Raw genomic sequence first — 116,092 nt, 5'->3', positions numbered from 1 at the left:
CGACGCCACCGGGCCCCTTGGCCCTCCAACCTGGATCAACCCAACAGTCTCAGGTCTTGGGGAGTACTCAGCGCGCCCCCGGAATAAACCAGGAAGGTGGAGAGAGTCCCCGAAGCTCTCCTCGCCCCCTCCCCCTTTGCAAGAACCTGGCCCCTAAGGCGGCGCCCCGCCCCCACCCATCTTGCCACTTTGACCTGCAATGGGGGAGGGTGGTGGCGACCCAAATCTCCCCAGTCTTTAGGACTAAAATGTGCGGTTTTTTTTTTTTTATTCGTTTTGTGAAGAGTGGGTTGCCCACCCCACCCCGGTAAACTGCGAGCGACTGACAGGCGGGGAACGGCCGAGACAGACAAAGAGAAGCTGAGGACTCTGGGGTCTTCAGGAGGGGGTCGCAAGAACCGGTTATTTACAAGGAAAGACGCCTTCCCTCCACATTTCTAAGTAGGGGGTCACAGTCTTCCCCGCCACACCCCCACGAGACTTCCCTTGGACTCCCGGGTCCAGATCCCGGGGACCCTGATTGCGCGGGACCAGGAAGCTGAGAAGACGGGGGACAGCGCCTGGGAACGAGGGACCCGCAGCACATCGTGTTTCGGGATCCCCACTGGTGGAAAGCTGGCTCGCACCCAGTCCAGCTGCTGGATGACAACACTCCAGCGTTCTTGGGGGGAAGCCCGCGGCTCGAGATCACCCCCAAAGGACCAGCGGGGTGGGGGACAACGATGAGGAGGGGTGGTAGCTTCACCGAGAGCCAGCGAACCAAAGGGGGGTTGGTTTCAGAAGGGAGTGACCGGGTGGAGACCTGAGAGTCCCCTCGCCCTCCCCACGCCAGGAGCGGACAGGTGGAGTCGCCTGCGTCCGCTCCACCCGAGATGTCAAGAGCGGCTGTCCACGCGCAGGGTTTGGGTCTCGGAACTTAGTTTGGGGTACTAGATTTTGGAAGGCCGCCGTGGGGTGGGGAGGGGGGGGCGAGGCCCCGCCCACGTCCCCAGGTCAGCCCCGAGCGGGGAGGGGGTAATTTCCGCTCGGCGCTCGAGGAAGCGCGAGGCGGGGGAGGGGGCTGCGGCCCTCCTTCTCACCCCCCCCATGGGGAGGGGGAAGTGGATCCGCCCAGGTCCCTTCCCTCGGCCGGGACCGACGCGTTCCGGATCCTCCGGCTCCAGGAGCTTGAGGGAAAGAGCGGAGTGGGCAGGGGGCGACACGTGGGCGTTCGCACCCCGTCTGCGCGGTGGGGGAGGGGTCCGCGCGCTGGAGTCCGGGACACGCAACGGAGCGCGGGATGTATTGCACGCGCAATCCCGGGATCCCCGGCTCGACGCGGGGAACACCGAGTTTCCTGCGGCGGAGGCTGGGGCTACGCCAGCGGGTGTTGAAGAGCGCAGCCCGGGGACTCGGGAGAAGCCCCCTACCCAGCCGTCGTGACGAAGGGGGCCGACGACCACTCACCCCCCCCCCAAGAAGGATGTTCCCTGAGCCGCGCGAGTCTGCGGGAGGGAGAAGGGTTGTCTGGGGCACGCGTGCTGCTAGGGCAGGTGAAGAAGGGGGGTCATTCTCCCCTTTCCCCGTCCCGACCCCATTGTCTCAGTCGCCTGCGGCCCGGGCCGGCTCCGTAACACGTGTTGACTGCAAAGATATGAATGGCTTGAATGTTTTTTATTGTTATTTTTTCGTTTGCAGAGTCCGTAAGCCAACTCCGACTTTGGCTCACCTCCCTTCTGCCGGATGATTTCCTACCGTTGGAAAAGTCTGGAGTTAAAACACAACACCCAACACCTTTGTCCCCCTCCTCGTTTTTCCGGCGCGCTGGGAAGAAATGGGGCGGGGGAGGGCTTCCAACTCGGTTTCTGAGTCTTCTCCACCACCTTCAGAATCCACTCTCTGAAATCAGCGTTTTGTTCTAGCCAGCCACGTGTTTGTCGGATTTTTTGTTTTTGTGACATTTTTCTTCCAATGAAGCAACAGGAATTTACTACTACTATCTATTAGTTGCTTCGTAGGAAAAAAAATGTTACTGTCCATGAAGGTGGGAGACAGCTGCGTCTCTGTCCCCACACGCCCTCCCCGACATCTCCCAGCCCCCACCAACTTCGTATTTTGTCAGCTCCTGAACACAACGTAATTTTTAACAAACTAAGCCAATGAGCTGGAAACAGTGCCTACCACATAGTGCCTACCACATAGTAGGCACTCACAGCAAACATTTTGAATGAAAAAAGAAAAAAACAAAACTGCAGAGTAAAGAGAATTGAAGAAAATTAAAAGTCCAATGGGGAGGGATTCTCTTGGCTAGAATGTGTGGATCTGCTGCCTGCGGACTTTGTAGATTTTTGCAAAGGGCCAAAAGATGGTCTCAGGAGCTGTCTGTAATAGCCTTTGGATCTTCATAAATAGTAACTCTGTCTCCAAATCTTTTGTTATATTGGGGAACAAGAAAGAAAGTACCTAGGCAGGACATCCTAGCTCCCGAATTCTTGAGTTGCTGTATGCTTCATTTACTTTAAATCTTTAGAGATTGATTAAGAAAAAAAAAAAAAGCACTTCTCAGATAATCTCTCTGGGTACTCTAACCACTGCTTGCTTGCTTCCTAAAACAAAAGCAATTTAACCCTCAAAAAAAAAAAAAAAAAAACCCTACCCAGACTTCTCCTCTCTCACAAAATACAACTCATCTTTTAGTATCCTAGAGTTCATGAGAAACCAAACTATTAAAAATAGTAATTTAATTCAATTCACTTTTAAGTTGACTTTTTTTAAATTTAAGGTATTACTTAAATGTTAGGGTTTTTTTTTTCTTTAAATGATATTAGAAGGAAAAAATAGAAATTCTGAGTAGGCTACTTCTAGTCTGTTTTCAAAATCTTTTAAAAATTATTTCATTAACAAAGTACCAATTATTTCTATTCACACTGATTCTTTTTCAAAGTTAGCTGTTTCACTAAATTCTAATCCTCTCTCCTCCCTACCCCTTCCCCCACAAGACAGGGTTTCTGTGTTTACAGTCAGAGGCTGCAAAAGTTTTTCAAGAGCCCAGAGCAGCTGGGGTGAGGGGCAGTCCTTAGCCCCCACATGAGTTTAGCATCAGTGACCTGGCTACGTTGGGTTGTGGTTGGGGGAACTAGTGGTGTTGACTGACCATTTATTTATCCCCCTGCTATGAATGTACCCAGCACAAAAATGAATCTGCCAAAAGGTTGTGTCCTGCTAGGGTTCATATTCTTAGGTGGATGAAAGGGATAGAAGACTTTCAACTCCCTTGACTAGTGTTCTGCTTTAGTTTTGATATTAGAGACAAACATGGTGGTTTTTCCCCTATTTTTAGCAAAAGATAAATTTTCACAGTAAAATTAAAGTTTCTGTGTGAGTTAATATATCTGAAGGAGACATTTCTCCTTAATTACATTTATGATGTAAAATAATATTCACAATTATAGTTATTACCTTTCTGGCTTTTTTCTCCTTTTCCTCCTCCTAGTCCATTTCTTTCCTAAAGAAATGTTTGGTCAGCTCCCCTCTTAACTTCAAAACACTGAAACTGGATTCCATTTTAAAGATAGAATTTTGTTCATTTTCCTTCAGTACAAACATGCAGAGAGAAAACGTGTAAAAGAATAAAGCCACTTTTTACATAGTTGAAAACTGAAGAAGCAGTTCCAAAATAAACCAACCATTTTATTATCACACAAAATTCAATGTATTTTCTAGTGTTTCTTGCCAACGTTTTTTAGTTTGTACTAATTTTCTGTTTTATCTTTTTATATCTTTCTTTTTCACTGACTACCATAGCACTTGTTATACTGCCTCAAAGTTTTCATAACTATCTATTTGATTCAGGCTAATAGGTACAAATAATTTGTTATTGTTTATGAAAAGTGCTATACTACTTTTTAAACTTTTGTAAGTAGTGCAGGAGGGAAAATAATGCAGGAGATGTATTTTTATACATAGACTTCTTTCTGCTTTTGTATTGACTCCTTTGGGTAAATCCCCAGTATACATATTATAATTTTAATCTAACATTTAACCATGATTTCTATCTTTAAAAAAAATGATAGGCTCTATAAAAGAGAGGATAAACACATTAAAAAAGAAGAGAAAACAAACCTAGAAAGCTGTTAGGGAAATTTATTAAAATAGAATTCCTTATTTGGTGTTTTCTAATGAATCATAGTTAATTTTGCTACAACTTCTTTCTTATGAAATGCAAAATAAAAGGGAAACATTTCCTGATAACACTGACTTCAAAGTTTTGGAAGTTTTGAGGTTTTTTTGGTCTGAGTTTTATTTTGTTAGTTTTGTTGTTGTTTGCTTGTTTTATTGTTGTTACTGCCTTGGGATGTTTTCTTTCTTCCTGTAGTTTGAAGTGTGGGTCTTTTTAAATGCCTATAAACTTTGAGAAAGTAAATTAGTCCCAGTTTTTAAAAGGACAGGCAGCATTTTCTCCTGTCAAATAAAGAAGGATAATTATGTGTTTAGGATATCTCATGAAATGGAAGAGGACCATAAGCAGAAAAGAACATTTTCCTCATTCAAATCATCATTCACTCAAAGGAATGTTTTTTAATTGTTGAGCTAGGACGACTCAGGGGATTGAGGGGAAGAACTTTAAAAACAATTTTTGTTTTCATGAGCCAGTGTATATGACAAAAACTTCAATTTTCAATTTTTTTTTTTTAACTGAGAATTAGTGTGGAAACCTTAAAGCGAGGAAGTAAATATTTTGTCCTGGTGACTTTTTTTTTTTTAATGCATGTTTCCAAATTCATTTCCTAATAAGATTCCTCTACTTTGCCTCTTTGGTAGAGGTCCAGTGTGTCGAAAGCATCTCTCATACTCTTGCTGCTTTTGCAGTTGCTGTTTTACGGCAGAGTCATCTGGGCCAAGATAATGAGCAGTTTTGTCTCCTGTGGCACAGAATGCAGACTAGGTTCCCTGCTTCGTGTGTGGGAAACTGCACAGCTCCAGAAGAGACAATGTAGTTTTTCCAAATAAAACAAATTAGGGAAAGAGGGAATCTACACCTAAATATTACTTAATATGGAGATAGTAATGAGGTTATTTTATACTTAAAATCAGAGTTATCATCTAAGTATTTAAAGCATTTTGATTAAAAATGCATGCCTTAAGATGTCAAGGCAGATGAAGTTAATTCAACCTTAACTACAAGCATCTATGCATTTTTAAGACAATATTTTTCTGGCGAAAAAGTTCCTTATTTTTGTTTGCTTTTTGCAAGTTTTATTCTTAAAATTAATCGATGTTCCTAGCATTATTATAAAGATTCCTGCACCCCACCCTGCCCCCAGGAGCTGCCTCAAATATGGCAAAGTTCTTATGGAAAAATGTTGCACTTAGTCTTTAGTTTTTAATTTAAAAAATTAGTACACGGATCACTTCACTAGCATTTCATCACACACACACTCACACACATACACCGGGGGTGGGGGATAAATCATTAAAAAACACTTCACTCTGTTCCCATGTACAAACTAGTTTTACAAATAGAAGGGATTCAACCAACCTAAGTGGTTTTGGTTTTTTTTTTTTTTTCACACTGGTTGTTTGACTAAACCACGATACGATTCCTGGTTTTCAGCAGCTAATTTGGGAAATTTTTTGATTCATCTACCTCTCCCAGAAACACTTCAAATTAAAAAAAAAAAAAAATCCTATGACTAGAATTATGTTCACTCTTGAACATAACATGAAAAGCTTTGTTCAGCAATTTTGTGATAAATTATTGGATAATTTCTTTTTTTACCCTTTCATTTCTGCAGTCTTTATAAAGTGTGTGGAGACAGATATTGGAGTTCTTGCCATATTGCACTCCAGTGAGACTCCAGATCCCATCCTTTTCCCGTCCTCTTCCTCCCTGCCCCTCCCCCCTCCCTCCTCTTTCTCTTCCTCCCCCTCTTCTTTTGTTCCTCCATTTTTCTTCCTGCTCCCGACACTGTCAATTCCTCTCCCCCTCCCCCTTTACCTTTACCCTCTTTTCAGTTTTTCTTTTCCCTTTGTCACTCCTCTCTCCCCGGTTTATTGTGTTGCTGCCCCCCTGCCCCACAACTCTGTCTTCCCTCTTTTTAATCAATATGCTTATCCACACTTCTTTTTCTTCCCCCTTCCCTCTCCTCTCCCACTTGTTAGCATTTAAACCGTTATCTCTGGTACCAGAGAGGATGCAGAGTGCCTGATTTATGGTACACATCTAAAAGGAAGAGGTGCGTTTTTGTTTGTTTGTTTGTTTGTTTGTTTTTAAGGCAGACTGCAGGGTGACAGACCCCAGAACTCCTTCACCATTACAGTCCCAGCATTCACTAGAAAACAGTCCCCTGAAACTTGGACATTTTGTATGGCTTTTCCTTCCCTTCTGTTGCTTAAGATTAATTTTGTTATTAGTTATGTATGAAATCTTTGAGAACAAAGACTATGGTTCACCCAGAGAGCTTATCATGATACTGACAGATGTCCACCAAAAATACATTGAATAAAAGACTGAGAAGAAGTGGAGAGTGGGAATAGATGAAATGCTGCTTTCAGCCTTTTGTCTTTCTGATTTTTTTAAGTAAATAATAGTACAACACAATCACACAGAAGAGGCTAATTGGTCTACAGGAAGAATAGCGACTGTGGGTATCTCTAGGCTTGTCAAGCCTGGCTCTGTGCTCAAGGCAGTCCTGCCCTGAACATCAATTGCTGAACCCCTTCACTGAGTTGAGTCAAACAGCCTGCACATCCTTCTCCAGACAGGCCTTCAGGTAGGCAGGCAACTACGTCAGCTGCTTACGACATGCCTGGTTGTGCTGGACTCCCCTGGGGCCAAACAGCCAGGCTAGCAATCCCAGAGAAGGACTCTACTCAAGGCTGTCAGCTAAGAGCCAACTTAGCGTCTTCCTTCTGGGACTGTCACTCCTAGCCATTAGCCATAAAAGGCTTATTTTGTTATGTCCTTCAAAACTGTCACTTTGAAAGAGCTTTTCTTCTTGGTGGTTCCCCAAGCCCTCCGGAGCTCCATTCTTACTTCTATCAGAGGGCTGGGAACTGAATGTGCTAGCTATCAGATCTGCCACCACTACTAAGAGAAGAAAAACACAAGAACAAAAAACAAAGTTTACAGTGATCTAAATTGAAAATAAACAAAGTCTGAAAATTTTTAAAAGGAATTCTAAGATTCGTTACTAGGAAGAAGATGGTGAAATAGTGCAACTTTAACTCCAGAACTCAAGAGACAGAGGCAGGGGGATCTTTGTGAGTTTGAGGCCAGACTGGGCTACAGAGTGAGTTCCAGGACAGCCAGGGTTATGTAGAGAGAACCTGTCTTTAAAAACAAAACAAAAACTGAGTATAGTGAAATCACATCCCACAGGTTGTATGAAAGGATTTTTTAACCTGTTGAATAATTGGTAGGAGAACAATTTTAACACAATAAGAGACACCCTTTAGCCAGGTGCTATGTGCACTCTTTTAATCCCAGCACTTAGGGTGCAGAAGCAGAGATTTCCAGGCCAGCCTGGTCAACACATCCAGTTCCAGGACAGCCAGGGCTATATACTGAAGGGAAGGAGGAAGGAAGGAAAATAAAAGACCCTTTAAAAGCAGGGCATGATGTGCACATTGGTCCCTATAGACGTATACACCATAGCTTGTACAGTGGATGACTCCAAGGTAAAGATGCTCATGGTCAAGAACCTGAGTTCCATTCCCAGGATCCAACTGGTATAAAGAAAGCACCAATTTCTGTAGGTTTAAACTCCTACACACAAAAAATAAATGTACAAAAAATAAATGTAAAAAAACTTTCAATAAAATAATACTTAATGCAACATTTGTCATGGCAAAACTGGAAATCCCTAAGGTCTGTTGTAACCATGCCATGGGGGCGTCATGAGCAGTGACAGTGACAGCAGTGACAGCACCAGCACGGGACTCTCACAACGATCCGAAGCTCTGAGAGGCAGGAATTACACGCATTATGGTTCTAATTCTATAAGTTCAAGAATGCATAAAACTAAGCAGTAAATTGTTTAGCTATACATCCGGAAGAAGTGGGGCACAGAAAAGAGAACGCAGAATGGGCTTGATTCCTGCAAAGTGGCCCAGGGTTAATCCAAGAAAGACAGATGGGACACTTCAAAAGTATTGAGTTTGTTCTAGATTTTACTTTGAGTGCCAGCTATGTATGAGCTTTTATTATTGTTTGGAAAACTATGTATTGTCTTTATTAATCATAGACATTTCATACTAGAGCCCGGAGTGCAATCCCAGCACTTGGAAGATGGAGCTAGGAAGCTCCGGAGTTAAGTTCATCCTGGGCTATCTAATGGTACCTGGGGTGGGAGACTGGGTAAGAATCTGATAAGAAGGGAGAGCAGTGGGAAGGTAGCTGGAACACTGGAAAAAGGACTCTGATAATTCCCTTTGGGAATAGTACTCATTACCTTCCTCTCTCCGTCCCTCTTCCTCGCTTCTCATAGTTTTCAAGACTTTTGGGCAGAATCCAACAAAATTATTTTTCAGCAAAACTATTAAAACATCAAATGAGTATTGAAATGATCCATCCAAGAATATGCTTCTAAACTAAATCAGAAGTAGTTTAGAATCATCGTTTGCTGTCCCAGGATTTGATGCCACCAGAATTTCTTCCATTAGGACCAAAAGCTGAGGTCTAACTGCAGCTCTCTGGATCAATCCCGGATGCGGCCTGACTTTAGCTAAAGGTCTGATTAATTATGCATGTTGTCATAGTAGAATGAGGTGGTGTGCACTGAGACTCTGGGCCCCGGGCTGTCGTTACATATAGTAGAGGAACAAGCACTCCTAGTCACACCTGGCACCTCCGTCCTGGATCCTGCAGGCACATCTGTCCTCTAAATCCCGAGCTTTTGTTTTCATTGGATCCTCTGGAATCCTCTGGAGGTGAAGCCAGGGAGTCTCCTTCATCAGTTCTGGAGTTTCTTGCTGTGGGATCATGTTCTCCAATACACTGAAAACCACAGGACATCATCCATCCCGCTTCCTCTCTCTAAGTGAGTGGTCTTCATTCTTTTCACCACATGGACCCTGTTATACCTCCACGAGCTCAGTGGTTTGAAAAATGTTACCTATCAAAAATTCCATCGACGGGGCTGGAGAGATGGCTCAGAGGTTAAGAGCATTGCCTGCTCTTCCAAAGGTCCTGAGTTCAATTCCCAGCAACCACATGGTGGCTCACAACCATCTGTAATGAGGTCTGGTGCCCTCTTCTGGCCTGCAGGCATACACGCAGACAGAATATTGTATACATAATAAATAAATAAATATAAAAAAAATAAATAAAAGAAAAAAAATTCCATCGATCAAGTAATAACAAAGGATTCTGTGGGCACACAGAGCATCTGCTCGGTACAAATTGCAAAATTCTACCAACAGCAAAGACGCTGAAATTTGCCCATATGAGCCTGGTGTGGTAGCCTTTGCCTTTAATCTCAATGCTCAGGAGGCAGAAGCAGGCCGATCTCTGTGAATTCTAGGCCACCTTGATCTACGCAGTGAGTTCCAAGACACCCAGGGCTGTATAGAAAGACACCATCTTAAAAAGAAAAAAGAAGGAAGAAAGAAAGAATGAAGAAGGAAGGAAAGAAGGAAAGAAATTGGCCTTTACTAAACTCTTGCCTTCCTTTCTTCCCTTCTAGAGTTTGGTCTCCTCTGGAATTGGATTTTAAAAAACAAACAAAAAAAAAAAACATAGCCTAGAAGGAGTCCTACCTTTTGGTGAACCCGTCCTCCCTTTCTCTGAGCCACCAACACCCGGCTTGCCAGTTTCACTTTTTTTTTTTTTTTTTTTTTTTTTGGTTTTGCAAGACAGGGTTTCTCTGTGGTTTTGGAGCCTGTCCTGGAACTAGCTCTAGTAGACCAGGCTGGTCTCGAACTCACAAAGATCTGCCTGCCTCTGCCTCCCAAGTGCTGGGATTAAAGGCGTGCGCCACCACCGCCTGGCTTCAGTTTCACTTTTTTTTTTTTTTTTTTTTGGTTTTTCGAGACAGGGTTTCTCTGTGGTTTTGGAGCCTGTCCTGGAACTAGCTCTTGTAGACCAGGCTGGTCTCGAATCAGTTTCACTTTTTTAAAAATAACTTTTGCCAGGTACTGGTGGTGACAGCATATACCTATAATCCCAGCACAAAGCAAGTTCCAGGACAGCCAGGACTGTTGAACTGTTCCACAGAGAAACCCTGTCTTGACAAACCAGAGACAGTTTTAATTCATTCTTTGACATTTTCATACATATATATTTTTGGTCACACTTCCACCCCACCTTCCTCTCTCGTTCCCTCCCACTACCTTGAAGCTTTTCTAAATGAAAACTGTATTTTATATTCCTTTATATTTTTGGTAGGGTCTCACTCTGTAGCTCTGACTAGCCTGGAATTGGCTATGGAGAACACGCTGGGTTCACAGAGCCCCTCCTGCATCTACCTGCTGGGATGAAAGAATAAAGGTGTGCACACCATGCCAGGCTGTGTTCTGAACGTCTGACCTCTGAGCCACTGTGTCAGCCCTTCTGCTGAAAATCCAATAGTCTCTTTTACTATTTTCATAGTTTTAAATGAACAACAGTAACAGTAACCAGCACCCATTGGGAGCAGGCAAGGTGGCTCAGAGGGTAATGGTGCCTTTAATCCTAATGGCCTGAGTTCAAACACCAGGATCCACATAACAGAGGAACTCATTTCCAAAAGTTGTCCTTAGACCTTCACACACCCCACAAATGTGCAAAATATTTTAGCTGGTGTGGTTGTGCACACCTTTGATTCTAGTGCTTGGAGGGTAGGGGCAGGGGGATCTCTGAGTTCAAGACTAATGGGTTGACAGAGTGAGTTCCAGGACAGTCAGAGCCCCACAGAGAAACCTTATCTCAAGGAAAACAAAACAAAACAAAAAAGGGAATACTACCAGGAATAAAGACGCGTGCCTTTAAGCCTCAGGACACAGAGGCAGACAGAACTCTGTGAGTTTCTGGTTAGCCTAGATTATATAGCAAAAGTTGCAGACAGGATTGCAAAGTGAGACAGCCTCAAAAAAAAAAAAAATGGAAATGAGGGCTGGAGAGATGGTTTAGTGGTGAAGAGCACTGGCTGCTCTTCCAGAGGTCCCAGCAACCACATGATGGCTCATAACCATCTGTAGTAAGACCTGATGCCCTCTTCTGGCCTGCTGGTGTAGATACAGGTAGAATACTATATATAGAGAGAGAGAATGGGGATAGAGGGTCACTCAACAGTCAGTTATCCTCAGGAGTGTCTGCATTACCACGGCCCAATGCAAAAGGAAGGTCTTCTCTCTGACCAATGTTCAGAGCACCTTTGGGTATCAACATAATTTTAAGATTTATTCTTGCCGGGCAGTGGTGGCACACACCTTTCATCCCAGCACTCGGGAGGCAGAAGCAGGCAGATCTCTGTGAGTTCAAGGCCAGCCTGGTCTACAAGAGCTAGTTCCGGGACCGGTACCAAAGCTACAGAGAAACCCTGTCTCGAAAAACCAAAAAAAAAAAAAAAAAAAAAAAGATTTATTCTTATTATGTGGAAGGGAGTGTGTGTGTGTGTGTATCTGTGTGTGTGTGTGTGTGTGCGTTTACAGCTGCTCTGGAGTTACAGGCATCTGTGAAAAACCCGACATTGTTGCCAGAAATTGAACTCTGGTCTACCCTCTGCAGGAGAGCAGAGCACACTCCAACTTCTGAGCCACACGTCTAGACCTTACTCTGTTTGTGTTTTTGTGCGTGTGTATAGTGGGTGAGGTACCCACAGAAATCAAAAGAGGTTTTCAGATCCACTAGAGCTAGAGTTACTTGCAGTTTGTGAGCTACTGGGCAGTGAATTTTGTTATTGGGTAGTTGTTTTTGTTTTTGTGTTCTTTTTTCTGTGTTTTTGAGAGAATGTCTCATAGAGTCCGGGGTTAGTCTCAAGCCCACTACCTAGCTGAGAATGAACTTGAACTTCTGATCTTCTAACCTCTGAACCTAAGGGATAAGATTACGGGCCTATGCCACCACACAAAGTTTATGTATTGCTGGGTTTCAGATGTAGGAGAAGGGCAGAGGTGGTAGAAGCCTTTAATGGCAGCACTTGGGAGACAGAAGTGGCTGTTCTCTGAGTTCAAGGCCATCCTGGTCTACAGAGCAAGTTGCTAGACAGCCAGGGCTACAAAGAGAAACCCTGGTTCAAAAAACCAATAAACAAACAAAAAAAGCTCAAATGCTGGTCTTCATTCACTAGGTTATCAACTCACTACCTGCCCAGGCCCTGAGCTGAGTACCTCAGCGGATTCCTTACACTAGCTGGCCAGGGAAGATTGTAGGTAGTCTGTTTTTTCTGACGAGCCCTCTGGAAAGGACTATTTTCATCTAGAGAGCTAGACAATGGGATGGGGAAGCTGTTAGTGATTCTGCTGGGGGTCCTTGTGGGAATCCGGAGAACCAATGATGGATCAGCAGTCACTGTGTCACCTCTGGTCCCCTGCTCTGCAGGAGGCAGATGAGGGATCAGAAAGGGATGTGGGTTTCCTGAGTCAGCCAGGGGATCTGGAGACAAGGGGACCCAAAGCAGAGTCTCAGGCCAGAAGACCTGCTCTCAGTCAGAAGGCCAATGACGCAGGCTGGACCTGGAATGTCTGTGGCTTCTGTATGGGGAGGTGGTGGTGAGTCACCACTTGGGGCTGGAAGAGCCAGCAAGGACTCTGGGCGAAAACTCTGCTGTAGTTGAGACAACGTTGAACGCTGTAGCCCAGGCTAGCCTGGAACTCACTTTATGTCTAGGCTAGCCTCAAACTTGGAATTCTCCTGCCTCAGCCTTCCAAGTGCAAGCACTACAGACAGGACTCACCACACCAGCTTTTCTCCACCTCATCTTGAAGCGCTGATTCTTCAGGCGGGGTTTCCTCTCATGACATATCTTCCATCTTCTCTCTGCTTGGAGTGAGTCAAGGTAAGCTCTTGGCTCACAGTCCCTGTGTCCTTTGACCCCACACATCCTGAACATTTCTGCAGTGAAATAGGCAAAAGGGGATTATAATTCCTCCTAAACCCCTCCACCGAGCTGAAACTACACCAGACTGAACACCAGGGATCTACTCCCTGTAGACTGGCATGCTGGGCTGCCTCGTGGCTTGGATTGATGGACCTATTTTGCTCAAGTCTTGCAAGCCTGTACCGAGGGCACCAAGTGCGGCATGCATGCGTAGCATTTGCAAAGCCCTGGATCTGATCTTCAGCACCACAATTAAAAAGGGAAAAAAAAATCTCCAATTTTCAGACACTTCTCAGGATTGGCTTCTCTACTTTTTTTAGACAACACACAAAAAGGCAACAACAACAAAACAGAAAAAATTGGATGTGGTAGTGCGTACCTGTAATCCAATACTTGGGAAATGGCCGCAAGACAGTCAGAAAGCCAAAACCATTCTCAGCCAGACAAGGAGTTAGTTAGTCTGAGGCCAAGCTGGGCTACCTGAGAACCACTCAGGCCTGTCTCAAACAAACTGGATATAGTGACACACCCCTGTATTGCCAATGCAAGAAAGGTTGAGGAAGGAGAATTACCATAAATTTGAGGCCAACATGAACGACAGTAACAACAAAGAAATCAAGGGACAAATGGGAGACGTGGCTACACAGGCTGGCAGAAGGGGAGCGAAGGTGCAGTCTCAGAATACATTGACATGTCCCTGGACTCTCGTGGTCTTGGGAACTGACCACAGGGCTTTCCTTTTCTTTGCTTTCACACCAGATTATAGGGACCAGACAATGGTGTCTACTCTTTTTGGATATCCTCCCCCTTCAGACAAGAGTACCAAGGCTTTGATGCAAACCCCACAAGCCCATTAGCTATGTTGCTGAGCAGGATACAAGATCTCAGGCAGCCCCTGCCTCCACTCTGGAGACTAAATCTGCCCTGATATCTTATCGCAGCCTGTTGGTAGCTGGGAGATGCCATGCAGAACTTGCTTCCAGGGAAGAAGGTTGTAAGAGGAGGGGTGATGGCTGAGTAGGCAGGTGAGGTTTCCAGGAGGCAGAAGGAGCAGTCTTTCCAGTCCAGCGACCTCTCATCCCACAGGGGCACTTAACTCCCTCCTGGATCTTCCACAGAGGCCAGCAGGGAAACAGAGTTACCTAGATTAGGCCCTGAAGCTATAGGCAGCACAGCAGGCTTCTGGGGTAAAGGTTCCAATAACCAGGATGGGTGAAGAAGGAGGGCCCGAGAAAAAGGACTTTCGGGACTGTCAAAATGGAGTCTGAGCCCTATGGGCAGAGCCAGGTTCTAAGTCCTTGTGGAAAGGCAAAACAAGTTTTTGAAGAGTTTTTGGACTGAGGGGGAGACAGCCCTGAACCTCAGGAAACCTCCCTCTCCTGAGAGGACGTGGTCCCACTGTCTGGGCTTCTCCTAGAGGGCCTTCAGACTGACAAAAGGTAGCAGGCCCTGTGTCAGAGCTCAGAAGGATGAAGTTACCTCAGAGGGCCCCGTGGAGACGCAGGATGGAGAGGATGACAGGCTTTGTCCATTGAGGAGGGGCTCAGGTTTAAAAAAAAAAATTTCTTTTTCAAGACAGGGCTTCTCTGTGTAATCCTGGTTATCATGGAACTCACTCTGTACACCAGGCTGGCCTGGAAGAGAAAGATGTGCCTGCTTCTGCCTCCTGAGTGCTGGGATTAAAGGTGTGCACCACCACACCTGGCCTTTTAAAATACTTTTAAACTTTTTTGTTTGTTTTGCTGTATGAGACAGGGTCATTCTGTGCAGTTCTGGCAGTCTTGGAACTAGCTCTTTAGACCAGCATGGCCTCGAACTCAGAGATCTGCCTGTTTCTGCCTCCAGAGTGCTTTGTCTGGCCTTATAGTTAATTAGCTAGTTAATTAATAGGTTAATTAATTAATTAATTAATCTATTTATTAATGTTTTTCGAGACAGGTTTTCTCTGTATTGCTCTGGCCGTCCTGTAACTTTCTCTGTAGACCAGGTTGGCCTACTACTCACTTGGGATTAGTGATATGCATCACCAACACCCAGGTATTTTTTAATTTTAAAATGGTTTCATTGTATAGCCCAGTCTGGCCCCAGATTCTCAGCAACTTTCCTTCCTCAGCCTCCTGAGTACAGGCATGCTCCTCAGTGATTGGTTCATCAGTCTTCACAGGGCACTAGGGATGTAACACCTGGGAGCATGCTTGCCTAACATGGACGAGCCCAGGGAGCATGCTTGCCTACTAGCGTGGATGAAGCCTTAGCAATGCACAATCTTAGTGCCTACGAGGTAGAGGGGAGAAGATCAGGGTTCAAGGACAGCATCAGCTACAAATCAAATGAGATCAGCCTGGGCTGTGCATCTAAAACAACACTTTGAGGAGAGAGGGAGTTAGATCTTTCTGAAGCCTCCAACATATTTCTATGTTACACTGCCCCAAGGAGGAAACCATGTGGCCTTAAACTCCAGTTCACCAGAATCATTAGGAATTCCTAAGACACCTCCTCTGGCAGCCTTCTCTCCACAGTGCCACCATTAACAGTTAATATCCGTACCTGGAATTCAGACCCTGCATGGTCCCTCCTGTTACCCCAGAAGTCACAGATGGCTTTGTGGGGCTGCCTGCTCCATTACAGGGTGCTGGCTCAGTTGGCGGTCACCAAGATGACCCTTTCCACCCACAGCACCCAACAGGAAGGAGGGCAGAGAACAGTGAGCCCTGTGCCCACAAAAGAAGAGGGGAGGGAAAATGAGGGCCACAAGCCTCTCTGCCCACCAGGCAGGCTCCAGATAGGGCTGGAGATACCCAAATGTTAATCACCCATTAGCACAGCCCAGGTAGAAAGGTAAGCATCATTAGGTTACAGTGGGTTTCACCAGGCAGAAGCAGTGGGCAAGAGTCCCCGAGATAAGAGGCTTCCAGGCTAATCAGTGCCTCTGTGGTGCTTGGATAAAAAGAGGCCAAGACAGGGTCTTGAAGCAGGATCCTGTGAGCCAGCAGGTAGAAGGGAGAGACCCTGTCCTGCCCTGTGGAAAAGCTGGAAGAGCAGTCGGGTAAGAGAGAGGCTGGGAGAGTGATGGGCTGGTCTGGGCGGAAGTGGCTCTCCTGGCTCTTTACCTTGATTCCTTGTCTGAATGGGAATCTAGAAGATAGTTCAAAGGGATTCCTAGGAAGACCAGGTCTCGCAGCCTTAGGCTAGCTCTGGCCCTCAGGGATCTGGGGGAAGGTTTCTTCCTGCCTGCTGTTTCTCCAGAAGATTGAAAAGGGATGAGACCACAGAAGAAGCTCAGCCCAACCTTTAGGAAGAACTGCTGAGCCACGATAGTCAAGCCCAAGACGGTGTGTGTGTGTGTGTGTGTGTGTGTGTGTGTGTGTGTGTGTTCAGGATGGTTCTCTGTGTACCTTTCATCTCGGGGAGGGATATGATGGCTGAAAACAGTTTGTTGGAAGCAGGAAGGTGGGCTGCTGAGAACTTTGTCAGGGCTTTAAGGGGATAATCTTGCCAAATCCTATCCCTGTGATGTCTGGTAATGAGCCAAGAAGGGAGTTCCCACCACCTAGGCCTTTGCTACTTTCTTCCTAGTCCTTGCTTCAGATTACACAAAGCGGGACCAGCTCTGGGTCAAGGCTCATGTCCCTTCCAGTCACTTCGTGTAACCCCACCCCAGCTCTCAGCATTCACCCAAGTCCCAGCCTCAAGTAGCCTCCCTGATCCCCCGCCCCCCCCCCCCTGATTGCAGTATGACTTGTTTTCCTCTCAGCTCGAGCACACAACCTAGGAAGATGGTGACTATGAATATCTGCCCTCTCCCGCTGGTGCTGCTCTTCCTGGCGACCACACTGGGAGAAGAAGAAGTTCAATTCAGGTAGGATTGGGAGGTGGAGGGGGCTAAAATATAAACTGCATTGGGGTGGGGGTGTTGAAAAAGAGAGGGACTCCATGCCGAGCGGAGGGAGTGGAGGGATTGGAGGGAGAGCCAGTCTGCAGCCTGAGCACACAATGAGGACAAAACTGGAGAGTTATGTATTAAGAGTTCCCGTGGGAGTGAGGAAGACTGTGCTTTGCCAGGTCTGAGGAAGGCCCTTTTGGTGGCAGAGAGTCTGCAGTGTAGGGTGTCCCTTGGGATAACTAGCCGTCGCTGATGCATGTATGCATTCACTGGGATCTCACAGGAGCTTCCTGGGCACCAGACGCAGGGCAGACAGTTGTAAACCAAGGGCCACTGCTGGCTACTGCCTTCAGTGACTACAGGGACCAAGGTAGGCACAGACACGGACCACATAACCATGCTCCAGCGGACCAATGCCAAGGCAGACAGTGTCGTGCTGAGTGTGGCAGCTCGCTCCTGCAACTCCAGTCCTTGGCAGGCAGAGGCAGGGGCATTGAAAGTTTGAGGCTAGCCTGGGCTATAAAGCAAGACCAGAGTCTAGAGTGAGAGAAAGAGAAGAATGAGGAGGAGGAGGAGAAGTTGAGGGTAAGTATAGCCAGGGCTCTGATGTGTTTGGGGACCAAGGCTGAGACTTGTCAAAGCAGTACCGGCTTTTCTCAGATGAAGGACAATCCATATATGATACAAAGCTGGCACGTGGGAAGTGTGAGGGAAAGCTGGCAGACATCCTTACAAGGAGAGCAGACCTTGAGTTTGTTAAGAACAAAGACTCAGACCGGGCAGTAATGGTCCATGCCTTTAAACCCAGCACTCAGCAAGCAGAGGCAGGCAGATCTCTGAGTTCAAGAGCAACTGGTCTACAGAGAGAGTTCCAACACAGCCAGGGCTACACAGAGAAACCCTGTCTCATAAAACAAAACAAAAATAAAAATACCAACAAAACAACTACAAGAAAAGAAAACTCACTGACAACAATGGTAGCACACGTCTTTAATTCCTGTGCTCTGGAGACAGAGGCAGGCTGTGAGTTCCAGCCAGGGTTAAAGAATGAGACCCTGTATCAAAGAGAGAACAGAGACTCAGGAAGTCAGTGTGGTGCTGCCTACCTCCCAGAACAAGTGAGAGGGCACAGCGAGATCAGGAGTTCACGGGGAACTTCAGTAACACAGTGAGTTTGAGGCAAGCTGGAATACAAGAGACCATAACAAACCACTCTTAAACAAAACAACAGCAACAACAAAAATCTCAGAGGGTTGGGGCTGGGGAACACGCCTCAGTCTTACCTAGCATGCATGAGACCCACAAATTCTACCCCTAGAATTGAGACAACAGACTTGGGTCCGTCCCAGGAACCTGGGATCAAATTAACTAGCTGAATCCCAGATCAGCCATTTATACTGTGTGGCAGCAAAGTGGTGGCCAGGGGACACCTCTGTAGAGTTCTTTCTCTTCTACCACCTCTTTGTGCCTTCTGGGTTGAACTCAGATCGTCAGACTTGTGTCCTTGGATGGCAAGTGTCTCATTTACAAAATAGGGACACAGAAACTAGTCAAACTTGTGGTGGTGGTGGTGGTTCAAGACAGGGTTTCTCTGTGTAGTCCTGGTTGTCCTTGTCCTCGAACTCACTCTGTAGACCAGGCTGGTCTTGAACTCAGAGATCTGCGTGCCTCTGCCTCCCTACTACTGGGATTAAGGTGTGCCCCACCTCCCACGAGGCTAAGAGTGGTGAAACCTTGTTTTAATTTTTATTTATGTGCATTGGTGTTTTGTCTGCATGTATATCTGTGTGAGGCTGTCAGGCACACTGAAACTGGAGTTACAGACATTTGCCACCACCACCTGCCAAGGTCCTGGGTTTGATTCCACCACCACGTAAAAGGAGAGGGGAAGGCTGGAGAGATGCTCCGTGGTTAAGAGCGCTGGTTGCTCTTCCTGAGGACTCAGTTCCTAGCACCCTCATGACAAGTCAGTCTAACTCCAGGTCCCGGGGATCTGATGCCCTCACACAGATATCCATGCAGGCAAAACACTAATGTGCATAAAATAAAAATAAATTTTAAAAACGATTAAAATCAAGGTGGCACACATCTTTAATCCCAGCACTAGAAAGGCTGTGGCAGGTGGATCTCTGTTGAGGTTGAGGCCAGCTTGGTCTACAAAGTGAGCTCTGGGTCAGCTAGGACAGTTTCGCTGAGATATCCTGTCTTGAAAAACAAGAAAACAAACACAAAACAAAAAAAGGAGCAGTGAGAAAAAGAGCATGTCTCATGGGGTTGGGAGGAATAATTTATTGTTATTATTATTCTTTTTTTTTTTAGTTTTTCTATCATGTGGGTCCTGCGGGTTGAACTCAGGTTGTCAGGATTGATAGCAAACCCCTTTATTTCTTTATTTTTTAAAAAAGATTTTTTTATTTATTATGTACACAGCATTCTTCCTGCAGGTATAACTGCAGGCCAAAAGAGGGCACCAGATTTCATCAGATGGTTGCTAGTCACCATGTGGTTGCAGGGAATTGAACTCAGAACCTCTAGAAAACAGCCCATCCTTTCAAGCTCTGAGCCATCTCTTCAGCCCAGCAAACCCCTTTATTTGCCAAACAATCTCACCAATCCCTGAGTTCACTATTATTATTTTAATGATTTACTTATCCCTATTTTTATGTTTTTTGGTTTTTGCCTCTATGTGTGTGTGATAGTTTCAGATCTTGTTGTTACAGACTGTTATTAACTGACATGTGGGTGCTGGGAATTGAACCTGGGTCCTCTGGTAAGGCTGATGGTCCTCTTAGCCACTAAGCCAAAATTTCAACACCTGGTTTTTTCTTTTTTTATTTTTTCTTTTTGGTTGTTTTGAGACAGGGTTTCTCTGTAGCTTTGGAGCCTGTCCTGAAGATAGCTCTTGTAGATCAGGCTGGCCTCAAATTCAAACAGATCCCCCTGCTTCTGACTCCTAGTGCTGGAATTAAAGGTGTGGGCCACCACCACCCTGATTTATTCATATTATTGATATTTTTTTGAGACTTGGTCTTTCTCTGTAGCTCTAACTGTGCAGACCAGGCTGGCCTTGAACTCACAGAGCTTGGTCTGTCTCTGCCCCCTGAGTGCTGAATACTATTGTTATTACTTCACTCTTACTATTATTGAGTTGATCTCTCGTTACATAGTACAGACTGTCCGTGAACTTTCAGTGATCCTCCTGCCTTTGCCTTCCAAGTACTGGGATTACAGGCATGCACTCTCATGGCCTGTTGGGTTCAGTTTGTGACTCTGAACCAGAGGACTTAATTAAGCATTGTGACGTCCCCAACCTTATTCTCATCCTTGGGATCCTGGTTTCTATCTCTTGCCTCTCAGATCCCAGGCTAAAACAGGTGGCCTCCAGCCTCGAGGCCCGAGGTATGCAGAGGGGACTTTAATCAGTGATTACAGCATCCTCATGGACAAGATCCGCCAACATGAGTTTGTAAACTGGCTGCTGTCCCAGAAGGGGAAGAAGATCGAGTAAGTAACTCCCTGCACTCCTCCTGTCCCCACCCAAAACTCAGCTTTGTTCACACCACCTCCTAGGAGGCCATACAAACTGTGACACAGACACCTTTTAGTGAGGAGGAGGTAGTGGCCATGTCCTGTGTCTTTGACTGGGCAATAGAGATGTCTGTGCAGATGAGTTGTTCTCCTGTCCTTTATTTGTAAGGGGAGGAAATAGAGAAGAGCGTTGAAGCCCCAGAGGGACCCTAAAGGTCCGGAGATGAAAGCAGGAGGAGCTGGGTTGCCTGTTGGCTTCAGACTCTCTAAATAAATCACGATGTGCTTCTCCCAATCTAAGCTAAATCTTATTGTGCTGCTGTTTCCTGAGCCTGGTGGATTCTAAGGAGCCCTCGGTGAGGGAGGCAACTGAACACAAGCACTCACGGTGGGGTTTAGGGGGTTAGGATGTGGAGGAAGAGGCACTGTTGCTCCTACTGTTGAGGTATCAAAGATGTCAGTGTCCCTGGGTGGGGGATTTCCAACTGTTCCTCCAGTCGGCTCATCCCCAAATCGTCTCCATCTCACCAGCTGGAAACACAACATCACCCAGAGAGAGGCCCAGGCCTTGGAGCAGGCAGGACAATCTGAGAGAAATGAGGAGACAGAGGGACAACAGAGGTGAGTCCACCATGAGGAGAGAGGGGGAACAGCCTCCAGCCCATTGGCTTCACTGCTCCCTGTAGCAGGTCTTTTCTTTGGACCACCAACCAGCTCCCAAATCATGAAGGGAGAGTTGATTTAGTTATGATGCTCAGCCTTAGCTTATGCTTGTACCATTAGCTCTTATAACTTAACCTGTTTCTCTTCAGCTACATTTTTCTTCAAGGCTTTTTTCCTTTTCCTAAGCTGTGTCTGGCTGCTGGCAGTTAGCTGGTGACTGATGGGCTAACTGGCCCTTGGTGCCTTTCTTTCTTTCTTTCTTTCTTTCCTTCTTTCTTTCTTTCTTTCTTTCTTCCTCGTTCTCTTCTCCCTCTTCTCTGTGCCTGAGAGTTCCTGCTATCCTTCTATTGAAAGCTTGGTTTATTTTATTTTTTTATAAAGATTTATTTATCATGTATACAGTGTTCTGCCCACAGGCCAGAAGATGGCACCAGGTCTCATAAAAGATGGTTGCGAGCCACCATGTTGTTGCTGGGTATTAAATGCCGGACCTCTGGAAGAGCAGCCAGGGCTAGTTATTCCCTCTGAGTCATCTCTCCATCCTTGGCAGCCATCTTTTTATTAGACCAATCAGGTGTCTTAGACAGGCAAGGTGAAACAGCAGCATGTCTTTACATAATTAAACAAGTGCAACATAAACAAATGGAACACACTTTTATATGGTTAAGTGATCCACAATAGCGCCCTCTCTCAGATTGCAGAGGAGGGCTGGGACTCCCTCATAGGAACCCCCTTCTCGCTGGGAGGTGGTGGTGCACGCCTGCATTAAATCCTGGCTTTCAGGAGGCCGAACCAGGTGGATCTCTTTGAGGTAGAGGACAGCCTGGTCTAAGAGCTAGTTCCAGGACAGGCACCAAAGCTACAGAGAAACCCTGCCTTGAGAAAACAAACATACAAAAACTTCAAAAATAAAACAAACAAACAAAATAAACCCACTTCTCTAAGCTCAAAGAGTGATTTCCTGGAGGATGCCCTGAGGACTTTCTAAAATCTGTGACTGAATGATATTCTTGGATTCGTTGTAGTGAGGGGAGCAGGGAATGAGGGACCTTAGAGTTGGCTTCTCCTTGCCAAGCCTCAGGAAGGCAGTTTTGGAGACCAGGGCATTCTCCCAAAGCCAGACCCCTGAAATCAGCCTCCCATTCTGGGAAGAAGTGATGAATGGATGCTCAGGGACGGTCTCTCCGGGGTCACTGGGATGCAGTCTGTGATGCTGTTAGAGGTGGGTGGGTAAGCTGTGTCACTGCCAAGCTTTAATCCCTAATATTGGGAATAATGCTGTGCCCCACCACGCACGAGGCTAAGAGTGGTAAAACTTTTTTTTTTTTTTTTTTTTTTTTTTTGGTTTTTCGAGACAGGGTTTCTCTGAGGCTTTGGAGCCTGTCCTGGAACTAGCTCTGTAGACCAGGCTGGTCTCGAACTCACAGAGATCCGCCTGCCTCTGCCTCCCGAGTACTGGGATTAAAGGCGTGCGCCACCATCGCCCGGCCCGGTAAAACTTTTTTCAATCTTTATTTGTGTGCGTTGGTGTTTTGTCTGCATGTATATCTGTGTGAGGCTGTCGGGCACACTGGAACTGGAGTTACAAACACTTGCCACCACCCCACCTGCCAAGGTCCTGGGTTTGATTCCACCACCACATAAAAGAAGAGGGGAAGCCGGGCTGTGGTGGCACATGCCTTTAATCCCAGCACTTGGGAGGCAGAGGCAGGTGAATCTCTGGGAGTTCGAGGCCAGCCTGGTCTACAAGAGCTAGTTCTGGGACAGGCACCAAAGCTACAGAGAAACCCTGTCTCACAAAACCAAAAAAAAAAAAAAAAAAAGGAGAGGGTAGGCCTGGAGAGATGCTCCATGGTTAAGGGCACTGGTTGTCCTCATGACAAGTCAGTCTAACTCCAGTTCCTGGGATCTGATGCCCTCACACAGACATCCATTAGGGCAAAAGACTAATGAGCATAAAATAAAAATAAATTCTAAAAAGGATTAAAATAAAGGTAGCACACACCTTTAATCCCAGCACTAGGAAGGCAGAGGCAAGTGGATTTCTGTTGAGTTTGAGACCAGCCTGCTCTACAAAGTGAGCTATCACTTCAACACCTGTTTTTTTTTGTTGTTGTTTTTTTTTTTGTGTGTGTGTGTTTTTGAGACAGGGTTTTGTAGTAATTGGAATGGTTTTACCCGAAATAATTACACGGAAACTGTATTCTTTTAAACACTGCTTGGCCCGTTATCTGTAGCCTCTTATTGGCTAACTTTCACATCTTGAAAGATACGAGGTGGTATTTTACCAGGAATATTCTTAACCTGCATCCATCTCGGAGAGGAGAGGTGTGGCGACTGCTTCACTGCCTTTTTCCCAGAATTCTGTTCTGTCTACTCTGCCTAAATAAGCTGCTCTCCTATCAAAGCCAAGGCAGTTTCTTTATTAACCAATGAAAGTAAGGCATAGACTAATGACCCTCCTCCATCAGGGTTTCTCTGTAGCTTTTGAGCCAGTCTTGTTACATAATATAGACTGGCCTTGAACTTTCAGTGATCCTCCTGCCTCAGCCTTCCAAGTACTGGGATTACAGGCATGCACTCTGAGGGCCAGTTGAGTTCACTTTCTTACATTGAACCAAAGGACTTAATCAAGCAATGTGATATCCCCAACCTTTTTCCCATCCTTGGGATCCTGGTTTCTATATCGTGCTTCTCAGATCCCAGGCTAAATCGGGTAGCCTCCGGCCTCGAGGCCCGAGGTATGCAGAGGGGACTTTAATCAGTGATTACAGCATCCTCATGGACAAGATCCGCCAACACGAGTTTGTGAACTGGCTGCTGGCCCAGAAGGGGAAGAAGATCGAGTAAGTAACTCCCTGCACCCCTCCAGTACTGACACCAAACTCAGCTTTGTTCACACCGCCTCCTAGGAGACCATACAGACCATGAGGTGCACAACCTCACATAGACATTTTAGTCAGCAAGGAGGAGGCAGTTGCCATGTCCTGAGACTCTGACTGGGCACTAGCGATGTCTGTGCAGATGAGGTGTTCTCCTGTCCTTTATTTCTAAGGGGAAGAACAAGAGAAGAGTGTAGAAGCCCCAGAGGGACCCCAGAGGTGTGGAGATAAAGGCAGGAGGAGCTGGGTTGCCTGTTGGCTTCAGACTCTTTAAACAAATCACCATTGTGCTTCTCCCAACCTATGCTAAGTCTTGTTGTCCTGCTATTTCCCCAGCCTGCTGGATTCTGAGGAGCCCTCCGTGAGGGAGGCAACTGAACACAAGCAGTCACGGTGGGGTTTGGGGGGTTAGAATGTGCAGGAAGAGGCACTGTTGCTCCTACTGTTGAGGTATCAAAGATGTCAGTGTCCCTGGGTGGGGGACTTCCAACTGTTCCTCCAGTCGGCTCATCCCCCAAATCATCTCCATCTCACCAGCTGGAAACACAACATCACCCAGAGAGAGGCCCAGGCCTTGGAGCAGGCAGGACAATCTGAGAGAAATGAGGAGACAGAGGGACAACAGAGGTGAGTCCACCATGAGGAGAGAGGGGGAACAGCCTCCAGCCCATTGGCTTCACTGCTCCCTGAAGCAGGTCTTTTCTTTGGACCACTAACCAGCTCCCAAATCGTGAAGGCAGACGTGATTTAGTTATGAATGTTTGGCCTTAGCTTATGCTTGTACCATTAGCTCTTAGCTGGCAACTGACGAGCTGACTGCCCTGGGTGACTCTCTTTCTTTCTTCCTTGTTCTCTTTATCCTCTTCTCCAGAGCCTAGATTCCATCTACTTGTTCTCTCTGCCCTACAGTTCCTGCTATCTTCCTACTGCCAAGTCATTGGGGTTTTTTGGTTGTTTTGTTTTTTATTAAAGATTGATTTAGCGCATGCCTTTAATTCCCGCACTCGGGAGGCAGAGGCAGGCGGATCTCTGTGAGTTCGAGACCAGCCTGGTCTACAGAGCTAGTTCCAGGACAGGCTCCAAAGCCACAGAGAAACCCCTGTCTCGAAAAAAAAAAAAAAAAAAACAAAAAACAAAACAAAAAAAACAAAACAAAACAAAACAAAAAAAGATTGATTTATTATGTATACAGTGTTCTGCCTACAGGCCAGAAGATGGCACCAGGTCTCATTAAAGATGGTTGTGAGACACCATGTCATTGCTGGGTATTAAATGCAGGACCTCTGGTAGAGTAGCCAGGGCTAGTTATTCCCTCTGAGTCATCTCTCCATCCTTGGCAGCCATCTTTTTATTAGACCAATCAGGTGTCTTCTGCAGGTAAGGTGAAAGAGCAGCATGTCTTTACATAACTAAACAAGTGCAACATAAACAAATGGAACACACTTTTACATGGTTAAGTGATCTACAACAGCGCCCTCTCTCAGATTGCAGAGGAGGGCTGGGACTCCCTCATACCCCATTCTCATAGGGCGGTGGTGGCGCACGCCTTTAATCCCAGCACTAGGGAGGCAGAGGCAGGTGGATCTCTGTGAGGTTGAGGCCAGCCTGGTCTACAAAGTGTGTTTCATAGAGAAACCCTGTCTTGAAAAACAAGAAAAGAAACAAAAACAAAACAAAAAAGGAGCAGGGATACAAACAGTATGTCTCGTAGGGTTGGGATGGAATCATTTATTGTTATTATTATTATTTTTTAGTTTTTGTACCATATGGGTCCTGCGAGTTGAACTCAAGTTGTCAGGACTGATACCAAACCCCTTTATTCACCAAATAATCCAACCATTCCCTGAGTTCACTATTATTATAATTATTTTAATTTACTCATCTCTATTTTTATGTTCTTTCATGTTTTGCCTGCATGTATGTGTGAGAATGTTAAATCTTGTAGTTACAGTTATTAGCTGACATGTGGGTGCTGGGAATTGAACTTGGGTCCTCTGGTAGAGCTGATGGTCCTCTTAGCCTCTGAGACTTCACTTCAACACCTGGTTTTTGCTTTTTTTTTTTTGAGACAGGGTTTATCTGTAGCTTTGGAGATAGCTCTTGTAGACCAGGCTGGCCTCAAATTCAAACAGATCCCCCTGCTTCTGACTCCTAGTGCTGGAATTAAAGGCTTGGGCCACCACCACCCTGATTTATTCATATTATTGATATTTTTCTGAGACTTGGTCTTTCTCTATAGCTCTAACTGTCCTGATACTCACTGTGCAGACCAGGCTGGCCTTGAACTCACAGAGCTTGGTCTGTCTCTGCCCCCCTGAGTGCTGAATACTATTGTTATTACTTCACTCTTACTATTATTGAGATGATCTCTCGTCACATAGTATAGACTGTCCTTGAACTTTCAGTGATCCTCCTGCCTTTGCCTTCCAAGTACTGGGATTACAGGCATGCACTCTCTGGCCAGTTTAGTTTATTTTGTTACGCTGAACCTAAGGACTTAATCAAGCAATGTGATTTCCTCAATCTTTTTCCCATCCTTGGGATCCTGGTTTTTATCTCTTGCCTCTCAGATCCCAAGATAAATCAGGTGGCCTCCGGCCTCGAGGCCCGAGGTATGCAGAGGGGACTTTAATCAGCGATTACAGCATCCTCATGGACAAGATCCGCCAACATGAGTTTGTGAACTGGCTGCTGGCCCAGAAGGGGAAGAAGATCGAGTAAGTAACTGCCTGCACCCCTCCAGTACTGACACCAAACTTAGCTTTGTTCACACCACCTCCTAGGAGACCATACAGACAGTGATATGCACAACTCCACAGACACCTTTTAGTCAGTGAGGAGGAGGTAGAGGTGTTCTCCTGTCCTTTATTTCTTTTTTCTTTTTCTTTTCTTTCTTTCTTTTTTTTTCCTTTTTTTTTTCTTTTTTGAGACAGGGTTTCCCTGTGGTTGTGGAGCCTGTCCTGGAACTAGCTCTTGTAGACTAGGCTGGTCTCGAACTCACAGAGATCTGCCTGCCTCTGCCTCCCAAGTGCTGGGATTAAAGGTGTGCGCCATCACCGCCCGGCCTGTCCTTTATTTCTAAGAAGAACCAGAGAAGAGTGTAGAAACCCCAGAGGGACCCTAGAGGTCTGGAGATGAAGGCAAAAGGAGCTGGGTTGCCTGTTGGCTTCGGACTCTCTAAATCACCATTGTGCTTCTCCCAACCTACGCCAAACGTTGTTGTGCTGCTGTTTCCTCAGCCTGGTGGATTTTGAAGAGCACTCCGTGATGGAGGCAACTGAACACAAGCAGTTGTGGGGGGTAGGGATTTAGGATGTAGAGGAAGAGGCACTGTTGCTCCTACTGTTGAGGTATCAAAGATGTCAGTGTCCCTGGGTGGGGGACTTCCAACTGTTCCTCCAGTCGGCTCATCCCCCAAATCATCTCCATCTCACCAGCTGGAAACACAACATCACCCAGAGAGAGGCCCAGGCCTTGGAGCAGGCAGGACAATCTGAGAGAAATGAGGAGACAGAGGGACAACAGAGGTGAGTCCACCATGAGGAGAGAGGGGGAACAGCCTCCAGCCCATTGGCTTCACTGCTCCCTGAAGCAGGTCTTTTCTTTGGACCACCAACCAGCTCCCAAATCGTGAAGGGAGACTTGATTTAGTTAAGAACGCTCAGCCTTTGCTTATGCTTGTACCATTAGCTCTTAGCTGGTGACCTACTGGTGGCTGTTCCTGGCCCTGGGTGCCCCACTTTCTTTCTCCCTCGCTCTCCTCTCCCTATTCTCCAGAGCCTAGCTTCCTTCTGCTTGTTCTCTGTGCCTAACGGTTCCTGCTATCCCTCTACTGCCAGCTATTGTGGTGTTTTTGTTTGTTTGTTCTGTTTTTTTATTTGTTTTCGGTAAAGATTTATTTATTATGTATACAGTGTTCTGTCTGCAGGCCAGAGGAGGGCACCAGGTCTCATTACAAATGATTTTGAGCCACCATGTGGTTGCTGAAAATTGAATGCAGTATTTCTAACAGAGCAGCCAGGGTTCTTATTTAACCTCTGAGGCATATCTCCAGCCTCTACCGGTCAGCTTTTTATTAGACCAATCTGGTGTCTTCGATAGGCAAGGTGAAACAGCAGCATGTCTTTACATAATTAAACAAGTGCAACATAACAAATATAACACACTTTTATATGGTTAAGTGATCCACATCAGCGCCCTCTCTCAGGCTGCAGAGGAGTGCAGGGACTCCCCCATAGGAACCCCCTTCTCTAAGCTCAAAAGAGTAAAGTCCTGGAGGATGCCCTGAGGACTTTCTAAAATCTGTGACTGAATGATATTCTTGGATTCATTGTAGCCAGGGGAGCAGGGAATGAGGGACCTTAGAGTTGGCTTCTCCTTGCCAAGCCTCAGGAAGGCAGTTTTGGAGACCAGGACATTCTTCCAAACCAGACCCCTGCAATCAGCCTCCCGTTCTGGGAAGAAGTAATGAATGGATGCTCAGGGACGGTCTCTCTGGGGTCACTGGGATGCAGTCTGTGATGCTGTTAGAGGTGGTGGGATAAGCTATGTCACTGCAATACTGTAGTTTATTGTGCCTGAATTGAGGAACATATATTCTGTGGTTGTACAGAACCAGATAGGGTCCCACACAAGAGAAGGTAGGGACCTGAGAGTGGAGATAGCCCGGGGAAGCCAGCTGTGTTTGCTCCCTAGCAGATGTTCGCACATGCTCTCATCCCAGCACTCCAGAGGCAGAGGCATCCCAATTTGGTTTACATAGTAAGTTCTGGGCTATTCAGGATTACAGAGTGAGATTCTATCCAAAAACAAACCATCTAGGCTCCTGCAATCTCTCTCCCATGCAGTTCCTTGCCCAAGAACCCCAATGATGAAGATGTGCTCAGGGGCTTGCTGATTCAAGAGCTGCTGGCCTGGATGGTGGACCAAATAGAGCTCTGCCGGCTCAGGAGGGGGACACCAGGCTATGGGGATGTTGCAAGATTGTTAGTTAGAAGTTTAGGCTTCCAGGTGACACACAATATGTGTGTGTTTCTCTCATTGACTGTGTGCACATGTATGTCTTGTTGGGAATTGAACCCAGGGCTCTGGAATTGCTACGGAAATGTTCTACTTTTGAGTCTTAGCCCGGGTTGGTCCAGAGCGCCCTGTGTAATGTAGATTGGTCTCAAATTCATGATCCTTGTGTCTCCTCAGCACTGGAATTATAGGTGTGTGCCACTACACGCACTGTTATCCTTAGACCTCATTCAGATCTATGTCTAAACACACACCAGCAAAGTACCTACCCATTCAGAACCTCAGCATATTGATTAAAATCAGAGCTATAGTGGGGGTGGGTCTCACACCTGTCACCTAGCCCTTGGCGGGAGGACCTCATTAAGATTGTCTACAAGCCCAAGACCAGTCTACACCAGTGAGTTCTAAAACAGCCAGGGCTATGTAGTGATAACCTACCCCCCAAATTAAAGCTAAAACAACAAACAAGAAGAAAAAGAAAATTGTAGCCAGGCATGGTGTCCACAGCTTTGATTCCAGAACTTGGGAGTAGAAGCAGGAGGATGTCTTAGTTTGGGGCCAGTCTGTCCTACAAAGCAAGTTCTAGGACAGCCAGAGCTGAAACACAGAGAAACCCTGTCTCAAAAACAAAGAAAGGTTATTTGCAGGTAGGAGTGGTTTCTCTATGCCTGGGCACCAGGATAAATTTCCTGCGCTTACTCTTGGTAACTACCTCTCTTTCCTTGTCTCCCCTCTTCCAGGTCTGAGTGACTGACCTAGCCCAGAGGAGGACTGGACTCTGCCCTTTGCTTGCTCAGCTCCTGCTTCTGCCCTGGTCCAAAGTCCAAAGTGTCTGAGAGAAGCAAACCAATAAAGTCTTGAGCTAAAGTAAATCGTGGTGTCTATTCTGAAAACTTATTTAAATGTCAGCTGAGCCCTTACTGGGCACGGTTGTGTGTATCCTGGGTGTGTCCATGCCTCCCGAGGAAAGCAACACTTCCAGTCATGCCTCTGCGCATGCTCTTAGCAAACTGGAAATTACATTTTTGTTTGTTTGAGACAGGGTATCTCCCTGTAGCTCTGGCTGTCCTGTAACTCACTATGTAAACCAAGCTGGCCTTGAACTCTCAGAGATCTGCCTACCTCTGTCTTCTGGATGCTGGGATTTCAGGTATAAGCCATCAAGCTTGACTTAGAAATTACTGGAAATAAAAAGTTTATTTATTTTATTTTAACAAGTGCGGAAATCCCAGAACTTGGGTTATGGATGATTATGAGCCACCATGTGGGTGATGGGAATTAACCCCAGGATTTCTGCAAAAGGTAACATGTCTGGTGCACACCTTTATTGCCAGCACTCAGGACACAGTGACAGGTGGATAGCTGCGAGTTTGAGGCCAGCCTGGTCTACAGAGCTACTTTCAGGACAGTCAGGATTACACAAACCTTGCCTTGAAAAACAAACAAAACAAAACAGAAACAGCGACATGTACTCCTAACTAATGAGTCATCTCTGCAGATCTAGAAATGACTCTTCATATTGGCTATATTTTACTGATTCTTCATGACAAAACTTACTATGCAAGGAGAAAATAGACTTCACAAAGTTGTCCTCTGACTTCCTCACATGCACTGTGGCATGCGTGCCCACATACTAATACACAGACAATAAAGAAGGGAACTGAAGAGATGGCTCAGAGGTTGAGCACACTGGCTGCTCTTCCAGAGGTCCCGAGTTTCATTTCCAGCAACCTCATGGTGGCTCACAACTGTCTACAATGAGATAGGTACACTTTATAGTGACAATGGCACCTTCTTCTGCTTTGTAGACATGCAGGCAGAACACTGGAAATAAAACTTTAAATAATAAAAAATACTAATAAAAGAATTTAGGCAGGCAGATCACTATGAGTTTGAGGCCAGCCTGGTCTACAAAAACTAGTTCCAGGACAGGCTCCAAAGCCATAAAGAAACTCGGCTCGAAAAACAAAACAAACAAAAAAAAAGAGATTAATATTTTTTTTTTTCCAAACAGGGTTTCTCCGTGGCTTTGGAGCCTGTCCTGGAACTAGCTCTTGTAGACCAGACTGGCCTCAAACTCAGAGATCTGCCTGCCTCTGCCTCTCGTAGCTGGGATTAAAGCGTGAGCCACCACAGTCCGGTTAGGAATTTAATATCTCAGCCGGGTGGTGGTGGCGCACGCCTTTAATCCCAGCACTCGGGAGGCAGAGGCAGGCGGATCTCTGTGAGTTCGAGACCAGCCTGCTCTACAAGAGCTAGTTCCAGGACAGGCTCCAAAACCACAGAGAAACCCTGTCTCAAAAAACCAAAAAAAAAAAAAAAAGAATTTAATATCTCAGAGAGAAGTTTGAATCTACATTTGTGGGGTCTTGGATATCTGAAGGGAGCAACCAACACTCAAAAAGAGTTACATACTTTTTTCTCTCTTTGTATAATGTTCTTCTTACAAGCCAGCCGATGTAAAAGACTCTCTACTTTGTTTTTATTTATTTATTATTTATACAATATTTTGTCTGTGTGTATGCCTGCAGGCCGGAAGAGGGCACCAGACCCCATTACAGATGGTTGCGAGCCACCATGTGGTTGCTGGGAATTGAACTCAGGACCTTTGGAAGAGCAGCCAATGCTTTTAACCTCTGAGCCATCTCTCCAGCCCTCTATTTAGTTCTTAATCGCATCTAAAGCCTCACCAGCTCTTTAACATGGTAGCAAGTGTTAACTGTGCATGACACTGCCAGTGAGAGGCAGACAAGAAGTCCATGCAGTAAGCCCGTCTGCCACAGCACAGAATGCTTTCCGACATAATAAAGTTTACCTGTTGAATTCTTTTGCAGAGATTTTGAGTTAGATTAAGAATGTACAGCTAAACTGGGCGGTGGTGGAACACTTCTTTAATCCCAGTACTCAGGAGACAGAGGCAGGTAGATCTCTGTCTGAGTTGAGGCCAGCTTGGTCTACAAACTGAGTTTCAGGATAACAGGGGCTATTAAACAGATAAACCCTGTCTTGAAAAAACAAAAACAACAAGAAGAATTTACAGTTAACAGACCAGCATGGTGCCAAACACCTTTAATCTCAGCATTCAGGAGGCAACAAGAATCTGTGATTTCCAGGGCAGCCTGGTCTACATAATGAGTTCCAGGGCAGCCTGGTCTACATAGTGAGTTCCAGTCAGCCAGCACTATGTAAAGACCCTGATTCAACGAACAAACCAAATCCATAATACCAAGAATTTACAGCTTATAACTTGAATTTGAGTCATGGCTAAATCCTAAGTAATTTAAGGCAGATTCCCAGATCTCTTGTGAAATGCAATATCAACTCACGATTCTGAGGGTTTTGTTAAAATATAAAACAAAGCAAGTTAGGTAGTGCATGGCACAAAACTTTCAGAGTGCTGCTTCTTCTTCTATGAATGTTTTATTTATTTATTTATTTATTTATTTTGGTTTTTTCGAGACAGGGTTTCTCTGTGGTTTTGGAGCCTGTCCTGGAACTAGCTCTTGTAGACCAGGCTGGTCTCGAACTCACTGAGATCCGACTGCCTCTGCCTCCACCTGCGTGCGCCACCACCGCCCGGCTAAGAATGTTTTAATATTGGCTTTTGTTCAAGGTGGCACCCTCAGCTGGGCGTAATGGGGCATGCATTTAATCCCAACATTCTAAGGTAGGGACAGGAGATCTCTGTAAATTCGAAGCCAGCTTAGTTTACAATGTGAGCTCCAGCCCAGCCAAGGATGTATTGTTAGACCCTGTCTGGAAAAAAATGGTCCTTTCATGGTCAACACAAGACTTGGTGATGTCCCAGAAGCATGAGTTGCTCTCTAGGCGCTGGAGCCTCAGAACAGCAGGCACCCACGTTCGTGGTTGCATAGAGAAATACAACACAGACCAGGGTTCGCGCCTTCCACGTCGTCTGGGCTTCGTGCAACGTGGCCCCAGCTAAAAGCGAGGGGGCCCCTACTCCCCGCGCAAGACTGGCGGCAGGAAGTGGGCGCGCGACTTCCGGCGCTCGCGGATGACGCAAGGCACCGGGCTTCCGCGTTGGGAGCCGGCAGGAGAACCAGGGACGCAGAGAGCTGGTGTCCCGGCTGCGGGGCGGCCCGCCGGCCCGGGGTGGGGATGCACCGGCGCGGGGTGGGAGCTGGCGCCATCGCCAAGAAGAAACTCGCGGAGGTGAGCGGGGAGGAGGGCGGGCCGCAGCCTACTCTCCCCGCGAGACATCCAATTCTCCCGGAGCGGAGTTCTCTTCCCCTCAATCGCCTTCTAACAATTGGCAGAAGACAGGCTTCTCCGGAGCTCCGGAATGAGTGCCCTGGAGTGTCAGGAAGCCGCCGATGAAATCGGCTACACAGAGAAACCTTGTCTCATAAAAAGAGTGGTTACTGCTCTTGCAGAGGACCGGTTTTGATTTCCAGAACACACGTGGCAGCTCACAAGTGCCTGTAATTCCAGTTCCAAGGCATCCAAAACCCGTATTACCTCTTTAGGCCCTTGTCACATGTGGTACACGTATATAGACTCAAACATGCACACATAAAATAAATAAATATTAAGAGATAAATAATTAAGACTGGGCGGTGGTGGTTCATGCCTTTAATCCCAGCACAGATAGGGATCTCTGAATTCGAGACTAACCTGGTCTAAAGAGCAAGTTCCAGCGTGACCTCCAAAGTTACACAGAGAAACCCTGTCTTGAAAAATCAAACTCAAAAAATAAATAAATAAAATTTAAAAAGTTCTTGTTTCTAGGGAAGATGGCACATGAGCTTTAACTGAGAGAGGTTATTAAGAGAACACAGAGATTTGGAGTAATTTTCTGTGAAATATGAGGAGATGTTGGACCAGGAGTGACTCCTCTCAGTAGCCTAAAAGCTGTTCTTTGTTAATCAGGCACAGAGAGAGTTTATACAGCTCAAATAAAGATCCTACAATCTCCTAAGGCTTATACATGGCTTTGGGCTCCAGCATGCTCCACCATAGCAATTCTTTATCTGGAGGCACAAGATTAAAGGTTCAGTAATCAATACAATCCCAATTCTTAGTCTTCACTCTTCCTGCCGCAGGAGCATCCTATTCTTTCATTTTTAAGAAAAAACAGATTGTTAGATGTACCTTCAGCTGAATGAATTTCTCCAGGAAGAAGAGAAAAATGCATTAGACATGCATGTTGCTCTTCAGGACAGGGATACTGAACACAAATACAGATTTTAGAATGGAGGAGACAATCTCATCTCCCTTCTGCCTGCAACACAACTGTGCAACGTATAGGTAGGGAGAGCACAGAGCGGAACACCACTGCACATGCGCACCATCTCAGGACCTGGCGAGTACAGGCCAGAGGATCATCTTCCACTATTTTACAGTGAGCTCAAACCCAGATGGGCTCCATGAGACCTTGTCTCAAGAAAAGGACCCAAACAAACAGAGAAAGCACATAATAAATAGGGTAGTGTTGGATCTGAAGGAAACTGCTTCTTTTTGTTTTTTGTTGCATTTATTTGTGTGTAGTATGTGGGCTCGGCCACAATACATGTGAGATGGTCAGAGAACAATTTAAATGTACAGGAATTGATTCTCTCCTTCCACCATGTGTGGTCCAGGGATAAAATTCAGAATGTCAGGCTTCATAGCAAGTACCTTTACCGCTGAGCCATCTCACCAGCCAGACACTGGTTATTTTAAACTTTTCTCTGCCACCAGGCTAGGGACCTATCTTTAGCCTTGATTACACTTGGGTTGCTCAGATTTTCCCGCTTGTCTTTCTTAACAGATGTCAAAACAGTTGGACATGTTTAAGACCAACCTAGAAGAATTTGCCAGCAAGCACAAGCAAGAGATCCGCAAGAACCCTGAGTTTCGAGTTCAGTTCCAAGACATGTGTGCTACCATTGGGGTGGATCCTCTGGCCTGTAAGGGACTGTCTGTGGGGCCTGGTGTTCTCGTAAGACCCTTAAGGGGGAGAAGCTCCCCTGTTGACCTCACTTCTGTGGGCTTCTCTAGATGCCAGCAAGGAAATATGGAGGATGTGTGTTTAGGGAGCATGTAGGAGGATGGTGTGTGCCCTTCTGATGTGCAGGCTGTAGTCTGTGGGTATCAACTTTCCTTGGACAATTTGTAGTGCACCTTTTCTCTTTTCCTGACTTTCCTCTTATTAGAAAAAGGAAAGTATTTTAAAGATTTTTTTTATTATGTTGAGGTACATGAGCGTGGGGTCTGATGTGCACATGCGTACAGGTGCCCTCTGGAGTCAGAGACATCAGAACTCTTTGGAGCTGTAGTTAGAGGCTGTTGTGAGCTGCCTGACTTGGGTGCAGGAATGGAACCTGGGTCCTCTGGAAGAGCAAGAAATGCTCTTAACTGGTGTGTCATCTCCAGCCTCAAAAAGAGAAGAATTATTCTCACTCTTGAGTAGGCTGGCCTCCAACTCAGAACTCTGCTCCCCTCTGCCTCTCTAGTCCTGGGATTAAATTGTTTTAATCATGAGATTTTATTATCTTCTATTCTATTATTTATTAATTTATCTATTTATAATCTATTCATTTATTTATTTTGTGTGTATGTAGTTTTTTGAGACATGGTTTCTCTGTGTAACAGTCATGATTGTCCTGGAACTCACTCTGTAGACCAGGCTAGCCTCCAATTTACTGAGATCTGCCCGCCTCTGCCTCCTGAGTGCTTGGGTTAAAGGTGTGCAATACCACTGTCTGGCTTCAAGTGCTCTTAATTGCTGAGGCATCTCCTGTGGTGTATCCCCCACCCCCTTACTCCCTTTTGAAAATTTTATTATGTAGCTCTGCTGGCCTGGAAATCACTGTGTAGCCTAGGCTGGCCTTGAACTCAGCATCTCAGAATCTCATATAGACTAGGTTGGTTTCAAACTAGCTATATCCTGTAGCTTTCAAATGTTGGATTACAGTTGTGTGCTATTATAGCTCCCTAGAATGTATTTTCAGTTCACAGTGAGGGGGTTTTACTAGGACATGATCAGAAGCTTCTGTGTGTGTTTATTTTTAATTATTGTTTTCAGCTGGAAAATGGTTTTGGTCTGAGATGCTGGGCATTGGTGACTTCTATTGAGTGGGGGGTCCAGATTATTGAAGTTTGCTTGGCCCTAAAACATCGGAATGGAGGTAAGGATGGTTCGGTCTTATGGACTGGCCTCTTCTGATTTTTTTCTAAAACCGTATAGCCTGAAGGCCTGCAAGGTCTTGAGGCATATTTTAGCTGTTTCACGTGGTCTAATCCCTGGGTAGTCTCCATAGCCAAGGTTAAATAATACAGAGGTAGGAGGTCGGCTCTGGACTAGGCCATGATGATCTCATTGTGACTGCAGGTAGACCTATAGTCCAGACCTGCCTTTCTGAAGTCTGTACACGTCATCTTAGAGGTGATGCCTGCTAAGCCTTTGCGTTACCAGATAACCTGAATGTGAGTCATCGAGGATCAGTGAGCTGACTCAGCATGCAGTACGTTTGTTGCGCAAGCCTGATTTCATTAATTCAATCCCCGCATTCTACATAAAGGTGGAAGAAGCAAACTGAGTCCACAGCATTGCTCTCTGACCTCTGTATGCACATCATAGCATGGCTAAACATATATCCCGCACATAATAAAGACACACAGTATAGTAAATCAAAATTTAAAAAAAACTTAAAAAATCTTGCTGCCGAATAAGGGACACACCTGTAATTTCATTAGAAAAGTCTCAGGAAGAATCATGAATTGGAGGCCAACCTGGACTAGGTAGAAGGTAAGGCTACCTGGATTACATAGTGACCCTATCTCAATAAAAAAAAACAAAGCGGGGGCTGGAGAGATGGCTCAGCGGTTAAGAGCACTGCCTGCTCTTCCAGATGTCCTGAGTTCAATTCCCATCAACCACATGGTGACTCACAACCATCTGTAATGAGATCTGATGCCCTCTTCTGGCCTGCAGGCATACATGCAGAGAGAACACTGTATACATAATAAATAAGTAAATTAATTAATTAATAAAAAAAACAAACAAAGCCAGGTGTGCACTCAGGAGGAAGAGGCAGACAGGTTTCTGTGAAATTCAGCTGAACCAGGTCTATTTAGTGAGAGACATTGTCTGAAAAAAAAAAATTTCACAGTCACTGTGTGTTTTTGGAGGCCAACTGTGCCTACATAGTTGGAGGCCTGTCTGCTCTACCAGGCAGAGACCTTGTTTCAAAGGAAACAACAATCAAATCGGTCATCTGGTGGTGCCGTCTTTTTGTTGTTTGACACAAGGTTGGCTGACTACGTAGCCCAGGCCAGCCTGGAAGTCATGGTCTACCTTTGTCTCCTGAGTGAGGGAATCCTGGGGGAAGCCACCGTGTTCATCTGTTGCCTTCATTTTCAGATTTTCCTGGGCCTTCCCTATGGAAACAGGGTCCCAGTCCTCACTTTTATGGTCTAGCCTGTTAGTTTAGGAGAGGTTGGCGAACTAGAGTGACCTTTGTTGTTTGAGGTTGAGTGGAAGAGGGTCCATATATCTGAAGTGGTGTTTTTATTGTCTTTCTGCCCTCTCTAACAGGTCTGATAACTCTGGAGGAGCTACATCAGCAGGTGTTGAAAGGAAGGGGCAAGTTTGCTCAGGACGTCAGCCAGTAGGTCCTGCTTCCAGTCCCTTGGGGTATTACAGAGTGTTTTTAAGAAAGGGTTTCTGGCCAGGCGGTGGTGGCGCACACCTTTAATCCCAGCACTCGGGAGGCAGAGACAGGCGGATCTCTGTGAGTTCCAGCCCAGCCTGGTCTACAAGAGCTAGTTCCAGGATAGGAACCAAATGCTATGGAGAAACCCTGTCTCGAAAAATCAAAAAAAAAAAAAAAAAAAAAAGAGGTTTTCTGTGTAGCCTAGACTGTCCTGGAATCTCACTATGGAGCCCAGAGTGGCCTTGAACTCCTCCTGATGGCCTATCCACCTACTTTTTTTTTTTTAATATATCTTTTATGTGTCTGGGTTTTTTTTTGCCTGTATGTGTCTGTATACTATGTGTGTACAGTGCCCATGGAGGCCATAAGTGGTTTCAGATTCCCTGGAGTTGGAGTTGGAGATGCTTGTGAACTGTCCTGTGGGTGCTCCGTGCTCAAGGCAGTCCTGCCCTGAACATCAATTGCTGAACCCCTTCCCTGAGTTGAGTCAAACAGCCTACACATCCTTCTCCAAGCAGGCCTTCAGGTAGGCAGGCAACTACGTCAGCTGCTTGCCACATGCCTGGTTGTGCTGGACTCCCCTGGGGCCAAACAGCCAGGCTAGCAATCCCAGAGAAGGACTCTACTCAATGCTGTCAGCTAAGAGCCATCTTAGCGTCTTCTGGGACTGTCACTCCTAGCCTATAGCCATAGAAGATGGCTTATTTTGTTATGTCCTTCAAAACTGTCACTTTGAAGGAGCTTTTCTTCTTGGTGATTCCCCAAGCCCTCTGGAGCTCCATTCTTACTCCTATCAGAGGGCTGGGAACTGAATGTGCTAGCTATTCAGATCTGCCACCACTACTAAGAGAAGAAAAACACAAGAACAAAAACCAAAGTTTATAGTGATCTAAATTAAAACTAAACTAAGCCTGAAATTAGGATGGAATTTTAAAAAGAATTCTAGCTGGGCGGTAGTGGCACACGCCTTTAATCCCAGTACTTGGGAGGCAGAGGCAGGCGGATCTCTGTGAGTTCGAGACCAGCCTGGTCTACAAGAGCTAGTTCCAGGACAGGCTCCAAAGCCACAGAAAAACCCTGTCTCGAAAAACCAAAAAAAAAAAAGAAATCTATGATTCGTTACTAGGAAGAAGATGGTGAAATAGTGCAACTTTAACTCCAGAACTCAAGAGGCAGAGGCAGGGGGATCTTTGTGAGTTGAGGCCAGACTTGGCTACAGAGTGAGTTCCAGAACAGCCAGGGTTATGTAGAGAGAACCTGTCTTTAAAAACAAAACAAAAACTGAGTATAGTGAAATCGCATCCCACAGGTTGTATGAAAGGATTTTTTAACCTGTTGAATAATTGGTAGGAGAACATTTTTAACACAATAAGAAACACCCTTTAGCCAGGTGCAATGTGCACTCCCTTAATCCCAGCAGGATGCAGGAGCAGAGATTTCCAGGCAAGCCTGGTCAACACATCCAGTTCCAGGACAGCCAGGGCTATATACTGAAGGGAAGGAGGAAGGAAAAAAAGAAGGAAGGAAAGAAGGAAGGAAAATAAAAGACCCTTTAAAAGCAGGGCATGATGTGCACATCGGTCCATATAGATGTAACAACCATCCATAGCTTGGACAGTGGATGACTCCAAGGTAAAGATGCTCGTGGTCAAGAACCTGAGTTCCATTCCCAGGATCCAACTGGTATAAAGAAAGCACCAATTTCTGTAGGTTTAAACTCCTACACACAAAACTAAATGTACAAAAAATAAATGTACAAAAAATAAATGGAAAAAAACTTTCAATAAAATAATGCTTAATGCAACATTTGTCATAGCAAAACTGGAAATCCCTAAGGTCTGTCGTAACCATGCCATGGGGGCGTCATGAGCAGTGACAGTGACAGCAGTGACAGCACCAGCACGGGACTCTCACAACGATCCGAAGCTCTGAGAGGCAGGAATTACACGCATTATGGTTCTAATTCTATAAGTTCAAGAATGCATAAAACTAAGCAGTAAATTGTTTAGCTATACATCCGGAAGAAGTGGGGCACAGAAAAGAGAACGCAGAATGGGCTTGATTCCTGCAAAGTGGCCCAGGGTTGATCCAAGAAAGACAGATGGGACACTTCAAAAGTATTGAGTTTGTTCTAGATCTTACTTTGAGTGCCAGCTATGTATGAGCTTTTATTATTGTTTGGAAAACTATGTATTGTCTTTATTAATCATAGACATTTCATACTAGAGCCCGGAGTGCAATCCCAGCACTTGGAAGATGGAGCTAGGAAGCTCCGGAGTTAAGTTCATCCTGGGCTATCTAATGGTACCTGGGGTGGGAGACTGGGTAAGAATCTGATAAGAAGGGAGAGCAGTGGGAAGGTGGCTGGAACACTGGAAAAAGGACTCTGATAATTCTCTTTGGGAAAAGTACTCATTAACTTCCTCTCTCCGTCTCTCTCCCTCCCTTCTCTTAGTTTTTAAGATTTCTGGACAGAATCCCCCGTAATTTTACAGCAAAACTATTAAAACATCAAATGAGTATTGAAATGATCCATCCGAGAATATGCTTCTAAACTAAATCAGAAGTAGTTTAGAATCATCGTTTGCTGTCCCAGGATTTGATGCCACCAAAATTTCTTCCATTAGGACCAAAAGCTGAGGTCTAACTGCAGCTCTCTGGATCAATCCCGGATGCGGCCTGACTTTAGCTAAAGGTCTGATTAATAATGCATGTTGTCATAGTAGAATGAGGTGGTGTGCACTGAGACTCTGGGCACCGGGCTGTCGTTACATATAGTAGAGGAACAAGCACTCCTAGTCACACCTTTCACCTCCGTCCTGGATCCTGCAGGCACATCTGTCCTCTAAATCCCGAGCTTTTGTTTTCATTGGATCCTCTGGTTGTGAAGCCAGGGAGTCTCCTTCATCAGTTCTGGAGTTTCTTGCTGTGGGATCATGTTCTCCAATACACTGAAAACCACAGGACATCATCCATCCCGCTTCCTCTCTCTAAGTGAGTGGTCTTCATTCTTTTCACCACATGGACCCTGTTATACCTCCACGAGCTCAGTGGTTTGAAAAATGTTACCTATCAAAAATTCCATCGATCAAGTAATAACAAAGGATTCTGTGGGCACACAGAGCATCTGCTCGGTACAAATTGCAAAATTCTACCAAGAGCAAAGACACTGAAATTTGCCCATATCAGCCTGGTGTGGTAGCCTTTGCCTTTAATCCCAATGCTCAGGAGGCAGAAGCAGGCCGATCTCTGTGAATTCTAGGCCACCTTGATCTATGCAGTGTGTTCCAAGACACCCAGGGCTGTATAGAAAGACACCATCTTAAAAAGAAAAAAGAAGGAAGAAAGAAAGAAGGAAGGAAAGAAGGAAGGAAAGAAGGAAAGAAATTGGCCTTTACTGAAGTCTTGCCTTCCTTTCTTCCCTTCTAGAGTTTGGTCTCCTCTCGAATTGGATTTAAAAAAACAAACAAACAAAAAAAAAGCATAGCCTAGAAGGAGTCCTACCTTTTGGTGAACCAGTCCTCCCTTTCTGTGAGCCACCAACACCCAGCTTGCCAGTTTCACTATTTTAAAAATAACTTTTGCCAGGTACTGGTGGTGACAGCATATACCTATAATCCCAGCACAAAGCAAGTTCCAGGACAGCCAGGACTGTTGAACTGTTCCACAGAGATACCCTGTCTTGACAAACCAGAGACAGTTTTAATTCATTCTTTGACATTTTCATACATATATATTTTGGTCACACTTCCACCCCACCTTCCTCTCTTGTTCCCTCCCACTACCTTGAAGCTTTTCTAAATGAAAGCTTTATTTTATATTCCTTTATATTTTCGGTAGAGTCTCACTCTGTAGCTCTGACTAGCCTGGAATTGGCTATGGAGAACACGCTGGGTTCACAGAGCCCCTCCTGCATCTACCTGCTGGGATGAAAGAATAAAGGTGTGCACACCATGCCAGGCTGTGTTCTGAACGTCTGACCTCTGAGCCACTGTTTCAGCCCTTCTGCTGAAAATCCAATAGTCTCTTTTACTATTTTCATAGTTTGAACAACAATAACAGTAACAAGCACCCATTGGGAGCAGGCAAGGTGGCTCAGAGGCTAATGGGTGTCTTTAATCCTAATGGCCTGAGTTCAAACACCAGGATCCACATAACAGAGGAACTCATTTCCAAAAGTTGTCCTTAGACCTTCACACACCCCACAAATGTACAAAATATTTTAGCTAGGTCTGCTTGTGCACACCTTTGATTCTAGTGCTTGGGGGGCAGGGGCAGGGGAATCTCTGAGTTCAAGACTAATGGGTTGACAGAGTGAGTTCCAGGACAGTCAGAGCCCCACAGAGAAACTTATCTCAAGGAAAACAAAACAAAAAAGGGAATACTACCAGGAATAAAGACGCGTGCCTTTAAGCCTCAGGACACAGAGGCAGACAGAACTCTGTGAGTTTCTGGTTAGCCTAGATTATATAGCAAAAGTTGCAGACAGGATTGCAAAGTGAGACAGCCTCAAAAAAAAAAAAAAATGGAAATGAGGGCTGGAGAGATGGTTTAGTGGTGAAGAGCACTGGCTGCTCTTCCAGAGGTCCCAGCAACCACATGATGGCTCATAACCATCTGTAATAAGACCTGATGCCCTCTTCTGGCCTGCTGGTGTAGATACAGGTACAAAATTATATACAGAGAAAGTGGGGGATAGAGGGCATGGGATACAGTTGTCCTGATAGGATTGGTCACTCAACAGTCAGTTATCCTCAGGAGTGTCTGCATTACCACGGCCCAATGCAAGAGGAAGCTCCTCGCTCTGACCAATCTTCAGAGCACCTTTGGGTATCAATATAATTTTTTTTTAAATACATTTATTTATTTATTTATTTATTTATTTATTTATTATGTATACAGTGCTCTGCCCACATGTATGCCTTCAGGCCAGAAGAGGGCACCAAATCTCATTACAGATGGTTGTGAGCCACCATGTGGGTGGTGGAAATAAAACTCAGGACCTTTGTAAGAGCAGGCAGAGATCTTAACCACTGAGCCTTCTCCCCAGCCCCAGTATCAACATAATTTTAAGATTTGTTCTTATTATGTGGAAGTGTGTGTGTGTGTGTGTGTGTGTGTGTGTGTGTGTGTTTACAGCTGCTCTGGAGTTACAGGCAGCTGTGAGCACCCTGACATTGTTGCCAGAAATTGAACTCTGGTCTCTTCTCTGCAGGAGAGCAGAGCACACTCCAACTTCTGAGCCACACATCCAGCCTTTACTGTGTGTGTGTGTGTTTACAGCTGCTCTGGAGTTACAGGCATTTGCGAAAACCCCGACATTGTTGCCAGAAATTGAACTCTGGTCTACCCTCTGCAGGAGAGCAGAGCACACTCCATCTTCTGAGCCACACGTCTAGCCATTACTCTGTGTGTGTGTGTGTGTGTGTGTGTGTGTGTGTGTGTGTGTGTGTGTCTACAGTGGGTGAGGTACCCACAGAAATCTAAAGAGGTTTTCAGATCCCCCAGAGCTAGAGTTACAGGCAGTTTGTGAGCTACTGGGCAGTGGATTTTGTTGTTGGGTGGTTGTTTTTGTTTTGGTGTTCTTTTGTTCTTTGTTTTTGAGAGAATGTCTCATAGAGTCCAGGGTTAGTCTCAAGCCCACTACCTAGCTAAGAATGATCTTGAACTTCTGATCTTCTGACCTCTGAACCTAAGGGATAAGATTACGGGCCTATGCCACCACACAAAGTTTATGTATTGTTGGGTTTCAAATGTCGGAGGCCGGGCGGTGGCGGTACAAGCCTTTAATGGCAGCACTTGGGAGACAGAAGTGGCTGTTCTCTGAGTTCAAGGCCAACCTGATCTACAGAGCAAGTTGCTAGACAGCCAGGGCTACAAAGAGAAACAAAAAAAGCTCAAATGCTGGTCTTCATTCACTCTTGACAAACAGGTTATCAACTCACTACCTGCCCAGTCCCTGAGCTGAGTACCTCAGCAGATTCCTTACACTAGCTGGCCAGGGAAGACTGTAGGTAGTCTGTTTTTTCTGACGAGCCCTCTGGAAAGGACTATTTTCATCTAAGAGAGCTGGACAATGGGATGGGGAAGCTGTTAGTGATTCTGCTGGGGGTCCTTGTGGGAATCCGGAGAACCAATGATGGATCAGCAGTCACTTTGTCACCTCTGGTCCCCTGCTCTGCAGGAGGCAGATGAGGGATCAGAAAGGGATGTGGGTTTCCTGAGTCAGCCAGGGGATCTGGAGACAAGGGAACCCAAAGCAGAGTCTCAGGCCAGAAGACCTGCTCTCAGTCAGAAGGCCAATGACGCAGGCTGGACCTGGAATGTCTGTGGCTTCTGTATGGGGAGGTGGTGGTGAGTCACCGCTTGGGGATGGAAGAGCCAGCAAGGACTCTGGGCGAAAACTCTGCTGTAGTTGAGACAATGTTGAACGCCCAGGCTAGCCTGGAACTCACTTTATGTCTAGGCTAGCCTCAAACTTGGAATTCTCCTGCCTCAGCCTTCCAAGTGCAAGCACTACAGACAGGACTCACCACACCAGCTTTTCTTCACCTCATCTTGAAGTGCTGATTTTTCAGGCGGGGTTTCCTCTCGAGACATATCTTCCATCTCTCTGCTTGGGGTGGGTTTAGGTGACCTCTTTTCTGACGTTGCCTGTGTCCCTTGACCCTGCACATCCTGAACTTTTCTGCAGTGAAATAGGCAGAAGGGGACTATGCTTCCTCCTGAACCCGCTCCTCCCAGCTGAAACCACACCAGACTGAGCACCAGGGCTCTACTCCCTGTAGACTTTCATGCTGGGCTGCCACGTGGCATGGATTTATGGACCTATTTTGCTCAAGTCTTGCAAGCCTGTACCGAGGGCACCAAGTGCGGCATGCATGCTTAGCATTTGCAAAGCCCTGGATCTGATCTTCAGCACCACAATTAAAAGGGAAAAAAAATTCTCTCAGGTCTCCAGTCTCCAGAAACTTCTCAGGATCGGCTTCTCCACTTTCCTGACTCTTAAGCCACCCTTTGGGGGCCTGTGGGTATCTCTGTTCTCCACCTGCCCTCTCCTCTTTGCTTTCTGTTGGTCCTGGGAAGAACAGAAACTTCTAGACTCCAGCCCACCCCTTCCCTTCCCAGAGCCCAGGACACATCATCTTTGATTTGTCCCTTTGTGGACAAGGGGACACTTTTGATGGTGGTACAAGCCTGCAAAGCCAGTACTTTGGAGACTGAGGCAGGAGGACCACATATTTGAAGCCATCCTGAGATGCGAAACAAGATTCTATCCCCCCAAACAAACAAGCTAGATGTAATGGTTATGTTTGACCCTGAAGTCCAATCACGGAGGAGGAGTCGCCCCAAAAAAGCACTTTCACAATGCAGTTGATGTAAAAGCACAGGAATTTTTAATGAATTCTGTTGCAACAGTGTCTCTCAGCATTCAAGAAGCCAGAAAGACCCCGAATAGCTGCTACAGGCTACTTTTAAAGCAAAAAGCCACAGAAACAAGTGGGGAGTCTGGGAGTTGTTTTTCCAACTATTAGGATTGGCTGATTCCAAGGGCTATTAACAATAATTGGTCCGAGCAAGGCCTGGAGGGCAGTTGCCAGATCAGGTGAGGTAAGAGGAAACATTTGAGGATTACCTTGACCCCTTCCCAGGGACTGATTCAAAACATCAGGAACTGAGTCAACATCTAAGGGTTATCTTGCCCCAATTTCAACAACTGAGTTCTATCTGGAGTACATCCACCACATTCCAGTACATGCATGTGAAGTGTTTAGGTCCTTGATTCCCATGGGAGGGGAAGCACTAAGGCTGAGAGGCCTCAGAAAGGGCCTCAAAGTTGTCAGAAATGGCTTCAGAGTTCTTCTAGAGTTTTACAATTAGTTCCTGTAACGAAGCACGGAGGAGGGTGAGGCTAGAGGATTTTTGTGATTAGAGGCAACTAGCCTGAGCTATATAGTTGCTTTCAGGACAGCCAAGGCTGCAGGGTATGGTCCTTTTGCAAAACAGCAAACAAAACAAAACAAAAAAGACAACAAAGCCAAAATCCTGTGTGTGGTAGTGGTACCTGTAATCTAACTCTTGGGAAATGGCCGCAAGAGAATCAGAAAGCCAAAACCATACTCAGCCAGACAAGGAGTTAGTTGCCAAGCTGGGCTACCTGAGAACCCCTCAGGCCTGTCTCAAACAAACAAACTGGACATAGTGACACACCCCTGTATTGCCAATGCAAGAAAGGTTGAGGCAGAATTACCATAAGTTTGAGGCCAACATGAACGACAGTAACAACAAAACAACAAAGAAATCAAGGGACAACTGGCTGCACAGGCTGGCAGAAAGGGAGCTAAGGCGCAGTTTCAGAACACATTGACATGTCCCTGGGCTCTCGTGGTCTTGGGGACTGACCACAGGGCTTTCCTTCTCTTTGCTTTCACACCAGATTCTAGGGACCAGACAATGGTGTCTACTCTTTTTGGATACCCTCCCCCTTCAGACAAGAGTACCAAGGCTCTGATGCAAACCCCACAAGCCCATTAGCTATGTTGCTGAGCAGGATACAAGATCTCAGGCAGCCCCTGCCTCCACTCTGGAGACTGAATCTGCCCTGATATCTTATCGCAGCCTGTTGGTAGCTGGGAGATGCCATGCAGAACTTGCTCCCAGGGAAGAAGGTTGTAAGAGGAGGGGTGATGGCTGAGTAGGCAGGTGAGGTTTCCAGGAGGCAGAAGGAGCAGTCTTTCCAGTCCAGCGATCTCTCATCCCACAGGGGCACTTAACTCCCTCCTGGATCTTCCACAGAGGCCAGCAGGGTAACAGAGTTACCTAGATTAGGCCCTGAAGCTATAGGCAGCACAGCAGGCTTCTGGGGTAAAGGTTCCAAGAACCAGGATGGGTGAAGAAGGAGGGCCCGAGAAAAAGGACTTTTGGGACTGTCAAAATGGAGTCTGAGCCCTATGGGCAGAGCCAGGTTCTAAGTCCTTGTGGAAAGGCAAAACAAGTTTTTGAAGAGTTTTTGGACTGAGGGGGAGACAGCCCTGAACCTCAGGAAACCTCCCTCTCCTGAGAGGACGTGGTCCCACTGTCTGGGCTTCTCCTAGAGGGCCTTCAGACTGACAAAAGGTAGCAGGCCCTGTGTCAGAGCTCAGAAGGATGAAGTTACCTCAGAGGGCCCCGTGGAGATGCAGGATGGAGAGGATGACAGGCTTTGTCCATTGAGGAGGGGCTCAGGTTTAAAAAAAAAATTTTTTTTTCAAGACAGGGCTTCTCTGTGTAATCCTGGTTATCATGGAACTCACTCTGTACACCAGGCTTGAAGAGAAAGATGTGCATGCTTCTGCCTCCTGAATGCTGGGAATAAAGGTGTACACCACCACACCTGGCCTTTTAAAATACTTTTAAACTTTTTTGTTTGTTTTGCTGTATGAGACAGGGTCTTTCTGTGTAGTTCTGGCAGTCTTGGAACTAGCTCTTTAGACCAGCATGGCCTCGAACTCAGAGATCTGCCTGTTTCTGCCTCCAGAGTGCTTTGTCTGGCCTTATAGTTAATTAGCTAGTTAATTAATAGGTTAATTAATTAATTAGTTAATTAAGTAATCTATTTATTAATGTTTTTCGAGACAGGTTTTCTCTGTATAGCTCTGGCCATCCTGTAACTTTCTCTGTAGACCAGGTTGGCCTTCTACTCACTTGGGATTAGTGATATGCATCACCAACACTCAGGTACTTTTTAATTTTAAAATGGTTTCATTGTATAGCCCAGTCTGGCATCAGATTCTCAGCAACTTTCCTTCCTCAGCCTCCTGAGTACAGGCATGCTCCTCAGTGATTGGTTCATCAGTCTTTACAGGGCACTAGCGATGTAACACCTGGGAGCATGCTTGCCTAGCATGGATGAACCCAGGGAGCATGCTTGCCTACTAGCGTGGATGAAGCCTTAGCAATGCACAATCTTAGTGCCTACAAGGTAGAGGGAAGAAGATCAGGGTTCAAGGACAACATCAGCTACAAATCAAATGAGATCAGCCTGTGCTATGCGTCTAAAACAACACTTTGGGGAGAGAGTTAGATCTTTCTGGAGCCTCCAACATATTCCTATGTTACACTGCCCCAAGGAGGAAACCATGTGGCCTTAAACTCCAGTTCACCAGAATCATTAGGAATTCCTAAGACACCTCCTCTGGCAGCCTTCTCTCCACAGTGCCACCATTAACAGTTAATATCCGTACCTGGAATTCAGACCAGCATAGTCCCTCCTGTTACTCCCGAAGTCACGGATGGCTTTGTGGGGCTGCCTGCTCCATTACAGAACGCTGCCTCGGTTGACCGTCACCAAGGTGTTTCTTTCCACCCACAGCACCCAACAGGAAGAAGGGCAGAGAACAGTGGGCCCTGTGCCCACAAAAGAAGAGGGGAGGGAAAATGGGGGCCACAAGCCTCTCTGCCCACCAGGCAGGCTCCAGATAGGGCTGGAGATACCCAAATGTTAATCACCCATTAGCACAGCCCAGGTAGAAAGGTAAGCATCATTAGGTTACAGTGGGTTTCACCAGGCAGTAACAGTGGGCAGGAGTCCCCTAGATAAGAGGCTTCCAGAATACTCAGTGCCTCTGCGGTGCCTGGATATAAAGAGGCCAAGACAGGGTCTTGAAGCAGGATCCTGCGAGCCAGCAGGTAGAAGGGAGGGACCCTGTCCTGCCCTGTGGAAAAGCTGGAAGAGCAGTCGGGTAAGAGAGAGGCTGGGAGAGTGATGGGCTGGTCTGGGCGGAAGTGGCTCTCCTGGCTCTTTACCCTGATTCCTTGTCTGAATGGGAATCTAGAAGATAGTTCAAAGGGATTCCTAGGAAGACCAGGTCTCGCAGCCTTAGGCTAGCTCTGGCCCTCAGGGATCTGGGGGAAGGTTTCTTCCTGCCTGCTGTTTCTCCAGAAGATTGAAAAGGGATGAGACCACAGAAGAAGCTCAGCCCAACCTTTAGGAAGAACTGCTGAGCCACGATAGTCAAGCCCAAGACGGTGTGTGTGTGTGTGTGTGTGTGTGTGTGTGTGTGTGTTCAGGATGGTTCTCTGTGTGCCTTTCATCTCGGGGAGGGATATGATGGCTGAAAACAGTTTGTTGGAAGCAGGAAGGTGGGCTGCTGAGAACTTTGTCAGGGCTTTAAGGGGATAATCTTGCCAAATCCTATCCCTGTGATGTCTGGTAATGAGCCAAGAAGGGAGTTCCCACCACCTAGGCCTTTGCTACTTTCTTCCTAGTCCTTGCTTCAGATTACACAAAGCGGGACCAGCTCTGGGTCAAGGCTCATGTCCCTTCCAGTCACTTCGTGTAACCCCACCCCAGCTCTCAGCATTCACCCAAGTCCCAGCCTCAAGTAGCCTCCCTGATCCCCCGCCCCCCCCCCCCTGATTGCAGTATGACTTGTTTTCCTCTCAGCTCGAGCACACAACCTAGGAAGATGGTGACTATGAATATCTGCCCTCTCCCGCTGGTGCTGCTCTTCCTGGCGACCACACTGGGAGAAGAAGAAGTTCAATTCAGGTAGGATTGGGAGGTGGAGGGGGCTAAAATATAAACTGCATTGGGGTGGGGGTGTTGAAAAAGAGAGGGACTCCATGCCGAGCGGAGGGAGTGGAGGGATTGGAGGGAGAGCCAGTCTGCAGCCTGAGCACACAATGAGGACAAAACTGGAGAGTTATGTATTAAGAGTTCCCGTGGGAGTGAGGAAGACTGTGCTTTGCCAGGTCTGAGGAAGGCCCTTTTGGTGGCAGAGAGTCTGCAGTGTAGGGTGTCCCTTGGGATAACTAGCCGTCGCTGATGCATGTATGCATTCACTGGGATCTCACAGGAGCTTCCTGGGCACCAGACGCAGGGCAGACAGTTGTAAACCAAGGGCCACTGCTGGCTACTGCCTTCAGTGACTACAGGGACCAAGGTAGGCACAGACACGGACCACATAACCATGCTCCAGCGGACCAATGCCAAGGCAGACAGTGTCGTGCTGAGTGTGGCAGCTCGCTCCTGCAACTCCAGTCCTTGGCAGGCAGAGGCAGGGGCATTGAAAGTTTGAGGCTAGCCTGGGCTATAAAGCAAGACCAGAGTCTAGAGTGAGAGAAAGAGAAGAATGAGGAGGAGGAGGAGAAGTTGAGGGTAAGTATAGCCAGGGCTCTGATGTGTTTGGGGACCAAGGCTGAGACTTGTCAAAGCAGTACCGGCTTTTCTCAGATGAAGGACAATCCATATATGATACAAAGCTGGCACGTGGGAAGTGTGAGGGAAAGCTGGCAGACATCCTTACAAGGAGAGCAGACCTTGAGTTTGTTAAGAACAAAGACTCAGACCGGGCAGTAATGGTCCATGCCTTTAAACCCAGCACTCAGCAAGCAGAGGCAGGCAGATCTCTGAGTTCAAGAGCAACTGGTCTACAGAGAGAGTTCCAACACAGCCAGGGCTACACAGAGAAACCCTGTCTCATAAAACAAAACAAAAATAAAAATACCAACAAAACAACTACAAGAAAAGAAAACTCACTGACAACAATGGTAGCACACGTCTTTAATTCCTGTGCTCTGAAGACAGAGGCAGGCCGTGAGTTCCAGCCAGGGTTAAAGAATGAGACCCTGTATCAAAGAGAGAACAGAGACTCAGGAAGTCAGTGTGGTGCTGCCTACCTCCCAGAACAAGTGAGAGGGCACAGCGAGATCAGGAGTTCACGGGGAACTTCAGTAACACAGTGAGTTTGAGGCAAGCTGGAATACAAGAGACCATAACAAACCACTCTTAAACAAAACAACAGCAACAACAAAAATCTCAGAGGGTTGGGGCTGGGGAACACGCCTCAGTCTTACCTAGCATGCATGAGACCCACAAATTCTACTCCTAGAATTGAGACAACAGACTTGGGTCCGTCCCAGGAACCTGGGATCAAATTAACTAGCTGAATCCCAGATCAGCCATTTATACTGTGTGGCAGCAAAGTGGTGGCCAGGGGACACCTCTGTAGAGTTCTTTCTCTTCTACCACCTCTTTGTGCCTTCTGGGTTGAACTCAGATCGTCAGACTTGTGTCCTTGGATGGCAAGTGTCTCATTTACAAAATAGGGACACAGAAACTAGTCAAACTTGTGGTGGTGGTGGTGGTTCAAGACAGGGTTTCTCTGTGTAGTCCTGGTTGTCCTTGTCCTCGAACTCACTCTGTAGACCAGGCTGGTCTTGAACTCAGAGATCTCGTGCCTCTGCCTCCCTACTACTGGGACTAAGGTGTGTCCCACCTCCCACGAGGCTAAGAGTGGTGAAACCTTGTTTTAATTTTTATTTATGTGCATTGGTGTTTTGTCTGCATGTATATCCGTGTGAGGCTGTCAGGCACACTTGAACCGGAGTTATAGACATTTGCCAAGACCACCTGGCAAGGTCCTGGGTTTGATTCCACCACCACGTAAAAGGAGAGGGGAGGGCTGGAGAGATGCTCCGTGGTTAAGAGCGCTGGTTGCTCTTCCTGAGGACTCAGTTCCTAGCACCCTCATGACAAGTCAGTCTAACTCCAGGTCCCTGGGATATGATGCCCTAACACAGATATCCATGCAGGCAAAACACTAATGTGCATAAAATAAAAGTAAATTTTAAAAATGATTAAAATCAAGGTGGCACACATCTTTAATCCCAGCACTGGAAAGGCCGTGGCAGGTGGCTCTCTGTTGAGTTTGAGGCCAGCTTGGTCTACAAAGTGAGTTCTGGGTCAGCTAGGACAGTTTCACAGAGAAATCCTGTCTTGAAAACAAGAAAACAAACAAATACAAAACAAAAAAGGAGCAATGAGAAAAATAGCATGTCTCATGGGGTTGGGAGGAATAATTTATTGTTATTCTTCTTCTTTTTTTTTTTTTTTAGTTTTTCTATTATGTGGGTCCTGCGGGTTGAACTCAGGTTGTCAGGATTGATAGCAAACTCCTTTATTTCTTTATTTTTTTAAAAAAATATTTATGTATTTATGATGTATACAGCATTCTTCCTGCATGTATATCTGCAGGCCAAAAGAGGGCACCAGATTTCATCAGATGGTTGCTAGTCACCATGTGGTTGCAGGGAATTGAACGCAGGACCTCTGGAAAACGGCCAGTACTCTTAAGCTCTGAGCCATCTTTTCAGCCCAGCAAAACCCTTTATTTGCCAAACAATCTCACCAATCCCTGAGTTCACTATTACTATAATCATTTTAAATATACTTATCTCTATTTTTATGTTCTTTGGTGTTTTGTCTGCATGTTAATGTGACAGTGTCAGATATTGTATTACACACAGTTATTAGCTGACATGTGGGTGCTGGGAATTGAACCTGGGTCCTCTGGTAGAGCTGAGGGTCCTGTTAGCCACTAAGCCAACACTTTATCACCTGGTTTTTCCTTTTTTTTTTTTTTTTTTTTTTTTTTGCTGGTTTTGAAACAGGGTTTCTGTGTAGCTTTGGAGCCTGTCCAGAGATTTCTCTTTTCGACCAGGCTGGCCTCAAATTCACACAGATCCCCCTGCCTCTGCCTTCGAGTGCTGGGATTAACGGCGTGTGTCACCACCACCCTGATTTATTCATATTATTGTTATTTTTCTGAGACTTGGTCTTTCTTTGTAGCTCTAACCTTCCTGACACTCACTGTGTAGACCAGGCAGGCCTTGAACTCACAGAGCTTGGTCTGTCTCTGCCCCCTGAGTGCTGAATACTATTGTTATTACTTCATTCTTACTATTATTTAGATGATCTCTTGTTACATAGTATAGACTGACCTTGAACTTTCAGTGATCCTCCTGCCTCAGCCTTCCAAATACTGGGATTACAGGCATGCACTCTCAGGACCAGTTGAGTTCAGTTTCTTACATTGAACCAAAGGACTTAATCAAGCAATGTGACGTGCCCAACCTTTTTCCCATCCCTGGGATCCTGGTTTCTATCTCTCGCCTCTCAGATCCCAAGCTAAATCGGGTAGCCTCCGGCCTCGAGGCCCGAGGTATGCAGAGGGGACTTTAATCAGCGATTACAGCATCCTCATGGACAAGATCCGCCAACACGAGTTTGTGAACTGGCTGCTGGCCCAGAAGGGGAAGAAGATCGAGTAAGTAACTCCCTGCACTCCTCCTGTCCCCACACCAAACTCTGCTATGTTCACACTGCCTCCTAGGAGACCATACAGACCGTGAGGTGCACAACCCCACAGACACCTTTTAGTCAATGAGGAGGAGGTAGTGGCCGCGTCCTGAGTCTCTGACTGGGCAATAGAGATGTCTGCTGCAGATGAGGTGTTCTCCTGTCCTTTATTTCTAAGGGAAGAGCAAGAGAAGAGTGTAGAAGCCCCAGAGGGTCCCCAGACTTCTGGAGATGAAGGCAAAAGGAGCTGGGTTGCATGATGGCTTCGGACTCTGTAGATAAATCACCATTGTGATTCTCCCAATCTATGCATAACCTTGTTGTGCTGCTGTTTCCTCAGCCTGGTGGATTCAGAGGAGCCCTCCGTGATGGAGGCAACTGAACAAAAGCAGTGGTGGGGTATATGGGTTAGAATGTGGAGGAAGAGGCACTGTTGCTCCTACTGTTGAGGTATCAAAGATGTCAGTGTCCCTGGGTGGGGGACTTCCAACTGTTCCTCCAGTTGGCTCACCCCCAAATCGTCTTCATCTCACCAGCTGGAAACACAACATCACCAAGAGAGAGGCCCAGGTCTTGGAGCAGGCAGGACAATCTGAGAGAAATGAGGAGACAGAGGGACAACAGAGGTGAGTCCACCATGAGGAGAGAGGGGAACAGCCTCCAGCCCATTGGCTTCACTGCTCCCTGAAGCAGGTCTTTTCTTTGGACCACTAACCAGCTAACAAATCGTGAAGGGAGACTTGATTTAGTTATGATGCTCAGCCTTAGCTTATGCTTGTACCATTAGCTCTTATAACTTATCTATTTCTCTCATCTACATTTCTCTTCTAGGCTTTTTTCTTTTTCCCAACCTAGGTCTGTCTGTCTGGCAGCTAGGTAGCAACAGACTTGCTGACTGGCCCTGGGTGCCTCCCCTTCTTTCTCCTTCCTTCTCTTCTCCCTTTTTACCATAGCCTAGATTCCTTCTATGTGTTCTCTTTGTCTGACACTTCCTGCTATCCTACTACTGACAAGCTTTAGGTTTTTTGTTTTTGTTTTTTTATTTTTTGATAAAGATTTATTTATTATGTATACAGTGTTCTGCCCACAGGCCAGAAGATGGCACCGGGTCTCATTAAAGGTGGTTGTGAGACACCATGTCATTGCTGGGTATTAAATTCATGACCTCTGGAAGAGCAGCCAGGTCTAGTATTTCCCTCTGAGGCATATCTCCAACCTCTAGTGGTCAGCTTTTTATTAGACCAATCAGGTGTCTTAGACAGGCAAGGTGAAACAGCATCACGTCTTTACATAATTAAACAAGTGCAATATAAACAAATGGAACACACTTTTATATGGTTAAGTGATCTACAACAGCGCCCTCTCTCAGACTGCAGAGGAGGGCTGAGACTCCCTCATAGGAACCCCCTTCTTGCCGGGAGGTGGTATCTTTTTGAGTTCAAGGCCAGCCTCATCTACAAGAGCTAGTTCCAGGACAGGCACCAAAGCTACAGAAAAACCCTGTCTGGAAGAAAACAAATAAACAAACAGAAAAACAATATAAAACAAAACTTCTCTAAGCTCAAAAGAGTAAAGTCCTGGAGGATGCCCTGAGGGCTTTCTAAAATCTGTGACTGAATGATATTCTTGGATTCATTGTAGCCAGGGGAGCAGGGAATGAGGGACCTTAGAGTTGGCTTCTCCTTGCCAAGCCTCAGGAAGGCAGTTTTGGAGACCAGGGCATTCTCCCAAAGCCAGACCCCTGAAATCAGCCTCCCATTCTGGGAAGAAGTGATGAATGGATGCTCAGGGACGGTCTCTCCGGGGTCACTGGGATGCAGTCTGCGATGCTGTTAGAGGTGGGTGGATAAGCTGTGTCACTACCAAGCTTTAATCCCTAATATTGGGAATAATGCTGTGCCCCACCACGCACGAGGCTAAGAGTGGTAAAACTTTTTTCAGTCTTTATTTGTGTGCGTTGGTGTTTTGTCTGCATGTATATCTGTGTGAGGCTGTCGGGCACATTTGAACTGGAGGTACAGACATTTTCCACCACCCCCTGGCGAGGTCCTGGGTTTGATTCCACCACCACATAAAAGGAGAGGGGAAGGCTGGAGAGATGCTCCGTTATTAAGAGCACTGGTTGCTCTTCCAGATGACCAGGGCTCAGTTCCCAGCACCTTCATGACAAGTCAGTCTAACTCCAGTTCCTGGGTTCTGATGCCCTCACACAGACATCCATGAGGGCAAAACACTAATGTGCATAAAATAAAAGTAAATTTTAAAAATGTTTAAAATCAAGGTGGCACACATCTTTAATCCCAGCACTAGAAAGGCCGTGGCAGGTGGATCTCTGTTGAGTTTGAGGCCAGCTTGGTCTACAAAGTGAGTTCTGGGTCAGCTAGGACAGTTTCAGAGAGAAATCCTGTCTTGAAAACAAGAAAACAAACAAATACAAAACAAAAAAGGAGCAATGAGAAAAATAGCATGTCTCATGGGGTTGGGAGGAATAATTTATTGTTATTGTTATTATTATTAGCAAACTCCTTTATTTCTTTATTTTTTTAAAAAAATATTTATGTATTTATTATGTATACAGCATTCTTCCTGCATGTATATCTGCAGGCCAAAAGAGGGCACCAGATTTCATCAGATGGTGCTAGTCACCATGTGGTTGCAGGGAATTGAACGCAGGACCTCTGGAAAACGGCCAGTACTCTTAAGCTCTGAGCCATCTTTTCAGCCCAGCAAACCCCTTTATTTGCCAAACAATCTCACCAATCCCTGAGTTCACTATTACTATAATCATTTTAAATATACTTATCTCTATTTTTATGCTCTTTGGTGTTTTGTCTGCATGTTAATGTGACAGTGTCAGATATTGTATTACACACAGTTATTAGCTGACATGTGGGTGCTGGGAATTGAACCTGGGTCCTCTGGTAGAGTTGATGGTCCTGTTAGCCACTAGGCCAACACTTCAACACCTGGTTTGTCCTTTTTTTTTTTTTTTTTTTTTTTTTTTTTTTACTGGTTTTGAAACAGGGTTTCTGTGTAGCTTTGGAGCCTGGCCAGAGATATCTCTTTTAGACCAGGCTGGCCTCAAATTCACACAGATCCCCCAGCCTCTGCCTTCGAGTGCTGGGATTAACGGCGTGTGTCACCACCACCCTGATTTATTCATATTATTGTTATTTTTCTGAGACTTGGTCTTTCTCTGTAGCTCTAACCTTCCTGACACTCATTGTGTAGACCAGGCAGGCTTTGAACTCACAGAGCTTGTTCTGTCTCTGCCCCCTGAGTGCTGAATACTATTGTTATTACTTCATTCTTACTATTATTGAGATGATCTCTTGTTACATAGTATAGACTGGCCTTGAACTTTCCGTGATCCTCCTGCCTCAGCCTTCCAAATACTGGGATTACAGGCATACACTCTCAGGACCAGTTGAGTTCAGTTTCTTACATTGAACCAAAGGACTTAATCAAGCAATGTGACGTGCCCAACCTTTTTCCCATCCCTGGGATCCTGGTTTCTTTCTCTCGCCTCTCAGATCCCAAGCTAAATCTGGTAGCCTCCGGCCTCGAGGCCCGAGGTATGCAGAGGGAACTTTAATCAGCGATTACAGCATCCTCATGGACAAGATCCGCCAACTTGAGTTTGTGAACTGGCTGCTGGCCCAGAAGGGGAAGAAGATTGAGTAAGTAACTCCCTGCACTCCTCCTGTCCCCACACCAAACTCTGCTATGTCAACACTGCCTCCTAGGAGACCATTCAGACTGTGAGTTGCACAACCCCACAGACACCTTTTAGTCAGTGAGGAGGAGGTAGTGGCCGCGACCTGAGTCTCTGACTGGGCAATAGAGATGTCTGGTGCAGATGAGGTGTTCTCCTGTCCTTTATTTCTAAAGAGAAGAACAAGAGACGAGTGTAGAAGCCCCAGATGGTCCCCAGACTTCTGGAGATGAAGGCAAAAGGAGCTGGGTTGCATGATGGCTTCGGATTCTGTAGATAAATCACCATTGTGATTCTCCCAATCTATGCATAACCTTGTTGTGCTGCTGTTTCCTCAGCCTGGTGGATTCAGAGGAGCCCTCCGTGATGGAGGCAACTGAACACAAGCAGTCATGGTGGGGGATATGGGTTAGGATGTGGAGGAAGAGGCACTGTTGTTCTTACTGTTGAGGTATCAAAGATGTCAGTGTCCCTGGGTGGGGGACTTCCAACTGTTCCTCCAGTTGGCTCACCCCCAAATCGTCTTCATCTCATCAGCTGGAAACACAACATCACCAAGAGAGAGGCCCAGGCCTTGGAGCAGGCAGGACAATCTGAGAGAAATGAGGAGACAGAGGGACAACAGAGGTGAGTCCACCATGAGGAGAGAGGGGAACAGCCTCCAGCCCATTGGCTTCACTGCTCCCTGAAGCAGGTCTTTTCTTTGGACCACTAACCAGCTCCCAAATCGTGAAGGGAGACTTGATTTAGTTATGAATGCTCAGCCTTAGCTTATGCTTGTACCATTAGCTCTTATAACTTAACCTATTTCTCTTTATCTACATTTTGTTTTGAGGCTTTTTTTCCTTTTCCTAAGCTGTGTCTGGCTACTGGAAGCTAGCTGGCAACTGACGGGCTTATTGGTCCTAGGTGATTCCCTTTCTTTCTTCCCTGTTCCTTTCTTCCTCTTCTCCAGAGCCCAGATTCCATCTACTTGTTCTCTTTCCCTGACAGTTCCTGCTCTCCCTCTACTGCCAAGTTATTGGGGTTTTTTTTTTTTTTGGTTAAAGATTTATTTATTATGTATACAGTGTTCTACCTACAGGACAGAAGATGGCACCAGGTCTCATTAAAGGTGTTTGTGAGACACCATGTCATTGCTGGGTATTAAATGCAGGACCTCTGGAAGAGCAGCCAGGGCTAGTTATTCCCTCTGAGTCTTCTCTCCATCCTCTGTGGTCAGCTTTTTATTAGACCAATCAGGTGTCTTCTGCAGGTAAGGTGAAAGAGCAGCGTGTCTTTACATAACTAAACAAATGCAACACAAATAAATGGAACACACTTTTATATGGTTAAGTAGTGCACAACAGCGCCCTCTCTCAGGCTGCAGAGGAGCGCTGGGACTCCCCCATAGGAACCCCCTTCTCATGGGGAGGTGGTGGCGCACGCCTTTAATCCAGCACTCGGGAGGCAGGAACAGGTGGATCTCTTTGAGTTTGAGGCCAGCCTGGTCTACAAAGTGAGTTTGGGTCAGCTAGGACTGTTTCACAGAGAAACCCTGTCTAGAAAAACAAGAAAACAAACAAAAACAACACATTTAAGGAGCAGGGATACAGGGGGCTGGAGAGATGGCTCAGTGGTTAAGAGCATTGCCTGCTCTTCCAAAGGTTCTGAGTTCAATTCCCGGCAACCACATGGTGGCTCGCAACCATCTGTAATGAGGTCTGGTGCCCTCTTCTGGCCTGCAGACATACACACAGACAGAATATTGTATACATAATAAATAAATATAAAAAAAGGAGCAGGGATACAAACAATATGTCTCATAGCGTTGGGATGGAATCATGTATTGTTATTATTATTATTTTTTGATTTTTCTATCATGTGGGTCCTGTGGGTGGAACTCAGGTTGTCCGGACTGATAGCAAACCCCTTTATTTGCCAAACAATCTGACCCGTCCCTGAATTCACTATTATTATTATTATTATTTTACTAATTTACTTATCTCTATTTTTATGTTCTTTGGTGTTTTTCCTGCATGTATGTGTGACAGTGTCAGATCTTGTAGTTATAGACAGTTATTAGCTGACATGTGGGTGCTGGGAATTGAACCTGGGTCCTCTGGTAGAGCAGATGGTCCTCTTAGCCTCTGAGACTTAACTTCAACACCTAGTTTTTGCTTCTTTTGTTTTTGTTTGTTTTGAAACAGGGTTTCTGTGTAGCTTTGGAGCCTGTCCGGAGATAGCTCTTGTAGACCAGGCTGTCTTCAAATTCAAACAGATCCACTTGCCTCAACCTCTGAGTGCTGGAATTAAAGGCGTGGGCCACCACCACCCTGATTTATTCATATTATTGATATTCAAAGGTGTTCTTTCTCTGTAGCTCTAACTGTCCTTGGCCTTGAACTCACAGAGCTTGGTCTGTCTCTGCCCCCTGAGTGCTGAATACTATTGTTATTACTTCACTCTTACTATTATTGAGATGATCTCTTATTACATAGTATATAGACTGGCCTTGAACTTTCAGTGATCCTCCTGCCTCTGCCTTCCAAGTACTGGGATTACTCACAGTGAGTTGAGTTCAGTTTCTTACATTGAACCAAAGAACTAAATCAAGCAATGTGATGTCCCCAACCTTTTTCTCATCCTTGGAATCCTGGTTTCTATCTCTCGCCTCTCAGATCCCAAGCTAAATCTGGTAGCCTCCGGCCTCGAGGCCCGAGGTATGCAGAGGGGACTTTAATCAGCGATTACAGCATCCTCATGGACAAGATCCGCCAACTTGAGTTTGTGAACTGGCTGCTGGCCCAGAAGGGGAAGAAGATCGAGTAAGTAACTCCCTGTGCCCTCCTGTCCCCACACCAAACTCTGCTATGTTCATATTGCCTCCTAGGAGACCATACAGACCGTGAGGTGCACAACCCCACAGACACCTTTTAGTCAGTGAGGAGGAGGTGGTGGCCGCGTCCTGAGTCTCTGACTGGGCAATAGAGATGTCTGGTGCAGATGAGGTGTTCTCCTGTCCTTTATTTCTAAGGGGAGGAAATAGAGAAGAGCGTAGAAGCCCCAGAGGGACCCTAGAGGTCTGGCGATGAAGGCAAAAGGTGCTGGGTTGCCTGTTGGCTTCGGACTCTGTAGATAAATCACCATTGTGCTTCTCCCAACCTATGCCAAACCTTGTTGTGCTGCTGTTTCCTCTGCCTGGTGGATTCAGAGGAGCCCTCCGTGATGGAGGCAACTGAACACAAGCAGTGGTGGGGGGTAGGGAGTTAGGATGTGGAGGAAGAGGCACTGTTGCTCCTACTGTTGAGGTATCAAAGATGTCAGTGTCCCTGGGTGGGGGACTTCCAACTGTTCCTCCAGTCGACTCACCCCCAAATCGTCTTCATCTCACCAGCTGGAAACACAACATCACCAAGAGAGAGGCCCAGGCCTTGGAGCAGGCAGGACAATCTGAGAGAAATGAGGAGACAGAGGGACAACAGAGGTGAGTCCACCATGAGGAGAGAGGGGGAACAGCCTCCAGCCCATTGGCTTCACTGCTCCCTGAAGCAGGTCTTTTCTTTGGACCACCAACCAGCTCCCAAATCGTGAAGGGAGACTTGAATTAGTTATGAATGCTCAGCCTTTGCTTATGCTTGTACCATTAGCTCTTAGCTGGCGACTGACAGGCTGACTGTTCCTGGCCCTGGGTGCTTCCCTTTCTTTCTCCCTCTTTCTTTTCTCCCTCTTCTCCAGAGCCTAGATTCCTTCTGTTTGTTCTCTGTGCCTAACGGTTCCTGCTATCCCTCTAATTCCAGCTATTGTGTTTTTTGTTTTTGTTTTTGGTAAAGATTTATTTATTATGTATACAGTGTTCTGCCTGCAGGTCAGAAGAGGGCACCAGGTCTCATTACAGATGGTTTTGAGCCATCATGTGGTTGTTGAAAATTGAATGCAGGCCCTCTGGAAGAGCAGCCAGGATTCTTATTTAACCTCTGAGGCATATCTCCAGCCTCTACCGGTCAGCTTTTTATTAGACCAATCAATTCGACAGACAAGGTGAAACAGCAGCATGTCTTTACATAATTAAACAAGTGCAACATAACAAATATAACACACTTTTATATGGTTAAGTGATCCACATCAGCGCCCTCTCTCAGGCTGCAGAGGAGTGCAGGGACTCCCCCATAGGAACCCCCTTCTCTAAGCTCAAAAGAGTAAAGTCCTGGAGGATGCCCTGAGGACTTTCTAAAATCTGTGACTGAATGATATTCTTGGATTCATTGTAGCCAGGGGAGCAGGGAATGAGGGACCTTAGAGTTGGCTTCTCCTTGCCAAGCCTCAGGAAGGCAGTTTGGGATCCAGGATATTCTCCCTAAGCCAGACCCCTGCAATCAGCCTCCCGTTCTGGGAAGAAGTGATGAATGGATGCTCAGGGACGGTCTCTCTGGGGTCACTGGGATGCAGTCTGCGATGCTGTTAGAGGTGGTGGGATAAGGTATGTCACTGCAATACTTTAGTTTATTGTGCCTGAATTGAGGACCATATATTCTGTGGTTGTACAGAACTAGATAGGGTCCCACACAAGAGAGGCTAGGGGTCTGAGAGTGGAGATAGCCCAAGGAAGCCAGTTGTGTTTGCTGCCTAGTAGGTGTTCGCACATGCTCTCATCCCAACACTCTAGAGGCAGAGGCAGCAAAATTCGGTTTACATAGTAAGTTCTGGGCCAGTTAGGGTTACAGAGTGAGACTCTGTCCAAAAACAAACCATCCAGGCTCCTGCAATCTCTCTCCTGTGCAGTTTCTTGCCCAAGAACCCCAGTTATGAAGATGTGCTCAGGGGCTTGCCTGAATGGTGGACCAAATAGAGCTCTGCCGGCTCAGGAGGGGGACACCAGGCTATGGGGGTGTTGCAAGATTGTTAGTTAGAAGTTTAGGCTTCCAGGTGACACACAATATGTGTGTGTTTCTCTCATTGACTGTGTGCACATGTATGTCTTGTTGGGAATTGAACCCAGGGCTCTGGAATTGCTACGGAAATGCTCTACCTCTGAGTCTTAGCCCGGGTTGGTCCAGAGCGCCCTGTGTAAACTAGATTGGTCTCAAATTCATGATCCTTGTGTCTCCTCAGCACTGGAGTTATAGGTGTGTGCCACTACACGCACTGTTATCCTTAGACCTCATTTTTATCTATGTCCAAACATACACCAGCAAAGTACCTACCCATTCAGAACCTCAGCATATTGATTAAAATCAGAGCTATAATGGGGGTGGGTCTCACACCTGTCACCTAGCCCTTGGTGGGAGGACCTCATTAAGATTGTCTACAAGCCCGAGTCCAGTCTACACCAGTGAGCTCTAAAACAGCCAGGGCTATGTAGTGATAACCTACCCCCCAAATTAAAGCTAAAACAACAAAAAGAAAAAAGAAAAAGAAAACCGTATCTGGGCATGGTGGCCAGACCTTTGATTCCAGAACTTGGGAGTAGAAGCAGGAGAATGTCTTAGTTTGGGGCCAGTCTGTCCTACAAAGCAAGTTCTAGGACAGCCAGAGCTGAAACACAGAGAAACCCTGTCTCAAAAACAAACAAAGAAAGGTTATTTGCAGGTAGGAGTGGTTTCTCTATGCCTGGGCACCAGGATAAATTTCCTGCGCTGCCTCTTGGTAACTACCTCTCTTTCCTTGTCTCCCCTCTTCCAGGTCTGAGTGACTGACCTAGCCCAGAGGAGGACTGGACTCTGCCCTTTGCTTGCTCAGCTCCTGCTTCTGCCCTGGTCCAAAGTCCAAAGTGTCTGAGAGAAGCAAACCAATAAAGTCTTGAGCTAAAGTAAATCCTGGTGTCTATTCTGAAAACTTATTTAAATGTCAGCTGAGCCCTTACTGGGCACGGTTGTGTGTATCCTGGGTGTGTCCATGCCTCCCGAGGAAAGCAACACTTCCAATCATGCCTCTGCGCATGCTGCAAGCATACTGGAAAGTCAACGTAGACAGGAGGGATGCCGATGGAATCACTGTTTGTAATCATGAAGCAGACTGACCCAATGCAGCCCTTCATGCTAACCAAGCATGATGTCACAAGCCTGTCAAACCAGTGCTGCAGAGGGGAAGGCAGGAGGATCAGGAGCTCAAGGACAGACTTATCTACTCCAGGCTGCCTTAATGTTTCAAAAGCAAGCAAACACAAATAAAGGCAGGCTCTTTCATACATGGGCCTTCCAAGCAGCGGAGACAAACGCATCGTTCCACAGCCAGCAAGCCTTCATCTTCAAACACACACACACACATGCATCGTTCCACAGCCAGCAAGCCTTCATCTTCAAACACACACACACATGCATCGTTCCACAGCCAGCAAGCCTTCATCTTCAAACACACACACACTACTAACCACACAGCGTGATGATTTGCCTGAAGAAAGACAGAAAAAGTCCTATTTTTTGTTATTTTGATTGGCTGTTGAGAGAGGGTTTCTTTGTGTAGCGTTAGATCCTGTCCTGGAACTTGATCTGACCAGGCTGGGATTTAAAGGCATTTGCCACCACCGCCCAGCCAGAATAGTTCTTTCTAGGTGTAATGTGGTGAGAAAATGGCATTTAAGGTGAGACTGGGGGACATGCCAGGGAATGAATGGGCTGGAGAGAGCATTTAGTGCTAAGAATGAGAGAACCGGGTTTAGTTCTGAGAACCTTCTCCCAGTGGCTCACATGGCCTATAACTCTTTTTTTTTTTTTTTTTTTTATTTATTTATTTTTTTGGTTTTTCGAGACAGGGTTTCTCTGTAGCTTTGGTGCTTGTCCCGGAACTAGCTCTTGTAGACCAGGCTGGCCTCGAACTCCCAGAGATCCGCCTGCCTCTGCCTCCCGAGTGCTGGGATTAAAGGCCACCACCGCCCGGCCTGGCCTATAACTCTTGCTCCAGGAGATCCAACATGCCCTTCTGGCCTCACCTATGTATAGCCCCACACAGACGCACATACAAACTCATAAATTAAAAAATAAAAAAGTCAATCAATATGAAGGCAAGCAATGTGGAGAGTACATACAAGAGCTAGGTAGCAGTCAGGCCTCAGGTCTGAAAGGGATGGTGCAGGCCTGAAACACAGCCCTGGGGACAATGAGGTGGGACATTGCTGCAAGTTTGAGGCAACCTGGACTGCAGTGACAGGATGATGTAGTGACACCTTGCCTCAAGACAAAATAAAATGTCAGGTGTGGTGGCCCACATATTTAATCCTAGCAATCTGGAGGCAGAGGCAGGCAGATCTCTTTGAGTCTGAAACCAGTCTGGCTTATACAGTGAGTTCAAGGGCAGCAAGGGCTACACAGTTGGACTTTATCTTAAAACAGAAATTTAACTTGGAATGGTGGTGCACAACTTTTATCCCAGTATTTGGGAGGCAGAGGCAGGCAGATCTCTGTGAGTTCAAGGCCAGCCTGGTCCACAACAGCAAGTTACAGAACACAAAGAAACACAAAGAAATCCTGTCTCAAAAACCCAAAATTATATATTCTTTACAAATACAATTTGAATTTAATTATTTTGGGGGAGTGGTTGGAGGGTAGGTTCAGAGGTAATTAGGAGTACTGACTGTTCTTTCAAAGAACCTGGGATTCCATTCACAGCATCTACAAGACAGTTCACAACTGTCTAGAATTCCAGCCCCAAGGGAATTCTTCTGACATTTTAGAGCACTGACCACATACAGTATACATACACACAGGCAAAACATACATACATATAAAATTTAAAAATAGGGGGCTGGAGAGATGGCTCAGTGGTTAAGAGCATTGCCTCCTCTTCCAAAGGTCCTGAGTTCAATTCCCGGGAACCACATGGTGGCTCACAACCATCTGGAATGAGGTCTGGTGCCCTCTTCTGGCCTGCAGACATACACACAGACAGAATATTGTATACATAATAAATAAAAAAAATTTAAAAATATTTAAGTTTTTTAGACTTTTGAAATTAATATCATCATCATCATTATTTACTCCTTATTTTCCAAGACAGAGTTTCTCTTGGTAGCCTTTGCTGTTCTGGAACTTGATTTGGTCAGACCAGGCTGATCTTGAACTCAGAGATCTGTTTGCCTCTGCCTCCAAACTGCTGGGATTAAAAGGGCGTGCTACACCATGTCTGGATGACTTCTAAATTTTCATGCATTTTTGGTGATTTTGTTTCTTCCCTTCTAATCTTCTGGAGCTTCTGAGGTCTGTACCATGCAATAAACCTCATTGCTCGGAGGTTTATTTTCCTCTTCCCCTCTCCCTGGGCGAGAGCCACACAGCAACTAAAGGCTGAGCTGTGCCTTCATCCTTACTACGTAGTTTTTACATTTATTTATTATTTATGTGTATTCCTGTGTGCATGGGCATGCATGTTTGCATCCATGTGTGTGCATTGGAGCTCTTGGGGAGGACAGAGGACAACTTTCAAGAGTTGGTTCTCTCCTACCACGTGGGTTCAATGATGCCACTTCTGATTGGTCATCAGGCTTGGCATCAAGGCAAGTGTCTTTTGATGCTGAGTGCTCTTCTTATTACTATATTTAGTGAAGCCTTTAGGATTTATTAAAAATAGGTTTTAGGGGCTGGAGAGATGGCTCAGAGGTTAAGAGCACTGACTGCTCTTCAGGAGGTCCTGAGTTCAATTCCCAGCAACCACATGGTGGCTTATAACCATCTGTAAGGAGATCTGGTGCCCTCTTCTGGCCTGCAGGCATGGAGGCTGAACACTGTGTACATAATAAATAAATCTTTAAAAAAAATAAAAAAAATAAAAATAGGTTTTAGTCAGGCAGTTGTGGCACATGCCTTTTAATCCCAGCACTCAGCAGGCAGAGGTAGGCAGATCTCTGAGTTTGTGGCCAGCCTGGTCTATAAAGCAGATTTCAGGACAGCCAGAGCCATACAGAGAATCCCTGTCTGGAAAAAAAAAACTATTATCACTATTATTATTAAATATTTATTTTTATATTTCACATTTTTATTGTTTTTTTGTGTTTGAGAGAGAGGGTCTCACTATGTAATTCTTGTTTTGAAACTCACTATGGGCTGGTTGGTGGTGGCTCACACCTTTAATCCCAGAGGCAGGAGGATCTCTGTGAGTTCAAGGCTAGCTTGGTCTACAATTGCTAGTTCCACCTTTCTTTTCCAGCTCTCTCCCAAAGAGGTAGCTGCTGCCAGGGTTCCTCTCCTCTCCCCCTCTTCTTCTCTCTATTCTTTCCTTGTTCCCCTTCTCTTTCCCTCTCCCCTTCCTTTCCACAACACACTAAATAAATATCCAATCTAAAAAAAAAAAAGAGATAGTAGCTTCCAGAACACGTTCCAAAGCTACACAGAGAAACCCTGCCTCAAAAAAAAAAAAAAAAAAAGAAGAAGAAGAAGAGAAAGAAGAAAGAAAAACTCACTATGTAGACCAGGCTGGCCTCCAACTTAGAGAACTGCTAACCTCTTCCTCCTGAGTGCTGGGATTAATGGCATGAAGCCACCATGACAGGCATTTAAAATTATTTTTTCTTTCTTTCTTTTTTTTTTTTTGAGACAGGATTTCTCTGTAACTCTCTGCCTCCCAAGTGCTGGGATTAAAGGCATGCGCCAACACCACCCAGCTAAAATTATCTTTGTGTTAATTTCTTTCTATATGTGAACTCTTTTTTTTAAATAATTTATTTTTATTTTATTTACATTGATGCTTTGCCTGCATGTATGTCTGTGTGAAGGTGTTGGGTCCCCTGGAACTGGAATTACAGACAGCTGTGTGCTGCCATGTGGGTGCTGAAACTGAACCCTGGTCCTCTGGAAGATAGCTCTAAACCACTGAGCCATCTCTCCAGTCCCTATATGTGAACTCTTAAGAACAACAGTGTTTGCCTGTGTGGGAAGTGGGTGCCAGGACTGGTCTTGAGCGCCTGGTTCTTCTGTCTTCCAAGAGCTTGAATTACAGTTGTACTTACCAGATAGAAATTACATTTTTGTTTGTTTGAGACAGGGTTGCTCCGTGTAGCTCTGGCTGTCCTGGAATTCACTATGTAGACCAAGCTGGCCTCGAACTCTCAGCAATTTGCCTGCCTCTGCCTTCTGAGTGCTGGGAATAAAGGCATGGGCCACCACCGCCTGGCTAAGGATTTAATATCTCAGAGGGAAGTTTGGATCTACATTTGTGGGGTCTTGGATATTTTAAGGGAACAACAAAGACTCAAAAAGAGTTATATACTTTTTTCTCCCTTTGTATAATGTTCTTTCTACAAGCCAGCCAATGTAAAAGACTCTCTATTTAGTTTTTAATTGCAGTGATCTCATCTAAAGCCTCACCAGCTCTTTAACATGGTAGCAAGTGTTAACTGTGCATCACACTGCCTGTGAGAGGCAGACAAGAAGTCCATGCAGTAAGCCGGTCTGCCACAGCACAGAACGCTTTCCGACTTAATAAAGTTTACCTGTTGAATTCTTTTGCAGAGATTTTGAGTTAGATTAAGAATGTACAGCTAAACTGGGCGGTGGTGGAACACATCTTTAATCCCTCAGCTGGGCGTAATGGCACATGCATTTAATCCCAACATTCTAAGGTATGGACAGATCTCTGTAAATTCGAAGCCAGCTTGGCTTACAACGTGAACTCCAGCCTAGCCAAGGATGTATTGTTAGACCCTGTCTGGAAAAAAAATGGCTCCTTTCATGGTCAACACAAGATTTGGTGATGTCCCAGAAGCATGTATTGCTCTCTAGGCGCTGGAGCCTCAGAACAGCAGGCACCCACGTTCGTGGATGCATAGAGAAATACAACACAGACCAGGGTTCGCGCCTTCGACGTAGTCAGGGCTTCGTGCAACATGGCCCCAGCTAAAAGCGAGGCGCCCCCCCGCCCCGCCCCCGCACTCACCGCGCAAGACTCGCGGCAGGAAGTGGCGCGCGACTTCCGGCGCTCGCGGATGACGCAAGGCACCGGGCTTCCGCGTTGGGAGCCGGCAGGAGAACCAGGGACGCAGAGAGCTGGTGTCCCGGCTGCGGGGCGGCCCGCCGGCCCGTGGTGGGGATGCACCGGCGCGGGGTGGGAGCTGGCGCCATCGCCAAGAAGAAACTCGCGGAGGTGAGCGGGGAGGAGGGCGGGCCGCAGCCTACTCTCCCCGCGAAACATCTAATTCTCCCGGAGCGGAGTTCTCTTCTCCTAAATCGCCTTCTAACAATTGGCAGAAGACAGGCTTCTCCGGAGCTCCGAAATGAGTGCCCTGGAGTGTCAGGAAGCCGCCGATGAAATCATTATTTAAGACAGATCCTTACCCCTACGTACTAAAGCTGTGGCAGCACAATGGGAGCCTTAGCGCTCACTGTCTGAACTCATGCCGGGCTTTTTGTCTTACAGGCCAAGTACAAGGAGCGAGGGACCGTCTTGGCCGAGGACCAGCTGGCCCAGGTGAGTAATTGTCAGGCTCGAGTCAGAAACGGAGATCGAACAATACTACTCAGCATAGTTTTGATGTTATAGACTGTCTAGACTGAACTAAACATTGGATGTCACTCAAATCCAGATTTCGTTTTAGGGATTCGCTAATAATAGCTAAGATTTTTGAGTGATTAGACTTGTGTGTTTTCCCCGTTTTCCCTTTTATTTTACTTGATTATTGCCTTTTCATTGTTTTACTTTTTAAGATGGGGGTCTCACCTTGCTGCCCAGGCTGAGCTTCCAGTTTGTGCTTGGTTCCCCAGGCTCAGTCTCCTGAGTAGCATATGCTACCCATCACTCCCGGACCTCTGTTTTCCTTACATATGTGTTTGGTCATGTTCAAGCCTCATTACAGTTCCATGTCAACCTAGATTTCAAAAAACAAACAAAAAAATCAGTGTGCTGGAGATGTAGCTCAGATTTAGAGGATTTGCCTAACATGCACTTGAATGCCGTTCTCAGCACAACAAAAATTGAAACACATTTTCCTTAAAAATCAGAATAACTTCTCCCTAAGAATGGTGATATTTATTTGCAAATAGCATTGCAATAGGAAAGTGTAAACAAGTTGGATCCACGAAGCGTGTCTAAAGAAGTGAAACAGAAAGTTTTCTAGATCATACTATTACATAAGCCATTTTAAACGATAATCTTTAGTCACAATGATTGAAAAGAATTGTGTTGTTCAAGGTTAAACAGTCTGTTGAGCAGGCGCCTTTTTTTGATATTTTGCACCTTTTTTTTTTTTTTTGAGACACTATCTCTATGTAGTCCTGGCAGCCCCAGAACTCACTCTATAGACCAGGCTGACCTTGAATTTACAGAGATCCTCCTGCCTCTGCCTCCCAAGTGCGGGATTAAAGTCGCTGTTCCCGGCCCTTTCTTTCCTTTATTTTTTATTTTTTATTATTACTTTTTTATTTTTTTGAGCTAGGGTCCCCCTGTGTATCAGTGCTGCGGAACTAGCTGTGTTGACCAGGCTGGCCTTGAAATCAGATATCCACCTGCCTCAGCCTCCCAACTGCCGGGACTCAAGTACAGCACCGCACTCAAATCCTTTTATTATTGTTATTGTTATTATTGTTATTGTTGTTGTCATTAGGGGGCTCTTTGTCAGACCCAGGGCCTGGGATGTGCTGCGCATGTGTGCCATCACTGAGCTGTTTCAACTCCCAGGTTCTATTAAATATCTCACAGTACTGAGAATACGCCTGACCTGCTGAACCCGACATTTACAACACTGGGCATGCGCAGGAGAGTTGATGCAGGTTCCTTCTCTAGCATCACCCTTTTTGTGTGTGGATTCACAGTGCGCTAGGGTATCGTGACTCGTGAAGCGGAGGAGGTGGCTCAGCCTTAAATGTGCCCTTGATCTTACGAAAAATAGACCTAACATGTCATTTTTTGTTTTTGTTTTTTGATACAGGGTTTCTCTGTAGCCTTTGGAGCCAGTCCTGGAACTAGCTCTTGTAGACCAGGCTGGCCTCAAACTCACAGAGATCTGTCTACCTCTGCCTCCTGAGTGCTGGGACTAAAGGCCTGTGCTATCACCGCATAGCCATTTTAAGTTTTTATTATTATTATTTTTTATTTTTTTGGATTTTTCGAGACAGGGTTTCTCCGTAGCTTTTGGTTCCTGTCCTGGAACTAGCTCTTGTAGACCAGGCTGGCCTCGAACTCACAGAGATCCGCCTGTCTCTGCCTCCCGAGTGCTGGGATTAAAGGCGTGCGCCACCACCGTCCGGCTCCATTTTAAGTTTTTAAAAAGACAGATTGTTGTGTTGATGTGTGAGCATGCTCGCATGCATACATGCAGGTGCCTGCAGAAGCCTGAAGCATGTCAGATCCTGCAGGGTGTTGGTGGCATTTGCCTTTAACTCGGAAGGGTGAATCTCTATGAGTTCGAGGCCATTCTGGTCTACAGAGAGACTTCTCAGACAGCCAGGGCTACACAGAGAAACCTTGTCTCATAAAAAGAGTGGTTACTGCTCTTGCAGAGGACCGGGTTTGATTTCCAGAACACACGTGGCAGCTCACAAGTGCCTGTAATTCCAGTTCCAGGGCATCCAAAACCCGTCACATGTGGTACACGTATATAGACTCAAACATGCACACATAAAATAAATAAATATTAAGAGATACATAATTAAGACTGGGCGGTGGTGGTTCATGCCTTTAATCCCAGCACAGATAGGGATCTCTGTGAATTCGAGACTAACCTGGTCTAAAGAGCAAGTTCCAGCGTGGCCTCCAAAGTTACACAGAGAAACCCTGTCTTGAAAAATCAAAATCAAAAAATAAATAAATAAAATTTAAAAAGTTCTTGTTTCTAGGGAAGATGGCACATGAGCTTTAACTGAGAGAGGTTATTAAGAGGACACAGAGATTTGGAGTAATTTTCTGTGAAATATGAGGAGATGTTGGACCAGGAGTGATTCCTCTCAGTAGCCTAAAAGCTGTTCTTTGTTAATCAGGCACAGAGAGAGTTTATACAGCTCAAATAAAGATCCTACAATCTCCTAAGGCTTATACATGGCTTTGGGCTCCAGCATGCTCCACCATAGCAATTCTTTATCTGGAGGTACAAGATTAAAGGTTCAGTAATCAATACAATCCCAATTCTTAGTCTTCACTCTTCCTGCCGCAGGAGCATCCTATTCTTTCATTTTTAAGAAAAAACAGATTGTTAGATGTACCTTCAGCTGAATGAATTTCTCCAGGAAGAAGAGAAAAATGCATTAGACATGCATGTTGCTCTTCAGGACAGGGATACTGAACACAAATACAGATTTTAGAATGGAGGAGACAATCTCATCTCCCTTCTGCCTGCAACACAACTGTGCAACGTATAGGTAGGGAGAGCACAGAGCGGAACACCACTGCACATGCGCACCATCTCAGGACCTGGCGAGTACAGGCCAGAGGATCATCTTCCACTATTTTACAGTGAGCTCAAACCCAGATGGGCTCCATGAGACCTTGTCTCAAGAAAAGGACCCAAACAAACAGAGAAAGCACATAATAAATAGGGTAGTGTTGGATCTGAAAGAAACTGCTTTTTGTTTTTTGTTGCATTTATTTGTGTGTAGTATGTGGGCTCGGCCACAATACATGTGAGATGGTCAGAGAACAATTTAAATGTACAGGAATTGATTCTCTCCTTCCACCATGTGTGGTCCAGGGATAAAATTCAGAATGTCAGGCTTCATAGCAAGTACCTTTACCACTGAGCCATCTCACCAGCCAGACACTGGTTATTTTAAACTTTTCTCTGCCACCAGGCTAGGGACCTATCTTTAGCCTTGATTACGCTTGGGTTGCTCAGATTTTCCCGCTTGTCTTTCTTAACAGATGTCAAAACAGTTGGACATGTTTAAGACCAACCTAGAAGAATTTGCCAGCAAGCACAAGCAAGAGATCCGCAAGAACCCTGAGTTTCGAGTTCAGTTCCAAGACATGTGTGCTACCATTGGGGTGGATCCTCTGGCCTGTAAGGGACTGTCTGTGGGGCCTGGTGTTCTCGTAAGACCCTTAAGGGAGAGAAGCTCCCCTGTTGACCTCACTTCTGTGGGCTTCTCTAGATGCCAGCAAGGAAATATGGAGGATGTGTGTTTAGGGAGCATGTAGGAGGATGGTGTGTGCCCTTCTGATGTGCAGGCTGTAGTCTGTGGGTATCAACTTTCCTTGGACAATTTGTAGTGCACCTTTTCTCTTTTCCTGACTTTCCTCTTATTAGAAAAAGGAAAGTATTTTAAAGATTTTTTTTTTATTATGTTGAGGTACATGAGCGTGGGGTCTGATGTGCACATGAGTACAGGTGCTCTCTGGAGTCAGAGACGTCAGAACTCTTTGGAGCTGTAGTAGAGGCTACTTTGGGTTTTTTTGTTTATTTATTTGTTTTTGCTTTTGGAGACTGTCCTGGAACTCAATCTGCAGACCAGGATGACCTCAGTCTCACAGAGCTCTAACTGCCTCTGCCTCGCGAGTGCTGGGCATAAAGGCGTGCGCCACCACCGCCTGGCTACAAGTGCTCTTAATTGCTGAGGCATCTCCAGTGGTGTGCCCCCCTCCCCCCCGCCCCACTTCCTTTTGAAAATTTTATTATGTAGCTCTGCTGGCCTGGAATTCACTGTGTAGCCTAGGCTGGCCTTGAACTCAGTATCTCAGCATCTCATATAGACTAGGTTGGTTCCAAAGTAGCTATATCCTGCAGCTTTAAAATGTTGGGTTGCAGTTGTGTGCTACTATAGCTCCCTCGAATGCATTTTCAGTTCACAGTGAGGGGGTTTTACCAGGGCATAATCAGGAGCTTCTGTGTGTGGGCAGTGGGGGTGCAGGTCAAAAGACAACTTTGGCTGTTGTTTCTCGGGGCTTGGAAATCACATAGTAGCTAGACTGGCTAGCAAGTGAGTCTCAGGGATGTGCTTGTCTGCTTCGCCCTTGGGTCACAGGCACATTTTCCATGCCTGGCTTTTATAACATGGGCTCTGGGATAAAACTCAAGTCCTCACTTTACCTACTGAGTTATTCTGCTCCTCTCCCATTCCCAATTTGAGATAGGAGCTCATGTAGCCCAGGCTGGCCTCAAACTTGCTATGAACCTGTTGGTCCTCCTGCCTCCCTCTTCAGAACGCTGGGACTTGAGGTATGCACTCTGCATGGACTGGCTCAGAAGCTCTTCAGTAGTAAGCAAGGCAGGACCTGGGGTTAGGTAGGAAGACTTCACACAGGCTAGAAGCTTTAATCTAATGTTAAAAGAAGGGATGAAAATGAATAATACAACTTTTTTTTTTTTTTTCAGCTGGAAAAGGGTTTTGGTCTGAGATGTTGGGCGTTGGCGACTTCTATTATGAGCTGGGCGTCCAGATTATTGAAGTGTGCCTGGCCCTAAAACATCGGAATGGAGGTAAGGTTGGTTCGGTCTTGTAGACTGGGCTCTTCTGTTTTCCTTTGTTAAAATCCTATAGCCTGAAGGCCTGCAAGGTCTTGAGGCATATCTTAGCTGTTTGAACCAGGGCTATTTAGTGAGAAACCTTGTCTCAAAAAAAGTTCATAGTCACTGTGAGTTGTTGGAGGCCAACTCTGCTTATATAGTTGGAGGCCTGTCTGCTCTACCAGGCAGAGACCTTGTTTCAAAGGAAACAACAATCAAATCGGTCATCTGGGGGTGCCGTCTTTTTGTTGTTTGAGACAAGGTTGGCTGACTACATAGCCCAGGCCAGCCTGGAACTCATGGTCTACCTTTGTCTCCTGAGTGAGGGAATCCTGGGGGAAGCCACCGTGTTCATCTGTTGCCTTCATTTTCAGATTTTCCTGGGCCTTCCCTATGGAAACAGGGTCCCAGTCCTCGCTTTTATGGTCTGGCCTGTTAGTTTAGGAGAGGTTGGCGAACTAGAGTGACCTTTGTTGTTTGAGGTTGAGTGGAAGAGGGTCCATATATCTGAAGTGGTGTTTTTATTGTCTTTCTGCCCTCTCTAACAGGTCTGATAACTCTGGAGGAGCTACATCAGCAGGTGTTGAAAGGAAGGGGCAAGTTTGCTCAGGACGTCAGCCAGTAGGTCCTGCTTCCAGTCCCTTGGGGTATTACAGAGTGTTTTAAGAAAGGGTTTCTGTGTAGCCTAGACTGTCCTGGAATCTCACGAAGGATCCCAGAGTGGCCTTGAACTCCTGATCTCCTACCTAGCTACACATTTTTTCCTTACATTTTATGTGTATGGGTTTTTTTTTTTTTTTTTTTTTTTTGCCTGTTTGTGTCTGTATACTATGTGTGTACAGTGCCCAAGGAGGTCTTAAGGTGGTTTCAGATTCCCTGGAGTTGGAGTCAGAGATTTTTGTGGGTGTTGGGACTTGAACCCAGGTCCTCCGGAAGAACAGCTCTTAACTGTAGAGCCATCTCTCCAGCCCCACCACCTTTTGACTGTTGGAATTACAGGAACGCAGTACACTGGGCTAGAAAGAACACTTTAAAGATCACACAACACCCTCCTCCTAGTCCTCTAGTGTTAAGGCTAACTTTAGAGCCATTCGCCATCTTCTGCATGATAAAAATATGTTCCTTTTTTTCTGCGTTTGGTGGTATTGTGGATCAAACCCAGGTCCTTATGCTAGGCAAGCTCTCCATCACTTGAACTATATACCTAGCCCCATAAAACCTTTTTCTTTTCTTGTGTGTGGTGGTTATTTTTTTCCCCCGAGTGTGTAACCTGGGACACACTATGTAGACCAGGTTGGTCTCAAACTCAGAGAACTCCATCTGCCACTGCCTTAGTAGTATTGAGGTTAAAGGTCTGTGCCACCACATCGGGTATACAGTAAACTTTTTTTTTTTTCCTACCCGAGCCAAGGTTTCTCTGTGTCGCCCTGGATGTCCTGAAACTTGCTCAGTAGACCAGGCTGGCCTCTTAACTCAGAGATCTACCAGCCTCTTCCTCCTTAGTGCTGGGATTAAAGGCGTATGTCACCACCACCCAGCTATGTTAAATTTTTTAATGGTTTGAGATTATTTGGTGTCAAGGAGACTAATACAGGCACCTAAAAAGGCTGGGGACCAAGTTGAGGGTGAGGTGATGAGGCATAAATTGACCTAGATGATCCAACTGTGTGAATCCAACTAAGAAAAGATAAATAAATGGCTGTTGTAGATGTAGCTCCCAAGAAACCTACCTCAAATAACAATGAAGACCAGGAATATTGAAAAAAAAAGCAGGGGCAGAAGGCTATTAGCCATGCTCTTTGCACATCAGTTTTTTCAGAGGAGGTAAGCTGGTGTATTCAAAGAGATTTAAGTCTGCTCCTCGGGGCTCGGAAGGGCATTCAAACCACTGATGTCCTTTCTCTGGCAAGGGACATGAACCTCCTTGTGTGCTGGCTGTGTATGATCTGCACAGGTTCTGGGAGTTTTCTTTTTCTCTTCATGAGTTTCCAACTACAATCATAAAATGTGGCAGTAATCAGCTGCTGCCCTTTACGGATGGACAAGCATTCTCACTTGCTGTAGTTCACACTCCAGCCTGGTGGCTCTTCGGTCAGTTTCACTTACGCATCTGAGTATCAGGCCTGATCTGCCAAGGGTCTTGAAGCTGCTCTTCCTCACTCCAGAGACGACCTGATCAGGGCCATCAAGAAGCTGAAAGCGCTGGGCACTGGCTTTGGCATCATCCCCGTGGGCGGCACTTACCTCATTCAGTCTGTTCCAGCTGAGCTCAATATGGATCACACCGTTGTGCTGCAGCTGGCAGAGGTAGGGTGTGCCTTAGAAAGCACTGAGGGGCAGCCTGGGCTGGAGTCAGGAGCAGTGTGCACCTGTCCATTGCTCAGGTCTTTGGTGGAGACTGTCTTGTGAACTACTCATGCCTGTGCTCATTCAACAGACATTTATTGAGAACTGCAGTGCAGAGCACCTGTCTAGGCTGCAGGACAGAGAGACTGGTACAGTCCCTGCCCTGAGCTTAGTCTAGTCAGGCAGGCAGTCGTGCAGACAAGTTCTTGGAGCAGACAGACCCTCTGATGTCTCAAACGCTTGTAGATTCCTCACAAATTTAAAACTTTGCCAGCTCCCCAACTCAGTTCCTCAGCATGCCTGGAGATTAAACATCCCCCAACATCCTCATCTCCATGACGTAGGAAAGATGTTTTTTAAAATTTACTTTTGTGCATTGGTGTTTTGCAATGTATATTGGGTCCCCTGGAACTGGAATTACAGTTATGAGCTGCCATGTGGGTGCTAGGAATTGAACCTGGGTCCATCTGGAAGAACAACCAGTGTTCTTAATCACTGAGCCATCTCTCCAGCCCTGATGTGTTCATTTTTAACTCTGTAATATAAAACATAATGAGCAAGGGGCTTTCATTCAATGTTGGAGGAAGGGTAGGGTGATGTGGCACAGGGGCTTCATATATAAATATTTAGATAAAATTTTTTTTTAAAAAATGTTTATTTAAAAAAAATGTTTATTTAGTTATTATGTATATGATATTCTGTCTGTGTGTATGCCTGCAGGCCAGAAGAGGGCACCAGACCTCATTACAGATGGTTGTGAGCCACCATGTGTTTGCTGGGAATTGAACTTGGGACCTTTGGAAGAGCAGGCAATGCTCTTAACCTCTGAGCCATCTCTCCAGCCCAATATTTAGATGAAATTTATGATTATCAAAAAAAAAAATTTATGATTATCTTTGTTCCTTCTTGGTTAGTCATCTGGAATCTTCTCTTGGCATACTCCCTATGATGGTGTATCTTGGGATCTTAGTGCCTTGGACCAGTCCTTCTCCAACCTATCTCCTGAAAGTCACTTCTCTCCTGGCAACTTTCCCATTCTCAGTGTGCTCAGGCTTGTTATATCCTGCTTTTCTGCAGGTGCTAGGCCCCAGGAAATGAACACTGACTGATTCAGTTCCTATCCCTCTTTCCTTCAGAAAAATGGGTACGTGACTGTCAGTGAAATCAAAGCCAGTCTCAAGTGGGAGACAGAGCGAGCGCGGCAAGTGTTGGTATGTGACAGGAGATGGTCTGGCGCCCAAAGAGCAGCTTTGCTCTTTCCCTCCTACCTTGAAGCCTGCTACTTTAGCACTAGCAGGAAGCCCAGCATTTCTGTGGTAGCACTGAGAAGGCAGAGCTTCCTAAAGCTGGCCTCTTACCTTGATACGCAAACTTAATACCAAGGGACCAATGATACCCACTAGCTTTCCTGGACACATGAAACCTGGAGCTGTTGGTCAGTCAAGACAGTGATATAGTTTGTACTGGAAATAATAGCACAGAGCAAAAATTGGTAACCACTGAAGGTAATTATCTGTAATTACAAAATTTATATTATATGGTGGATAATTTTGTATATACAAATTTGTACTAGTGAAACCTAGGCTAGAATACCTTTTCCATATCACAGCAATTCTCTGCACTTCTATCTATAAAATGGAAAGAACATAAAATATGGACACAGCTTGTTTTAGGAAGCTAGTCCCTCCCATTTGCTCCCTGCATATTATCTCCAAGCCATCCAGAACCCTGATCCCTATTTTCCTCTGAGGAGCTGGAGAGGAGTGACTGACAGCATATAGCATATGCTGCTGGAGTCGTGCCTTACCCCACCATCTTTATCACACTGCAGCTTTACCTTCCTGCAGCTGTTAAAATACTTGGTGCCATTTTTTTTCACATCTTGGCCAAAGTGAAACATTGTTCCCATTTAGGTGTGTGAACAAAGGCAGGCATGTGCTAAAGTGGATGAGGGGCTGCTTAGCTCTTCAGAGGTACCCATAATCCCTCTCCTCAATTCAGCCCTCTTCTTCTCTCCAGGAACACCTGCTAAAGGAAGGCCTAGCCTGGCTGGACCTGCAGGCTCCAGGAGAGGCCCACTACTGGCTGCCAGCTCTCTTCACAGATCTCTACTCGCAGGAGATCTCAGCTGAGGAGGCCAGAGAAGGCTTCCCTTGACAGTGTGGAGAGGACAACAGCAGCAGCCAGAAGGGGACCTGCCTGTGAATAAACCTGGACAATTTTGTTTATAAAAAAAAAAAGCTTCATCCCAAGTTTTTCCTTGCCCCCCTCCTCCCCGGATTTATCTTTTATCCAGTAAGATAACCTGAGTAACAACACATAAAAGGACACCAACAAACCCACAGCGCTGGGCCAAGAAGCAGTGTCTCGTGTCTGGCCTTAATACAGCTCAAATTACTACTACTCCACTAATGCAAACTTCCTCACTCCTTTCTATCCCAGTGGACCTAGGCTCTCACAGTCACTGTGACTTAGCTTCAGTGTCTTCTGTGGAGCCTCTAGTTTGAGACCAGACTGAAGGATCTGAAGTCCGGTGCGGCTGATGATGCATTTTGTTCAGGTTCCTTACCAGCTCCTATAGACTCAAGGTGAGCAACTGTTAGTCCCCACCTTACTCTTTTACGTCACTGCCCACTCGGCCTTGACGCAGCCTCCAGTAAGCAGGTATGATTCATGGGGTAGTGAATGCCAGAGGTTGTGAAAGCTAATGTCTGGCTCTACTAGCCCCAGAGCCCACTTTCCCCATCCCTGTCCTCACGGCACAGGCTGGATGGGCATAATTAATTGCACTGGGCATTTCCTACACTGATGATCAACCAAGAGGAAAAGCTTACCTCAGAAAGCAAGTGAATGAGGTGGCAATGGAGGCTCAAATTTATAGCCTAGTATTTATAAAGTGCTTGATCACCACCTAGACACTGAAATACAATGGATTCAACACTGAGACATCTTTTGGCTGCCATAGTGTGGGCCCATCTCTACCTCAAACTGTCCTCACAGGACATGCTCACGTCAGTCTTGAAAGCTACTTTTGAATCCACTGGACACAGCACATGGAGACTCTCCTCTTCCAAATCTCAAACTAGACACAACTACTTCCCACAGAAACCCCAGTCCTCAGCATGTAGAAACAGGCGTCCCGCCTGCAATTCTTAGCCCAGCTTAAGTAAACACTGATTTCACGTTTTTACACAAACCCTCCCACACCCATAGGTGCTTCCTCCTTCTGCCAAAACAAACTTTATTGCACCAAAAAGGAAAAAAGAAAACTTCATTTATGTACAGTCAGATATAAAGACATTTCTTTGACTCCTGTGCATATATTTCCTCAACTTAAGATTAGGGCATAAAAGTCAGGCTGCTATGCCAGACATGCTCTGCCCCATGGCAGGGCCAAGGAGAAGATTGTCACTTGAAAGTGGGAACACTTAAATGGATGACAGACAACACTGGACCCACAGACCAAAGTCATTCTTCTCGGCCCTGGACTAGCTCTGGGAATGGAAGAGGGAAATTGGAAGCAGGGTCTCTTTTCAAGTCTCCACATCAGACCCAGCCTCCAGGTAGCCTAAACAAACTTCTGCTCCCCAAGTGAACTGTCCCTGTCCAGTTTTCTTTCTGCCCTCCCAAGAGGTCCCTCTTTGTGCCCTATCTTCTCCGTGTATCTTCTAGGGAGTCCCATGATCCACAAGGCAGAGACCTTTATAGCAGCGGGCAGGGCAGGTAGTTCTCTGCATTCCTCGGGGCTGGATAGTGCAGGAGGCCTGTACCACATGGATCACTAACTACCTACTAGGAGTCAGAACAGCAAACCTGAAAAGTGTGAACTGTATCAAACTGGGAAGGATGGATTCCTGATCCCAAGCCACTGAAAACATGTTTTTCTGACTCAACCAGCTGAAGGATCACTGTAGCTAAATTCAAAAAAGGAGCAGAGCCAGTAACAGGGGAGAGATAAAAGGAGGAGTCTCCAGTCCCCACCACAACCCCCTTGCCGTTGGCTCTCCATGCTCACAAAGCCCCAGGGGATGGGGGGGGGGAGGTCTGAAAGGAGGACAGAACTACAGACTGGGATGAAAATACAAAAGAACAGCTGAACAAAATAGGGTCTAGTATCAAGTCTCCCCGTGTTCTACCCCAAGAAAACCACCCTCCTTGACTAGTATTCAGGAAAATCTGTAAGAGACTATTTTATGTAGTGGCTCAAATCCCATACATGCTGCAGCTGCCTGTGCTGGGAACCTTTCAAATCAGTGATTGTGGGAACACAGTAAGCAGCTTCCTCTGACACCTGTGCAGGCTTAACAGCAACCTGGGCTCCGTCCCAGTGGGACTTACCTTCCACCTGTAACCTAAAATGCTGAGGAAATGGTGCGAGGGAGAAAGGTGCTCAGGTGCTAGGTAAAGCTTACTGATCAGCAGCCCAGACCCCACCACTGTTCTTCTCTTTGGTCTGTCTAGAACAGTGACTATAAATTAGGAAAAACAAAGTTATGCTAGACCATGGAAAATAATGGGAGAAGGGAGGAAAAGGGTGTTGGGAAGCCCTGCTTTAAGACTGAAGACAAACAGATAACCAACCAGACTGCTTAAGTGTCACAGACAGGACCCCACCCAAACTCCCAGCTATCCCTATAAACCACTTGGGCATGCTCCCTCTTGGGTTCTCATTTTCTGTCTTCTCCTATCCCTAATTAGCTGGCCCTGCAGAGAGGTGTGTTGGTTGTTTAGCTTTGCCAGAGGCCACCACTCTAGGTCCTCTTGCAAAAGTGCCCTGGCCCTGATCCAGGATTGACTATAGCCCCAGGTGCTCCAGCACCAAGGAGGTCAGATTGGGAACAGCCCCACTCCCACACCCTGGAATTGAGTTTGCTTGCTTCTTGCCATCTTGCGGGATGCCGGGAAGCCGACACTTTTGAAGGGAGATGCACAGTGCCTCTCCATCCCTGGGGTGAGGGGAGGGGCTCTGCTGGGACTTTCGAGTTGGGGGAGGGGCAGGGGAGCAGGGTCTAGACCCTCAGGCTCCCATGAAGGTCTGTCTCTGTCCCAGATGAGCTGCTATCAGAGTCCATTTCAGCATTCTCATTATGGAGCCTCTCCAGCACTTTCTGCCGAATCAGTCCCAGACGCATCAAGAGGGACTGGTAGTCAAAGTGGCCCCGTTTCTCTCCAAAAGGGTCCTGTGGAGGAAAAGACAAGGGGATGCAAGATTCAAGTCTATTGCACAGGGGCAGAGGATGCACAGTGCAGCACAGGAAAGTGTATTACTGCCCCAAACAGGTCTAGCTTGGGCTCACACTAAAACATGTCTGCACTCTTTTTTTTTTAAATATTTATTTATTTATTATGTATACAATATTCTGTCTGTGTGTATGCCTGCAGGCCAGAAGAGGGCACCAGATATCATTACAGATGGTTGTGAGCCACCATGTGGTTGCTGGGAATTGAACTCAGGACCTTTGGAAGAGCAGGCAGTACTCTTAACCTCTGAGCCATCTCTCCAGCCCCCTCTGCACTCTTTTTAAAAGTAAGCCAATAGAGGATATGGGGGAAATTCTATGAGGTATCAAGGAAGACTGGAAGGTGGGTCTGTGTTTTCTTTTTAAATTTGTTTTGGAAAAAAAATAAATAAATAAATTTGTTTTGAGATCTTATTTATTTTTATTTTATGTGTAAGAGTGCATAGCCTGAATGTCTGCATGTCTGTGTCTGTAGAGCACATATGTGCAGTACCCATGGAGTTCAGAAGATGGGTTCCAATCCCCTAGAATTGGAATTACTAGTCCTCTGGAGGGATAGTCAGTGCTTATAAGTGATTGTAATCTGACACCTTTACACCATTGCACATAAAATAAAGTTAAATCCATCATAAAAAATTCTTTACAAAAAAACAAAACAAAAACTTCTTCCATGTTTATCTTTTGTGGTTATAAAGATTCATTCTCTAAGTCCCGTACATTCTATGCAAGTGTATTACCAATGAACTAAATTCTCAACCAACTACAACCTCAACTGAACATTAGTCTTAGGAGCAGCTATCAGTGGGTACCAGTAATGGTCACTGTATCAATGGTCCACCTTTTTCACTCATGAGGGTTATAGTCTTCAAGGCAGGATTTTAGCTTTACTCTGGGACTATCAGTTCTTCAAATGTTCCTTCATCCTTGGCAACATTTCCCCCATGCCATCTCCCCAGAAACTGCTTCTCTCACCCATACCTCACTGAACACTTCTTCACAATCTCAACATTGGTAATTGCTAAAAGGTACCAGCGACAAAATCTCTTCATGGAGAACAGACTTGGGCAGGCTTCCTCTAATGTCTCCTACTTTTTAAGATTTCTTTATTATGTATACAGTTTTCTCCCTTCACACCAGAAGAGGGCACTAGATCTCATTATAGATGGTTGTGAGCCACCATGTGGTTGCTGGGAATTGAGCTCAGGGCCTCTGGAAGAACAATCTTAACCTCTAAGCCATCTCTCCAGCCCCAGAGCCTATTCTTTTTTTTTTTTTTTTTTTTTTTTGATTTTTCGAGACAGGGTTTCTCCGTAGCTTTTGGTTCCTGTCCTGGAACTAGCTCTTGTAGACCAGGCTGGCCTCGAACTCAGAGATCCGCCTGCCTCTGCCTCCCGAGTGCTGGGATTAAAGGCATGCGCCACCACCGCCCGGCCCCCAGAGCCTATTCTTATATGAAGCCAGCACACATTTCCCCAGTACAAGCAGAGAACTTATTACCACCTTTAGAATAGGAATCAACATGACACTACACACCTAAGGCTACCCTACAACAGTGTTCCCCATGAGCCCTTAGGGTCAGGGTCAGAATTCCAACAGTGATTCTCTATAATATTTGAGGTTCTCAGCAGTCTGTATGTTCTTGGAAGAGCTGAAAGGACTAAAGAAAGGTTGTAATGTATGTTCCAGAACAGATTGTTCCAACTTGACTGAGATGACTATGCCATGTCTAGAAATCATCTCCACACACTTTCTTAAGCAAAGCAGTCTTTTTTGCTGGCTTCAGCTCCTCAAATGACAAAGGATTCTTTGGCTGTAACATTTTATGAGATGCGGATGGAACCTGGAGGATTCTTCAGATTCTGTGTGGGGCTTTGAGAATTAGCAAGAAAATACTATATTACCTGCATGGTCTGGCCTTGAAGATGCAGGCGATCTTTGCAGGCCACCTCATAGAAGTCATAATACTCCAGGAAGGATTTCTCCATTACTCCCCTGGGAATTGAACAGACAAGTCAGAAACATGAGGCACAAGTCCCAGTCACTTCTTAATATTAGGGTTTTTTGTTTTTGTTTTTCCTTTTGAAACAGGGTTTCTCTGAGTATTCCCGACTATCCTGGAACTGTCTCGAACTCACAAAGATGTACCTGCCTCTGCCTCCTGAGTGCTCGGATTAAAGATATGTGCCACCACTGCCCAGTCACTTCCTAATCTTAATGCCAAATTGCACATGTCTCTGCAGTTAAGAGACTACTCTTGCAGAAGAGCCGAGTTGGTTTCCCAGCACCCATGTCAGGTGGCTCATATTGCTTGAACTCTACTCAAGTGTATCTGACACCCTCTTCTAGCCTGGACACCACACTCACATGTGCTTATCCATGGGCAAAAAAAACATACATGTACATAATTAAAATTTAAAAAAAAAAAAAAGAGCACTGATGTTCTTCCAGAGGATCTGGGTTCATGTCCCAGCACACACATAGCAACTTTAGTTCCAGGGGATCTGACTTCTGGTATCCAAGAGTTCTTGCACACGCACACATATCTCTCTCTCTCTGTCTCTCATTACATACATACATACACCCTTCCTCCCTCTTAGGAAGTTTGAACTGACTTTGTTGTAAGTTCACCTAGTTTTAGCACTCAGAAAAAATTGCTTTGGTTTTTTTTTTTTTTTTTTTTGAGAAAGATTTCTCAGTGTAGCCTTGACTGTCCTGGAACTCACTCCTCACTCTGAAGACCACACTGGCCTCGAACTCACAGAGATCTGTCAGCCTCTGCCTCCCAAGTGCTGGGATTACAGGGATGCACCATCCTGGCATTGAAATTGGTTTTAATGGCGTTTACTCTCATTGGGCTCTCTCCACCCCTTCATCAAATCAGAGGCTTTCTGAAGATATGCACTACCTTCCCCATCATACTCCACACTCACTCACTCTCTCTCTCTCTCTCTCTCTCTCTCTCTCTCTCTCTTTTTGTTTTTGTTTTTTGAGACAAGGTTTCTCTGTAGCTGTAGACCCAGCTGGCCTTGAACTCACAGAGGTCACTGAGATTTGCCTGCCTCTGCCTCCCAAGTACTGGGATTAAAGGCATACGCCACCATTGCCTGGCCCATACTATTTTTTTTTTTTGATTTTTTGAGACAGGGTTTCTTTGTAGCTTTGGAGCCTGTCCTGGAACTAGCTCCCGTAGACCAGGCAGGTCTCGAACTCACAGAAAAACCCAGAGAAACCCTGTCTTGAACACCCCCCCGCCACCAAAATAAATAAACAAATAAATAAATAAATAAATGGATGAATACATTAATAAATCCTCCCTCTTTCTACTAACAATGGACTCTGATGCAAAGGTCCTCACAGGTACAAAATGACTCTCTAAAATGGATGGACACTTAGTGGCACATACCGTAAGGGTTCAGGGCAGGGGCACTTTCCCTCCATCATGTCACAGACTGCAACTCTGATGGTCTCATGCCGGATACATTCATTATAGTTTTTGCTGTCTCCTGGATGCCTTTCCTATAATTTGAAAAATACCATAGTACCCATTTAGTCAGAGAAAAGTTAGTACAAAGATACTCGGGATTAGTACAGGGTACATGACCCAAATAAACACACATGGTCCAAGAACACCTTATCCTTTGTAGGTCCAAAACAAACAACTAAACCTCGGATCCTTGGCCTCTCTCTATAAAAACAGCCATTCTATTATAGGTCAAATGACTGTAACCAGTAAACCAGATCCATTAGATTACCTCAATAAAAGACCTATTAAGTAAGGATGAAATGGAGAACAATACTGAAGGCTTCTGGTTAATTCCTTTTCATGTCTGTAGGGCTCCACCCCACCATCACTATCTACTGTAAGTTATCAAAGAAAGAACCTTTTAACTTTTCAAACAAAAAAAGAAGTCAAAAATTGCCGGGTGGTGGTGGTGCACGCCTTTAATCCCAGCACTTGGGAGGCAAAGGCACACAGATCCACCAGGTGGTGCAATTTTAATCCCAGCATTCAAGAAGCAGAGGCTGGCGGATCTCTGTGAGTTCGAGGCCAGCCTGGTCTACAAGAACTAGTTCCAGGACAGGCTTCAAAGCTACCCAAGAGAAACCTTGTTTCAGAAAAAGAAAAAGAAAAAAAAAAAAAAGGCAAAAATTGGGGGCTAGACATATGTAAATAAGTTATACAGCACTTGGCCATAGGGTTCTACCCCAAACATGCATGTGCATAATACACACACATAATAAGGACTAAATGAAATCATCTGAAAAACAAACAAAATAAAATCCTTTATCACCTACTTGAAAATTAGGACAATATTTACCTCATAGTTAGCATAAACATTAAACAATACACATATATAGGAATAGCACAGCATTACCTTTGGTAAATGTGCATTTCCTATGACTTTTTTTTTGGCAATGCTAATTAGGATATTCTTGCCTTTACTAATGACTAGCCCCCCTCCCACTTTTTGTTTATTAAGACGGGGTTTCTCTGTGTAACATTCCTGGCTGTCCTGGAACTTGTTCGGTAGACCAGGCTGGCCTTGAAATCAGAGATTCACCTGCCTGTGCCTCCTGAGTACAGGGATCAAAGGCATGCACCACCATCACCTGACCCAAGACTAGCACCTTTAACTATACAAATAATAGAGTACACTTTCTATCTCCAAAATAACAGACAGCTAGAGAAAGACACAGGTCTGTGATTTGTGAGTCTCAGTACTGGGAAAGACTGGAGCAAGGAAACCTAGTCTATGAGGCTAGTTAAGAGCACGTGCTGCTCTTCCAGAGGGCCAGAGTCTGGATTCCAGCAATCGCATCTAGCAACTCACAATCTCTAGCAACTTCAGCTTCAGGTGACCCTCTTTTGGCTTCCATGCCATGTACATATGTGCATGCATGTACACCACATAACACACACTTGATTAAAGGCGTGCACCACCACGCTGGGCTTCTTTTTTTTTTTTTTTAGTCAGGGTGTCACTATTCAATCTTACCTGGCCTAGAAATCGCTACATAGACCTTGCTTACTTTCACTTCAGAAATCTACCTGCTTCTGCAACCCTCGTACTGGGATCAAAGGCATGCTTTACCATGCCCAGCTGTTACTGTAATTCTCACAAATAAACACCATCCATGTCAGTTCCCTTTCTTTCCTACACTGGCGTTATGTGGGGCTATCCTAGTATAAAAAGAGAAAGACTTTCAAGAGGCAGCTCAGAGCACCTATAGCCTCTGATATTGCAGGCCTCAGCACATAGAGTAAGAGTCCTTACCTGTTCAAAGCCTGGCTCGTTGTGGTAGGGATTTTCAGTCATCAGGGACTGGATGGAGATGAGCACAGAAGAGATGCTCTGGGCTGGGCTCCAGGCAGGGCCAGTCCATGTACTGCAAATACAGCAGAGGGACAGGAAGAGGGTGATGCAGAGAACAGCCAGGGAACCCTGACAGTAGCAGCATCACCATCATTAGTGACTCACCGGAAGTTTCTCTTTCACTATTAACACTTGGGAAATTCCCAGTTTCTGTCTTACTCTCATTTACCAGAACAGTCAAAGGCCTATATCCTTCTATCAACTGAGAACAGAAGAAAACAGAGAGCAAGCAAGACAACTCTGAAAAGACTTTCTTTGAGCTAGAAGAGAAACAGTAGCCAAGAAAGATTACCCTACCAAAACAAGGATCCAAGTTAATAAAAATAACTCTAAAGGTTGTCTAAATGTTAACCTGCGACTTCAAAATGTTTATTTATTTATTGGTGGTGACAGAGTTGGTGGAGGAAAAACAGCTAATCAGAGGCACAAAGGTGGCTAAAGCTGTTGTCTATAAGGCTACACAATGAAGTTCATGGTCAGGGACTCTGCTCTACAACAAGCCAAGCAGGATAAATCTCTGAAGATACACAACTCTGCTAACATAGAAAGGAAGGTGGTAGGTACATTTTCACAATGTGGAGAACAAGTTGAATACCAGGGAAAATACCCCACACAATCTTTTTTTTAGACTGGGTCTTGGAATAGCCCTGGCTATTCTCCAACTTAAAAGCAACTCTCCCGTCTCTGCCTCAATTCCAGGGATTACAGGTATGCAATACACCACTCCTAAATAAACCACATCCACATCAGACATTAAAGAAGTGGGTCAGTTGGACATCAGTGGTTTTTTTTTTTTTTTCTTTGGAGGTAGGGTCTCACTAATGCTCTAACTGTTCTAGAACTTGGCACATAGACCATACTGGCCTTGGCCTTAACAGAGATCAGCCCTTCCATGCATTGTAGATATTTATTTTAGATCAATTAATAAACAAGATGCCATGAGAGAGAGAAGCGGAACACAACCTGAGCCAAGACTAGCTTATTTAACTGAGCACTGCCCTTTCTCTTCTACACTCGAGGAAGGCCTGAGTCAGGGGTGTGGAACAGTAACTTCACAGGTTGCTCTCTCCCAGGAGTTCCCTAGCAACTTTGCCTTCTACTTCCCACTTCACATGGACAGGAATTCAAGTCAACATGGTCAGCTCTCATTTCATTTCTTTCAGCAGCCAGTCAGCTCAATGATTCTTTCTAGGTATGAAGAGAAGGAAGTAAGCCAATAAAGCTAATGTAGCCAACTAAAAATATTAAGAATTTTTCTACTCCATGATTCTTAACTGTTAAGTTTTCTATTTCTGGATGGGTCTTTTCCATGCAACAAACTTCTTCCACCACCACTCTTTGCCCGCTCTTTCTATGGCTCGTAAGTATCCAAAATGGCTTCATGTTAGCTCACTGACGCTTTCAGGAACAAATTTCACACCAACCCCAAGACTCAGCTGTCATATTACCAAGGGACACACACATACACCCAATTCCACCAGCAGAGACACTTGTGTAGCCTAATAAGATGAAAGACTTATTATGGGCACTCTCCTTCAAAGGGACTCCCAACTGTCATCTATCAACAGTATAGAGTATAGTATATCATAGCCTTAGATTTGAGAATTCTAGAAAAATACGAACCATATCTCTAGTATGTTGTAGCTGCCTTTCTCACACAAACCTAAAAATGTGCTAGATGGAAGAAACAAACAGGATCACCAGTTTAGGTGACTTTCTTAACATCCAATCCGTATTTATTCTCCATCTCAAGGAACTCTGGATCACAAAAGAACAATCTAAAACATGCTACAAGACATTCTTCATTCTGAATTTTAAACTCACAAAAGCAGCTGACACAAAATGAGTAAAAATTCCACAAAGCAACATCCCAGTAGCACCCAGGGAGTATACTTGATACCTGTTTCATAACTGCTATAATCCAAACTCGGATTTTTTAAATTCAATTATTATTTTATCATAAACATTATTAGCACCACCGCCTCCAAAGGCACCCATTCAGAGACTCCAATCAGACACCCCCTACATGAATACAACAGTCCTAGAGTCATTCTCGAGCCTTATGGAAAAAAGTGAGACCCTAATGTTCTAAGGGATTAGTTCTCAAAGGAGTGTACAGCATAATCACCCGCACAGCCTCAAAAGCAGACCACTGGCATGCTCCAAATGTCTGGTACATCTCATAGAATGGGACTTTCAAGTCTGCAGATACTGCTGTGGCAGCTCAGGGACCACACTTGTAGACCACTTCATAAGACATTCCTTATATATAATAATTTGATTTTACTCCTTTCCATCTAGAATGACACCAGTCAGGAACCATCCTGAGAACTAAAGAGTTGACCACTTTTATGCTGTGGGTTCAGTTGAGGTACCCCAGTGGATGATGGCTGCTCTAAAGTGATTATTTGCTAATAACAACTTGGCCACTTAGAAGTCTCCTCTTACCCTAGAATACTCAAGCAGACTTTCCCATTGCGGTAGAAGTTGGGGTTAAACCTCACTGTGTTATTGCCCGTTGTCATCAGTTTGACCCGAGGTGGGTGGATGGGGTAGTCGGGTGGACACCGAAAGACGAACAGGAAGAAACCCCCTTCATAAGGAGTGTCAAATGGGCCTGTGATCAATGCATGAATCTGTAAAATAAAACCCCATCTCAAAATCTCAAAATTGTGATGTGATGCCCCACCACAGCCCCTCCTGGCTTCCACCTGCTACCCACACCAGGAACATGCATTGCCTGGTGTTCATATTCCACGTCCTCACCACACAGAATGAACTGCCTGGGGGCTCACTCCCATAAGTGGGTCTTCAAATTAAGTGAATCTCACTATAGTGGGACAGCATCATACCTCACACTTGGAGTTATATTCAAAAGTTAAATCCCAAGGTGAAAAATGACCCTTGTCCATATTACCTTAAAGGTTGGGGTTTTGTTTTTGTTTTTCCCCCATCAGACCTCGCTGATTGGTGTATGGACAACAAATGGAACCTAAACATGTAAAATAGCATTTTCTTATGTTTAAGGAAGTAATACATATTTTTACTAAGATGTTTGGATTTGCAAAGGTTAACCATGCTTATGACACAATTCTACTCTATGTTTGTATGATAGGAAGGGGAAGTAAGATGAATGGAAGAAAAGGATTGGAGGTTACAGCACCAGCACCAATAACAGTGCAGAAATGACGACTACAATGGATGCATAGGTGTCTGCTTCTTGCCTCCAGAGGATCTAAACTACCACTTCCATGTCAGAGATACAAAGAAAAATGAGCAAACTCAGGAGTACATTAAAAGAAAACAAACCATCCCCCAAAACTCCCCAACACAGCTATAAATATATATATATATATATATATATATATTTATCACCAATCCTTAAAACATAACATTAAGTTCTCTTCCTCCACAAGTTGTAATTATTGGACATAATCTCCCTTCAAGAAGAGAAGCAAACCTCAGTTGGCTCAATTCTACCTCTTTTTCAAAGGCTTCTAACAACTTAAGTATGCTCAGAATAACAGCCAAAGGGGAAAGGACCTTGCATTCCCATGCCTCAATCTATAATCCTACCTTGTCCTGGCAACACAGTAGGCTATATTTTAGTCTGCAAACTCTGGAAATAGTAAAGTCAACTGGCATCAAGTCTAAGGCCTCAAGTATTGGCATATTACTCTAGCATTTGACTGGAGACACCATGTCCCAGGAAAAAACATTTCTAACCATGTGAAAACAAAAAACAAAAAAAAAAGGAGGTGGGGGAATCAATTTTAAAAAAAGTCTATTTAAAATAAAAAAGTATATTAGAATACAAAAGCTGAGTTTTTACTTTAGGAAATCTGAACTCATTAGTTACTGCTTAAAACACTAGATTTAGGAAATCTGATTTCTTCCCAAAAACAGCATATGTCCAAATTCACTCCTGAGAACATTCAATGACAGAGAAGCCTAGGTACATATGCCAGAGAAATATGATCATTATGTAGATCATTCTGTGTAGAGGATAAGAGAGGACAGGTCTCTGGGGGAGGGAGATACTCTAAATCTAGTATCTAGAGAAGAATCCTTTATCACAAACCAAGATGACCACATCCCCAGCTTTCCCTGCACCTGACTTGCAGTACCATAGTAAAAATCAAGATGCTAAGATGGAACAAGAGCTTGGGGTACAATGGATAGGGTGACCATAATTTATCACCTAGGGTGGAGCATTTGAGAGGGAAAGAGTGGCCTGGAACAAGAGGCACATCTTGTCAATCTGAGGATTTTCCAAGCCTAACAATACCTGTGTGTACCCTAACAACAGACCCACTCAAGATTCTGCTCCACTTCTCACTGTGCAACTTTGGGCAAGCCACTTACTTTCTTGGGGTTTTGATTTCATTGCTATTACAAGAGGAAAGCTAAATAATGTTTTAGGCTCTTTCAACTTTATGAGTCTAATTTTCCAATAATTCCCCTGCCCCCACCCCATCAAGTTACATACCTTAGTCATGTCAACAGTATCAGGTACAACGAACATTCCTGGAGGAGGCTCCTTATAAATGGACATGATATCCCTGTATAACATCAAGAGAAGTTGGAGGAATGAGGAGAGAAAAGGGAAAAACCCAGGACAGCTATTATCACTTCAGTGAGCCCAGGGGTTTCGAGAAATTGGTGCTTGGTACCACAAATGTTTGTACTGTCTTGTTGGCTGAGAAACCTCATCTGAATACTCGTCAGGCGGGCAGAGAGCAAATTATTATCAAAGGGGCATTGTTTCCCTCGAGGTGGGGGGCACTGAAAAGAAAAAAATAAGCCAACATCCCAATGGGATCAGAAACAGATGTCATCCTGGAAAAGCCACATCCCTCTCAATTCTTCCTACATGGAAGCTCATTTACTTCCCATCCACTTCCTAGATTCCCAGGCACTACAACCAAGCACAGAGACTTAAAAAAAAAAAAGTAATTGGGAAGGCATCAAGTCTACTCCTAAACTTGTTCCAAAAGCCACATGGTGGGCCTCTGCTGGTAAGGAGACTGCATGAAGACTGCAGGAGTAAGTCCACCATGGTCTGTGTTTCCAGGAAACTAACAGGATAGAGTTCTTCATGGTGGGGAGAAGGGAACCCTCTGAAATGCCAATTTCCTATCTAGAAGATGACATTTAGTAACCAGGATAAATAAATTTCTAGGTCATTATCTAATCAACTAGAATGGATCAGCTGAGAACTGGCTCAAGGAAAAGTCAATTATGAGGAAGTCAGGAGACATGGTAGGATAGCAGACCAAAAACATGTTTGTGCCAAACTCAAAGGTGTATCAGGACTGGGGCATCAAACTGCCATGGGGTCGAACTCTGTGTTGAAGTTAGAGGTGGAAATCTCTGTGAAGTTGCTGTTCTGTATCAGGCACTGGGCCAGGTCCTTTAAATGCACGGTGTAGTTTATTTACTAGAAACTTGAAAAATATGTGGGTGGGCAAACACCTGAAGGGACTTGGAATGTTCAGGATAATGCCTATGAAGGGCATGAAGAGAGTCAAGTCTGGTCATCAGGAAGCTGTTCAACAGGGCTACCCTTTCCCATGCAATAGGTATTACACTAAGTAAGCACTTTTGCAAAAACACATTCATCTATGAAGCGATACGATCTAAGATCAGTCACCCAAGAAACAAGCACGGAAAGGCCAGGCCTTTTGTTTCCTACATTTGAACAGAGTGTATCTGCTTCACAAAAAGTAAATCAGACAGATAATCCAGGGGGGAAATACAGGGAAAAAGTTTTTGAATAGGCTAATACAATCCAAAGTGATACTAGCAGAGGGGAGAAACTCTGAGTTTCCGGAACAGGTGTGAGAGTGGGGCAGCTTTCGGGAGACCGAAAAAGGAGTTCAAGAGAAGACCTGGAAAGTCAGGAAGGCCATCTAGACCTGAGGAAAGGACCATATGGTGGGGATTTGAGGAAAGGTAAGGTTAAAAAAAAAAAAGAATAAGAAGGCTGGCTTGAGTCTGCAACAAGGAATGCAGGCAGAGTATGTCCCAAGCGGGGCTCCAGAAGAGATGAGGGGGGACCTATGGGTGGGGCCTGAGGGCAGCCTCTAGGTAGGCTGGTGGGGTAAGGAAGAGAGGAGGCGCGAAGGGTGGGACCCAACGTTACCGAGGAGCAAAAGGGTCGGGTTTCGGGCGAATGGGAGGGGGTAGGGAAAGGGCATCCAGAACCGAGCCGCAAGGCTCGCCGGAGGTCGCCAAGGGGCGGGGTATGCCCGAGGGCACCGTGGATGGTTTGGGCGTGTAGGGCTGAGTGCTGAGGAGAGAGAGGGAGGGAGGGAGGGACACTAAAGCCCCGTCAGCGAACGACCGCAGGGTTTGGGCCTGGAAGACATGAGGCGGGAGTGAGCCCCGATGGGGAAGGGGGGGCGGGGAAGGTCGAGTCCCGGAGCTCCCGGCTGAGGGAGGAAAAACCCCGGCTCACCGCTTGATCCGAAGTAGACACTGAGGCGCGGTTCGCTCGCCGTCCCAGTCCGAGCTGAGCGTGGGGTCCCAATGGCTAAGCAGCGCAGCCCCGTGGGCAGCGGCCGAGGGCGGGAGTCCTGGCAGCGGAGCCAGGCCGCTCCCCGGCCCCCCGGCCCCGCCCGCCGCCGCCGCCGCCGCCCACACATCCGGCAGGAAAGGCGGCCCGAAGCCGCCGCCGCTCCCGCTAACGCCGACCACACCGGCAACACCGCTCGCCCCTGGGCCTGCCGCCCCGGCGCCAGCCGTCGCCGTCGCCGCCTCCTCAGTCGGACTCTCCGCCATCGCTGCTTCGCTTCCGGGACTGCTCAGCAGCACGTCCGCCGACCAGAGCGGCCGCTGCTCCCGCACCACCGAGAGCCGGGCCAGAGTGTCCCCACCCTCCGCTTCCCCAGCCCGGGCGGCGCTGGCTCCGCCCACCTCCTCCCGGACCAGCGAGAGAGAGGCGTGCTGCCAGAGCGTCCACCCACGGTCCTCCAGGGCTGGGGGCGGGGGCTAGCGGACTAGTCGTTCCAGGCTGGCGCTAGTTCGGCTCTACTCCGGAGGCCCTGGCAGCCCACCTCCGTGGAAGGCTTCATGTTCAAGTGTTGATCTGGGCGGAGGAGGTTCAGAGAAGATGGAGAGAGCCACAGTTTATCCCTTTAAAGGGAGGGACCATCGGATACTCTTCTAGGGTAGGACTGAGGTCCAGCCTCTAAGGGAAAGCTTGACTAAGTTAGGGTCCTTCGCGTCTCCACGGTTCTGTGATGGATCATGCCTCGTAACCTTCCACCAAGGACTACTATTGCCCTCTGCCAGCGGCTGGACCAAGAGGGAAAACGGAATGAGAACCTGCGAATGAAACACCACCTCGTTTCTGTTTACTCAGTTTTTATTTATGAAGGGCCTGCTTACGGTCAGGAGCTGTTGCTAGGCATTGCCCTGGAGATTATGACAGCTAGGTAGAGGGAGTCAAACGTCAAGCTTGATTCCAAGCTCAGTATTTTTTCTCCCCGATAATACTAGAATTAAGGGTTTGAAATTCTGAATTTCTTAGAGCTATACTGAGATTTGTAATAAGAAAATTAATTTTATGACTAAGCGGAACAGACCTTAAACCGCGTCCTCCAGACACGAATATGAGAACGTGTGTGTATACAGTCTCATAAAATTGCCTGAAAACCAGTGGTACCACACGCCTGAGAATTTAGACAACCCTTCCAGCTGGACTGAGGCAACATTCATAACATACTGATATTTCTACAGCAAAGTATATGAATTTTTTGTTTGTTTTGAGACAAGGTCTCTATATACAGCTGCCTACCTCAGCCTCCCCAGTGCTGAGATTACCTGCATAAACCACTACAGCCAGTGAAATATTCATATTATTTTCAGTACATTTATGAATACTCATTCTAGAACAAATGCCCAGGGCCTCACTTTGGATTAGGTCTCCCCAATATTCTCTCCCCAACACTCCAAAGAAGCCTGGTTCCTAGGATGGCACATGCCTGTAATTCCAGCACTAAGGAAGCTGAGGAGACAGGAGGGTCATGAGTTCCAGAATAGTTGGTCCCACAAATTGAGTTCAAGGTCAGCCTGGGCTACAAAGTGACACCCCGTCTCAAAAAATAAAAACCAACAAATGAAAAGCCTGGGTTCCAAGCCAGGCAGTGGTGGAGCATGCCTTTAATGCCAGCACTGGGAGGCAGAGGCAGGCAGATAGATCTCTGCGAGTTTGAGACCAGCCTTATCTACAGAGCGAGTTCCAGGATAGCCAGGGCTACTCGGCGAAACCCTGTCTCTTAAAAACCCAAAAGCCCGTGTTTTCTTTATTTGTGCATTTTCTCAAATGGTCTGGGGATCTGGAAATAGCTAACATTTTATTGAAGCTGCTAATCGAGTGCTTCGGGCCACACACTTTTTATCTGCTTCATCTTATTTATTCCTTTCACCAGTTCTATGATGTGAGGCCTGTTATTAGCCTTTTCTGACAGGCGGAAAGATAGCAGGCATCCAAAGGTCAGGCATACACACGGGATAACACTGAGAGCAGGTGGCGGCACTGCATCTGACTCCAGACAAGTTCAGATCACTCTGTGCCACTGTTACTCCCACACTCCCTACATATTACCTTGTCATTTTACTAATTATGGTCCTTTGGGATGAGTTGCCCTGCCCTCTGCACCCTCTAACCGCACACACCTGAGATTCTGTCTTGTTATTTGTGAATTCAGCATAGGGCTTAGTATAATTTATCTTAGGAACTTAACAGTAAATAAAATCAGTAATTTTTTTGTTTTTCGAGACAGGCTTTCTCTGTGTAGCTTTGGTGTCCATCCTGGAACTAGCTCTTGTAGACCAGGCTGGCCTTGAACTCACAGAGAGCCCACCTGCCTCTGCCTCCCGAGTGCTGGGATTAAAGTGGTGTGCCACCACCACCTGGTGAATCAGTAAAATATTTTGGTGTGGTTCCATGTTTTGTTGATGTATCTTTGTTTGGGCTTGATTCTTTTTAATGAGAACATTTTATTAAAACATTATTTTATTTTACATGTATGAGCGTTTTGCCTGAATCCATGTCTGTGTACCAAGTGTGTGCCTGGTGCCCATGGAGGTCAGAAGAGGGCATTTTTAGATTTCCTGTAGCTGGAGTTGTGGATGATTGTGAAACCCTATGTGTGTGCTGGGAACCAAACCTGGTTCCAGTCACAGAGGCCCCAAACCTGCCTTTGGAATGGAGGGATTCCTCTGTGTGTTCTCACTTTTATACTATGGTTCTTCTCTCCCTCCATCTACCTACATAGCGAGATGAGCCTCCAACTCCCACTGGTCTTCAGCCCCCTGAGTGCTAGGGTTATAAACTTGCACCACCATGTCTGGCTAAAACACTTTTCAAGTTCAAGATCTGGAAATGATGGGGTAATAACCAGAATATTGCCTTATGATTCAGACATAAGAAATAAGGTTTTTGAGACAGGGTTTCACCCTGTAACACAGGCTGGCCTCAAATCTGAAAGGATTTTCTCTTTCCTCAGCCTCCAAGGCTGGGATACAGGCATCCATCACCATGCTTGCCTAGTTTAGGAGATTTGACTTTTAGAGCCAGTCATGATATCACAATCTTGTAATCCTAGCACTTGGGAGGAAGAGGCAGGAGAGTAAGGAGTTTAAAGTCATCCTTGGCTATATATCTTTGAAGCCAGGCTGGGCTATGAGACCCTCTCACTAACACACCTCCCAAAAAGATTAGGGTGATTTGTTTGAGACAGGGTCTCACTGTTCAGTCTTGGAACTGCCTATACGGACCAGGAATCTACTTGCCTCTGCCTTCCAAGTATTGGGATTAAAGGCATGCTTCATCACACTTGGCCAAAGATTACTTTTTAATCCCACCATCTTTAAAGTCCTGGTTTTTTTTGTTTGTTTGTTTTGCATTATACAATGGAGGAGAACCACCCCTTGAGGTTTTTCTGAGGATGAGAGTGATATTTGCACCAGTGGGTTTTTTGTTTCATTTTTCCAGACAGGGTTTCTCTGTGTAGCCCTGGCTGTCCTGAAACTCATTCTGTAGACGAGGCTGGCCTTGAATTCAGAGCGGTCTGCCTGCTTCTGCCTCTAGAGTGCAGGGACTAAAGGCGCGAGCCACCATGCCCAGTACCAGTGTTTTTAAAAGTGACAAGCACTGTAAGGATAATTGGCACCTCCCTGACTTGTCGCCTTCTCCTTTCTACCTCGTCCCCCCCTTTTTTTTTTTTTAAATATTTATTTATTTATTATGCACACAATATTCTGTCTGCGTGCATGTCCGCAGGCCAGAAGAGGGCACCAGACCTCATCACAGATGGTTATGAGCCACCATGTGGTTGCCGGGAATTGAACTCAGGACCTTTGGAAGAGCAGGCAATGCTCTTAACCACTGAGCCATTTCTCCAGCCCCCCTCGTCCCCCTTTTATATAGCTCTCAGCCTGGAACTCACAGCAATCCACCTATCTCTGCCTCCGTGGTACTGGGATTAAAGGCACGTGCCACCATGACCAGCTATTTTAGGCCTTTCTACATAATATTTTTTCTATTTAAAATACTCTTCCCCTCTTGCTTTACCAGAAGAAATCTTACTTGACCTCTCCAAACCTCTGCTCCTCATAGTAAAACTAGACAATAACTGAAGATACTAAAAGCAGAAAACGTGATAATGAATGGACACAATGACTGCCCAGGGCTAATAATAAACGCTTATTATTCTTACACATCTTTTAAAGCCGGATGAATTCCACTTTCTCTGCCAAGCCGTAACATTTCCAGGCATATTATTATTATGAATTAGTTTTAATTACCCCCTCTTCTGGTTCTTATGGTTGGTTGTTCATCCTTTATTATTATAGCACTTGCTACTTTATTTCAGTGGTTTGGTTACTCATGTCTGGCCATTGGCTAGGGCCTCCTCTAGAACAGAGAAGCCCGGGGCCCCTGTCCTTGTAGCTCGAGGGCCATTAGGTTGCTGCACAAAGGTCAGCAGGATGAGAAGGAGGCCCTGCCTTGCGGCCACAGGCCCTTCCCCCGGCCATAGATCTCCAGCATTTCACTTCTTCTCCACCCTTCCTTAGGTATTTGTTTTTAAAGTGCTGAGCCAAACTTTCCACCAAGAACCTGCAAGTCAAGGCCTGAGGGAATACTGAAGACGGCAACTACTAAAGGACCAGCTCACCACCCACCAGAGGGACTCAGGACACTTAGAGAGTGGGGGTGGGGGTGATATGAGGAGACACGTGATCAGAAAGGAAGCTGGCAAACTCCTTCCAGTCTCCATTGACTTTTTCAAGGCAACATCTGGCTCCTTTCCACAGGGAACTTGGCTAGAGGGCAGTGCAGGCTTTCTGGAACTACTTCTATGCCCTGTGGGACTGGCTGACAGCTGAGCCAGCTTCCCGAGTGTCCCCCTCTAGATCCCCCCAACTTCTGCACTGGGCCAGTACAACTCGCTAACACCTTGCAGGTGTCATCCTCAGACAGTAGGGGTTGACACGTGTTCAGATCACTTTCTGCAAAGATGCACCATGAGGATTCTTCTCCCACTTCCCCGGGCTGTGGAGGCAGGCATTCCTTTCCCTCCAGCACTCAGGGTTTTGTCTTGGTGCGATGTCAGGAATACATGAACATTTCCCTACTAGATCAGAAACCTGGAACTAAGGAAAAATCAGAGCTTGGACCAGATACTTGAAAGCTTTTAATAACTGAAACACTCCCCCCAACATGAATATATTCAGTTCTGTTGATGGTGTTTGAAGTATGATGTCACATAAGCTACAGCAAAGGCTTGTTACTTCTACTGCCTGCATCCTCCTGGGGTACTGGGCTTACTAGCATAAGCCACCACACACATTCACAATAGCTGTTTAATAACGTAATAAACAACACTCCAGTTGGGAAAGTGCTTGCTGCCCAAGAACCTGAGTTAGGATCTCCAGCACTCATGTAAAAGCTCGGGTTCAGGGGCTGGAATGATGACTCAGCAGTTAAGAGTGCATAACTGCTCTTGCAGAAGACCCATGTTTGGTTCCCAGCACTCACACTGGGCAGCTCACAAGGGCTTGAAAGTCCAACTCCAGGGGATATGACACTTCTGACTAACTCAGGCACCTACACTCACATACACAGACACACGTATATAAACATATACCACAGTAGATGAAGTCACCAGAGGAGATAGTAACATTTTAGCTAGGATGGGACAGGGCTGAGATCTGTATTTCTGCTTGCCTCCCAAGCCCATGCATTCCTGATTTTCCTGCCTCTCGCTGGAATGGAACCCAGGGTTTCAAACACACTAGCTAGGCAGGCAGTCTACCACTGAGCCACACTGCCAGACTCACGCTCAGCTCCCAAGATTGTGGTTCCTATGCTCTTCTCAGAGCAGTTTATTCACACAAACCCCCTAAGACCAATTGCATTTACAAGTATTTTGCAATAAGCAAAATAATCTCATGCATGCACCAACTCCTATGCCACAGATCCTAAAAAGGCTTAGAGTGGAGGTTATAATACTAACTAGCCTATAGTGGATATGAAAGCATTTTCCCCTCCAAGAGTCCATCTGCCAGATTCCCAGCCCTGCTGATCTGTTAAGTTCAGTCAGTTGCAAGAGTCCCATGTAAAGCCTGGGATTGGAGGGAAGATCCTTCTCAATCTTTTTTCTTTTTAAATATTTATCATGTATACAATATTCTGTCTGTGTGTATGTATGCAGGCCAGAAGAGGGCACCAGACCCCATTAGATGGTTGTGAGCCACCATGTGGTTGTCGGGAATTGGACTCAGGACCTTTGTTAGAGCAGGCAATGCTCTTAACCACTAAGCCATCTCCCCAGCCCCCTTCTCAGTCTCTTGAAGAAAAATAGGTCCCCAGTATTTCACAGGAAGGAAAAAGCAACTACTTTCCCTGGGGAGTGTTCTTTGATTACCTCTAAAGCAAGTGACCGGGCAAGGGTGCCAGCATCGTGTCCCAAGAGTTATGGTATTCTGTAACAGCACTGCCAGCTCATCTATTGCTCCCTTGGTGACACTTTGCCAGGCCAACCTCAGTCCTGTTCCTTGTCTTTGGCTTCAGACTGCCAGTCTGTTTTGGGACTTAGCACTGGTTGGTAACCATGGGGGAATTTCTTTAGGAAAACCAAGTAAGAGGACATTGTCAATGGTAGTCAGCTTGAGAGCCTGTTGCTTCTGGTATCTAGTGGCTGTTAGCTATGTTCCTACTGCCCCACTGAACAGAAACACCCTAAGCCAACCATTGAACTACCTGGTCCCTACACAACAAAGCCAAGAAATACAGGAGAAAATGTCGCCGGGCAGTGGTGGCGCACGCCTTTAATCCCAGCACTCAGGAGGCAGAGGCAGGCGGATCTCTGTGAGTTCGAGACCAGCCTGGTCTATAGAGCTAGTTCCAGGACAGGCTCCAAAACCACAGAGAAACCCTGTCTCGAAAAACCAAAAAAAAAAAAAAAAAAAGAAAAGAAAATGTCAAATGGACTTGGGTTGGAAATGTTGGCTTGCTGCATAACCTTGGGCAAGTTACCGAATTCAGCAGTGATAAGAACAGGTTGTACAGTTTTATTAACCAGCTATGCACCCTTAAGACAGGATTTTTCCACCTCTGTGCCTTTTCCTTGGTTTCTTTCCTTTTTTTTTTTTTTTTTTTGGATTTTCGAGACAGGGTTTCTCCGTAGCTTTTTGGTTCCTGTCCTGGAACTAGCTCTTGTAGACCAGGCTGGCCTCGAACTCACAGAGATCCGCCTGCCTCTGCCTCCCGAGTGCTGGGATTAAAGGCGTGCGCCACCATGGCCCGGCTGGTTTCTTTACTTATAAAAATAACTTGTTCTGGGCTGGAGAGATGGCTCAGTGGTTAAGAGCATTGTCTGCTCTTCCAAAGGTCCTGAGTTCGATTCCCAGCAACCACATGGTGGCTCACAACCATCTGTAATGGGGTCTGGTGCCCTCTTCTGGCCTGCAGGCATATACACAGATGAAATATTGTATACATAATAAATAAATACTTAAAAAAAATAACTTGTTCCTTATGGGAGAGCTGGTTTAATGGTTAAGAGTGCATACTGTTTTTGCAGACGTGGGTTCAGAACCACTACCCACATCTGCCTGTAACTCCTGTCGCCGGGGATCTGACAGCCTTTTCTGGCCTGAGTGCCCGCATGCACACAAAACCCTCATGCCAGTGTGTCTATACACACCACACCCCAGGAGGGCGGCAGCAGTTTAATCACTATCTTACCTGGCTGATAGTGCCATTTTAGCCAACTGAAGGTGAGGGAAGGCCCAGGCACAGAAGATGCTACACGAAGCTAAGCAATTCGTTAGTTGACACCCTCCAACAGCACCCTCAGTCTCATGCAAAGATTATAGATTCTCTAAGAAGAAACTTGTCTTCTGTTTATTCAATAACATTTTGAAGTTATTGATGTTAAAAATGAAACTCACGGTGAATTAGATACAATTAAAGTGGCTGACCCCAACCTTGATCTTTTATGGATTCCCAGAATCAAACTCAGGTCAATAGGCATGTGGCAAGAACCTTTCTTTACTCAGGTGGGTATAGTGGTACACCCTTTAATTTCAGCACTTGGAAGGCAGAGAGAGGCAGGCACATCTCTGAGTTGGAGGCCAGCCTGGTCTTCAGAGTGCGTTCCAGGACAGCCAGGGCTACATAGAGAAACCTTGCTTCAAAAAAAGAACCTTTACCCCAGAGTCATCTCACCAGCTCAACACTTTAATATGCTACCTTAAATTGTGTGGAAATGAAGATTAGGAGGGAGGGGGCAGAATGAGTAGCACGTTTAAGTGTAGGCTAATTCCACTTACCTGCTCAGTGTTTTGGACAAATTATTTTGCTTCCCTAAAGCATAGGTCCCTCATGTACCGAACAAGTTTAATGGCTATGCTTACAATTCATAGGATTGCTGTTGAACATTTAGTAGAGTTTGCTGCAAATTAAGCTCCTCAAAAATGTTACCTGTTGCTGGGCGGTGGTGGCACTTGCCTTTAATCTCAGCACTGGAAAGGTAGAAACAGGTGGATCTCATAATTTCAAAGCTAGCATGGTCTACATAGAAAGTTCCAGTTCCAGGCCAGCCAGAGCCACACAGTAAGGTCCTAAGAACTTGACAAAATAAAACAAGACCCCCTCCCCGCCAAAACAAAACAAAACTAAACTAAAACAAAATAAAAGCCAGTAACATGGGACTTAAAAAGGATAAAGTACCAACCATGACTACCCAGGCTATTTCATAGCTGTTCTGAGAGACACCGGGACCCTTCCACACTCTGCCCACTTCCTTATCACCAAGGCTGACCCAAGTGTGACTTCTCATTCCACCAAAGGCTCCTCCAGCCCCCCAGAGCAGAAAGACAGGCACAGGCATATGGTTAGAGAAACGTTGTTGTTTAATGGTAAAGCTCAGCACACTCCAGCACCAGGACCGGCATGGAGTCGAAGCAGCAGGGACGGCTGGGTGACCCCATGGAGCCTCACATGGCGAAGAGGATGAGGAAGGCGACCATCAAACAGAAGAGCCCCATGGCCTCAGACAGGGCAAAGCCCAGAATGGCATAGGAGAAGAGCTGTTGCTTGAGAGACGGGTTCCTGCCAGGGACATGAAAGGGTGAGGGTCCAGGGGAGGGGAGGGGGGAAGATGCTACTATCCCAAAAGGGCCTCGCCTACACGGCTAGGAAAGGAGACTAACAATTTGGCAAGTTCACATGTGGCAGGTGGGATACATACTTCAATTCTGACTTAGGCCACTGGAGAAATAGGAGGTAAATAACAACAACACAAAGGCCCCCTTCCTGCTACGTTTCTGCCCTAACCGGGTGGAACTTATACTGAAAAATACTATAGGCAGCCCCAAACTTACCTGGCATAGCCAATAATCAAGCTACCAAACACTGTTCCAATGCCAGCCCCGGATCCAGCCACACCAACAGTGGCAGCCCCAGCACCAATAAACTTGGCAGCTGTGTCAATGTCCCGGGAAACAACACTGGTCTGGAATTCCCGTCTGGCCACCTGGAGAGGGGAGCTGCTGCAGGAAGGCTAGAAGAGAGGAAAGGAGGAAGGAAGGGAGCAAGGGGGCAGTGAGGCACCTGGCAGGGGGCTGGCTCCACTCTCACCCCACCCACCCGAGCTAAGAAACAGCTGTGAGAGCCTGACAAGGGCAGAATACCCTGCTTGCAGGGTGAAAGTCAGCCCTATTTTCAGGCAAGGCAAGTCACATCTATGACTGTTATTTGAGTCTTAGAATTACAAGAGCATCATAGATTCTCCAATTCTCCTAACAGCCATTCAGTCTTGCCTAGGGAGAGCCTGAGGAGCCTTACTTCCTTACCTGTTTAACCTGTTTAGATGGGGCCTCTGGTCTACTCAAGAGGGAGGCAGACACAGGCCTGATTAGACCCCTGGTACAGGAGCGGATCTGTAAAACCAGAAAGCCATAGCAAATCCAAATCAAAAACAAACACCAAAACCCAAAATACATAAAAAAAAAACCCAGAAAAACCAAAACCAAATCTAATTGATAATGATAAGAGTCTGTCAAAACCAGTTCATCGAATTTCAAGGTCAATTAACTTGTTCTTATTTCTCTTGAGTAGGTCTGCAGCGGACACAATTGTCCTGAAAGTCTACAGTAGCCAGCAGTGGCACCAGCACCATTTGACATCGTGTATCAGGCTGGAGAGCACTCACAAGGCTCTGGGCTCAATCCTCAGAACCAAGCCCAAACCAAACCAGGTACCAAAGTTCATTTCCAAGGGCACAGCTTTAATCAACTTCCTAGAATAGAGTAAGACTCCAACATCCAGTCAGCTATAGGAAGCGTACTGAGATAACAAAAGGCACCAAAGGGAGAAATTTACTAAAACGCACTCACAGCAACATGGCCTGCATGCAGTGGGCCAGAAAGCCTGGTTTGGCTCTGGGGATAGCCATCTTAGGAGAGACCCCAGTGAAATGGATTTCTTGACACATCATTTAGTTCAATGACTGTCAAACTTGGCAGAACATTGGAACCACCTGGGGAGTTCTAAAAAAAAAAATAGCTTGGAGTTCCACCTCTATTCTCACAGTCTGATGCAATTGGTCTAAGGTGCAGTCTGGACACTGGGAGTGTTAAGCTTTCCAGATGAACTGAACATGCAGGCAAGGTTTAGAAAAACTGTTTTCCGGTTGTCTGGCTACATATCTAAACCAGGGCTACAATAAAAGGTCATTTGCGGTCTCTCTGAGGACATTCAGAGAGCCACGAAGCTTGGTTTACAGGCCTGAATAAGGATAGGTTACCTGCACCAAATCTTATGGCCTCCCCAAAGAGCCATCACCACCATGGGCGCCAGCTCCTCTTTCTCCATTCATTACACAAGCTCACTCCCATTCCACACACGACACTATAGGGTAACCCGGAGCCACAGCTTACCAGAACTGGAGTAACGAGCAGTGCCTTGGTGGTCTGCATTTTTCAATCTGCAAGAAGAGAGGGAAAAAAAACATAATTCCTATGAAAGCCTGGTTGTCTGCTTATAGTAGCGACCTTTAGTCGTCCCCATCCACCTCCGCTGGCTTTCCCCGACCCCTCTTTTCCTGTGCCCCAGCTAGGGAGGGCATTAGAGGTCAGAAGGACAGCGCCGATTCCGGGGTCAAACACTTTCTGCGGAGCGGGTCTGCAGAAGAACAGCAACTGAGATCGGAAATAAAGGAGGCGGCTCAGGCCCCAAGAGGGAAATGTTGCGAAAAAGGAATAGTCTCCCGGGAAGGCTGGAGGCAGAAACTGGCAGACGTCGTGCAGGATCCTGCCCATGTTACATAGCTGTCCCCTACTCTCCCCAGCGGCCGTTTATCGCTCATTACCGTTGGTAATTAACATTAATTGGTAAAGCTTAAAAACTCCCGCAGTCTTTCCCCGTCCCTGGAGACGAATGCTGCTCCACGTGGCCCAGCCCTGGCTTTTCGGAGCCCTGGCTCCCGGTCCCAAGTCACCTGCACTCCCACTCCCCTGCAGCCCCTGCTCGGCCCACGGCACTTTCGCTGCTCAAGGTGACTGACTCACCTCCCAGCTTTAGCCCTTGGTCTCAGCGCTCGGCTCCCCCACCCACGTGTCCCGGGGTCCCTCCACTCCCATTGGCCGTTATCTTCCCGCGTTCCAATTGGTTGACGTCATCAACTCCTTCTTTCTTATTGGTCACTTTCAGCTTCTTCCTCTCTCTCCACAGGAGCTTCGTGGCGATTCCCGCCTCCTTGCGGATAAAGGCGGGTTCTTTTTCCGAGATCGGTGTTAGGATTGGTCGAACTCCGAAATGCTCCACCATAGAGTCGATGAGACTTGAAGGTTCTACAACCTTCAACATAAAATGGCGACCGAGGTGCAAGCGGAAGAAAAAGGCGTGGGAGAGAGACGACCGGGTGCTTGACGTAGACGGACACGTGACACGGGCTCCGCGCTTTCATTGGGTGGCTCGGACCTAGGAGCGCGTTGCATGTTGGGGTTTGTAGTCCAGTCCGAGGGCCCAAGGACCACCGAGATCCCGCGAGACGTTGCTTCTCGGCAGGGAAAGCCGACGCCTTTGCGGTATATTCCACCATAGTGATTTGTAAAAATCTCCGCTTCCGCCTGAGAATTAAGGGAGATTGGAAAATTTCCAAGTAGTGTGCGTGCTCTTGTGGGCCTCTGTCAGTGGTCAGCAGACATGGACTTACAAACTGGATTTTTTCCCCCCAAAACACAGTTAAAAGCCAGGGTTGGTGTTTGACACCTGTAATCCTAGCATTTAGCAGGTGGAGACAGGGAGATCAGGGATTCAAGGCCAGACTCAGCTTCATGAGTTTAGGTAAACAAAACAAAACAAAGAAAGAAAGAAAAGAAAAAGAAAAAAACAAGGTGGGGGCAGAAAATTATATCGGAGGCGGATTCTAAAAGAAAACAATACTCGGTAGAATGGAGCGTGCGAAGAAGTTGGGTGGTGCATGTTTATAAATCCAGGCAACAGAAAGCGAAGGCAGCACGACTACTCACTAGCGCACAAGCTCCAAGCCAGTCTGGATTAAGTAGCAAAACCCCGCTAACGAAACCACACATAGGTGCCACAAGCACAAAGGGTAGGAGCAGAGAATTAGGAACGCAGTTCCCACACAGCTGGTATGAATTAGAAAACCTTCCTGGAAAGCAGTTTGGCAGTGTTTTTATTTGGAATGCTATGAATGAGCCATCCTCTTTGACCCAGTAATCCTTGAGTCACTGAGAACCTTTTTATACGGCACCCTTTTTGACCCAGTACTGTCGCTTCTAGGAACCTGTACTAAATAATGTTATGCAAAGGTTCTCAGGGGGGAAAAAAGATGTGCATCGCAGAGTTTTTGCTTTGGGGTTTTTTGAGACAAGTCCCTTCCTTCTATGTAGCCCTGGCTGTCCCGGAGATTGAACTCACAGAGATTCCCCCAGTCTCGGCCTCCCAAGTGCTAGGGTTAAAGACATTCTCCACCATGTCCTGTACAGAGTTTACTAAATATGAAAAGGAAATGCTCAGTGATAGGAAATGCTTAAATAAACTTTTTTTAAAAAAAATTTTAAGGTGTATTGATGGAGGAACATCATTGGTTAAATAAAAAGAAACTGCTTGGCCCTCATTGGTTAGAAGATAGGTGGGAGGAGTAAACAGAACAGAACGCTGGGAGGAAGAGGAAGTGAGCTCAGACTCCACAGCTCTCCTCTCTGGAGCAGACGCCTCAGAGAGACACCATGCTCCCAGCTCCCACCGCACACGATGAAGCTCCAACCCAGGATGGACATAGGCTAGAATCTTCCCGGTAAGTGCACCTAGGGGTGCTACACAGATGATTAGAAATGGGCTAAATTAATATGTGAGAATTAGCCTAGAAGAGGCTAGATAGAAATGGGCCAATCAGTGATTAAATGAATACAGTTTGTGTGTTGTTATTTCGGGCATAAGCTAGCCAGGCAGCCGGGGTGCTGGGGACGCAGCCCCGCCGCCCTTATTACTACAGTGTATAGGTGTTTTGCCCGTGCCTATGAGTATGTAGCACATAGGGCCTGGTGCCTTAGGAGACCAAAAGAGGCATTGGATTCCCTGAAACTGGAGTTAGAGATATTTGTGAGTCACTATGTGGGTGCTGGGAATGAGACCCAGGTCTGTAAAAGAACAGACAGTGCTCTTAACTGACGAGCCACCTCTCCAGCCCTGTGTGTGTGTGTGTGTGTGTGTGTGTGTGTTACTGTATTTGTGAGTTTCAACTGTGGGCACCACACTGGCACTGTAGCTATCAGAGGACAGCTCTCAGTTCCCTCCTTCCACCATAGGTTACAGGGATTGAACGCTTATTGTCTCTCTGACCCATCTTACCAGCCCTGAGTAAATCAGCTATGTAGTCCACTTACAAAATAAGCAGTAGGCAGGAGGTGGTGGTGCATGCTTTGGTCCCAGCACTTGGGAGGCAGAGGCAAGTGGATCTTTGTGAGTTTGAGGCCAGTCTGCTCTACAGAGTGAGGTCCAGGACAGCCAGCACTACAGAGAGAAACCCTGTCCCCCCCCCCCCAAAAAAATAATGAAATAAGCAGGAATAGGAGCTGGAGAGGGGCTCAGTGGTTAAGAATATGTGCTGCTCTTCCAGAGGGCCGAACTCTGGTTCCCAGCATCCATGTCAGGCAGCTCTCAGCCCTCTGTAACTCCATTTTTGTCTGTAGGAAATTCAAAATGACCTCTGGGCATTGCAGGCACCCACATTCAGGTACACATTGACATGCAGATATATAAACATATACATAATTAAAATAAAAAATCTTTAAAAGTAAGCAGGAATATACATAAAATAAAATCATGATGTTTTTCTTTTCCTTCTTTTTTTAGACAGGGTCTCATGTAGTCTAGGGTGGCTTTCAACTCCAGGCATGCACCATCATGCCCAATTTAAGAATATTTCTTGCGGGGGCTGGAGAGATGGCTCAGTGGTTAAGAGCATTGCCTGCTCTTCCAAAGGTCCTGAGTTCAATTCCCGGCAACCACATGGTGGCTCACAACCACCTATAATGAGATCTGGTGCCCTCTTCTGGTGCGCGGGCATACACACATACAGAATATTGTATACATAATAAATAAATATTTTAAAAAAAAGAATATTTCTTGCAAGGTATGGTAGTATGTACCTTCAATCCCGGCATTCAGGAGGCAGAGACAGGCAGATCTCTCTATGAGTTCTAGGCCAACCTGGTCTACAGAGCGAGTTCCAGGACAGCCAAAGCTACACAGAGAAACCGTGTCTTGAAAAATCAAAATGAGAGAGAGAGAGAGAGAGAGAGAGAAGAAGAAGAAGAAGAAGAAGAAAGAAAGAAAAAAGAATAATTTTTTCCTTCCTTTTTTTTCTTTCAGAGACAACCTTGTCTCTGATATGTAACCCTGACTGACTAGGAACTTGCTATACAGATCAACCTGCTATTGCATTTGGAGTGGATCCTACTGCCTCTGCCTTCCCAGGACTAGAATTACAAGTGTGATAATACTGATAAAAGTTTCAGAGGCTGGAGAGATGGCTCAGTGGTTAAGAGCACTGCCTGCTCTTCCAAAGGTCCTGAGTTCAATTCCCAGCAAACACATGGTGGCTCACAACCATCTGTAATGAGGTCTGGTGTCCTCTTCTAGCCTGCAGACATACACACAGACAGAATATAGTATACATAATAAATAAATAAATAAATAAATATTTAAAAAAAGTTTCATATATATATATATTTAAAAAACAGAAAAGGTTCATAATGTAAAAATATGAAAACTGCAAAATGATAAACTGGGCATGTTGGCACCAGCCTGCAATCCAGACATTTAGGATGGCAGAGATGGGAAAGCCACCGCAAGCAGAGGCTAGTTTTGTCTACATAGCAAGTTCGAGATCAGTCAGGACTGTGTAATGAGGCTCTCTGTTCAGAAAAACACCAAGCAACTGATTAAAAAAAAAAAAAAGATAGATGCCAGGGAATGGGGAGGGAGTTCAGTAAAGAGAGCTGGATTCCAGAACCCATAGTGGCATGACTGGTAATTCCAGTGCTGGGGATTGCCAGAGAAGGCAGCGTGGCTCTCTGGAGTTCTCTAGCTTGGCAAATTTCAGGTCCTATCTTTAAAAAAAAAAAAGATAGAAAGTACCTGAGGAAGGATAGAATGTCCTCTGGCCTACACAGACAGACACATGCACACACTGGCACACAAACGTATAAACACATAAAAATAAATATGGTTAGAATATCAGAAGAGAGTATGGTTTTTGTTTTTTTCTTTTTCTTTCTTTCTTTTTTTCTTTTTTTGAGATGGGGTTTCTCTGTGTAGCCCTAGCTGTCCTGGGACTAGCTCTGCAGACCAGCCTGGCCTTGAACTCGCAGAGATTCACTTGCCTCTGCCTCCCAAGTGCTGGGATTAAAGGCATACACGACCACCACCCAGCTTGTTTTTTGTTTTTAATTTTATTTATTTATTTATTTTGGTTTTTCGAGACAGGGTTTCTCTGTGGCTTTGGAGCCTGTCCTGGAACTAGCTCTGTAGACCAGGCTGGTCTCGAACTCACAGAGATCCGCCTGCCTCTGCCTCCCAAGTGCTGGGATTAAAGGCATACACGACCACCACCCAGCTTGTTTTTTGTTTTTAATTTTATTTTACATACATTAGTGTTTTTGCCTTCATGTTGTAAGACTTTAAGACAATTCTGAAGCCATTTCTGACAACTCTGAATCCTCTCAGCCTCCGTGCCATAGTGCTTTCCCTCCTCCCCTGGGAACCAAGGACCTAACAGCTACACATGCACATACTCAGTTCCTGAACAATTACCCATATACGTATGTTTTGATTTGGTCCCCTGGGAAACGGGATCAAAATGACCTCTTACCTCATCTGATCTGGCAACAGCTCTCCAGCCAATTATTGGTAATAGCCCTTTCGAATAAGCCAATCAGAATAGCCAATCACAACCCCCCTTGCTTCTGTGGCCCCTTTAAAAGTAGACTGTACCAGCTATTCGGGGTCTCTCGGCTTCCCAAATGCTGAGGGACCCTGTCATGACAGAATTAATAAAATCCTCATGTTTTTGCATCGGCTGTGGTGTGTGAGGTGGTCTCTGGGGGTGACTCCTCCTCAGTGTTTGGACACTAGGGTCCAACAATGTATGTCTGTGTGAAGGTATTGGATCCCTGAAACTGAAGTCACAGAGGTTGTGAGATGACTTGTGAGTGCTGGGAATGGAACCCAGTCCTCTGGAAGAACACTCTTAAACACTCTTAACACACTTAACCACGGAGTCAGCTCTCCAGCCCTGTGGGTATGCTTTCTTATCAACACAACACAAGCTGGTATCAGTGGGGAAGAGGGACTCTCAGCTGAAGAACTGCCTTCATCAACTCGGCCTGTGGGCAAGTCTATGGGGACATCTTGACTGATGGATGATTGATGTGGGATGTCCAGATCACTGTGGACAGTGGCATCCCTGAGCAGGTGGTCCTGGAATATGTAAGACATCAACAAATAAGCTGGGGGGAGTCTTAGCAGTTTTTGCTGGGGCAGGGTGTCTTAGAATTTTTTTTTTTCGAGATAGGGTTTCTCTGTGGTTTTGGAGCCTGTCCTGGAACTAGCTCTTGTAGACCAGGCTGGTCTCGAACTCACAGAGATCCGCCTGCCTCTGCCTCCCGAGTGCTGGGATTAAAGGCGTGCGTGTTTTAGAATTTTTATTGCTCTGAAGAGACACCATGACCACAGCAACTCTTATAAGGAAAACATTTAATTGAGGGGACTTGCTTACAGTTTCAGAGGTGCAGTCCATCATCATAATAGTGGGGAACATGGCATCACGCAGGCAGATATGGTGCTGGAGGAGTGGCTGAGAGACCTACAGTCTTGCAGGCAGGCAGCTAGAGAGATGGCTCAGCGGTTAAGAGCACTGACTCTTCTTCCAGAGGTCCTGAGTTCAATTCTCAGCAATCATATGGTGGCTCACAACCATCTGTACTAAGGTCTGGCGCCCTCTTCTGGCCTGCAAGTACACGTGCAGGCAGAACACTGCATACATAATAAATAAATCTTGCAAGCAAGCCGGGCGATGGTGGTGCACACCTTTAATCCCAGCACTCGGGAGGCAGAGGCAGGAAGATTTCTGTGAGTTCGAGGCCAACCTGCTCTAAAAGAGCTAGTTCCAGGACAGGCTCCAAAGCTACAGAGAAACCCTGTCTTGAAAAACCAAGAAACAGAGGGCTGGAGAGATGGCTCAGTGGTTAAGAGCACTGCCTGCTTTTCCAAAGGTCCTGAGTTCAATTCCCAGCAACCGCATGGTGGCTCACAACACTCTGTAGTGAGATCTGGTGCCCTCTTCTGGCCTGCAGGCAGACATGCAGATAGAATATTGAGAATACTGTATACATAATAAGAAATAAATCTTAAAAAAAAAGAAAAACCAAGAAACAAACAATCCCCCCCAAAAAAACCCTCAAAAAACATTTAAAAAGCAACGTTTATCTATCTATCTATCATTTATTTTTTGAGACAGGGATTCTGTGTGTAGCTTTGAAGCCTGCCTTAGAACTCACTCTGTAGACCAGTCTGGCCTCCAACTCACAGAGATCTGCCTGCCTCCGCCTCCTGAGTACTGGGATTAAAGGTATGTGCCACCACCACCCTGCAAAAGCAATATTTATTTATTTTATTTTATTTTATTTTATTATTTTGCAATATTTATTTTTTAAAAAAATATTTTAAGCTGGGCGGTGGTGGCACACGCCTTTAATCCCAGCACTCGGGAGGCAGAGGCAGGCGGATCTCTGTGAGTTCGAGACCAGCCTGGTCTACAGGAGCGAGTTCCAGGACAGGCTCCAAAACCACAGAGAAACCCTGTCTCAAAAAATCAAAAAAAAAAAAAATTAAATATTTATGTATATGCTGGGCAGTGGTGCCACGTGCCCTTTTTAATCCCAGCACTTGGGAGACAGGTGAATCTCTGACTTCGAGGCCAGCCTGGCTACACAGAGAAACCTTGATTTGTAAAACAAAAACAACAAAAAACCAAAAACAACAACAAAAATAGGTGAGAATCCCCTGAATTGGAGTTAGGGATGGTTACTTGCTACCATATGAGTGCTAGGAATTGGAACTGAAACTGGTTCTCTGCAAGAGCAGCCAGTGTTCTTGACCATGAAGCTGTCTCTCCAGTCACAACAACAATATTATTTATTTTTATCGTATGTGTACTGGTTTGTGCTGGTAGAGTAATTCCAATTCCAGAGGTGCTGGAATTGAACCTGGGACCTCTGGAAGAACGGTCAGTGCTGTCAATTGTTGAACCATCTTTCCAATCTTCAAATTTTGTTTGTTTAAAGATTTATTTATTTAATGTGCACTGGTGTTTTGCCTGTATATATTTTGTATGAGGGTGTCAGGTCCCCTGGAACTGGAGTTACACACAGTTGTGAGCTGCTATATGGGTGCTGGGAATTGAACCCAGGTTCTGAAAGCACAACCAGTGCTCTTATACACTGAGCCATCTCTCCAGCCCCTGTTTGTTTTTGAGACAGTTTCTGGCTGACTTTCAACTCACAGAGATCTGTCTGACTCTACTTCTGCCTTCCAAGTGCTAGGATTAAAGGCATGTGCCACCACACCTGGCCTCAAAGAACTTTTAAAAAATGTTTTATATTTTTGTGTGAGTGAGCTGAAGTGTGTGTGTGTGTGTGTGTGTGTGTGTGTGTGTGTGTGTGTGTGTGTAAGTGCATGCCACATGTGGTAGGTACCCAAGGAGGCCAGAAGAGTGTGTGGAATCCCTTAGAGTTGGAGGTACAGGTGGTTGTGAGCAGCCCAAGCTCACAATGGTTTCTTACTTTTTTCTTTTCTTTCTTTTTTTTCTTTTTTTCTATTTCTTTTTGGTGTTTCAAGACAGGGTTTCTCTGTAGCTTTGGAGCCTGTCCTGGAACTTGCTCTGCAGACCAGGCTGGCCTCTAACACACAGAGATCCGCCTGCATCTGCCTCCTGAGTATTGGGATTAAAAGCGTGCGCCACCACCTCTGGCAATTTTTTAATTTTTCTTTTTCTTTTTTTTTTTTTTTTTTTTTTTTTGGTTTTTCGAGACAGGGTTTCTCTGTAGCTTTGGTGCCTGTCCTGGAACTAGCTCTTGTAGACCAGGCTGGCCTCGAACTCCCAGAGATCCGCCTGCCTCTGCCTCCCGAGTCAATTTTTTAATTTTTAAAGATTTATTATTTTATTTTATATGTATGAGTGTTTTGCCTGCATGTACTTTTCTGTTTGTTTTGCTTTTCGAGACAGGGTTTCTCTGTAACTTTGGTGCCTGTCCTGGAACTTGCTCTGTAGACCAGGCTGGCCTCCCAGAGATCCACCTACCTCTGCCTCTCGAGTGCTGGGATTAAAAGTGTGCGCTATCACTGCCCGGCTATATTTCTAATGGGCATATTTAAAGATAGGCAGGTGTAATCCTGGTGTTCAGGAAGCTGAGGCAGGAAGATTGACATAAATTTTAGGCTAACTTGGGCTGCACAACAAGATTCTGAAACAATAGAAAAGCAAAATGACTGAAAAGTCAGAACTCTGGCCCCTAATAAAAACATTCAAAGCCGGGCGATGGTGGCGCACGCCTTTAATCCCAGCACTCGGGAGGCAGAGGCAGGCGGATCTCTGTGAGTTCGAGACCAGCCTGGTCTACAGAGCTAGTTCCAGGACAGGCTCCAAAGCCACAGAGAAACCCCGTCTCGAAAAACCAAAAAAAAAAAAACAAAAACAAACAAACAAAAAACAAACAAACAAAACATTCAAATGCCTGCTCCCAGCTGTCTGTAACTCCAGTCCCAGGGGATCTGATGACCTCCTTAACCCATGAAACTTTGAGTTCAGTCTCCAGAATGGCAGAAACAGTGTGATGGCAAACACCTGTGACCCAGCTCTTGTGAAATGGAGGCAGGGGGATCAGGAGTTAAAGCTCTTTGACGCTATCGTGAGTTCAAGGTTAGCCTGAGCTACAAGAATATCTGCATCAAGAATGAGGGAAAAGTGAGGGTAGGCGGAGAGAGGATGCTGTATGGGAAAGGTCAGTTTAAATGTGCACACCAGTCTGAGTTGCATGGTGAAATTTTGTACCATCATGTCCTGTCCCTGGAGGGAAATCTTCCCCTTGTCTAGCATTGCCCGGTACAAGCTATCAGCAAGTCAGTCACTTAATAGCTTAGCTCATCATTACCAGATCCACAGTTATCAAAGTTCTGTCTACTGGGTTCCAGGCATGTACTGGGGTCTTGGAGTCCATCCACTACAGATAAGGTGCCAGAGAGAGTCTATGCTTTAACTATTTTTTTTCTTCGAGGCTAACCTTGACTTTGAACTTACAGACAGAAATCAATCTGTCTCTGAATCCTGCCTGAGTGCTGTGGTTGCATGCAGTGGTCAGAGTGGGTCTCCTCATACTACAGCTGAGGCTAGTCTTGAATTCCCGGGGATCTAACTCAGACGGTCAGACTTGGCAACTAGTCTCTTTGCCCTCCAAGTCATCTCACTGGCCCCTATCATTGTTTTAATTTGTTCAGTCTGCTATAAGAAATTTGTTCTTGCACTTGGGAGGCAGGGGCAGGCAGATCTCTGTGAGTTCGAGGCCAGCCTGATCTACAGAGCGAATGCCAGGACAGGCTCCAAAGCTACTGAGAAACCCTGTCTCAAACCCCCCCCCCCAAAAAAAGAAATTTGTTCTTGCTGGGTGATGGTGGCACACACCTTTAATCCCAGCACTCAGGAGGCAGAGACAGGTGGATCTCCATGAGTTCGAGGCCAGCCTGGTCTACAAAGTGAGTTCCAGGACAGGCTCCAAAGCTACAGAGAAACCCTGTTTCAAAAAACAAACAAACAAAAAATTTTTTCTCATAACCCTAGAAGCTGGAAAGTCCACAATCCCAGTGCCCACAGGTTCAACAATCCCTCTCTGCTTTCAAGATGATCCTTCCTTGCCTATCTTAGTCTTTTCTGTTCTATTGCTGCAAAGGGATTCTATGACCAAGGCAATTTATAAAAGAAAGCACTTAACTGGGGTCTTGCTTACAGTTTCAGAGGGTCAGTCTGTGACTGTCATGATCCTGGAGCAGTAACTGAGAGTTTACAACTGATCCACAAGCATCAGGCAGAGAAAAAAAAAATCACTACTCATGGTGTGGGCTTTTGAAACCTCAATGCCTACCCTGAGTGACACCCAAAGGCTATTGTGGGGTAATCTTTTTGTATACTGCAAAGATATGTCTCTGTCTAACGTGCCTTCTGATTGGTTTAATAAAGAGCTGAATGGCCATTAGCTAGGCAGGAAAGAATTGGCAGGATTTCTCGGAAGAGAGAGGAACTCCAGCAAGACGTTGGAGCAAGTCAAGCATACAGAATGGAAGAGAGGTCAAAGCCGTGGGGCAGAATGTAGATTAATAGAAATAGGTTAATTTAAGTTATACGAATTATTTGGGAAGAAACCTAAACTAAAGGCTAAGTTTTCATAATTAATAAGAAGTCTCTGTGTCATTATTTTGGATCTGACAACCAACAAGGAAGCCTAAGTACAAATCCTTCCAAAATAGTTCAATCAATTAGGGACCAAGCATTCAAATACAAACCTATGGGGGCCAGTCTCATTCAAACCGCCTTATTGCTGAACCCTCACATGGTGGAAGGGGCAAGGCAGCCTTTTAACTTCTTTTTTTTTAAAGATTTATTCATTTATTTTATTTATTTATTTATTATGGATACAATACTCTGCCTGCATGTGTACCTGCACCCCTGAAGAGGGCACCAGATCTCATTGTAGATGGTTGTGAGCCAGCATGTGGTTGCTGGGAATTGAATTCAGGATCTCTGGAAGAAGAGTCAGTGCTCTGAACTGCTGAGCCATCTCTCCAGTCCCCGTCTTTCAACTTCTTTTTCTTCTCTTCCTTTTTAATTTTTTTTTGCATTTAAGATGACGTTATTTAATCATTTTCTTCTCCTTCCTTCCTATATTTTGTGAGACAGGGCCTTACCACATACCCACTGGACTAGGGGAGGTCCTCTTGCCTTGGCACTGTGGGTGTGTGCAATTGTGTCCTAAGCTTAGATGCATTCCCACACTGCTTTTGTTTCACTTCTGTGCAGCCTCCACTTCTGACTTAGGTACCATTCACTCTTTGGTGAGGATCATGTCTGCGTGTGGCAGGGGCTTATGTGTCGTCAGCCTCACCCTGTACTCCATAAGGGTGGAACACATCTTGGATTCTTTGTTTACCTATGGGCACCCAATGACCTTAAGTTCAGAAGTACTCTCTGCATTGGGAAGGGCTTTGAGGCAGGGTCTCACTTCATATCTGACTGGTCTGGCTCACAGCCATCCCCCTGCCTCATCCTCCCAAATTCTGGGGTTACGGTGAATCACTATATTCAGATAACTCTTTTCTATTCCAACCAGAGCGCATCCTTTGTACTGTGCTGAGTCTTCTCAGTTTACTGAGCTTGTTTTATGGCCCGGTGTACCTCAGGATTGATCCCTGTGTACTTGAGAAGAACCTAAGCTTTCCTGTCGTCTGCTGGCTCGTTCTCTAAGTGCACTAGTTACTTTTCTCACTCTGACACAAATGCCCATGAAAAGCAAAGCAAGGAAAGATGAGCTTATTCCAGCTCACAGTTTGTGGCTGCTGCCATAGGAACTTGAGGTGGCTGGTCACATGGTAGCCAGACAAGCAGCAGAAAGCAAAAATTCTGACTCTCTCTTTCTCCTTTTTTTTTTTTTTTGGAGACATGGTTTCTCCATGTAACAGTCCTGGCTATCCTGGAACTAGCTCTTGTAGATCAGGCTGGCCTCAAACTCACAGAGATCCACCTGTCTCTACCTCCTGAGTAAGGAATTAAAGGCATGCACCACCGCTGCCCAGCCTGATTTCTACTTTCTTATTGATTACTTAGTGCTAGTTCTATAGTAGGGCACTGGTATCAACTACAGCTGGGCACGTTGGTGCACACTTCTAGTTATATCTACAAAGAGGATGAGACAGGAGATTCACATGAGTCTAAGAATTTGTGGCCAGCCTATCCAACACAATGCAATATCATAAAAAGAAAGAAGCCGGGCGATGGTGGCGCACGCCTTTAATCCCAGCACTTGGGAGGCAGAGGCAGGCGGATCTCTGTGAGTTCGAGGCCAGCCTGGTCTACAAGAGCTAGTTCCAGGACAGGCTCCAAAGCCACAAAGAAACCCTGTCTCGAAAAACCAAAAAAAAAAAAAAAAAGAAAGAAAGAAAGAAAGAAAAGCCA

General features: G+C 45.8%; 5 protein-coding genes and 1 pseudogene across 7 annotated transcripts; 4 read left to right on the top strand and 2 right to left on the bottom strand.

The window, feature by feature from the left end:
- The first annotated feature begins 16,758 nt into the window (after positions 1–16,758).
- On the top strand, positions 16,759–29,812 carry LOC121456171 (gastric inhibitory polypeptide-like). Its single transcript, XM_041664044.1, has 8 exons — positions 16,759–16,857; positions 20,239–20,385; positions 20,941–21,030; positions 23,772–23,918; positions 24,492–24,581; positions 26,525–26,671; positions 27,392–27,481; positions 29,714–29,812. The coding sequence occupies exons 1-8, from the start codon at positions 16,775–16,777 to the stop codon at positions 29,721–29,723; spliced, it is 804 nt and encodes a 267-aa protein (XP_041519978.1). The 5' UTR covers positions 16,759–16,774; the 3' UTR covers positions 29,724–29,812.
- Positions 29,813–33,006: 3,194 nt separating this feature from the next.
- On the top strand, positions 33,007–37,751 carry LOC121457053 (annotated as a pseudogene).
- Positions 37,752–49,074: 11,323 nt separating this feature from the next.
- On the top strand, positions 49,075–62,229 carry LOC121457100 (gastric inhibitory polypeptide-like). The gene is made up of 6 exons (XM_041665771.1): positions 49,075–49,163; positions 52,576–52,722; positions 57,007–57,096; positions 59,130–59,276; positions 59,846–59,935; positions 62,131–62,229. Exons 1-6 carry the CDS (start codon positions 49,081–49,083, stop codon positions 62,138–62,140), a joined length of 567 nt encoding a protein of 188 aa, XP_041521705.1. The 5' UTR covers positions 49,075–49,080; the 3' UTR covers positions 62,141–62,229.
- A 5,150-nt stretch (positions 62,230–67,379) lies between these two features.
- Positions 67,380–77,391, top strand: Snf8 (SNF8 subunit of ESCRT-II). The gene is made up of 8 exons (XM_041664194.1): positions 67,380–67,518; positions 67,792–67,842; positions 71,224–71,362; positions 72,674–72,778; positions 73,354–73,426; positions 74,971–75,112; positions 76,288–76,362; positions 77,171–77,391. Exons 1-8 carry the CDS (start codon positions 67,465–67,467, stop codon positions 77,306–77,308), a joined length of 777 nt encoding a protein of 258 aa, XP_041520128.1. The 5' UTR covers positions 67,380–67,464; the 3' UTR covers positions 77,309–77,391.
- A 984-nt stretch (positions 77,392–78,375) lies between these two features.
- Positions 78,376–92,651, bottom strand: Ube2z (ubiquitin conjugating enzyme E2 Z). Its single transcript, XM_041664193.1, has 7 exons — positions 92,227–92,651; positions 90,256–90,328; positions 88,215–88,402; positions 85,668–85,779; positions 83,795–83,907; positions 82,293–82,383; positions 78,376–80,331 (listed from the first exon to the last, which is right to left on the bottom strand). The coding sequence occupies exons 1-7, from the start codon at positions 92,547–92,549 to the stop codon at positions 80,161–80,163; spliced, it is 1,071 nt and encodes a 356-aa protein (XP_041520127.1). The 5' UTR covers positions 92,550–92,651; the 3' UTR covers positions 78,376–80,160.
- An 8,526-nt stretch (positions 92,652–101,177) lies between these two features.
- Positions 101,178–103,945, bottom strand: Atp5mc1 (ATP synthase membrane subunit c locus 1). Of its 3 annotated transcripts, none has more exons than XM_041664894.1 (5): positions 103,854–103,945; positions 103,224–103,270; positions 102,138–102,224; positions 101,667–101,845; positions 101,178–101,394 (listed from the first exon to the last, which is right to left on the bottom strand). In XM_041664894.1, exons 2-5 carry the CDS (start codon positions 103,260–103,262, stop codon positions 101,280–101,282), a joined length of 420 nt encoding a protein of 139 aa, XP_041520828.1. In that variant the 5' UTR covers positions 103,263–103,270; positions 103,854–103,945; the 3' UTR covers positions 101,178–101,279. The 3 variants fall into 3 exon arrangements, with proteins under 3 accessions (XP_041520828.1, XP_041520826.1, XP_041520827.1); XM_041664892.1 differs by having other exon boundaries at positions 103,784–103,890; XM_041664893.1 differs by lacking the exon at positions 103,854–103,945 and adding an exon at positions 103,655–103,796.
- Positions 103,946–116,092: the final 12,147 nt, after the last annotated feature.

This window comes from Microtus oregoni, unplaced genomic scaffold (genome assembly GCF_018167655.1).
Source record: "Microtus oregoni isolate MIOR12 unplaced genomic scaffold, Mior012 000015F_ref0000493, whole genome shotgun sequence".
Taxonomy (NCBI): Eukaryota; Metazoa; Chordata; class Mammalia; order Rodentia; family Cricetidae; genus Microtus; species Microtus oregoni.
The sequence above is the reverse complement of the archived record's forward strand: the minus strand, read 5'-3'. Positions and strand labels throughout refer to the sequence as shown.

What these genes read in the sequence shown, in the direction of transcription:
- LOC121456171 (XM_041664044.1), top strand. Translation starts at nt 16,775, where the DNA reads ATGGTGACTATGAATATCTGCCCTCTCCCGCTGGTGCTGCTCTTCCTG. An exon ending in GAGACAGAGGGACAACAGAG is followed by an intron (nt 21,031 to 23,771) that starts GTGAGTCCACCA and finishes CGTGCTTCTCAG; the next exon opens with ATCCCAGGCTAAATCGGGTA. An exon ending in CAGAAGGGGAAGAAGATCGA is followed by an intron (nt 26,672 to 27,391) that starts GTAAGTAACTGC and finishes CCATCTCACCAG; the next exon opens with CTGGAAACACAACATCACCC.
- LOC121457100 (XM_041665771.1), top strand. Translation starts at nt 49,081, where the DNA reads ATGGTGACTATGAATATCTGCCCTCTCCCGCTGGTGCTGCTCTTCCTG. An exon ending in CAGAAGGGGAAGAAGATCGA is followed by an intron (nt 52,723 to 57,006) that starts GTAAGTAACTCC and finishes TCATCTCATCAG; the next exon opens with CTGGAAACACAACATCACCA. An exon ending in CAGAAGGGGAAGAAGATCGA is followed by an intron (nt 59,277 to 59,845) that starts GTAAGTAACTCC and finishes TCATCTCACCAG; the next exon opens with CTGGAAACACAACATCACCA.
- Snf8 (XM_041664194.1), top strand. Translation starts at nt 67,465, where the DNA reads ATGCACCGGCGCGGGGTGGGAGCTGGCGCCATCGCCAAGAAGAAACTC. An exon ending in TTGTGCTGCAGCTGGCAGAG is followed by an intron (nt 75,113 to 76,287) that starts GTAGGGTGTGCC and finishes TCTTTCCTTCAG; the next exon opens with AAAAATGGGTACGTGACTGT. An exon ending in AGCGAGCGCGGCAAGTGTTG is followed by an intron (nt 76,363 to 77,170) that starts GTATGTGACAGG and finishes TCTTCTCTCCAG; the next exon opens with GAACACCTGCTAAAGGAAGG.
- Ube2z (XM_041664193.1), bottom strand. Translation starts at nt 92,549, where the DNA reads ATGGCGGAGAGTCCGACTGAGGAGGCGGCGACGGCGACGGCTGGCGCC. An exon ending in CCCTGCCCTGAACCCTTACG is followed by an intron (nt 82,384 to 83,794) that starts GTATGTGCCACT and finishes TTCAATTCCCAG; the next exon opens with GGGAGTAATGGAGAAATCCT. An exon ending in TTCAAGGCCAGACCATGCAG is followed by an intron (nt 80,332 to 82,292) that starts GTAATATAGTAT and finishes TTTCCTCCACAG; the next exon opens with GACCCTTTTGGAGAGAAACG.
- Atp5mc1 (XM_041664894.1), bottom strand. Translation starts at nt 103,262, where the DNA reads ATGCAGACCACCAAGGCACTGCTCGTTACTCCAGTTCTG. An exon ending in TGCTCGTTACTCCAGTTCTG is followed by an intron (nt 102,225 to 103,223) that starts GTAAGCTGTGGC and finishes CTGGTTTTACAG; the next exon opens with ATCCGCTCCTGTACCAGGGG. An exon ending in TTGATTATTGGCTATGCCAG is followed by an intron (nt 101,395 to 101,666) that starts GTAAGTTTGGGG and finishes TGTCCCTGGCAG; the next exon opens with GAACCCGTCTCTCAAGCAAC.